At 42.5% G+C, this 144,179-nt stretch overlaps 2 protein-coding genes and 1 long non-coding RNA gene across 9 annotated transcripts; all 3 read right to left on the bottom strand.

The window, feature by feature from the left end:
* Positions 1-36,339: 36,339 nt before the first annotated feature.
* usp25 (ubiquitin specific peptidase 25) lies at positions 36,340-64,321 on the bottom strand. Of its 5 annotated transcripts, none has more exons than XM_044041975.1 (26): positions 64,115-64,321; positions 58,483-58,560; positions 58,207-58,351; positions 57,336-57,459; positions 56,745-56,907; positions 55,461-55,547; positions 53,603-53,740; positions 52,791-52,867; positions 52,164-52,237; positions 51,394-51,545; positions 50,412-50,539; positions 50,212-50,307; positions 49,887-50,051; positions 48,622-48,860; positions 48,393-48,463; positions 48,028-48,283; positions 47,436-47,714; positions 46,525-46,664; positions 45,288-45,461; positions 42,743-42,838; positions 41,639-41,817; positions 40,986-41,064; positions 40,784-40,863; positions 40,397-40,520; positions 38,144-38,336; positions 36,340-36,572 (listed from the first exon to the last, which is right to left on the bottom strand). In XM_044041975.1, the coding sequence occupies exons 1-26, from the start codon at positions 64,154-64,156 to the stop codon at positions 36,400-36,402; spliced, it is 3,552 nt and encodes a 1,183-aa protein (XP_043897910.1). In that variant the 5' UTR covers positions 64,157-64,321; the 3' UTR covers positions 36,340-36,399. The 5 variants fall into 5 exon arrangements, with proteins under 5 accessions (XP_043897910.1, XP_043897913.1, XP_043897911.1 ...); XM_044041978.1 differs by having other exon boundaries at positions 48,055-48,283; XM_044041976.1 differs by having other exon boundaries at positions 52,791-52,864.
* LOC122779529 lies at positions 36,861-38,137 on the bottom strand. Its single transcript, XR_006361577.1, has 2 exons — positions 37,909-38,137; positions 36,861-37,809 (listed from the first exon to the last, which is right to left on the bottom strand). It is a non-coding gene; the product is annotated as an uncharacterized LOC122779529 (long non-coding RNA).
* A 12,299-nt stretch (positions 64,322-76,620) lies between the features above and the next one.
* Positions 76,621-122,701, bottom strand: nrip1b (nuclear receptor interacting protein 1b). 3 transcript variants are annotated; one of them, XM_044042185.1, is made up of 3 exons: positions 122,385-122,701; positions 98,153-98,353; positions 76,621-82,936 (listed from the first exon to the last, which is right to left on the bottom strand). In XM_044042185.1, exon 3 carries the CDS (start codon positions 82,481-82,483, stop codon positions 78,887-78,889), a length of 3,597 nt encoding a protein of 1,198 aa, XP_043898120.1. In that variant the 5' UTR covers positions 82,484-82,936; positions 98,153-98,353; positions 122,385-122,701; the 3' UTR covers positions 76,621-78,886. The 3 variants fall into 3 exon arrangements, with proteins under 3 accessions (XP_043898120.1, XP_043898119.1, XP_043898121.1); XM_044042184.1 differs by lacking the exon at positions 98,153-98,353; XM_044042186.1 differs by lacking the exons at positions 98,153-98,353; positions 122,385-122,701 and adding an exon at positions 91,156-91,289.
* Positions 122,702-144,179: the final 21,478 nt, after the last annotated feature.

Raw genomic sequence — 144,179 nt, 5'->3', positions numbered from 1 at the left:
GGGTGGCTGCACAAAGCACAGAGGGCATGATAATCTCCTAAAACCCCCCTGGAGTCGACCCTGTTGAAAATACACAATGCTGAGCACATCTTCACTACATTATCTTAACTCATAGAGTTTATGTCTTAGGCTCTGGTGTGAAACAAAAACAACTCACTTTTATATTTTTTCGAAGAAAATCAAAGCTAAATCAAATTGGTGAATGCAAACAATTGTTTGACGAAGATTACCTCTATAGGTTACTCTTTTTTTTTTTTTTAATTTGTGAGATGAATTGCAGCACTGAACAAACACAGATCGTCGTCTATGGAAGGCAGCACCTGTGCGTTTGTCGCGGCCGTGTGTGAGGAGCGCACCGTCACTGTCACCAAAAGTCAAACTGGAAGCCATCGAAGGTGCTTCAGAAGGTGAAGGAACAAACGCCCCCCCCCATCGCCATAAAAGCACTGTTTAATTAGGTGTAGAGCAACAAATCCTCCCCATTCAGTGGCTGGACACTTGTGGTGTTAGGAGTGGAGAGCATCGTCGGTGAAAGACTCCCATCATAACACTAGAGGAGTGTCCCCTCCATCACAAAGACACACAGTGATTCACTAATGCCTGTGTGTGTTAACAAGCCTATAGTATGCTTCTCTAAGTCATTGTCTCTTGAATGGGTGCTAATGGACAGACACACACACACACACACACACACACACACACACACACACACACACACACACACACACACACACACACACACACACACACACACACACACACACACACACACACACACACACACAGAGGCCCTCCTGCAATCCACTGCTCTTTTTATAGACTCACACTGGCCACTTGTGTTTGTATGTTGAGGGACAACATACCAGACTTAAGCTTGTCATGCACTGCACTTGAGGTGAATTTCAAAATAACGGGAATTTAGCAAAAACACAAGCTCACAGATTTAAGAACAAAGAAAAGAGTAAAAAAAAAAAGATGAAAATCAAATCTAAAGCATTTGTCAAAATGGTAAATCTGCCAGAATTTTGTTTTGTAATATTATTCAACTTATTCCAGTGTTATTATAAATGTAAAACAAATTTAATTAATTATTATCCTCCAGCTTTGTGAAATAAAGAAAAATCAGTTTCTTTCTTTAAAAAAAACACCTTATTCTCTTAAGTCTTTGTTATTGAATTAAATAAAAATAGCCAATTTGCTTTTAATTAGCTCTAAATGCACAATGTACTTCCATATTCTTAATTTTAGTTAAGAATAATTTTAATTGAAATAAAAAAAAAACATTTACTGAGATAATTGTGAAATGCTTTGAAACAGATATGTAACTAAATTAATTAACGCTCGGCAGACATAGTTTTGGTTGGTGTCTTGGTGTATTAAAAGACACAGTAACTCAGGCGAGGGCTGAAATAGGTGGTGGGCTCTAATCCTCATGGACAAAACCAGTATATCCACCGAGACAAATCTTGTTTGATGGATCCCTGCTGCTAGATCCAACCACAGCAGTCCAGTCTGGGAAGCCCATTGTGCCAGAGGAGTTCAGGAAGGAAACACACTAAAAATTTATTAGAAACAGGACTCCGCAAATATAATATTAATTCACAGGCAGCTTAGCAAGAGCAAATTGTCTTAATCCAGCCAAGGCCTGCCTGTGCATTCTCTCCGTGGGAAATCCCAGGTTTTAAAATTGTTTCATCGTTTAAAAAATATTCTCTACTCTCAATATTTTACATTTAAATTGTATATTCTCATTTATACATAATTTAATGATAATTCAACTCACACACACACACACACACACACACTAAAAACAGACAATAATAAAATAAGATAAATCAAAAAAACACAGTCCATCATCGTGGTTCTGGTGAAAGTTTGAGATGGGAAATGAAGAAACCGAGGGTTAACAAAAATAAAGAGAGGGAAAAAAGAGGAGCATATTTCAGGCGTCTCACTAGGATTTAGCACGCCTGCGTGTGTGTGTGTGTGTGTGTGTGTGTGTGTGCAAGGCAGAGAAAGCGAAGGAGAGACAGTGCTGTGTTCCCAGGTGCTCAACTGTGTCTAATTTTGTGAGTGCAAAATAATTTTTTTGTTTTTCATACATGCTGAATGTATGTGTGTGTGTTGCAGCTGAAAATGGTCTCAGTTCTCAGCTCCGTGGTCTCAGACTGGGCAGTGCCTTTAAGTCAGCTCTGGGTCAGTGCAAACACTGGCAGCTATTCATGACCAGATCAAGTTGATGTGAGACTCTGTCCCTCCTCTGCCCCCCATTTCCATATGAATGTGGAATATGCTAAAGGGTAAAAAACAAGCAACATCCTTGTCCCATGGAGCCACGGCAAAGAGAATGCTACCTCCTCCCCCCCTTGGAAAATAACAGAAATATTGGCACATAAAATACATTTAGATAACAATAATAAAAATAATAATAAGAAGAACAATAAAAAAGGCAGACTGTCTTTCTCTTCATCTTTACCTCCACACACAGTCAAACCCAGCCAAGGTCAACGTTGCTATCAGCCCAGCAGCTTATGAATCAAAATACAACTGCATACACACAAGATGCTTTATCATGACTGGACACACACACACACACACACACGCTTAGACAACAGCGCCGTGCAGGCTACATCCCAGTCACTCCGTATTAAAAGGGTTTATCCAGACAAAGGGTTCGTCCTGACAGACAGAACAGCAGGAAGCAGCTAAACGACAATGAACATGATGCATAGATGTATACATCCAGCAGCCACCCTTTAGAAGCATGAACGAGACCACGTAGGAGAAAGGAACTCAAAATACATGAAGAGGAAACAGGAACAAACAACACAGATCTGCATACCCTGGATGTCCCTGTATCCTCCCCCTCTGCTACCTGGCCGGCCCAGGATCAGCACCGAACCATCACATGCATATACACGTGTTTCGGACAGACACGGGCCTCCTGATACACACAGACAATGTCACACGCTCCTGTTGTTCCACTGCATCATTTGGTCAGGGGGGACAAAAAGAAAAAAAAAAAGACTGTTTAAAGGTGGGCTCAAACCCACAGTGGTGAGGCCATCTATTACAGAGAGAGATGAGGGGAGGGGAGACAGAGGACCCTTAAATGGGGGGAAAAGATCAGGACCACAGCGTCCACAGCGTCCACAGACACAAGGTGAACATCAACAACACCTTTTTCACATTTGTTGCATTCTACTGAAAAGGTAGCACTTTTATGAGACAGGAGTCTCTTTTATCAGAACAGAACATTTTTTATTGTTATTATTTAAAGCATTTCCAATAGGATATTTTTGCAATTAACATAAACCCTTTGTGTTTTTATGGAAGTTTTCTTTTTTGCCCTCTAGCTATTAAATCCATTTTGTAGTCATTAGTGATAATCAGTCACCAGCCAAGTCTTGATTAAAAAAAAAAAAAAACACAACAAAAATAAAGAAAAAACACACTAAAGATGAAATGGTTTGTAACATTTCAGCTTTTTGTGGGCTGCAACCACACACACACACACACACACCAGTTATGTTAATACAACTGTTAGAAAACAAGAAAATAACCACTCTCATGTGAGGAGCAGTTTCCACTGAAGGAAATGTGCTTCGCGTCACATTTATTGTAAGTAATGTGCCTGTAAAATATTCTGTTTGCATTCGCTTTGTAAAACAAATAGGCCAAATCACTGTGACTAATGCCAGCGCTGCACTCATCATAAACAAGACACCACAAACAAACTCTAACCCTAACTCTACGACACAGAGGACGGCCAACAGTCCGATATTTCACAACAACATTACACAATAATTTAATTACACCCACCCTGTGTGCAAGTTAACTGCGTTAATGTAAATTCCCTGGCAGGACAAGTTTTTTTTCCCCCTGTTGAGGACAAACTCTGTGTTCCAAGCAGTACGCAAATGTGAGGGTCTCCCTGATGGGGTACAGTCTGATGTCTATGTGCAGGCGTTTATTTTAAAAAGGGGCCAATCAGAGAGCATAGATTTTGCCTCCCCTTGTCAGCCACTGAAAGACACAGGTGATATTTGCCAGGACCAGTCAAAGTGAGGCCTCCTTTGATTAACACTGGGCACAATCGCGGCGGTTTTTATCCACTGTGAAAAAACTTCTGTTGTATGTTTCAGTGCCCATGGCTCTTTGCGATATTACTGCAGTGATTTATTCTTCACACTGGCGTGATTACGATCGGGCCAGCATCGGCCACCTGTGCAGCGACCCTCCTGTATTTACACAGCAATAATCCCTAAGGTGGATCTTTTTTTTTTTATCTACAAAGACCACTCACTCACTGTCCAGATCCAAAAAAAGTTACAGGAAAGTCAAACCGATTAAAAAGATAAAATGCTGCTTCAAAAGATTTCAAACAGAATCAAGGACTAAAACCAGAAAGAGGACTGTGGAGTTTTGTGGGTTAAAAAAAAGGAGAGGAGAGGAGATTTTATCCTTGTTGTTGGACGTGATCCCACTGGACTGTTCTGGTCTTGACTGAGTCACAGAGTGCGACCCTGTCCAGCAGCATGCTGGCCTCTGCCAGCTACACAAACAGTGAGCGAGAACATGACATCACCCCTCTATCATCCACTCGATACACTCGAGGCTTGCAGTTCAACAGGTTCAAATGCTCCACGCAGATGGAGGCTAATGTTAACTCAGTGAAGCAAGAGATCCTTCAAACTGCAGCCACCTTCTTTTTTCTTTTCTAAAGTTTCCCCGAAGCACTGGCCTGCTTCGACGCTGCAAGTCATTACGACAGGATTCTTGTGGTTGAGTCTGAAGCGGATTTCTTTTCTGCCCTGTTCCTACACCGCTCCTTAAAAGACTGGTGACAAAGGGAGAGACACAGCATGGAGACAGATGACATTGTGACCGTGGTAAAGGGAACGCTGTCTCTCTGCAGGCATGTGGAGGACGTTCTCTCCTGACTGTGCTCACTGTAATAACTAGCAGGGGTAAACAGAACACAAATCTCCCTTCCCTCTGGGCGGCCCAGGCAGAAGACAGCAATCACCACGTCTACATTCGAACCCATTTCATTACACCCTCGCAACATCGCACTCTTTAAAATCTAACATGCAGAAATGATTAGGTCTCTTTTGTCCACAGGTGAGGGCAAATAAATACAGATATTTCTAGTATGATTATCATGACATAAAACCGTCATGACCTTGGGGTGTATTTTTTCAATTTACCTATAACAAGAATACAACAGTCTCTACAGAGAAAAAGAAATATACCACCACGTCTATCTGAAGAAGAGTGAAACCTGGTGGAAGGAGGAGATAAAGGAAACACAGTAGTGCACCATGTGGCCCACAATCTATTCATTGCTCCCGTTTAATTTCTTTTGGGTGCATAATCCTTTCAGTTTCAATAGCAAATTTAACAGTCCCTGAGGTCTAAGCACCAGACTGGTCAATACAAAACCAGACAACTAATTACTGGGCGCACCACACTCTCCTCCGCCCCCCTCCTCCCTTCGTCCTCCCCTTTTCTCTACCTCATTCCTCCATCTCTCCCACTCTCCCTCTCTCTTTCTCCAGCAGCTGTGGGGTTCATGTACACAAGAGCAGCAGTCAGGCAGTATTAGGTTTCCACTTCCCAGATCTCCCTTAAAAGCCTGTCCCATAATGGCCCTTCAGTCACACAAACACGCATAGGGTTTCATACAAAAAAAGCACACGCAGTCGGACAACCGCACGTGAATACATAGACCTTCACTTGAGCCATTTTGAAGATTCCAAAAACTGAGATTTGTTTCGGTTGCCTACCTAGATTTCCTCTTCATTGGTGTTTTGATGCAAGAAGGAGCTAATTGTTTTTGATTATACTGTTTCCCAATGACTAAACAACCCTAAAGTAAATTGCCTGTTTACTAAGAGGCAACAACATAAATGTTCATAATGTCTAGTGGTTAGGCAATAGCTTTAAGAGGGTGTAATTACCATGTAATTGGCAGCTTGTTTTCAAGCAATAAATTAGTGTACAACTTGACAAGCTGTTTGGCTAATACAATCATTAAAAGCTCACCTATACATCTGAGGTCAGCAGCAGTTTACGGCGCTAAAACAAGCAGTGGACTGATGGATTAGTTGAACAGAAAATTAAACTGAAAACCTTTCAATAGTTGTTTTACCTTCATGAAATTGGCATTTCATGTTCAAATGAGAGTTGAAAACAAATTTAAGAACAGTAAAGCTTTTTCCAAGGGAACCTAAACGTTAATAAGTTGTTTATTCATGTATAATGCAGAATGTTACCATGCAGACAAACACACACTGATTCTCCTTCCAAACTAAGCCCCGATTGTAATTGTGATGATTGTATTTAGGTAACTTTGAAAGCAGAAGTGGACGCATATGGCATCGGAACCCTCCGCTGACCCGCTAACATGTGGTGTTTTTAATGTAGATGAGAAAGAGCTTATCCACCGCTTCCCATGTGTAAATAGCCTGGCTGCGACAATGATAACATGGTCATGATCGCATGCTCCGCGCTAACCCAGCCCCATGTTGTGTCGTGTTGTGACTGCTGTCCTGTGCTTTACAGCCTTCCTCTCCAAATAGACGCACTCTCAAGGCTTTGATCATGACCCATTGCACACCAGCCAGTCAGCACAGCCCCTAATTTGCTGATGGGTTTAAAAAGTCCCCCATTTAAGAACACTTCCCCCAGATAATGGGAAGAGATGCCCCCCTGTGACCTGAGTGGAGTGTCCTTTGTCTCACTCTTAATGTTTGCCTTAGCCCATTGTGTCTGCATTATCCAGGGCCTCCACCCCTCCTCCTGCAAAGCTTTGATGCGACAACCTCGCTGCACACACTGGACTGGCCCTCAAAGAGGAAATACTAAATCTATGGAAGCCATTTCCCAGTGTGCCACTGAGCTCACTATGGAGTCCCCCCCGCCCCCCACATCTTTGTGACCACCGTGAGGCAGAGGTGCTTAGAGAAGCCGTGCTGTTTATAATGGTGCAGAGCGTCACGTGCGTCCGACACACACATATGCATATAACTGATTCCACAAAGACATCCTGCACCGTCATTGCTCGCAGACAAGGAGGACGGTCGTGGTGCTGTCAGCTCGAAGACGAGCAGACAAATTGCTTTTGATCTCTTGACCTGAGAAACTGGCGTCTGTCCAAAATTGACTTCTCGAAAACAAATGAAACACAAAATGAGACGACGGAAGATATGGTCACATACTGAAATTAATGGCGGATTTCCACCGGCTCCACTCGCCTCGGCACAATTAGGTTGCTTCTCCACTAGAAAAAAAGTACCTACTTAACGTGGGCGGAGTCATCACTGCACGGCTGAGAGAAACTGTGGTGACACACGTCTCGAGTGCAGCCTCCTACTACACAGACTACAGCGGCAGCGTTCTGTGATACTAAAAATAGTACCTGGTACCGGGTACTATGCTAGTGGAAATACTACTTAAACCGTGGCGTGGCAAGGCAAGGCGAGTAGAGCTGGTGGAAATGGACCATAAGCGTTTGAATTAACCCAAATTCTGACGGAGAAAAAAAAATGTTTGTGTGCTTTCATGTCTTTGTCTTTTTTGCTCTTTCCATTCGTCTTTCTCGCCATTTTATGTCACTGAGAGCAGCTGGATAAGAAATAGATCATTAGTAAAGGGGCACACAGTCTCCATCACAGACGTGACATCATCCACTTTATAACCGGCCCACTAGGGGCCATTTGTGGTAGAACTCAATGCTATTTGTGTGTGTGTGTGAGTGTTCGTGTGTGGGGACATGAGTGCAAGCTGTAAATTAGCCGTCTTTACAATCATTATCTTTAAATATGGCTTTGAATCGTTCAAAGACCCACATCTTCTCTTATTTATGTGCTACTACATACAGTTGAAATTTTGAAATGTGTATTCCTCACAGCGAACAATGCACCACTACATAGCAGAGCTGTTTTGGTTTAGTCATTAATAATTCACAAACTGAAGAGTTGGACTTGTGCTGTGTATCTGTCATCATCATCATAGTGTTGAATGACAACCTGCACCCATCTGGTCTTATGTAAAGAAAAATAAAGTCATGCTAATGACCCACACAGACATACTCTCCTCATCACCCGCAAATCTTACGTTCAAAATTACAAGAAAACCTTTAAGATCTAGGTTTAGGTTAAGATAATCTAATATAAAAATACTAATTTGAGAAAAAGACTTCGGCTTGGGTTATTTTACTTAAAGGGGACATATTTGCTTTGGTACTATTGGGTCACCCAGATAACAGCAGCTATTTATTGATTCTCAGATAACCCACAAATACCCTGGGAACAAAGAGAAAATGCTTCTACATTCCCATTACCATCTGTGATTTGCTAAAAAAAGAAAAAAAAGAAAAAAAAAAAAGGTACCCATAACCCATTTGTCATAAAATACTACAGAAATATGGCAAAAAAACAAATGCATTTAAATATAGACTTGGCCATCTCATGTTTTACATCTATTTGGGGGAAATTGACTTGCTTTAAATTCTGCACAGAGAAAGGCATTAACAAGGTCATAGCCTAATGTATGCAATAATGTTTAAAAGCTTATACACACATATATATATATATATATATATATATATACATATACATATATATATATGTATATATATATATATATATATATACATATACATATATATATACACACACACATATACACATACATACCTATATATACACACATATACACATACATAAATATACATATGTATATATATATACATATATATATATATATATATATATATATATATATATATATATATATATATATATATATATATATATATATATTAGCAAACTGTCAATAAGTTTCATGCTCAAGCGTGTTGTAATAGACATTTGTCGACATGAAATAATAGGGCAAACACAGTTTTAAGAGAGCAGCATGCTAATGTTCAATCGTAAGGGTAAGTCACACTAATATTCAAATATTCAGTATAATTCTCATTCATCATTATAGCATTGTTAAAACCACAAATATCAATATAAAGACAGTGCTGTAGTTTTAAGAATCTACAGTATACCTCACTTCTTCAAATCAGGAGCTACTTTTTAGCATCAACTAAACCAGTGTTTCCCCAACCCTGGTCTTCAGGGTATTAGATGTTGCCCTGCTCCAACACACCAGATTCAGATGAACATCTTCATTGCATCGCTTTTATATAATTATCCTGATTAAATGTGGCTTAGAAGAAGGAACTTCTAAAATTGAAAGATTCTGGGAAAAGGTTGTACAAAATAGATTTAATATTATTTGTGTTGAGCTGCCAGTCTGCCCGCAAGTGTTCCCTCATGGACTTCTGCCACATGAGTTTAGAATTCCTGGTTCAAGTAAAAATATATTAACTCTTGGTACACCTCAAGATTAATATGGTGTTGCAATCATTTGGAAGAACACATATGCACCTACAGTGAGACTTTGGGTGTAAAAACATACCTAGTTGTCTTACACTAACTTACACTATCAAGGGGGAAATTGACTGTTTGTTTTTTTTAAATTGGGGACAATTTCTAAAGTATCATGGAAATCCATTTACACTGTATGTATGCTACCCAGTATTATAACTACACGAGAGAACAATGCATTGCGTTTATGTATTTTCTTTTTTTCTGGAATATCTCTGTGTCTTTCTTTTTTTCTGGAATATCTCTGTGTCTTACTTTTTTGTTAAAATGTTTTTCCCCCTTTTTCTTGTCCCAAGTTTGAAAAAGGTAAATAAATACATTCTACAAACTAAATAGATGCAGAATATATAAACAAAGACAAGATTGTCCCAAGAAGTTCATTCGAAGCCAGACAATCTTGTATCTGAGACTGATCTTAATCCAACTGCTGGATGATGACAGAAATATTAAGTCTTTGTTTATTTTTAGGAATATCTGTTGACATCTGACAGCTCAGTGTTTGTAAGTGTGTAATTTCAAATAAGAGGCCATGGGCAATTCATTCAGAGGGTGCGTATTATGTGGCATCCGTGCAGAATCCTCTCATTCTACAAAGAAGATTCTGTGCTGGTGGAGTGAGCAACAGCACTGGGGCTGGAACGCTTCGGCCACAGAAGCCTGTCAATGTGTTAACGAGTCAACGGGAAAGAATCTGAATCGCTTTTCAGCATGGCACATAAAACAAAACAGGAGCACCGACTGTGTGTGTGTGTGTGTGTGTGTGTGTTGGACAAATGGAGAGTTCTGTGCTGGCGAAACGGGTGAACTAACAAACTAAAGAAGTCTGTACTTCTTTGATGGTTGAACACTAAAATAGGCATTAATGAAATATCTACAGTGTGTAAATCTATATAGTGCTGTCCCAAGTTATATAAAGTAAGGCTCGCTACAAACAGTTGCCACTTATCCTGATCGGCCAACAAAAACCAGATTCATTTGACGCCAGAGTGAATGCTGAATAAATACATTCCCACTGCTGAAAAACCCTTTGAACTGTGAGCCGAACCATCCAAGTTAGAGCTGGACCTCCTGCTTGTGAACTGCGCACTCAGCACAGTGCAGGATGCTGTCAGCATAATGAAGGAGCAACCATCCAATCTTGATCAACGCACTGAAGAGGTCTTTCTAAGGAAGTAATGAGTGTGCCACTCATGCAGAATCTGCCCGAGCACCGAAGGAGACAGAGGTGCTGAGACAAGATGCAGTCAAGCAGGCAGCTGTTTTATGGGCTTTTCAGGGACATGAACATCTGAACACAAAAAACAGCTGCATTTCTGCAGCAGTTACTCTGACAACACCACACGTAATTGTTGCCAGAGCAACATGGACTCAGTTATTCAGCAAAATGCAATATTCCTTTAACATGCCCTGAAATCCCTCACAGGAGCAGGACACCATCCAGCTAACAAAACAAGGAACTCCTACCTCAAAAAGCTGCATGGAAGTAGCTTGAAAAGTGATGACAAAGTGTGACAAACCAGAAAATCATGCAACCTTTCACCACTAACCACCACAACCAGTATGGAGAGGCTAACCGTGAGAGACAAAAGTACAGCAGAGCGCTCACTGATAGAAAAATGACACCATCCACGTCTGAATTGATCCCTTTTAAGGCTTGCTTGCTTGCACGGATATTGCCTTAGTCAACAGGGCGAGGTTTTGCAGGAAAACAAAATAATGAAAGATGTATGGCACATGTTATTTGTGCAGGGGGAAAAAAACATGACACTGGTTCTGAGAAAAAAAAGTACCCGTGTCCTTAAATAAGTCTTTTACAGTGGACACAAAACATTTCTGTTGCCCCTTTAAAATCCCTCAAGGACATTATCAGCTGCAGACACCATAGATGCACATTTGTTCAGATGATGACACATTTATTTCATATGGCCATTGGAGTAACATTGCATACTCACAGATGTGGAAACTACAGTATAAGCTTACGAATCACAAAGATGGAGGGAGATAATGGCTGCAATTAGACAAATCTTCAGTTTTCATGGTTGAAAGAAAAAAAAAGCACCAAATAATCATCACATGGATGTGAACACGGTATACGAGAGCTGTTCCACAAAATGGTCCTCGTTCAAAACGGAGGTTCCACTTACATGTGGCAAAGAGAGTGTTGTATACAGAAGAGGGGATGCAAACAGGGCTGTTACTCATGGTAATCTGATCATAACCTGAGTAAGGCAATACTCAGATTATCTGACCTGCAGTGTGGTCATCATTGAAGTAAACAGAACTCAATTTACAGAGACGGATGACCCATTGATCTTTTCAATGACCTGTGCAAGCACTGTATATAGAGACTGCTTCTTTTGCTTGGTGCATTTTTCACATGAGAGGCAACAGTGAAAACAGCAAAGCAGGTGTTTTTTGTTTTTTGAGATGGAGAACAGGTGTGGAAAACTAAACCACTTTATACCCATTTCCAGTGTTGAGTAGGGGGTGGTAAAAACGACATCTATTAAAATTGGCGTAAATAGGACATAAATTATGCTGTGGTACTATTCCTTAGTCTCCAAACAGGTGAATCATCCAACTTGTCTCATGGTAAAGTGACAGAAGGGAAAAGCTCCTTCTGTTTCCTGTTTTCATCCTAACTGGCACCTCCGTCAGTCACACTGCAGCATCAGGCTAACAACTAATAAACCACTTCTACTAAGTGAGCGTTCATTGCGTTCACTGCCTGGTAACAATAAGTGGGCTAAAATTGGCGGTGGAGGTCAGGCAGGTTATCTGACAACATGTCTCCACCTACCACAAAACACACCAAACACCTTCAATCATCTGTAGGCACACGACACATCAGCAGTAATAATAGAAATACAAAATACACAGATTTAAATAATCCAGACTCCTTAAGGAAAGGATAAAACATATCACATAACAGTGCAGCTCTTACCAACCTAGTCGTGGTGTGACATAGAAACATAGGCTAAACGATTAATACATTTTTCCAATCAAAATGAAAAATAATCACATTGGGAATTCAAAAAGGCTGGGATTTAATTGCCGTTTTCTTGATCTTTCCATGTTTCATGCCCGTTAAAAAAATCATTGGAAACATCTGGTGATCAAAATGACTGAAAACAAATTCTATTATGATTCAAACGTTTGAAAAGTTGCTGAATCTATAAGAGAAAAGCTGTGAAAGGGATGTTGAGTCACAGAGGATTCAGCCTCTTCGCTCCCACTGCTGAGCAGACAATTCATATTTCTATGGCAGCTGAAAAGGAAGTCACTTGTACCCACAGTACAACTTTTTGACAGTAACTTTTTACGAGTCCTCATTAAGGTGTGCGCAGTTCGGCTGCTTCATTAGAGCGTGACCCACATTCCCAAAATAGAGAACTAGATTCTACAGTAGACGCGGCTTGTGTACATTAATAAAAGAGCCGTAGTAGTGACTGAAATTGAGCCAAGCTTCTCCAAAGAATCAGTTCAACAACCATTATGCTGAACAGACACCAAAAACACACCTACGCAGGCGAGGAAAGAAGTCCAATAATGCCAGTCCAGACACTTCATTCCCATGTTACTGAGACGTGTAATGAACAGAGGGAGCGAGGGAGGCACAGGGTAACTAAGTCAGAGCGACGGGTTCTGGTTTTGTGTGAGGTCAGGACCCTAAACTGCCAATGAACCATCAAGGTGAGACCCATAAATCACACCTGTGAAGTTCAACAGTTTCCTTAAAGGACTTCACTTACTTAACTCAGCTCATTTCTCACACCTTCACAAGTTCAAAGTGGGTTTGTCCCTCTGAAAATATTAAATAATAGAAAAAACATGTTTAATAAATATTTAAATAATATTGTTCCTTGTCACAGTTTTTTTTTTTAACACAGTTGCCTGCTTACTAAAAGACTGTTTTCTTTATCTCCAGTTCAAATATGATCAGCTGTAATCTTCTTTGACAAAGTAGTCAAGGACAAATTTTGAATAAATTATCCAGTTGGGATGAAAATGAATAGATTCCGTACATTTATCATAGAACGAAGTTATCCAGTGACCTTGCAGTAACACAGTAGTTTGCACGAGCAGCAGCATCTACGGTGAACTGTCGAGCCAAAAGCTGCTAATAATCTGCAACAGGCATGATCCACAACATCTGATTCCATGATGTAAAGTAACCCGGGCTGATGAAATCTGGATCAAGGCTCAGTCAGCAAGATGCAATGTGACCCTACACGTGTGTCCATTTCAAAAACGTGTGTTTTTGGTGATATTTGGTCAATAATGAGCGTAGTGAAGCTGAGGGGTGATGGTTAAAATGGAAACTTCAAAATTCCAAGTTCATAAAAAAGTGATGAGCTTTATTAGCCGTATAAATGATGATTGTGTGTGTGTGTGGGCAAGTTCTGCACTGACGGTGTCGTACTGAAAAAGTTTTCCGAGCCATTGTACTGCCTGAGCCAAGTGCCATTCTCTTTGACCCCTCCAAATTCCCTTCCCCCAGTCGGCCTCCACTCCTCGAACTACCTTGACCCACAAAACGCACACAGTTCAACAGCACAAAGCCCTTCTTATCACTACAACCGGCAACGTAACTGTAACAATAAACAATGAACCCGAGAAGTAGCAGTAAAAGAAGAAGAAAATGCAAAAATCCAACAGTAAAAAAAATCTAAAGTGGTAAAAGTTTGGAGCACATAAATCAAAATCTAATAGAAATTAAACACACAGATGGGGAAAAAAAACAGGCATGTGGGGGAATCCTGGGGAACAGAGAACTTCCAAAAAGTGCTCAAAGAGAAAGAGAAAAGCACTTACCATACAGATCCAGAGAGCCGGACCCAAGAATGAAAGATTCCTCTCTTGTCTATCTCCGATCCACTTCCATTTTTCTAAGCTCCCATGTGGCACCCCCACCCCTCCGATCGGCAGAAGCAAAGAGTGCGACACACACAGAGAAAGAGAGAGAGAGAGAGAGGGAGAGAAGGAGGGAGGGCATTAGTCCTGGTGAAGAGATGGAGGGGACTGTTGCAGCTGTGCAACCCCGTCAGTTTCTCCTCAAATCCACTCCTCCCCTCAATGCGTGTCTACAGCACCGCGAAAAAAGGCAACGGAAACAAAGTGATCCTCTTACACACTGCCCAGAGAAAGAAAGGGAGACGAACAGGAGAGGGTGAGGGAGGGAGGGAGGGAGGGAGCTAGAGAGAGAGAGGGAGAGAGAGAGAGAGAGAGAGAAAAACATGCACAGGGACCAGAGGGCCTAGGCAGCTGGAGGTAAGCAGGTTCAAGTTTTCAGTGTTTCCTTTACTTTGTCGGAGCGGCTCTGCCGGCTGAATGGGAGGGAACAAGTGAGAGCCTCGAGTAAGGCAAGGAAATGGTGCATAATACCTTCCAGCTTCTTTCTGCCCCCACTTCCCCCTCCCTCTCTTTCTTTTCTCTCACTCTCTATCACTCTTTCGCTCCGTCTCACTCTCTGGTAATAAGCCTGGCTGCAAGAACCCCCTCTCCTTTGGACACTGGAATGCAAGGCAAGAGTTTCAAGAGGCCCAGTTAGACAACCTTCATAGTCACTGCACCTTGACCCCCAGGTCAGTGTGTGTGTGTGTAGGGGAGGCAGGGGAGCTTCAGTTGTGTCAGTGTTCATACTTAAATTCGTGGGGGCCAGCTTTCCCTCATGAGATCACAAACCCATAGCCGTACAGCCACTTGAAGCATTTAATACTGTGGAACATTTACACCACTGCAGAAAGTCACAATCAATCTAACACTGACGGCTGGGACATGCACACAATGGGTCCCTTCACCCCTATAGAGTCATTGTATTAAATGGGTCTGGTTGGGGAAAGCATTATAAATGACTTGGTCCTAATTCTTTACTTTCAAAAAATGTTGTGTTTTCTGTTTGTTGGCAATTTGCTAAATCAGCTGATTGCCCTAATTAATTTTAAAGAAGTAAATGTTCTACATTAGAAACACTGTCTGCATGGCAAAGACTAAAATAGGACTGAAGTAGACAAAAAAAGAGGAAACGTCACTAACGTATCACGTACGCCAAGTTCTTCAACGTTATTTTCCGATTCAGATAGATTCCTACTGGCAGAGAAACTGACATGGCTGGACTCGGATTTGTTTGGACACTCTTCCTGAAATAAGAGTTTAAAATCTGTCCAATGAAGCAGGTGTGCTTTATTTGAATAGAGGCTGGTAGTGTCTGCGCGTCAGGGCTCAGTATTGTGACTGCTCTGCATGTAAAAACCTATTCTTCAAATTCATTCAAGTATCTCGGGCGAATGCGGATCCCTCCTGCCCTTCTCTCTCCACTCTCTCCCTCTTTCTCTCCAGCAAACACAAAATAATACAGTATATTTCATCCAAGATTCAACAGATTTCACATGTTATTTTCGTACGCGACGAATAAAAATGTTTTGGTGGGAAAATCAAACCCATATTAACAGCATTTAGTACTTTAAGATGACAAAAATGATCAAGGCAACAGGAAAACATTTTTCAACAAATCACTGGTATGACAGGAAAAAGACGAGATCACTTACCAGTTGGAAATGCATTTTTCTGCCTCGGTCAGTCTCCAGCCAGCAGGGCAGCGGTGACAGGAAGCGCCTGTTAAAAGAATAATATACATTATGCATCCACCTCTAGAATCCAACTGGGCTTATATCATGAATTGGCATATAAAGAGGAGATAGATACCACATAAAAAGGTCATAGAGACACTAAGGTTCCATAAGTTTGAATTATTATTATTATTTGTATAATATTTTTTATTTAAGGTTTGTACAACACAAAGACTAAGATATAAGACCTTTTGTAAAACTATACAGAGCTAATACATATTTTTCATTATCTTCACTCCTCAACATCAAAATAATAATAGAAACCATTTTAATGGGATAAAGTATTGCAACAAGTTGAATAACCCCCCTCTCACCACCTCCACTCACATCGCCCTTTAAAGTGAAGAACCTGTGAAGACTTTTAGGTAACAGAACAGTTAATACTTTGTGGAAGAGGTCCACCTTGCTTTAAATCAATGTGATTTTATGCTTATGAAAACATTAATTGAACATTATATAAAATGTCCTCCCAAACATAATATGGTTGCTCCCATTACCACTGTAAAATTCACAAATACAGTAAGTCCTGCTACATTCTGATTTATGAAATTATTTTCACAGAAAGACACTTTTTGTTTGTATTTGAGACAAATAAGGGTTAACTGGTATCATTTGGATCACATGTCTGATTTGTTTTATTATTTTTCTCCTACTAGCTTTGTAAAATTCAAAAAGCCACAGTTGTTTTGGAGGGTGGCATTTCTCAGGGATCCATCTTGGGCCTCATTCCATCCTGACTTTTAAGCTGCTTCATCTTGGTTATTTTGTAAAAAAAGAAAAAAGTAAAGCCTGCCATTTCCCAGCATTGTTCTGCCGACAGTGACTTCTATTGACCTATAAACTAAAGTGACAGCCGTGAGTCAAGGACACCGCATGAATGGTGAAATTCTCATACCTATATTACACTCAAACAATGCTCTTCATCCTGTTCTGCTAAAAGGCTTTGAAATGCCCCATATTTCATGGAAACCTTGGTTGAATAAAATACAGTCGATTTGCTTGTTACATTGAATTAATACTGTAAACTGACCTATGTATTTATTGGATGGAAAGAACTGTGTTGTAGTTATTTAAAACTTAGACAGGGCATAAAACACAATAAAGCAAATAAAATGTTGTGATGTGCAATAAAATTGCACATCACAACATAAACAACAAAACGATGACAAGAAAGCAACAAGTAACTCAGCCTCAATGCTCAAACTTCTCAAGTTGTCGTAAACTCAATAAACTGTTAAAAGCAAATTCCACATTTGGGGGTAGACCAAGGTATTGCTGCACCAAAATGTGTTTCGCCAAGTAACCTTCTGAATTAAATTTAAGTCTTTAAGTAGACAAGTAGTCTCTCAGCGGTGAGACATAATCTGGTGATTTTCATAACCAAGTGTTTGTGGCTGGACCTAATAATAATAATAATAATAATAATAATAATAATAATGTTACCCTAATTTTGCAACTTTGAACAAAGCTCTTTCCAATTTGTAAACAACTTAGGTGTATAGAGAGGTTACTTTTCTGGATAGTCAATACATGTATCTAGAGCTGATTTTACTGATTACATTTACACCATGTACAGAAGGAATTTGTATCCAACCATCCTATAATCCTATAACCATAAAGTCATTTAATGCGGTCAAGCACATCTCAGTCTGATCATTTAAATGTAGAGCTGAAGCGATGAATCGATGATTAATCTATTTTGATAATCGATTAATCGGTTTGAAGCTTTGTTCATGATCACAACAAGATTTCTGATTGTTTCAGCTTCTTAAATGTGTCTTTGCTCTGGATAACAAAGAAATCATTAAAAGTCAATCATTTTGGTTTGTGGACAAAACAAGACATTTGAGAACCTCATCATTTCCAGGTTTGACAAACACGATCAACATTTAAGGTTTTCTGATATTTGATGGACCAAACGATGACTCGAGAAAATAATCGACAGATTAATCGATTATGAAAATAATCGTTAGTTGCAACTCTATTTAAATGTATGCATCTTGATGAAGGACTTTAAAGCCATATTTTCCACTGACAGGTGCTACAATTAAAATAAAATAGTTCCACCATTATTATGATATAAAAACATTCAGGCCCCAGTATACTACCCTGTGGAAGTATAGTTCAAGTTGAAGTCTGTTGGTGAACATAATAAGAGATAGTAGTACCATATCTCCTTTCTAATAAGCTACTCTGTTGAAGTAGATGTATGTTTGAGAGGGCACTTAGCATGGATGCTAGACTATAGTTGCTTCAATCACTGGTGGATTTGTTTTCTTAATTAAAGAATCCTGCCCGGTGGTAACTGATCTGACCTTGTGATTTAAATAGAATCGAATTCACCAAGTAATCTGCGATCTCAAGTTAGGCTTGTTTCTATTATGTGCATCAACCTGATGTGTTTTCTACCATTGCAAAAACCCGTCTAGCTCACTTTAAGACCAGGGGCCAACAACTCAACTCAAGCAGTGAATGCATCACTATAGGAAACAGCTCAGTACTAAGTTGACCTTCTCTCAGCTATAGGTCTTTAACCATTGTCCAATGTCCAAGCAGGAAAGCACATGCAAGTGTGACAACATTAATGACTGCTCAGTTCCATTTAGCTGTTCCTCAGTTATTTTTACTTTACGCTCCCCCATGAAACCTTATGTGAATTATGAGCGTGATTTATGGTTATTCCTTACTCTAACCCAGCATGGGAGAAAGCGAGTGGTACGCTACCGCTTTCTCACAGTTTCTCAGAGTTTTGTGGGGACACAGCCTGTCACACATTAAGTTGGTGATGTGATTATACTAGAGCTAGAATGACAAATGGACTAAAATAAGCTTACAGTAAATATATCCATATCAGTCTATATGTCGGCATATTATGAAGAAGAAACTGTCATTTAAATCTCGTCACTGTTGATTTCCTACAGTAAGTTGCAGGTTCATCCCACTTTTTCTCAAATAGCTTTGAATAGTGCTGATTATCTGTTTTTTTTTTTGTTTTTTTTTAACAATTCCAATGTTGGCTAAAAACCTGGTAATGTGTTATAGATACACACATCCAGCGTCTACTAGGCAATGTCCCAGCAAGCCATGGCAGTGGGAGAGTGAGCGAGTGTGCACAAAAACCAAGAGCATGAAATTAAAGCAGTTAAATGGAATTCTGCCATCACTGATTTGATCATTTAGAACCTGTGCTTTTCCAAGTGTGACGAGTCAAAATGTCTGCTGTGACAAAATATGCATATTTGTTGACCAGAACACAGGACTCGGGTATAATGGGAATATCAGTCATGTGATTAGACTATTTTTTTTATTTCATCTTTTTTCATTTATAGTCTTTATTATTACATTATATACGGCGCTGCACAAACGTCTTAAATACTTGACACTTTACCCTGTAGAAGAAAAATAATGTGTTATTTTAAAACCGCATACACAGTCATTAAAACGACACGTCTATTGGTACCCTAAGACCTTTGCACAGTAGTATATATTATTGTATTATTTATTAAATATACATATATAATCAGTCTTTTTATTTTGTTTTTACTCTTGTTACTGGGATAAAATATGGAATTTAAACATGCCTAATGTTAAAATGTTTAGGCTGGTTTAAATTGGCTGAGATTTCAACATTTCCAAACACTGATAGGATTAAAAAAAAGGCACATATGTCATTGTTACAGTAACTACTACATACAGAGGGGTGCAAGGTTAAACATTACAATGTACATATACTGTATGTAAATATGCTGTATACACCATCAATATCTGACGCAGAGTTGAAATGTCAGTGTTTTGCTTTAGAATATAGTTCATATTTTGATGGGATCTCAAGAGGGAATACTTTTAGTTTACCACAACTGAAATACAGACCTGAATCGTGACTTCCAGAGAACAAATCACTATTAAATCGAATTGTTCAGCCCAGTTGTACACAACACAGATCAGGTGATCAGTCCATGATACTTCAGTGTGCCTATGACCCACTTCCTTCATGTTCACACTTTCTCACAAAATGGTGCTCCAAAACATTCATTTACCTTTTCTGCGACTCTTCTTGATCATCTAGATCCAAATGTTACAGCTCAGTCTGTTCTGAGCGTAAAGCGTAAAGCGAAGCAGCTTCAACTCTGAAGATTCAGAGCTAAAAAGCAGCCAAACTGTGGGATGTGTAGTGAGGTTTTCAGCCACACAGCACAGACTGGTGTGTTGTTGTTCCCTCTCCTATTCTTACTCTCCTGTTAATGCTGCAGGCAGCCTTGATGCATCCTAAGCCTGATGCTGCCCTCCACAGGTGATAAACAGACATACCTATTCAGGTGCTTGTCAGTGGACATGGAAAATGGTGAATTGCAATTGAAAAAATACTTTTTATTTGCATAAATTAGACATAATTTCATCAATGATTGATCAGTCATACTATACGTGACATAATAGTGGCAAGAGATACAGTATAAGACACTGTATGTTGCGCTCATGTTTGATGTCTCATTAGAGGGTAAGTTATGTGCGACAGCAGGTTTTTTTTTATTGTTGTGTTCTTCTGTGAAATATGAGGTCTCACGGCATCTGTTTACTTGATTCTGGATGTGTGACACTAAACACTGTCAGAATTCACAGCAGATTACACATCTGAAAACCTCTGACAGCTCGGCTCCTCTTTATGGGAAAGCTACACATTTTCATATTACATGCACAGCAAGCATGACCGTTTAAGTCAGAGGTGCGAGTGTAGGCTGAGTACTGCGGAGTGAACCAGCAAAAACACATGAACTCTACACACACACACACACACACACACACACGTTGACAGGTCAATTTTAGCAATATTCAGAGGTTTATAGGTCCCAAATATTGCAGGTACAATATGTAAAATTTAGGTACCATTACTTTTCATTTCTCCAGAATTAGCCTTTTAGGTGTGTGTCATTTTATTTATAATTGATTAAAGCTGTATTGTGTGTTTGTTATTTAAAAAATGTCTATCTTTTTTTTGATATGACAGTAAGAAGACTCTTTGGTTTGTGGTCAGAAAAGTCTCCATTTTGAGGTTTGAAAAAACACAGATCACCTTCATCACCACCTTTTATGGACAAAACAACTAAACAATTGATCGAGAACATAAATAACTGATTGTTGCAGCCTTACCAATACAATTAATGGATTAACTATAATAACATCGCAAAGCTAGAATGGACTTACCAAAGCCGCTCCACTTCTCGTGTGAAACCTACAGAAACAGGACATAGAGAGAGAAGAAAACAACGTTGAATCATTCACCTGGAGATCATTTTATTACCAATGGTTACCAAAATAAGGGGCATTCATTAGTATATCATAAAAGTATGTCACTCAACACAATGTCAGATTTAATACAGTTTGTGTGAACATAATCAATTGACAAGAGGAAACAGACTTTCCCAGATAAGAGGGTTTTGTTCTCTCACTGTTCTTTGTCAAAAAAAAGTGAAACAGTGTATAGTTTAAATATTATCAAATGGATTCCTGTGGCTCCAGAAAGAAAGTCAATATGAGAGAGAGAACACCTGAGGTACTGCGCGCACACACACACACACACACACACACAATAATAATTTAGTGTGTTTATTGTTCTGTTAATGGTTAAAACCACAGGGGAGCTTGTTTTAGAAACAATCCACAGGGGCCAATACAAGTAAAGCAAGTACAACTCCATTATTAAAACAAGATTAGTCAGAAAAAAGAAAATCCACCAAAGGCTCAGTATGAGGTTTTGGATGCGAGACTGCAAGTCCTCTGATGACCCTCTGGGCTGCTGTGCCGCAAACAACTATTCTCCACAAATATGTAAATATCTGCAAACAAATGTTTGATAATATAAAACTTTAATCTGACTATTCTACTCTATTATTTATTTCCATTGAATGTCAGAATGTTTGAAAACCAAAAGTTCATTGTCCATGAACTATGGATATTTTCACTTCTTACATTATGTACTGTGTTGTTGACACTAACATTCAAATAAAATAAAAACAGTACAGTCCATATTATTAATATTATATAAAACAGTGACACGTGACACTAATGCCAGCAAATAATCACTAGCTAGACGAAGGTTACCTAAGCTAGCCTTAGTTAATTAGTGCTAAATGAGACAATTTCATTAAACTGTAGAGCAGAATTCACTGTAAATTAAACAAACCTACTCACTTAAACACATTAAACATGGGCTTGACAAGAAAGTGAAGGAGAAAACCGTTTTAAATCACATACCTTTTTGTCTTTAAGAGGAGAAGTCCTGCTAGGTGCAGCTGCCCATGTCCTCCAGTGGCTGCCCTATAAATTACGTCATCGCCTAATTTGCATAATTGGCCATGTGTATTTAATTGTAATGGACGCTGTAGGAGAGATTGTTAATGTGGTGGGACAGACAGAAAGTGAGTAAAAAAAAAACACGTCATAACTATGACCACAAATGAACTTTCTTCTGTCAACTCAGCAAAAGTTACCAAAAGACACACACTGGCAGGTTATTTGTGTTGTTTGTTTGTTTTCTCAAGTTTTTATATTAGTTTTGTTGAGTCTGGTTTGGTTTGAACATTTTTAACTGTAACTGGACTGGACCTCCTGGGCCCCACGGCAGCACACGCTGTTTCGCTGAGAAGTTTTAATAACGTCAAAGTCTCCAAAAGACTCCAAAAACACCAGAAGAACAGTCCCTAGAGGGGTCTGAATATATAATCTAATCAAAGTCGCTAAGCTGGCAACACTGGCTACAGGTAGATGCAATGAATCATGGGAGAGTTTAAAAGAGAAAATATCAATTGTACTGAAATGCCAAATATCCTGTAGGTCATGTGTGGACATATTTTCAACCAAATGATTTTTCATTTTCTAATGAAATATAGTTACAAATAGCTACACCGACAAAGTTGAAGCCATGTTTGTTTGTTACTAATTAACTAACCAACTACCGCTGTTTGTTACAGAATAGTTCTGTTCCCTGCAAGGACGGCATATGTAAATGAGCTTATAGCTCAGAAACAGTGCAGAGTCTCTTTCAAGTAAATTAAAGTAAATAAATAAAGCAGAGATTGAGGACAATGAGGGATGTTTAAGGCCGTTTTAACCTGTATAATTGCTGTGGTCTCTCAGCAGGCAGCATTCTTCAGCAGTAAAAGCACAGGTTACTAATAACACTGATGATGGCTCTGTTCAGTTCACGAGAGGATTTTCAAAAACTTTAAAAAATTTAAAAAAAACGTGGGAGACCACAGACACAACAAACTTCGTAACCCCCAATTCTCAACGTATTTTAATCGTGGGAAAGCACACACTTGGCATTTTATCAAACCATTTCAGGGAGGAGAATCTAAGGATTTGGGAGTTCACAGAAACTCCCGTGATTTAACGTGACTTCAGAATATAAGCAGACTGTTGGCGTTGTCAGATTGTGTGTGAACCATTTGAGAATTACACCTGTGCTTTTCCTAATGCAACCTGTCAAAGTATCTTCCATGAAAAAGGCATTTACAAAAAATAAATCACACTTTCACACTCATGAGGCGACCTGAACCACTAAAGATGGAACAAAAACAAACAGCAGGGACAATTAGGGAACACAGTCTGTGTCCCAGTGTAGTAAAGACTCTCCCGCACAGAATGCTTGCTGCTGATACACTTTAACCATATCAAGCGTATGTATTTTATTTGTGGCTGCGTGATGATTAAAAGTGCAGTCATTTAGGTGTCTCTCAAACATTGTCTTTCAGAGCAGGCAGTCTGTTAAAAAGCTACTGTAATTAATACATGTTGTCTTGGCAGCTGTCACGGCCAACATCAGTCATAGAGACAGCTTCTTCATAGCCGCTGCCAACATCAAGTTTACTGTCACATGCATTAGTCAAACTGTTGATTTAAGAAAAGGTTATTTGAGGACAACCTCATAAATACCTTTAACACCGCTTATTCCATCCCCCTGCCAAACAGCCGGAGGACTCTAAATAAAACTAGATATGCCAAGTGAGCTGGCAGCAAGAACAATGCTCACAGTGAGTTCCTCAGTGATCTGAGCCACAAGGAGGGAGGGTAAATTAAAGAAGAGAACTGTGCAGTGAAAGGGCTTTAGATAATGATTTATGGCCCCGGGTTTCAGCGAATGTTTCTTCGTATATTAAATGCATCAGCCCTTGTCTTCATTGACTGGAAGCCAAGACACTCTTTTTCGCTGATTGTGACTTTGCCTAACTGGGGGACTGAACGCTGAATGTCTGCAGAGCTTGTCACTGCTGCTCCCGCTACATTGTCGTCTCCCTCCGTGCTCATGGCTTCACCTCATTTTGACCGCTTCTTAAGGGAGAAGAGTTCAGCGGCACTTAAGGGCGACCTCATCAATACCGTGATCAAGAACTTATTACATAGGATTAACCAGCGGCAGTAATGTAGTTTATAGCAAACATAAAACCACATTGTAAAAGCACAGAAACACTGTCATTACAAAAATGTGCAAACGCTGCCACTATTTGAAGTCGTTTTATAGCTACTTCTCCACAAAATAACCAATAATAGGGAACATAAAATATGCATATCATTTCTTTTTTAAATATATATTTAAAATCATACCAACCGTCCAGCCTCTGGTTCTAGCAGTATAACAGGAGTCCCAAGCCCATCAAACACCTCATTTGCAGAGTTATTTTTAAAGAGACCCCTCGTGTTCAGTGCTTTGTCAGCATCAAACCCTTCTTTCTTTGATTTAGGTCTGTTGGTATTATACATTGGCTGGCGATGCATTAAACCTGCGCTTGCCAAGTGCGACTTTGGCCTAACATTAAAATTTTCTGTGATTGGATTGCAATCGTATAGCACGTAAATATACCTGTGGATGGATTTTTATCCAAACCACGTCAGGAGGTGGTCGGAAACACTGCGATGCGTCTAACGTGAAAGCATCAGATTTCAGCTTGTAGGAGGAGGAGGTGGAGGTGGTGACCGTGATCGGCTAGTGATCAGATCTTTATGTGGACACTGGAGACGCATGTTAATGCCACGTGTGAATGCATTATGGCAACATGAGTACACAAAAAGTGGATAAGATAAACACTTATTGCAAGTGGGAAGTGGATGGGTAGGGCTGCATGGTTTTGGTAATCAGTAAAAGGACCACGGTAGTGTATGAGCAGGTCCATAAACAACCACGTCAGTGCTTCATCCTGCTGCAGTCTTATCCACACAAACATAGTGGGTCCATTTCATGTGAGCCGTCATGGGTGTTGCAACATATACAGTGTGTTTTCACAATATGTTTTGACCTAACGCTCTCACATTCATCCATACCATGTTAAAATGTTGTGTATGTTTTGATGGAAAAATCACTGCACCCAAGCAAGCATATTATCAGCGTAATTAGAAAGCTGTTTTCTTATTTTCAGATAGTACTGCAAGCGGTATGTTTACATGCATGCTAAAAGTCAGACAATACTGTGTCATGTAAACACGTTAGAGCAAAATCAAACTAGTCTTAGTCGGACTAACATACCTAGATAGCTCGATTCAACCGAACCACAGCACAATCCCTCTCACTGTTTGCAGTTTGTTTATCTGGGACAGAAAAGGTCAACAGGAAACTGCTGCAATAGCACTAGCTTAGAGAGAGGCACAGCGCCACCTAGGGAGGCGGACTCAGACGCAATAAATCAAATTTTTCTGCAGGTAAAGTATATTTTGGACTCAGCGAGTTGTTCGATCGCTTCACTCAGTCAAGCTACTGCTGCAGTTTCGGCTAAGAGGTAATGTGGACAGCAGGTTACCCTGAAGAAACTTTATACAGTAGTAAATGAAAACAGTACAGTGTAGTGTGGATGTTGCCGAACAGGGCTCTGGTTCTATGACGAGAGAAGAGAGGTGCAGAGGACTGAGCTGACAAACACATGAAAGTGATCAAGGCAAGAAAATGTGTTGTTTTTTTTTTGATGGAAACCACTTTCAGTTTGGGTTTTGACATTAACTAAAAATAATAACAATTATCGGAGGAAAAATCAGTCCAGGCTGCCTGCTCCATGCAACGAGAGCTTTAATTTCCCCAGCAACACAGCCAACAGCAACAAGACAGCCAATCACACGGAGAAAAGTTGCTCAATACCTAAACATGTTGATGAGCACTGCCCTTACTGTCAGCCCAGAGAAGCTGATCTCAGCAGATTGGTGGCTGCTGCTGCTGCTGCTGCTGGGCGGCTGCTAATGAGCCAGTCAGTCAGCCACTTCATCTTTTGTCTGCCCAATGATGGAAGTCTTGTTTGACCCAGCTGCATCTCCATGGAAGTGGCACCTTGAGGCCCCCACCATCCTCCCCCTCCCCCTCCCCCTCCCCACCTCAGCATCCCCCTCCCACCACGTCTCTCATCAAGTCACGGTGTGTGGCAGCAGTTGCTGTGAAACACCAGCCGCTGGCACTGAGCCCAGATGGCATTCTTCTTCCCGCACAACTTTTATCTGACCATAAAACACAGCCCAACAAGGGAGGACTCCTTGAAATCGCCATTAAGGGTTAAGTGAACGAGCAGCTATTTGAAATCCCTTTCTTACCATCAGCTATTCTCAGACCTGATTAAAAAGAGGTGCTTGTTAATTGATATTCACTTCAGGGGGGGATTAACGACCAACCTGAACAAAGATGTTAAATATGTGTTCAGAATGACTGAGTGAAGAAAGCGCTCCACCGCTCTCTATTCATGTGGCTGGCACTAGGAACACTCTGTGCTGAGAAGATTTTTTTTTTTGCCTGAATTAGCCACTGCAGCTGCAAAGGTTGAGCTTTTATCACAAATGGGTTTTTTTTTCAGCCCATTTTTAAAGTGAAAATTCTCTGACAAATACAAAATGCTGACTTGTTTGAACACAGAATCTTTTAAATTTAGAGGGTAAGGAGAAACCGTTACTTGCTGTAAAGCATTGTTGACAAGGGATGGAACATTACGCTGGATAATTTGTGTATCATTCGTTTTTCAAAAGGAAACATGACAGATAATGAACTGTAATTTAATTTTCAAAAAAAAAAAAATGAAAAAACGGCTAACGAATGTTACCCATCTGGGCCAGTTTTGCCCAACGCAAAGATATTCACAGATTGGAACTTCCGCGATCAATAACATTTAAACAAAACATTTATGCAAGACATATTTTGAATCATAGAAATGTGGACAATCAGCTACAACATCGTTCTCATTAAAAAAAAGATCTGGAGAAACTGGATGCACTTTGTCTCACAGAAAAAAAACAAAACATCAGTAACACGGAAAACCACCTCGTCTCCATTTGGGCTGTGTAGCGTTTGAGCTAAACGTGATTTGATTGGCTATTGGACAACCGTGCAACACTTCGAGGCTTAGCTCCATTTAAAGAGAACGAGAAGCGTTTTAGTTGACACCTCCACTAGATCTTTATACTCGTGAAGTATCACCAGACTGAAACACAGATGGTTTATCAAACCACCTGCTAACTCCTTTTTGGCAGGTTATGGGGAAAAATGCATTCACAGAGACAGTCGCATGCATGGATGAAAACAAACAGTTTCATTCCACACGCACGCACACGCTTGTCTTAAACAATTACAACAAAATTGCCTTACAGAATCAACGGCAAAATCAGGACCATAATATAGGAAGCACAACAGGGCGATTTTCAAGTTTTTAATCCAACATAAACACCACAAAACAGACCTTAAATAAACCCTTTGAAGTTGTAAGGACAAGCCAAAATGTCCTCACAATGATGGCTTTGAGAAAAAAGAAATGTGCACTGACAACAATAGAACGAAGCCTAACCTCAGTTAACCCTGAAACCGAGTCTTAAACGTTCAGTGTGTAAGGATTTTGTTTTTGGCAGAAATTGAACATACCATCCATAAGTGTGCTTGTATACATGTATAAATAATTAAAGTCATTTAAAAATCCTTTCTGGCATGTAAGGGCCACCATAGTCCCCTGACATGCTTGCAAAAGGAAGGGGTGAGTTGTGAAGTCACTCATTCTTACATACTGTGACCTTAAACCCAATTTGATTTAAAAAAAACAATTTGAACTGTGTTAGTTTTTTTATGGTGGTGTGTATGGTATCAATTGACTGAATCCTGGCTGAAGCTATGATGATATATACCAGGATATGAATAACTAGGCTTCTTTAATAACCACACGTCTTTTATGACATCAGCAAGCTCTGTCTTCATTCACATGTGCGTCCGTCACCTCGGATATAAAGAGGCACAGCGTCAGATCCATTGTTGGGAATCCACTTAAACGCTTTGATCGGAGATTCCGTACGTCCACATAGTAACTTAACATTTATGTATTCGTATGTTCCATAATTTTACACATGTGGGATGTTTGTGTAATTGGTCCATACTTAAATGGATTTGCGGGATTTTCCCCCACCCCCCCGGGTTCCTGCTTGGTTCCAACTTAGTGGAAAATATCCCTCTTGCCAAACCTTGTTATAAAAATGTAATATGACCTCTAATGCTACATGAGACACACGGCTCAGCATGTTATAGCAAGAGTTGATCTTTTCCTGGAGCAGTTAGTCCTGATTTACACATCCTCTCTTTCGTTTCCGTGATTGTGCAGGCAGCGTCAATTACACCGTCCTGCTTGTCTTCTTTGTCCAGCCATTCTTTATTTCCTCTCACTTGTTTTTCTTAAATTATTATTTTCTTTCCACACCTCCAGAAGCTCTTTGAAGCTCATCCAATGCCTTATCCATCATATCTGCTTCTTTTCCCCCCCCCTTCCTCCTCAGCAGCAAAGACCTCGTCATTTTCCAAACTACCTTCATCTTTTCCAATCATTTTCTTTATCATTCCCCACAATTACTTTTTTCTCCCCAATGGCCTCAACACACCACGTCTCCATCTGAGCTTGAGCTGCTGCTCGTGTGTGTGTGTGTGTGTGTGTGTGTGTCCTAAATTCTCTCTTCTCTTCACTGGCTCCAAGTTCATTTAGGATTGATTGTTTTTTTTAGGTTTTCTTAATAACTTTTAAAAGGTCAGTGTGGTTTTGGCCCACTGCTAAATCACAGTCACTTATTGTTATTATTCAAGGCTGTAATGATCTACAAAATAACACTTGCTAGTTGTTCTCAGGTCAAGGCTGGAAAACAAAGGTGACCAGGTTTTTAACCTTCAGGACCCTGAAGGTTTTGCCTTCATTGACTGGTGATTCCTAATCAATTTACCATGACCCTAACCTTTTAAAGCGTCTATAAATACAGGCTTTCGTAATTATGTTAGTGATACGTTCGTTTAAATAATTAATAAGATGTTTTGACAGTGATTTGTTCCTTGCCAAATAGTGAGTCCACATCTGTGAAGCTACAGATCTCATAGGTTACCCATCAGCCTCCATTTTTACCTGATATTTACCAAGTTACAAACATTCAAACACCATCAGCATCGTATCACATCAACAAAATTATGCGAGAAGACTTTGGCATCGTTGTTGTTTACGTTGACATTTTCAACATGTGACCAAGAGTCTTTTATATTATTATCACATCGATAGGACTCGCAATAATGGTGCAAGTGTTACACTGTTGTCCTTTTTATAAACAGCAATCACTCATTTTTAATCCAAGTTTCTTTTTAACACTTGTGCTTATTATAAATAGTAGAGATGCTAGCATATTAATGGGAAGTTAACAGGATCCTGCCCAATAGTGAGACCATATGACCAACTATAATTAGTGACATAACTATGAAGCATTTTTTTTTAATAATTTATAAGGAATAGTCTTATTGTTAAGCGGTATTAATAGTTTGTTTTTATTTATTTTCATAATAAGGGCCCCCGTGCCCCGTTTGGGTTGCAGCAGTTCCCTGACCTCACCGATCAGTCAATGTATGGTGAAGTGATAGGGCACATCCTGATTTGTAGGGAAATGGCGGCTAAATTCAAAAGAGCCAACTTCCTGTTGGGTCAAGTGTGTGTCCGTAGACTTGTGTCACATATATGCACATCAATGTATGCCGAAGTTATAGTGAACTTCCTGTTTCGTGGCGAATGGTCGACAAAGCCTTTCGACAACTGTCAAAATTGTAGCATTTTTTTATGTTGGTATGACAAATGTGCAAATCTCCAAATGGATGCCAAAATTTAAAATGGCCGACTTCCTGTTGAGTTAAGGCCATGGTTCCAGTCGACTTTTTTGTTTGTCTTGCCACCAAGTTTCAGGAAATTTGGTGGAACTCAATTTTGCCTCAATTTTCACCTTAGGGGGCACTATAGAGTCCTTGAGCAACACACAGGTCTGAGCACTTGCCAATATCGCATTTTCACCAGACCTGACTTCTGTGCCAAGTTTCAAGGGATTTTATGTGCGTCAACTCCCTCAAAAATGACCGCAATGACACGGATATAATAATAAACCTCGCACAAATTCCACTTCGGCCCCTAGCATTTGTGCTCTGGCCCTAATTATTAATTCCAGCTCTTTCCATCAGGTAAAGCTTTATTGGCAAACTGTACACATACATGTGCAAATCTGTGGCGTCTACAGCTGAGCCCAAATCACAGCTTAGATAATCGGTGTGTCCAGTGGGATTTTTGCAAACTCAGTGGGGGGAGACACTGTAACATCCCACTGTCACTCAAACAGCAAGTCTCACAACTGTACGTGAAACGCTGGACTCAACAGGAAAAACACCGCAGCCGTGTATGTAGATCACACTTTACATCGAGCTTTAGTCATTTATTTTGACAAACGCTTGATTACCATGTCCAATAATTACTATGCTCATTGATTATATAATTAGAGAGACTTGGCAGGGAGTGTTAATATTGTTTTATCAGGCCTCAGCTGCAGGTCATGATTTTTGGGTCTGTGCTGTTTATTTTTGGATGCTGTTGTGAAAGAAAAAAAAATGGTCTAAGCGCTAATTAAGGCTGTCCGTCAGCATCACACACACACACACAGTATAAAACTGCCACTCTTTCAACCCTATAATCATCACAGAACTTGGCTCCCCGCCCCATTTCTAGTCAATGGAAATAATGAGCAAAATTAGGGGATAATGTTGCCAATAATTATAGTGGATGGCCCTTAAATATTTGCAGCCCAACAAGGCCTCACACGAGTTTATCGAAAGACCGACACACACAATAATACAGCCGAGGAGACCTGCCTTAGAGGTTAGAGTCAAAGAATTGGGTAAAATAAGGACACTTACCTGTATTCAAATACATATACTGTACTTTAATATGGCATTAACCCCTCTTTTATACACTTCTTGGAAGATGTTCCTCAAGATTTTGACGTCCATTCATTCTGTAGAGCATTTATGAGGTCAGGCGCTGGTGTTGGACGAGAAGACCTGGCTCACAATCTCTGTTCCAGTTCATCGTAAACTGGTGCTCGATGGGGTTGAGGTCAGATCAGTCAAGTTCTGACACAACAAACAAAGTCTTAATAGTCCTTGTCCAAAACGTCTTAGTATGCAGAAGCGTCGAGATCGCCCTTCACTGGAGATAAGGGGCTTAGAGCGAAGCCTGATTGAAACACCTGAATTCAATACTTGTTAAGCTGCCACTAGGCGTTAGCAGAACCCTGAATGAAGACACAAAAACTAAAATCCAAGTCCGAAAACAACAAAAAGGCTGGGGAAACAACAAAATCAAAGGAGACAGGCAGGGTGGGACAAAAAGTGCAGGTGATCCTGGAAAAAATTGAAAGTATGTAGAATAAAATGAGTTGCAATCCAAAGCTGAGCAGGCATGCATGAAGGCTGAGCTTTACCTATAGCAAGACTAAACAATCTGGAGAGTACTGGTGAGCTAGCCCAGGCTTTTAAACAGGAGCAATCAGAGTAATGTGCAGCAGGTGAGTTGAAGGGAAACCAGGTAAAGGGGTTTCTCCGGCCAGCCTGCAGGGGCAAAAGACAAGCAAACACACCCACAAACACACCCACTCATGCAGACATTTACAATTTACTGCCATGTTAAAATGGTGTATTAACATTTTAAAACGAAGAAAAACACTGTCGTTGTGTATGTTAAATTTGAAATTTGAACAGTATAACACATATTTAAAATAATTGTTTTGAGTCTTTGTCTCACTGTCCAAAAACAGGCCAAAAAATGGAAACTATGTACACACGTTAGTTTTGACGTGCAACTGAATCTAATGACTCAAAAGTTACGCACTACAGTTTTAAGTGGACGATGTGCATATTTCTTCCACTGCTGGTCTTGATGGAAACGTATGAGCTCATGAAACATGTCGATACGGACTAGGTCCGACAGTCTAAGTGTATTTAAGAGCTAAGAAATGTGGCTCGCTGACTGAAACACGAAGCCAAAGGAGGCAGACGCGACTTTTAGCACCAAAGCTGCCGTCTAACACTCCCGCGCTGGTGCACGAAAACGTGAAGGATTGCAGTGGAAAGTTAATTACGCAAAGAAAATTGTGAACAGAACTTCATGTGAAACAGACAACACTTGAAACTCTCAGGCCGCTCGTCAGGCTAAAGGTATTTTCGAGTGCGTGCTAGTGTTTGGGTTATTACTCCGCGATCCTCTCAACAACAGACGCTGCGTTTAAAACGGGGATTTACATCTGCCTTCAGTCAGTGCAAACAAAACATACATGCATCATGTGGTTCCAGTTCTTATTTACTGGGAGCAGACGGCAGTAATCTGCTCGCTGGAGGAGCCGCATGCGAGCGGGGCATTGTTTTCACCACAGACAGATGTTCACATAACTCGCTGGAAAGATTATTTAGGAGTGCATCTGCATCTGTTCCATCCATCCATCCATCTTCTGCCACTGCATCCTCCACATGAGAGTCGCCCAGGGTCGCCAGTCCATCACAGGGCCACATACACTCAATTTAGAGAGTCCAGTTTACCTCATCCCCATATTGCATGTTCTTGGACTGTGGGAGGAAACTGGAAAACCCGGAGAAAACTCACGCACACACGGGGAGAACATGCAAACTCCACGCAGGAAAGGCCCTAGTTCCAACCTGGTCAAGAACCTTGCTGCAAAGGCAAGAGTGCTAACCACTACACCACTACAGGGGTCTGCAACCTGTGGCTCCAGAGCCACGCATGGCCCTTCAGTGCCTCTGCAGTGGCTCACTGAAGCTTTGGAAGACAAAAAACACAAATTTCATTATCTCTTTCAAAGTGAACGCTTCTTTTTTTTTAGGGATCAAGGTAGTAAATAAAATGAAGTCATGTACACATTAAGAGTTTTATTTCTCTCTTCAACTTTCCATTTGTTTCATTTCAAAGTTTTCTTCTTGTACTTTTTTGTTTATTTGTTTGTTTTATTGACAGTTTATTTCTATGTAAAACTTTAAACATGATATTTTAATGTTATGGGTCAAATGGGTTTTTTGCAGCTGCAGATTAAATCTAATTGGGTGGACAATGTCTCTTTTAATACTAAAGGTTGCACCAACCCTCTACTGCAGCCCTCTCGAAATAATATGATCAGGGAAAAAAGAATTCTGCAAACAAGGGACAACGTAAAGTTTATATTGATTCATTCTGACATTCTATAAAATTATAGACATGACCTAAAGCTTATTGAACGATCGTGATCATGATCATGGTCAGATCATACACTTGTTAACAGCATTATTACATTTTAGTCCAGGGTTCAGATATAGTTTTGTTCAGTCTTACATCAGGAGACTGGACATTTTAACAGTTTTAACTATAAATATCTTATTGTGGCATATTTAGGGCGGCAGTCTGGACTGTAAAATCTGGAAAAATCTACACCTTTTGTTTTTAAAAGTATTCTTTAAAAGTGAGCCAATACAATAAAACCTTTATTAGGACAAATACGGGGGTGCACATTAGTGATTCACTGACAAAGATTGCTTTTGATCAAAGTAAAAGTCTAAAAACCTCATTTCGTGTTAGAGGAACATTTTTGAACACAAAGCAATATATTGTATGTTGCATATTCAATTTTTTTGAAGCACGGGCTGTAATTGCATGTTTTGAAAAAGGCTTCCGCAAGTGTTTCCTGTCTTCATTACCCGGGTTGTTTGCAGTAAATAACGTTCGCCGGAAATTAAAGCCACTCCAGGAAATTAGCCTGAAATGTATTATCATCATTATTATTATTATTATTATTATCAAAAGCTATTTCAAAAGCAGCCAAAACGGAGTCTGTTTCATTATTGTTTTTTTTTTATATATTTTCGCCACACGCTGGGCACAAACTGAGAGTTTGTATCGCTAATGAAAATCAGTTTCTAATTAGCGGCGCGAAGCGAGCCGAGTTATCACAGCGGGAGAACGTCGACTAGAGTTTGTAGACCCATCAGTGTCGCCGTCACCTTACAGCTGGTATAAGAAAGTTTTTCACTTAAAGGGATACTTCACCGATTAGCATTAACTTTGTATTACCAGAATAGGGGGAGTATTTTTGAAAAATTGTGCTTCCCAACCTCCGTTTTCCCTGAGAAATATCTTCACTGGAATTAGCGGTGCAGTTTCACGCCTCGGACCAAGTGTCACTGGTGGGCACGTAACAAAAAAAAAGAATGAAGAGATTTCTTGACTCAGGGGAAGGTTGGGAAGCTCAATTTTTCAAAAATACTACCCCTATTCTAGTAATACAAAACTAAATGCAAATCAGTGAAGTATTCCTTTAAGTATTAGTAGATTTAGAGCAGAAACAATGCTCTTATGAGACACATCCGTCCGAACCGAGATCTCCCCCCAGTTTCCCCTCGCAGCATTACACACTGTAGAAATGATTTTCTTTGCTTTAATGTTTGCATCCGTCACGATATGTCACAAACACAACACTTGCAGTGTCAACACACAACATTTCTACGACCGCATGAGACGCTGCTTAGAGTCGGACAATAAACGTAAATAAATGTGTGGATATCGGCAGATATTGATGCTTCAGAGGTCGCCTGAGGTCACCTGTCGTGCATGAAAGGAGCCAATCTCATAATGACAGCTGTGATTCCCGAAACATAAGCATTTTAAAGTCATGTCAAGACCCAATCTTGCCTACTAGGGTGGATATTGTTTTTTTTTTCCCTTGGTACCGGTGCACAACTCAAAATGTACACCTGTAAAGTACACAACAATGTGAAATAATGAATAAAGGCAAGCTGGATTACAATAATTTTACAGTAAACAGCGTTAAGTCTTGTATTTGGGTTGGAAAAATCTTGCCATTGGCTCCCAAACAAGTGTCTGAATATGAGAGAGAGACGAATGATGCATGAGGCATGGATACTTTTTTGAAAGAAGCAACTTCTACCGCTTCATCCTAAACACGAGGGTCGCTGGTGCAGCTCTACACCATAATTAACCTGTGAAGCAGAATAAAAAGTGTGGACAAACAGGCTCATTTATTCAATCAATACTTTTAAAACGCAGTGCTCTGGCACCGATGTGACGCCTTGTGTTGTTTCTGTACCCGACCCGACTTCCTACCGCAGCTTTAACACCTTTAACTGAACGATGTTCCACTTTTAAACTTTGCATTGTGGACGATTTACAACTGAATCTTTCAGTTTTTGTGCAGATGGGAGAGAAAAAAGAAAGAAAGAAAGAAGTAATCAACACACGTCAATGCATCTTTTATTTGGCCTAAAAGGGCCATAAATAAAATTTTATTCTCTCGATTTATTAACAAGCCACAGGGAGACCGTGGTCATCTACCACAGCACTTAAAACATCTCGTTCTGGTGCAGTCCACAACATGAGACCCATCTGAGATACCTCGGAGCCGCTGATAGATCTGAAGGCTCTCTTCCTTTACTTCCTTAGAAAAATAAAACAAAAACATGGTAATACTGTACCAAACGGGAGGTGAGCAGCGGGCGACCCTCTTCACACAGAGAGGGCTGATTTAGGAGAGTTTTGGGGGCTGTGTCAGCGTGGTTGGAGAAGCTTCAATCAAACGGCAACAACAACAGTAATAAACCATGAAAAAAGAAAAAGCCCTCAAACTCTTTTGTTTTAAACAAAGTTGAAGCAGAATGTGCTTGGATATCAACCGCTCATGTTTTCCTTTCCTTTCACCCACCCGTCAACATCTCCTCTAACATTTCTAGTAACAGTCCCGGACTCTTTCCCCTCCTTCCTCTGTTGTGTTTTGCTTGAAATAAAATTGAAAATAATATTTATCATGATAAAAACCTACAGCAGCAAAAAGAGAATCGGAGGAGGAGGGGAAAAAAAAACAGCTGGAGAAGCGAGTGACCCCTGGATTGATAAGGAAGGCATGGGTTTAGAGAGAGAGGGGGTCCATGGTTTGTGCCCCGGGGGTCGGGTCAGTGAAAATGGGGGAGAGTCGTCGTCTCGTCGTCTCCTCTGAGCTCATCTCTCCTCTGTGGGCGTCCTGGCCACCGCGGCCATGATGCGGCTGAATCGTTCGCACAGCTCCAGAGTGGAGTACGTGGGCAGCTTGGGGGGGTCGTGGAAGCTTTTGATCTCTGTCGAGCAGTCCAGTAACTTGGGGAGGAAGTCGGTGAGCTTTTCCTGGAGGTTGGCTGTCAGCGGGGATGGAAGCACAGACAGTCAACGGTTAAACTGCACTGACCGAGCACACTGTCGTTTAACGATCTGATAACTTAACACAGACGGTACAGAGAAAATGTTTTTACTGTGATATCACGAGTGATTTCAAAGCATGTTCCACAACAGAAACAGGACTAAGACTCTGGTGAATTACTGTCCGAGTGATAACATTGTGGTTTTTTCCTGAACAAAGGCCAGGGATTCAGAGAACACGTTCTCTCTGTGGACTGATAATGAAATGTGCAGATAAAAGCTGAATCCTCTTTAGCCCGACCAGGAGACTTTTTTTTTTTTTTGATCGACTACAGACTTGCTGGTTTATTAATCTCCTAATATTGCACATTTCCAAGTGTTTTCCATTTTAAAAACAAGCGTCGGCTTCATCTTAGGATGTACACATCTACCTAATTTAGTAAAAAACTGTAAATCCACCTCGCTTACAGTTCAGACTTTGCTCAAAAAACACACAAACCTCTGCCCATGTTCTGTTTCCACTACACACGGACGTGTTTGAAACCAACTCTGAAGATACGGAGGAAGAAAATGTAACAATAACAGATCAAATTGACTCTACTTCACCAGCTCTGACTAACAGTAGCCGACTCGGCTTGGAAATCACTGGCATCAAACTACAGCTGCAACTAACGATTATTTTCATAATCTGGTGCTCGTCAGCGGTTACGTGACAGCAGTAATAAAATATGAATATTTCAGGTTAACCTCACAGCAGTTTATCAACACTTATATTTAACGGGTAGAAAGGTAGTGAGATATCAGCGCAGGTGGGCGTCACTAACATAAACTAGTTCCAAGCACTACTACAGACAAACTGCTATCAAAGGTTTGCGATAGAGAGAGAGAATATGGAAAACTCACCCCACAGAGGATGAGGCTCTGGCTGTTCTGTGATGTATGAAACCCCGACTGACCCGAATTCATTACCTCTGTTAACTGTTTGTGAGCAGCATAACTCAAAATATTTTTTGTACTGTGGGAAACTATGTGGCCTTTACAAAGGTTTGTGATCTCTGGGTGTTTTCTTTTAAATTATAACGGTTTACTTAGCTCAAAAGTGGATAAAGGCATAGCTGTATTTGTCTTGTATCATTGCGTCTTCCGATACAATAAAAGAGCACTATATGTACATGGTAATACCTTCTTTAACTTCCTATGTCACAATAAAAGAGCACTATATGTACATGGTAATACCTTCTTTAACTTCCTATGTCACAATCTATATGTACATGGTAATACCTTCTTTAACTTCCTATGTCACAATAAAAGAGCACTATATGTACATGGTAATACCTTCTTTAACTTCTCAGAGGCCGAGGTAAAATAAAAATAAAACCTCATCTCTCCCAGAGCAAGTGAAAACGCTGCACACAACCAGGAGGAACAATTGAGCCGTGGCCTGATTATTGTGATCTCTGGCAATACTGAGGAATGTTCTAGAAACCCAAGACTTCACTCCCCACAAATACCGCGCAGGCAAACTCTGCTGTTGCTGCTGCTGCTGCTGCTGCTCCCTCAGGGAACTCACATTCCATCTCCTGGCCCAGGTACGAGCACCAGCGGTTCCTCATGTCCTCCACGGCCAGCAGGTCTCTCTCCACGTCGTGGAACAGCAGCAGAGGGATGCAGGGCACCACCAGCTCATTCATGATTCCCAGCCCTGTGGTCACCTCTGGTTCTTCTCCCGATTCAAACATTGCGGCCGCTTGTTCGTTTAATTTCTGCGGAAGGAAGCGTAAACAAACATTTACGGGATTTTGTATGTCCTTGATAAATTCTGTCTTAGGCTCAGTTGAGACCTGGTATCCATATTCATACTCGGTGATCCAAGTAGGATTGTTCATACACAACATTAAAGTGCTACTTGGCTGTGACTGTGACATATTTCTGGTTTTAAATGAGTATGACTGTAGATGTGTCTACAGTCCATGTGTCTGCATGAGTGACAGCGAGAGAAAGAAACAAAGACAAGCAAAGCCGAGTGAAACGAAGCTTTATATACACTCCTGTAACATGAAAAAGGACTTTAACCATTAGAAAACTTTATTTCTATGACAAATCAGGGTAAATACTGAGGTGGTGGCTTAAAAACCAGCAATGTATGGATGCTGATTATTGTAAAAATAACCTGTGGGTCAGCTGAGGAGCGGCCTCTAATGTGTTCATGCAGACCTGTGCTCAGCACAATCTGGACATGATCGGACTCTTAATTATATAACAGTCAAAGCTCTGGGGAATGTAAGTGGCCTTTAGCCAAACTTTGTTCACATGTGGACAAAGCAGCGACATCCCCAAAAATGTGCCTAATTAACTATTAGCATTTCAGAGCAGTGTGAGTTTTGATAACAGCTGCTGAAAATGAAATTCCGAGAGTTTCAGTGCACCTTAATTGCTGTGTCACAGCCACCGCTGCAGAGAGCGGGCAAAACAATAACAACTGACTTCCTGTTCCTGGCATTCACCTGTCCCTTTCACCTCACGCCGTCTCCGCAGCACTTCTGAGGAGACGTACCTCGCAGTTTGCGAAACCAAGGTCATGTTGCACTTTGCGGCTTCCCAACGGTAAAAAAAAAAAAGATTGTGACAGAGAGGAAATGAGGATGACGAACACACCTTCGTCCAAGAAAACACTTAGCTGATTTTGTGCGTCCGCATTATCTGACGTAATTGTTTATGCTCCAAAAAAATTTGCTTCATTGTTACGTTCTACCTTTCTTGTTTTTGCTCTTTCCAGTCAAGTTTTCCATTTGTTCTAATAGATAAATACAGTATTCAATGGCCTCAGTAAAAACAGTAATCCTACAGCCACTAGAGCTTAACTGGGGCCTGATGTTGCATGCATGTAGATACAAGCTTTTCTTCCTCTTCTTGGCGAGAAAACCTGTTGCTGTCACAGACAAACTCCCTGACCTCCTCTCTCTGAGGAAACGACCCGTTCTTTTTCCCTCTTTTTTTTTTTTTGCGAGCCAGTTTGGAATCAGTGACTGCGGCGCTGGATTCGCAAAACATCCAAGTACATTAACTGTGTCAATGTTAGCAGTGTTTTCAATTAAAACAAGAGCTGAAGGTAAACAGCTGAGCGGACGGAGCCAGAACTCCTGGCCAGAGATCTGAGATGACCGATCACGCTGTGCAGAGCTGAGGTTTGAGGTTAGCTGAGGACACGCTTGTGTCTCATGGTAATGTGTTTACACTCGCCGGCCCTCCTGCTTCCTATTCCCACTCCAGTGATTACTTTATAAGCACAATGCTGGTGTAAGGTTACTGAGTGCAGCAGCGAGGGGGCTGCTGAAGATCAGTACAAGGCTGATCGGACCAAAATACCCACAACCCTAACCAATGATACCAGACCACAGCCTGGAGCTTGGTGGGAGAGAAATGAAAAGGGGGCTCACATCACAACGCTGACAAGGTTTTCATCTGTCAGTATCAGATGAAAAATCTTCAGCGGAATCTCTTGTGGGCAGAAAGCAAAGCCAATGCAATATCTCAGCAAAAGCAATTTGATTATAGCAGCACAGCTCCGTATTGAGGGGGGAAATCTCTGGCTGTTTGAGTTTTGCTGAGTCACTTTAGCGGGAGGAAGTCTGACACGGAGGAAAGGGAGTGACAAAGGAGAGACGATGATCACAGGGAAGGACGGCGGGGACAAAAAGGCTTCTGTTCCCAACAGAGCCTCTCTGTGGTCGGTTTGTGGCATCAAAGCAAACTGAAATACGATATATAGGAATAAAAACATCCGCTGATTTGATAAACTGTCTTGTGTGTGAATGAAACTCACCAGCAAACACTCTCGACGGTAGTGACCGAGGAGCCTCTCGTTGTGACCTCTGTATAGCCCCTTGGACAGGAGCTCCTTGTTGTACTGATACGAGTAAATCAGATACATCAAAGCCTCCACGTAACTGCAGAGGAAACAATGTTGACACGCAGATGTTATGTCCCGATAAATGAGTATCAAAGTTGTACTGAGAACTTGTGAGTGTGAACCGTTTAGAGGAGACATAAACTTGATGACCCGACTGCACAAAGTTGTGGAGCCGCGCAGGCAGCGAACTGCTGCCCTCTACAGGGGACAATTCACCACTTACTGGCTGCTATGGACAATAAAAACAATAATGTGCAACTCCCAAGTTGAACAAGTTCAACTGCAAAGGTGTCACCGTACTTTGTCTTCTGAAAGAACTCCAAGCCGGTCAGCATGAAGATGGTCGTCTCTCGGAAATTCCTGTAGTCCTGATGCCACATCTGACGAAGACAAACACGACTTTAATGACACAAATACTGGAAAATTAAAATATTCACTACATCATAACAACAGAAATGAATGCAATTCAGATGAATAAAGACCAGAAGAGTCCACTACTGACCTCATATTCATCCATGTTGACCTCCTCGGGTTTAATTAGGTCCAGTTTGGCACGTGCCACATTCATAATGCTCTTACATCTATGGAGGAGTGGGGGATACGATGAGATGGTGAGTCACTGTGAGTTACTCCAGGAGATGAAACAGTCCACCCTGCCCCGAGGCCCTAACATGGCCTAATGAATCACTCTTTAGAGCTGAGAGGAGAAGTGAAACACTCCTCCGGAGGCTCCTATTGAGGCCACATGAACACATAAATCTAATTATGCCGCTCAAAATAGAGGAGAAGGGAGAAATCAATTTTTCCTCTCATGAATATGGATTGAGGCCAACAAGTGTAGTTGAAAAGTTTTAAGAGATTGTACGGAGCACAACACAGTCCAAGGACATCGCAACGGTACTGGGGAGAGAAGCTTGATATTTACAGGGAGCAATAAAAAAAAATAAAAATAGTTATAGTTATAAATAAAAATCATTTGTCTCTGAGGGTTTGTGTTTGAACAAAAGACAAAGGGAAGACGCATCAAAAAAGAGCTGTAGTTAAAAAGCATTGTCCAGATGAGACACAGACCATGAAGACACAACATCAAAAAAAAAGTCTCTGCTACCCTCTGCTGGTCAAACTGAGTAACAGTTTTAGAAATGTCTGAGCTACCTGTCATCGAAGGCCAGGTTCCTGTCGGCAAACTGTGTGAGCAGAGTCCTCTCCAGAATCTTCTTGGGTGCCTGGTTTTGGATGAAGTAGACAATGATGTGCTGGAGTCGGTAGTCGTTCTCGAGTGTTGTGTCCTCTTGGGCAAACCTCAGTAGACGAGCGTACTCCAGCTTTATGGCCTGAGCACAGACAAAATGGGAGAAAACTGAGGTTGGGGTGGAATGGACATGGGTCGTATTTATTTATTTATTTATATTTTTAACTGCACAAATCCTAAAAGGTAACTCAACGCAATTGCATTAAATCATCAGTGCTGCAAGAGCTCAGATTCACTGAATGGGATCTGGTCCAGTGAACTCCCAACGCCACAAGATAAATACACGGCAGGACGAAATAAAACTGCCTGAGCGAGTCCGTAAGTGCTGAACTGAATCATTGCTGACAATAACATGCTGGAAACAAACAAAGATTCCACTATTTCTAGTGAAATATGGATTCAATTAGTAATATTCACAGCTGGATGCCGACATTAATCCCGGCAGTGGGTGTACTTATCTCCATACGAGTGGTACTTGAGTATTATATAACGTCAAATATTGAAGTAAAACACCCGTTTACTTACTCTTGTCTTCTTTCTCATTATTGGAAAAGTGATACACATGCAATTTAATTATTAAAAAAGGAAGTGACGTCTTTTCCCCCCACCCGTTATAAATTCTTAAAAGTGTTCATGTAGAACTGTGTAGTTTCTTTTCAGTATTTACTTCCAGTAGCACTTTCTTTGAGACTATAGCAATGGGATCATTTTTACACCAAGTTAGAGGCAGATATTGAGTGGATGTGGCTGATTCCAATTATCTAATGTGTCCCTGCCAAGGTAAGCAGTTTAGAGTCTGCATTGCACAACAACAACTATGACATTCCATTTTTGTAGAATTTGACTCAGGATTTTGTAACAGCGACTTAATGCTGCTGTAAAAACAGTGCTTTGTTGTTGTTTTTTGTATACGACAAGAAAGTACACATGGAAACTCTGATGAAAAGGGAAAGACAACATGGGAGTGGAGATGGAATGAGGAACGGTAAATGAGAGATGTGGAGTACCTTAAAAAAAGCCGCCTCAGGCCCATTCTTTTCATATACGCTGCTGGATTTGCCAATGGCCATTATAACACCCTGCATGTTGGGGGTCATCATCGCCTGCCCAGGAAGCAGGAACCATGTTAAACAAAACAACAAGGTCCACCGGGACAAACTAAACAAGGCCAACCTCCATGTTATGTCAGAGGCGCTACGGTAAAAGCATACCACAGACGGGGCATGCCAGGCACCACTCAGCAATCCATGCACTGGTTAGAGTGACGACTGAGAGACAGAGAGACAAAGCCAGTTGGGGTTCAATGGCATGATGCACAGCCCGCACAAGGAAAGTGTATATATATGTGTGTGTGTGTGTGTGTGCGGGGGGGGTTGGGGGGGACCAAGGCAGCCATATGACAGGTCAGTGGAAATGCAGGGACATGAGGCAACAGGCTGGAATTTTCACTAATGATTATTATTCCACAAGAACACACAGTGGGTCCCGTTCAGACCTGGATTAACATATGTTTTGAGTGAGTCGATCACTAGTGGACAGCTCTGACTATGAGACAGAATATCTGGTGGTTCAGTCTGTCTCCAGTGACCACTCTCAATGATCATACCCGACTTGCCCATGCGATATGCAAAGGAGAACATGTGTACATATTCCCCCAGGAAAATGCAGCTGGGAAGGCTGAGTACTTCCAACTATTGTTTTCAGTTTCTTTATTACCCTTTTTGGTCGCCAACTCCAGGAGCTGTAACGCCACATGGAATTGTTTTCCTGTTTCTGACATTGTTTGGTTGCCAACTCCTCCCACAGCTCAGATTAAAGGCTTCCATTCATTTTCAATGGGAGAAAATGGCAGAAAATGTTGAATGTTAGTATAGAAGTATTAATAGCAGAACATTGTTTTAAATGGTCCTGAGTAAGTCCAAAATTTTTGATTCAAACTGAATGTTAGGAATAGGGAATTTCTAAAATCTGTATTCCCAACTAATTAAAGTGCACTACCAAACAGTAATTTTAACTCGTCTGACTATTTCACGCTATATGGTAAGTATTTTTGGTGTTCATTATGAAACTGTAGCAGGTCAGTGGGCACGTTACGCAGCTAAAAGAATCATATACAGCCTTGTGGTGGTGACATTATGTTGTGTGTCCATCATGGTGAGGTTTCAGTTTGGAATGGAGCAGTACCTTTAATTGTTAGGCGGGGTGTGGGCCGTGCCTGGTGGCCATTTAGCGTGACGTTGTACCGGTGTGACGACAACATTAATCGTGTCAACATCACGGACAACAATGGAGGACATGCAGCAGTTTTTTAGTTTTTTTTTTTACTGCTCAGTTTGTAGCTGATTCTCTCAAAAAGACGTCAAGCTAGAATAGAGTAACTGCGGGAGTGGTGTTCGCAATCACCTGACTGACGTGGGTGGAGCTAGGAAAGGGTGCCAAAAATAGAAAGGTTGGGGCTAGTTATTTTGGTACTATACCTAATGGAAACACAAAAAAATACCTACTGTACTGTACTGTAACAAACCAATGTCAGACTTCTTCCCAATGTGTAAAAACGAGTGGGAGAAAGAAGTGTAGCTGAACCAGCTCTGTGTTTGTGCACCGCATGTCATCAAAATGGTGAAAATATGGCTTCTCTACACGTTTGTTGAACAAGAGGTTTAATACTAAAGCCAATGTTTATATTCAGTACTAACATTTATCAACAGCAACATTCAACTGCTTTGGTACCCATTTAAGCATGTATGTGTCTGTGTCTATATGCTCCTATCTGTTTAGGATACAAAAACCTGGTCCTAATAAGACAGAACCTCATTTCGGAGGAACTAGTTAAGTTCAGGGCTAAGATTTGAATTGTGGTGAGAGCACACTTAGACATTACCTGGAGCATTTGAGAGCAGATAATGTTGAATTTTACTTTGAAACCATATTTTCCTGGGCAGTAAGTCATAAGAGATATATTTTTTTTGCTTTACACACACTTAAAAAAACCAATTACCTGATTTATTGTCATAACTGATCAATGTCCTCAATGTGAACCATAAAAAATTAAAAACTGTACTTAGATCTGTCCACTTTTGAAGGTGTCACACAAAACTGATATTAACACCAGCTCAGTACAGGGCCATACTGATATTCAGCTACTGAAAGATATGATTTCATTTTAATTTAATTTCTTATCAAATATTTGACATGAAATATTCAACAGTTTATTCATATGCCAACACCGTGGTCTTGGCTTTCTTTCAGTTAACTGTGACTCAGGTGAAGACAGAAGCTCCTAGTTAACTTGCCTCTGTGCCAAGATGCAGACTGGCCAAGAAAAAAAGGAAACTTTTTACACCAGGGTCAAACAGAACCACCAAGAAAGACGACGGTCGCATAATTTGAAGCCACAAGCCAACCCAGAGGAGTCAGTCCACATAAAGTGTCAATCTAGTGTCGAACCATGCGAATGTGCAATGAAGCTCCCACTCCCTGTATGAAATATGCACAGGCGTCTCAGCACATTGCACAAAGAAGGGAGAGAGGATTTATCAGGGCGAGCGCTACCTCATCATCATACCCCCCCTCTTCTGACTCAATGACAAACGTCCCCACATGAGGAATGGCCACCTCTACGGTGCGCTGTCCAGGGGAACCATCCTCCATGACCAGGTCATGAGGAGGAGAGGAGGGGCTGCTCACCTGGATCTCAGGCTGAGGGAAAGTGGTAGAGGGGACAGACTGTAGAGACAGATGGACAGATGACACAGGAGGGAGAGAGAACCGATGGAAAGACATGGAACGTTAGATAAGAGTGGAAAGAAAATATCGCAATCATCAAATAAATTCATTTAATATCTGAACTGTTTGATGTGGTTTCCCTCAAACTGACTCTGCTGACACTGACTTTGAAAAACTTAACTTGACAGATCTTATCACTAACTTCTTTAGTAATACTAGGAACAGCTCAGGAAATGGTGGAAACTTTAATTTGCCCATAATAGGGAATAAAGGATACTTTCACACTTGTTTAAGCTCCTCTTATCATACTCATACATCATATGTTACGAATCATACATGTATGATGTGTAATGAAAGGTTTTTTTTTGTAATTATTCCTTCTCTACAGAGGAAAAAAGCTCCCTTTCTAATGCAGTTCCAATGTTGGACAAACTCCGGAGCTCAAATCTATCCTCTAAACCTGGTTCAGAGGGAGACGCGGCAGCAAAAGACTACATTGCTTAAGTTCAGGGCTAAATTAATCGCCAACTATTTTCGCCAATTGAATCACTGATTCAAGTGTTTTTTTCATAAGAAATAACTTAATTTAATTTCTTACTCGTGAACTTATGTTTTGGTAAACACTCCACATGTTGATGGCAGCTTTTATTGAAACGCTGTGGTGATGTTGTACTAGCAGTGACTGGAAACCATAACAGGGAATTAGTTGATAAGAAAAACACTATACTAGGGTGACAGACTAAGCTCCACAGCACTGTAGCGTTTAGTAAACCTTCTCAGTGTTTACCTTTCATATTTTAATTGCAATACTATGGCATCCTTTAAGTTCTCTTGAACTAAAACTTAGAAAATAACACCTCATACAATAAACATCATTTGATCCTGAGCTCTAAGTGTTGTCTCTTGAGATTTACTCTGGATGACCAAATTAAATAAAATAATACCACAGGTACATCACAGTTTTTTGCTGCTGCCTAAAAAGATAGACACGATGCAGTGACAATGACTCGGTGTGTGTGTGTGAGTGAGGCAAACTGTGCGTCTTTGAGTGTGTTTTACATACAGCGTTCAACAAAGCCTCAGGGCTTCTCTCCTCCTGTTCGGCAGCAGCTCTGGAGATGGCTCGCTCCGTGTCCTCCTGCAGGTGCTTGGAGTCATTGGTGGGAGACGGCTGCTCCATGTACTCTGGCTCCTGCTGGAGAACTACAAAGGAGGCAACGACAACATCAAGACACACACAGAGCAAAGACAGTTCCTCTGTTCCATCTGTGTTGAATTATCCACATGACTGCAGAAATCAATCATAGCATTTTATGATAACACATGCTTTTATTTTGGATAACTGCCCCTGAGAATAAAATGAGTTTCATTAAAGGTTTGGTTAAATTACAGTGCAACAACATGCCGATTACTTTGCTGCTTAACTTTACCAATCATCACACCATGTTGTCTATCATAATACAGAATATGAAGCACCTGAGAGCTGTTGTGAACCCCACACTGAATCTTAACTATGAGATATTAAAAACACTAATGTTTCTAAGGGAGTGGCTAAAACTGCACATCTACTTTCAAGGTTATTTTGCAATCTTTTTATAATATAAAAAGCCTTGTTCACGCTACACAATTTTCAGTGCAGGTGATCAGCAATCTCCGGTTACCTTTCAAAAACATGATTATATACTGTTGGCATGTCGCACACTTCAATTTCATGCAAGAAATTTGATCACAAAATCAAGCCTGCTTTCACACACCTTTTCCTGTGTAAAATTGATTTAGAAAATAATTTAGAGACTAGACATGTAAACTCAAATAAAGGCTCAAGCCTCGTTTTCCAATTGATGTTTTAATTTAATATCAAAATTGTATGTTAAATGTAATTTCCCTGCAACAGTTTCAAGTCTGCCTCTTGCACATAAAACAAACCACTACAAAAGCATTGATTGTTAATGTAATATTCTTCTCTACTCTGACCTGTGTTGTCTGGAGTGGTGGATTCAGTACTCATGGGCTGAGGGGAGGAGGAAGTGGTGGAGGTGCTGGATGCTGCCGAAGCAGCAGCAGCAGCAGCGGCGGCGGCTGCAGCTGCGGCTAACGCCAGCTTTTCCTGCTGGGCCTTGCGGGCCTGCAAGGTGTCCCACTCTACGACCTCCTTGTCAAAGAGCTCATTGTCCTCCTTCACATACTGCTTCAGGTCTGGGGGCAGTTTGTCCATGCCGCTGAGAACCTGTCCTGTTTCCTTATCAAACTCCTCTGCAAAGACAACAGGGAGGGAGAATTTACACATGACATCACCGCCTGATTGAGCTGATAAGACAGAAATTACTATGAGAGCTTCGTAGAGGAAAGAACACATAAAACTGACCAGACTTGCAAAGTTCCATTTTAACAAACAGTCAACATTAATAATCATACGTTAAACTGTTTTATGGTGCAATTTAAGAAATACTCAGCCCTAATGCTGAGTTTGCCTTTATGTGCAGGATATTTAGCTTTTATATATACACGTTAATGTTTGGCAATAAACAATGACTGAATCAATATTTACACCTCTCAGAAGACTTACTTAGTGATACATTCAGTCCACATGTACCTTCTATAAGAAAGGGCTTCTTGTCGTTGATATACATGAGACAGTAGGCACTGGCGTTGCGATAGCCTCCAAATGAGTCTCTGACCAGCTCCTCCCAGGACGACTTGGTAACAGAGATATCATTGTACTTCATCCAGCAGCGCTGATGTGGATCGTAGATATAAGCCCAGTAGTGGCCTGCATTGGCCTGGCCTTCATGGACCAGCACTGCATGAAGCCGGTACGGCACCTGGGACAACAAACACAAACATTCAAAATTGAGTACATGTTATTGGCTTACTGAAAATATGCACTATAAGTACTGAAAATAAGAGCGATGACAGAAAATTGCAGCTCACCTGCATCATAGATTTGTCGGAGTACATTAGCTCTATGGTTCTGTGGATTCTGGTTATGCTGCCCTGAAGATCTGATGGGAAGAAAATCATTACACTTCATTTGTCCGTGTCAATCTAATGTTCACACCAGCGGTATTATTCACAAAGAGATTGACAGGTAAATCATGCTGAAGGAATTATAACAGAGACGAGCGTTTTTGAGACGCAATCGTGAGACAGATACACCTACCGCGGGTGTCATTTTCCACTTCACTCCTCCAACGATGCAAGCAGCCCTCGAGCACCCTCAGCTCTTCTTCGGTAATGTGCCTCGGAGCAGGGTGCATGGGCAGGTCGGGAGGAAGCCGGGACTGGGTAAAGGGTTTATGAATGGGTACTCTCTGTTGCTGGGCTGTAGTGGGAGCTGTGGTGGGGGCTGAAGCAGACCCTGAGCTCTCTAGGGGGGGCAGAGGGTCCTGCTCGGCTGTGCTGCAGCATGAAAAAAAACACAGTAAAGAAATTTTAACTATGTGCAGTGGGAATGCAGCATGGGCTCCGATCAAGGCTGCTACAAACAAACCAGTAATCTACCTTTCTTCATAGATAAAGAAATATCAAATAATCAGGCAATTCAATCTGTATTTGAAGGGTTAAATATGGTTTTCACTTGTCTGAACAATATCTTATTGTTGAATGACGCTAGAAAGATCCTCCCACTCAACATTCAATACTTTAATTGCCATGTTGACAGTCGATTGGCATTATTTTCAATGGGCTAAATGATAAATGTTGCAATAAAAATCTGCGTACCCTCTGCCTCTCTCTCGTCAAACACCAACTACTGCATTCAAATTACGCCATTGGCTACTTTAGTTCATGCTTCCGTCACTGGTACTCTTTCATCACTCTCTTGTCTAATTGTCTAGTTGTTGTTCTAGACCCCTCCCTGTTTTTTAAACACTGGAGCGAGTGTGCAGTACCTTACAAGACAGCTACAACCCAGTGACAGATATAACTACCAGACAACTCCACTTTCTGCTCTGCACTCTCCCTCATTCAGCTCTCAGCCCACTTCTTGGCATATTTTTTTATTTTTATTTTTTCAAAAGCAGGCATTGGGCAGATTTAGCTCCAGAAGAGGAGGTTTAGTTACACTTTAATAACACTGCCACCTATAGTGCTTCTTTTTTTGGTTTTGGTCTTCTGAATTCTAATTTCCCAGATTTAAGATGTGGGAACGTTTAAAAAACTCAAGGAGCTGCTCATCATGTTGAAACATGCAATGGTGACATGGCGCAGTGAAGAGTGTGTGCCGAGTTCAGCTTTCAATTTACCTTTGGGATTAATAAAGTACTCCATTTACCAAAACATTGATACGTGCAAATAAAAACAACCTTATTACATTACTACACATTATTATTACTTATTACACGGCCTGTTTTTAATTGTTTCTCCGTCATTGCTCCTGAAACCAACAGAAAATCATGAAGACAGAAAAGCCACAAGCCAACTTGCCTTGGCGGGGGCAGCGGTTGTCCTGTTGTGCCGCCGGGAGGTGCAGATGAGTCAATGTCGTCTACTGGGGAAGTGCACACAGGCTTACTGGAAGCAAACTCCATGGCATACTGGAGGACATCTGCCAGAGGAAACCTCTTGGGGCCGGAACCATAACTCAGATACCTGAGAAGGAACAAGGGGAAAGGGCGGGAGTCAGATAGATGGAAGGGAGCCGAGGGAGAGAGAAATATAAGGAGGGCATAATGAGGGAGCACATTTTAAGTGACAAATTACTCTGACTGAGCATGACTGTGGTTGACTTGCAGTGTTGAACAAGCAGTACCTCTCCAGTCGCTGTTGGAGCAGCGTCAGATGCTCTTTCAGCCTCCTTATCTCCTCCCTCTTGATCCTAGTGATTTCCCTGTTCCTGTCCATGTACCTACCCACACAAAGACCACAGCAGAGGTTTCAAAGTGACTTTGGATGGATTATCATTTACAGCAGGAGTTAAGAGATTCTATAGTTGTTGACCATTGTAATCACCTGTCCATGTAGAGCATAGAGGGGAACTCAAGCTTGTTGTGGATCTTCTCAGGTCGCCCTAGTGCTTGGTTGAATTCAAATCTCGAGAGTTCAAAGGTCAACACAGGAGGGAGTTCTGTGAACCAGTGCTGAAAGACAAAAGTTAAAGATTATCTCTTATATGTTAAAATACAGATATGTTCCTCCTTTATTTTCAGTTTTCTAAGAAGATTTTTTGTGTGATTTCTGTCTTTGACTTTATATTTTATATGTATATATATATATATATATATAACTATATAATATAATATATAACTAACCAGCATCTATCTCCACTCCGTAAGAGGAGAAGAAGAAGAAAACTGAACTACAGTGAAGGAGACAGGTCCACTGGTACGAGTAGTCATTCCATGACTCGAAACCCTGTCTGCCTGTATGATGTGAACGGAGCATCACTCCTCTGTGTCTAATACTCCCCCCCTCGTGCTCATGCCTGGTGCTTTACCGGAGGGTTAGGCGCCATACCCATCTGTGAACTTGCCTGTTAATTAGCTACTCCCAGCTGCTGTGAGACAGTGTGGGCAAGGCCATGGCTAAGCAGAGGTCAATCTCAGAATAGCAAAGGACAAGACGGTGAACCCTTTAGAGAGGCACTACCACACAATCCCTTATTGTTTAACCTTATAGCCGTCTCTTTGGTGCAAATGATAGGTAGTGAAATTACTTTATTAACATGCATCTATGTACACGTATATAATCCATGTTGCTTGATTTATTCTTCCTTCGACATGTCTTGCATGTCGAAGGTTAAGTTGTACCAGAATGTAACAATAACACTGAAATAATTTGATTAATCTGTTATTATGCACTTTCACATACTATTAATAGAAATGCAAAGACTCAATCCTCTACCCCAAATCCTTGGTCACATGACCATTACATGTTCATTGGAGGATGAAATAAACCAAACATACTGGATCACAACAATTTCTTTGACACTGACCTCTTGTCCAGACCTGGCGGAGTTCTCTGCCGAGTGCAGGGACTCGATCTCACCCTCGATCATTGCAGCCTCGAGACACTCGTGGAGATCCTTGAAGCCATTCACCTGTAGCGGGTACTGCCCAAACATCTCTGTGTTTTCAAACTTTTTACCTGTTGAATTACACGCACACACGGAGGAGAACAAATAAGCAGTGATAAAATGGACAGTGCTAAATAAAAGACCATTTGCACATGAGTGGAAAATGTAAGACAAGAAAAACAAAAGCAATAATACGTAATAAATAAATAAATAAGTACTTCATTTTCATTTGCATCCAAGGTGATTTGCAGTTGTTCAGCACCATTCAATCACAACTATTTAAATGGCTGCCCAGAGCTCCACGATAAGAGGATCCCCACAACCACCCACCCCAAAAAAATGGAGCAGAGAGGAGTAGCTAGCGGACATGCAGATGAGGCATTAAGGTCATTTTATGAGCAGCAGAGTCCACTGGCTCAGCTTTTGGTGGCTCTGGGCCAGTGTTGTCATGCATAATAAGTGCAATGTCAATCAACCGTCAAGGTCTTCCACGATCAATGCAAACCGCTCGCCTCTTTTACATGGACCACATCTCATTAGGACAAGGTCACCTTTCATTACTAGGGGCAAGAACTCGCTTGTGTTCTGGCTGCTGTAATCAGACCAACCTAATACTTAATCTCGCCCTAATTCTTTCGGCACCCTGCACTTTTTCTCATTACCGGTTTTAATTTAACACCTCTTCTCACCTTCCAGGACACCCACAGCAAGGAAGCGACCATAGAAAAGCTCCACCATGGGGTTCTTTGGCTTCTCCTCTTCCCTGAAATCAAACAGAGGTGGTGTCATGATGCACTGGTTAAAGTCAAATATACAAAAAAAACTTACATTTGAGTCACTGCTTGAGAATTTGTCGCTTATACCAACAGAAACTTGTCTTGTATGACCCCTTTTAGAACTGGTACTAAAAACCCGTCCTTCGTGATCTAGTCACATGATGACAGTATTAAGAATAGGTCTGAAAGCACCTAAAGCATCCTAAGATCTGATAACAAAAACTGCCTACATTACTGAGAATATATGAACCCAATCTGTCTTCAGGGTGCATAAATAACAACTTCCTACAGAGCTACAGTCCTCTGATCTATTATAGATTTAATGAAATTAAAGACTTTACACTTATCAGCGCATAGACACTAATTTATAATGTTAACCCTGGAGTATTGCTTTGATTCACTCAGGTGACTCTTTTGCATGCTAAGTGTGAACAGTCACACTTAACCCCTCTGTATGTGATTGGATCTATTGAATATCAGGTCTGAATGGGGCCTAACTGTATGTTTATTCACTCCTCGGTCACCAATAGCTGTGGTTACCTGTCTTCCTCCGCCTTCATCTGGAAAGCATCCTCCAACCAGTCCAGCAACTTGTGGGTGAATTCGCTCACATCCTGCTGCAAAGGAAAGTACATATAAAGATATACATACAACATGACCAATTACAGTACTGTGCTTGGAACATGATGGGGTCACAGTGTCAAACTATGGGACTTAACTGCACCTGCAAGCGAAAAAGTCTCATCAGGCAAATCAATGCTATGTCTGTCAAATGCTGATAGTCATTGAGCTTTGGATAAGAGAGGACGACTTTTAAACGAGGCATTCACAGATTGTTGAACTTCAAAGGGAACCTGAATGCCCAAAGGCCACTCGCACGTGGACATCAACGTCACCCGATAATTCAGGTCAATGCCTCTCTAACCCAACTATTACTCAGAGGGACGACATGACTGATGAGTACAGAAGCTAGAGGCGTGGCCTCAGTTAACCTCTGCAGAGACACTGGGTTAATGCAAATGCTTACATGAGGAGAAGAATAGAGAGGTTCTATACATTTGACACATGAGGTTCAACAGGAATCACTCACATTTCTTACAGCAGTGTGTAACAAATGGACAACAATCTAATTAATACTCCAAACACATAGGGGGCAGCATATTACCAGATAATAAGGGTTTCCACCCCTTACATCATTGATTCATTGTGCCCCTGAGCCGTACTAGTCAAGATAAAAACGACAAATGCAATGACCCATAGTTGTAAGCAATAACAATAATAAGCGATTTATATGCAACATTTTAAAGCAACAAAATCCCACAGAAAACATCTATTGTGGCAGAACCTGTTACCTGTTGTGATTCACTGGACTTGAACGCATCTTTGAGGATTTCCACAGCCCGTGACGGATCCACATATTTCCTCTTGGACCCCACCATGAGTGAGAAGAGGTGCCTTAGCTCCTGCATGAAGGGCAGGTTCCTGTGCTCCTGGTCAATGTAACACAATAAGCAATTTAGTGAATTAAACTGCAATCAAATCTGCGTCAATCATCTCAGAGGGAGAGGAAGAGAATGCACCAATTATGAACTGAACATACGAGTCTAGTTTTCCAATGCTGTGGTTTTAAAAGTAATGTCTTCAATTAAAAAAAAAAACAGATCAAGCCTTTTAAATGCACAGATTTGAAATTAGAGAAAGTAAATCGACATTGTTTATATGTTAACTGTTGTAGCAAACACACCTAAGTAGTACTGCTACAGATGTTGTCATCTACAACTGGTTGTAAATATGGAAACAATATAATTCTCTTTAACAGCAATAAAACAAAAGTTCTATAAAAGTTCTAAAAAAATGACTGCTTTTCTAACTGTAACACAAAATATACGTACCAGTGATGGCTTAGTTTAATTGTATTATTATTTGCAGGGGGTGCTATTGCCACCAGTGAAAACATTGGCTTTAAAGTAATTGCCAGTAGCTATCAAACTTGGTAAAAGGACAAACACTGAGCTGACCCTTTTTACCAGTTTAAAGCAGAATTGGACCTATGTATTTTCAGTAGTAAGTGCTACAGCACTTTGTTGTTGGCAAATTTGGTAATGTGAATGGAAAAGGGGAATGACCTTGAAGACGATTAGCAATGACTTTTTAATGGTAGCGCCGCAGACATGGTGATGTAAAGATTAGACTCTAAGCTCTAGCAAAAGCAAAAGGTCAAGTGATTAGGATGGATGGAACTCAGATGATTGCCCCAAACCACACTTCCACCACTGAGGCTTAAACCAGATTAGAGACAGCCTGCTAACTCTATAGTGAGCGCATGCTGAAGAGAAAATACGGACAGGGAAGAACATACGGACAACTGTTCTGCCAATGTAGCGGTGATTACAACAAGACACATTTCAGCATCTCAAACTGCAGGCTGCATCAAAACACCGCCTGTCTGTATTTTCATTTTTGTCCGGGTGGAGAAACATGAAGGATTTATAAAAACATTTCACAGCAGCTGGCTCTTCTTGAAGCTTATAGGCAGTGAGTGAAGTCAACTATCGGGGACCAACACTAAGCTCCAGTGACCTTAGGGCCAGATCACACAGCTGCTGAATGTTAACACAGCTCGAGGAGGGTCAGACCCTTACAGCTGAAGTACTGCTGGTTGTGATAAGCTATAAAAGGACAGCTATGATACAGACTGTATAAGGTCACTAATGCTGTGTTTCCATTATGGTACAGTATGGTACGGTATGGAAAAGTAGCCCTTGGGTCAGGCTTGCATTTCAACTCGGCAACATACGTAGTGTGACTTTGTGCCGGTGCGATGACAACAAACGCGACTCAACAGAAAACGCCACAACAGGCAACAACAGAAGGACATCCAGCAGTTCTTTTTTCCTGAATTTTGTCTCTACAAGACGTCAAGCTTTGTATGAGAACAGAGGGAGCGACGTCTTTGACCATGACTTTACCACACCATTTTACTCTTGTACCCCAAGGGAAGGGTGCCAAAAAAACTGAACAGTTGGGGCTGGTTATTTTGGTACTATTCCTAATGGAAATGCAAAAAAATGCATATGTGCCGAACAATTCCACTCGGTGGAAACAGGGCTTGACGAAGGTATCTGGGGGTTTTAAGCATTAAAAGATACCACACTCTGACTGAGGTTGTGCTTGTTCATTTCCTTTATGAGAACAAGTGAGGGTTCTCACCTTCTGGTTGCGAGGCAGGTCATGGACTCTGGCTGGCGGAGAATAGTTGAGCACCAGCCTCTGGAACTCCAGCAAGTTGAACAGAGACTTCAAGTTGAACAGGAATAAATAAGACACGTTAGTAACAGCAGAAGGGCTACGGACATTGTTTTAAAATGATTTGTTATACTGCAGAGTGGGCACGCTCATGAATAGGTTGTTCTACTCACAACAGCAATAATGTTGAAAAAACTTGCAATCATATTTCTCAAAATACTGATTAATTAGATTAGTCTGTCACTTTCCCAATGAGTTGTTTTGTTCATACAAACGCAGAAAATGCTGTAAACATAAAAATTACAATATCTTCATCTTCCACATAGCTTTCATATGCTAACACTAATTAACCAATTATTGCTTGTAATCCATTTAGTAATAGATAAATAATTAATTGTTAGTTGCATTGGCTTTTAACTCTTCCTTATGAGGATAAAGGTTTTTTATGATGTGCTTGTGTTCTCTGTAATTAGATAAAAACTCCCCTTCTGGCAATAACAACCTGTTCACATGCTTCAGACAACTCTAGTTCATGCCACCAAAATTGAAGATTATAATTATTATAATATTATAATATGATGTTTTCTAATTATGTGGAATAAGTATCATATGATGAAAGGAGTGAAAACACCCTGAGGAGATGTGGGTAGGTAAGGGAACAAAATGTTTTTTTTCATCTTATTTAACAAGCAAAAAAAAAAACAGTGTTGTGACTTTGTTACATTAATTATTCAACAACATTTTTACATTTTAACACTTATCACTACGTTCACTGCTTTAAGCTCAGTGTGCTTTTTTGTTTTGTGTGAGAGGACGAAGACAAGAATCGACAAAAATGTGTTATCATGAAAAGAGAAAGTTGTTTACTCTTGTTCTTGTATGTGAAGTGGAGTCACATTTCAAGCAGTGCCTTCTTCCTCAAGGTTAGGGGTTAAATTACACTGAAGCCAGCCAGCCATGTGATGATGTATCCAGTGTTCATTTGGCATATTTCAGCTCCAGTCACATTTTACCACTGACTCCACCAGTGCAAAAGAAACCAAGTCAGAATGTCTGCACCAAATTAAACTGTTGATCACTCCATCTAGGAATGCTAGGATTGCAAAAGTCTAACTTTCTCATAACTGAGGAAAGTAGGTGGGGGAGCCTTTTAGAAAACAATAAATGATGAGCTCTGAAGAAAAGGGTTTCATTTGACGTTCACTTGGTCTTGGACCACCAGCAGTATCTGTGTTTGTTTGTGCCCACCTGTATGACAGCACTGAACCAGCAGGTATTGCCAACATTTTTCAGCCCCACTGGGCAGTTATCTATCCTCTTCCTGTCATGTGGGTTGGGTGAATCACTCCATACTTCTGTGTGGGTACGCTTCAGACTCGCCTTGTTCTCTGCAATGCTGGCCTCCAACACTCTAAAAAAAGAGAGGGTGGCAAATAACGCATGGGAAATAAATCATTTATGTCCTCCACAAAAAAAATGGTCTCACATTTACAGAATGACCTGCTTTGTGTACAATTCAACAGCTTGCATACCTTTATTTTAAACTCCTTTTCACTGATTCTGTTTGATTTATTTGCACACCATTTTTTAAACTTATAAAGCTTCATTCATTTGATTTGACAGTGTAGCTACGGTAAACTATTTCTTTTTCCATTACGGTTCAACAAGTCAGCATTTTACAACTCAAGTGTTAATAGGATATTTTTTTCAAAGCAGGCAGTGAGTGTGGACATTCGTTAGGTCCATCAGGGAGGTCACTGTTTTTCAGTGTTTGATAAGACGTTGAGTTCAGATTTTCGTGCCATGTTTGTTTATAGTCAGAAATGCATTAAGGCCAACCTGCTAATGGCCTGCTCCTCATCAGTGATGCCTGTCTCTCTAAATGCCCGACTCGACTCCTCCAGACTGAGGGCGATGGCCCTCTGCAGGTCATCTTTGTCATCCCCAGTCAGGTCAATGACATCTGCATCAAAAAAGAGCATACAAACACTTGAGGGACATATACAAAAACCTTTTCACATTTTGTTTGCTTTTAAAAGTCCAGTCCAGTTTGTAGAATGTATTAAGATTATTTTTGTTTGCCAGAAATTGAAGATCAGATAATTATAGTTTTTAAAGTCACTTATATGAATTATTGTTTTTCACTTTCCCTGACTGAGCCTTTTATAATTAAATAGAGCTGCAACGATTAATCGATTATTAAATGAATAATCAACTATGTGTTAGTAGTTAAAACACGTTTTCTGATTTTTCTGGTTTATTTGCTCCATATAAAAAATAAATCAACAGTCAATATTTTCTGAACCAAACAAGTACTCCATTAATCGAGGAAATAACTGACAGATTAACCGATTATGGAAATAATCATTATTTCCAGCCCATTAATTACATCAGGAGCCAGTTCAGCTCTACGGTGGACACCGTTTGGGACCACCATGTTTTTACAATAGCCCACAATTGGAAAAAGTAAAAGGCAAATAAAGGCTCCATAGGTTCTCCAACAGATTTGGAGGGGAAATAAACAAATGGTGCTCTATTTTACACACTCTACTTTTACATGTATGTAAAAGGTGCTTTAAACATTTATAATTATTTTATAATCTTACTTCACATGCATTCAAATTTAAATACAATTTACAGACTGTTATAAAAACAAGCTCATATGGTTTATCTGACACTACTGTGCCAAAGGTTTAAGTGAACTACTCACTTGTGTCTGCTTGGCTGCCGACACTGATATATCTATCACTGGCCACCTGGGATGTCTGGTAGTAGGTCGTCTCATCTTGCTGAGGAACCTTAGCGTTCTTCTCCGTCAGAAAGGCTACAGCCTCAGCCAGGTCTCCACTGCTCACCTGCATTTGAAAATAAGAAATTAAACTCCAACGCTCCACTACAACTTCAATCCCATTTCAGTGTCAATTTGTGTGCACAGAGTGTGAACGCATCACCTTTGATATTAGTTTTTAATGTGTACACAGTGTACCTGCAAAGCTTGCTGAAGCAGCTGGATGTCTGTGGTTCCTGTTATCTCCCTCAACTGGTTTAGTAGAGTCTGCTGATGCTGATTGTTGACAGCAAGAGAGGAGAGAAGGACACAAAAGGTTGAGAGTGAGTAAATTGTTCAGAAAAAGAGGAAAAGCTAAGCAATACACAGGAGGAACAAAGCAGTGTGAAAAGTCAACATTTCAACTCAATACTGAACAAAAACAACATTATGTTCTTAATCATCCGATGACATCCTACTGAATTACAAAACGCATTATAACCGCTCAAGGGCTACAGGAGAGGTAGAGAAAGAATAAAACATTCTAAATACTCCACATCAAGCAGGAGGAAATGAAAATACGTACCTTTCATAATTTTTGATTTTATAATTACAATGGTTAATTTTTGATTGACCAATAATAAAAATAATTGCAATTACAGCCTTACTGGAAATTAACTGCACTAAATTTGCATGTTGATCATATATACTGTTGTTTTTTGTTTGTTTTTTTGTTTGTCAAACTGTAGTCTTGACAAAGTCAGCATTTATAGAACAAGCATTTGAATGCATCTGGCTAAACACCACAGGTAAAAAGAGAAAACACTCTACCCAGCAAACAAACTCTGACCAGTATCAACAGCAACAGAATCCTTATCAACAGCATTAAAGCTAATATCTAATGGATGGAAATTGCCACTCATGTCAAACCTGGGTTTAAGGAACTAATACAGTATCAGATCGAAAGCTCTGTCTCACTCAAATCCTGTTTTCTATTATCTTAAGTGCAATGTCAAACCCAGCTGGACTGCGTGGTCGTAACAATATGAACAACCTGCAATGCCCAGCTTGAATAAATGCACTATAAATAAAGGCAGAGTGCACTTAGTGTCAGTGTACAAGGAAGAACTCTTAAGTCTTGAGTGAAAGGAACACAGACTACTATACAGTAAGTTTCACAGGTGCAGCGGGCATTGGAAAAGAGTGCCTCATCATCACATGGGTCTTTGTTGGTTTACAACTAATTGGTGTTCCTGTAGATTCTTTCCATCAACCAAAGACTGACTGCATGGCACATCCATGGCAATGCTGTACACTGTCAACATCACAGTTCATTTTCAAGACTTTAATGACGAGCCAGAGCTTCTACACAAAGATAATGAAAACCACCAGCCATGCCCGAGAGCATGTCATACAATAAGGCAGCAGTAGCAAACAAACGATCCAGGCTTTCACCCAGCACAGGTTTGTTACTTTGCTCTTGTGCAGTGTAATCACTTGCACAATGAATGTGGAAGAATGGGTGAACAAATCTGAAGTGCACTAGGAAGTACTCATCTAGCTGAGAAAATAGACCCCGTTTAGACTTGGCATTAACCTCCATCCTGAGCGGTATTATCACAAGTGGACAGCATTGAGTTCAGGTCTGAAAGCACCAACTCTGTCCTCAACGCGTCCTCAGATCCCATCAAAAAACAGCATTCGGAGATGGTTTGGGAACGCATACCGTATGGCCACATTCTGTGTGAATGCAATCTGTCCTCAGCATGCATTAAAGACCACCTCCTCAACCGATACCCTCAGGCCTACTGTAAATTTCACAATATTCTTAAATCGATAAGTTGATTTATTTGTAGCCACCATTACCATATCAACACTGATGAACACATGATTGCTTTTTTGCATTAATGGTTAAGATCTTATTGCATGTGACAGCAGAGGGAGTAGTGCTTTTGATTTGGCGATTTGGACATGCAAACACATTGACAGTGGACACATCTGTACAGTCAGACCTGTTAAAAACATTACTTTTGTTCTCTCAAACATGACGTCTTGTGTGTAAGTGCATTTAGTTCCAGGAAGTGAGATCCAATCTTGGGCCAACTAATTGACCAAAGTGAGAAATTATTATTAGGCAACTTCCGACAATTAGGCAAGTTACCCCTCATTCAGTTCAGCAGTGTCACCGCGAGGAGACATCAAGTAGCGACACCCGGCGAGATGTGAAACTGGCAGGGACTATGTATGTATATTTACTAAATATGTATATTTGCCATGGCATTGATTATTGTATTGCATGAGGAAGGATGATGATATATCACCAAATCGATATTTTGACCCACCCCTAATGCTGACACATCATTGCCGCATACGTTTTGTTTACAATGAGATAAAATGAATCCCTGTCATTACCTCTAAACATAATATCTGTGTTAGAGTGATAATAAGTGATTTGGAAATTACAGACTTTATTTAAAAAACAGCTGGATGACCAATGTATGTGAACGAATAGTCATAGATGCTGCATGCAAGTTATGATACAACTGAAGTGTAGTAAGCATAGTTTTTCAAGTTCACAACCCAGAGCATAGTTAGAGCATCCAAGCTGGCAAACTAAAATTCGGGCAAGACATAATTTTAAGACAGAAATGTGTTAGTGGTTTGTGTCAGTCATTTGCCTGACACACCCAGAACAAGACACCCTGCTCTACTGTCAAGACATAAATAAACACAGATTATACAGGTCACAGACTTTAACAAAGAACATTGTGCCCGTCAGCATGTTCATCTTTTTATGTGCCTTGGAAATAAAGTGGGAGAATATACTGTTAATTAAAATTGAATGCACACTGTCACTGTTCCAAACATTTGAATTACAAATTCCATTTTCACTAACTGGGCAACTAATTTCAAAGTATTGAAAGAAGACGCTCAAGCAAATAACTTAATAACTAAAATAACATCTCATGAATGTTACAAAACATTCCAGTAATGTTACGCTTAGGGCGACTAACGATTATTTTCATAAAAGATGAATCTGTCCATTATTTCCTTGATAAATCGAGTACTTGTTTGGTCCATAAAATGTCAGAACATGTGGAAAAATGTGGATCAGTGTTTTGCACAAACCTTGTCATGATGATGTTTTCAATGTCTTGTTTTGTCCACCACCCAAAATTAATCAGTTTCAATGATTTCTTTGTTATATAGAGAAAAGAAAACATTCACATTTAACAAGCTGAATGATCAGAAAACTTGTTTTAATTATTAAAAAAATAAATAAATAAACAATTTGATTATCGGAACAGTTGACAATTTAGTAATTGACTAATCAAATGATCAATGCTGCCCTAATTAACTTCACCAAATCCTTGCAACTAACTTTAAAACTTTAACAGTTGCCTGACCTTGAGTGACAAGATCAGTCAAACAACCAAAACCTTGTTTTACGACCTGAGCCGAATCACAACGACTTCTGCAGTAGTGCTATGACGACCCCTCCCAAACTGTGTAGAGTCGAGCCCAGTGGTGCTAATGTATAGTGGAAAAGCGCCATTAGAGGAAGTTCTCCCAGACATGTCAGATATAGTGCTGAATGACAAATGCTACTGTGGAAGCCTAAACATCAGAGCTAATTTAAATGTAACACAGCTTCAACCAAAGAGACCTCTTTAGCAAAGGCTTTTACAACGGGTATAGTGACAATGACTTTTTGCCAAGTTTCAGCCAACGAGGGAACTAACCATAAAAATGACAGGTGGTCAGTGACGCAGCCTAATGAAGGCTTGCTGGCTGGGTCACTTAAGTGTGAGGAAAATTAAACCTGTGACAGACTTGTGCCAAGTCAACCAAAAGAACGGACATGCAAAAACACTCATTTTCATGTGACATGTCTCGCACGGCTGTTTGTCACACTGGTCATGAGCAAATTACAGGACAGCCTCTGAATAACACCTATTAATGTTGTACAGCACCTCACAAACAAGATGCATTCCCAGTGAATGTGCAAGTGAAATGGTTACAACCAAAAACAAACTGCACAAGTAGGATTAGGATTCCCTCAACAGAATTTCATCTCACTGTCCACAGGTCATTACATGAAAACCTGCACCACTCCCTGCACTCATGAAGCACAACTTGCAATGACTATTACTAAATCCCACAAACCTTAATGAAAATAGAACAACTTTAAATAAATTAATCATTTATTGCATTGAGGTTTTTACTCTTGAGGGAGTTGCAAAAGTTCATATAAAAAGGTGAATGTGCAAAAGTGCAATGGAAACAGAGCCAGTGAATAAAATAATGGTGTTATAAAAATAATGACTCTTAAATTTAACTTCTGCATTTCACCACACTGGAAAAAGGGCAATTTATGGCACAAGAAGCAAATGCAACAACAATAACAAATGGGTAGCAGCAATAAAACTCCAAATATTTGCTAAACAACTGTGGATAGAACACTCAAAAATGCCAGTTTTTATTTACCTAATGTTGAAAAAGTCCAGACCGAAACAGCTTTGCATTCTGTCATAAATACTGTATCATCAAATACATTATTTGTACAAATACATATTATGTACTATGTCAAAACTGTGCAAAAATGTAGTGGTCAATATTTACCGCATCTTAATTACCATGGGTGTTAATCATAACTTTATTTTGGCTTGTGAAAAGGTCACACTGCATAATAAGGTTAGTGTTACACTGAGTCATTAATGAGAGGCTACGCATTTATTATTGCCTTCAGACTTGAAACTGCCATGATGTGCCACCAGATATTCACGTAAATCAGACAGCTCTTTATTAGGATTCATATTAAATGAAATGTGTTCAGCTTGGTTTAACACAGTGAACATGTGCTACACAACAGCGACAATGGCACCGAATGGCATGGGTGATTATGTAACACTTGCAAAGACGGTAAATTCTTTTCATTAGGACGAGCAAAGCAAACATCTTAACCACGTTTTACAAACTTCAATCAAGTGGTTACACAAGTAAACAAAGCTGTACAGTGCTGGGCATGGTGTTGGAAATCCCACAAATAAGAGCCAAAGAAACTGAAGCAACACTCGTAGTGCACTCTTGTTAAGTATCGTTGCTATCAAGAGTAACCTAAAAATCTGCTTTAGCCGTTATGAATCATAACATACTTGGCTTGCTAGGAGGCCACTAAATCCCCGCCAAGCGCCCAGGCTCAGCTTAGCTGGTACCCACACCGCTGGCCATACTTAGTAAACAAAGATATCAGATATGTGATGAGTACCACAGGAAACATTTGAACACACCAACACGGATACACACTTCAAACTAAATATTATAGATGGTGGTAGCACGTAGAGTGAAATGTATTTGGTACAGCGCCTCAGGAAATAGACTTCTCATATTAAATACTGCGAATTTAACATTAAAATGTAACCTGTCAGTGCCATTTGGCCTGCTTTATTACAATTGACGACACAACTGACAGACTACACTAACGCAACCGGGCGAGGCGTCGTTATTGTTTGTTGTGTTTGGCGTGTACTGACAGCTGTCATTGACGCCGTAGGACAACGCTTTCGTAAAACCCAACTTTACGTGATACCGTTAGCTACCACTGGCTAACAGCTAGCAAAACATTGGATAACGCTTTGCGCAAGAGAAATGATGGGGCCTAGCATACACACGTTAACTCGCTGCTGCATTTCTCCCGTTACCTACGTCAGACCCGTAACCCACATGCAACAATTTAAAGACAACACAGCTAATAATAGTCCTAGATATCACACTCTGCAACTGCCTAGTCTTAAAACTATGCAACTATGCAGTGAAGCTAAAGTTAGCAAGTTAGCTCATGTAAGCTTACCTTCTGTGAATGCTGCTGGAGGACATTCTGCTCCACGGTCATGGCCGGTTCACAAATAAAAATGTAATTAAATTAATCCAGGGTAGAAAAACGCACAGAGTAGTTCACAGCGACGCGAATTTTAACACAATGCTATGATGTCCCCTCCTTCACCAGCGACATCATGGGCGCCATAGCAGAGTGACTATCCCAGAGCGTCAGCAGGCATGAAAACATTGCTCCTCCCTGCCTGAGATATGGGATCGATTACTCATGTCTGCCTGTAACTGCATTTACGTCATGGATGGGCCTTTTGGAAATCTTTTTATTTAAGAAAAAATTCTACAAATCTCACCCTCGATTCTCACCTCCCTCAACGAAATTATTATTAGAAGACAGCACTGCATGTATTCAACATGTAATCATCTACAATAATCCGTTCCCTGAATGAATGCTCTCGATTGTTTTCTTTACCCCTGCTTTGCGTTTATGTTTATTTTCTCTCCTTTCATTATCACTTATTTTGCATCATATGGACTGATATTGTTATCCCTGTTGTGTTGAATATTGCTGTTGTTTTTAAGTAAGCAAACAGGAATAACAGCTGCTGGCTGACATGTGGGATTTTATTACTGCCCACTCAGCATCATTAATGTATGCTGTTAACAGGTTTTAATATCCACACATGGACATATTTACAGACAACATGGTCGCAATGGTCACAAGTTCGACTCCACCCCTGGTTGATTGTACTCAATTCCATTGTAAGTCGCTTTGGATAAAAGTGTCTACTAAATGACGTGTAATGTAATGTAATGATCAAAGTGGGAATCAAAATGTAAGATATCATAGAGAATAATTCCAAAAGTAAGCAGTGTGTGACACATCAATATTTGTCTGCAGTTTTGTATATCAGTAGGATACATTATCTATCTATCCCTAGCTATTCTCCTATTACCAAAATGTACTCATATTGAATTTCCATCCATGTGCCCTTTTCCGCGAGAGGGGAGTGAAGCAAATCCTTGAACTTTGGTGGATCAAGTGTTTTGAAGTCAAAGGAGATTATATTGAAAAGGAAAGCAAGAACAATATTTCCCCTGTGATGTTTTCTAGCCAATAACATTTTTTATAGTAGCCTCATACAATACATGAACATATGAGGTAAAACTTATATGACAAACATGTATAAAACATACATTAACATGTATTTCTCATAGTATATGTAGTCATTTTACCATGGGTATGCCATATAAGTGCAAATATGTCACAGTATTGGTGATATATGTACTGTGTGGCAAAACATTCAGGTACAGTGAGTGTAATTGATTTATTTTATTTTATGTGCTGTATTTCATGCTTAATATCAGGGAACATGATATGCAGTTTACAAATTCATATTATGAACAATGAGTTGACATGAGTTGAAATGCAAATACAAAGGGTCTGTCCCAAATTTGTGCTTTTATCCCTAGTTATCTTGATTATTACCTGGTTATCAACCATTTTCTCTTTACAAATGTTCTTGTTAAGAAAGGTATCTACGATAATATAACCCTTTGTGCATTATTATAAGTGCTGTACACCATAATAAACTGTTGCCTCTGTTTTCAGCTCCAATTGTTTTTCAAATTTGGGAACTCCATTTCGGCCTCTGGGAGGCGCTATAACTACATCATTATCTGCCTTTGGTCTAGTGCTATTTCACAACATTAGGTTTCATATTATACAGAGATTCAAATAAACATTACAGCCACTGAAGCACAGCTGTTCTTGTTGGTGACAAGAGTAACTAAGTACATTTACTCAGTTACTGTACTTGAGACTCATTTTGAGATGATACTTACACTAAAGTAGTCAATTCTGTCTATTATGGTTATTATCCTCAACATGTTACTTTCCTTAAATGAAACAAAACAATCCATCATTGTGGAAAGATAATTTAAGACATTTTTTATTTAAAGTGAATGTAAAATGTAATAATTATATTAAATTAAATAATATTTTTGCCACCTCCGTCATCATTGACTTAAAGTACCTGTGTTCTCACACTAATTTCTGTATCACTCCAGTAATCTCCTTACATCCCCGTCACGTAAAGTACATTTTGGGACACAAAGACAAAGTCACGTGTCCACGTCCACTGTCCTATAGCAGTTATAATAACACCCAACATTCAGATCTGTCAGCTGTGATTAATTCAGTGTAAGATGGGAGAGCGAACAGCCCTCTCACGTGGAAGTGGGTCATCCTTTGAGCTGTTCAGGAATAGTCTTGTCGTAACAGTTTTTTTTTTATCTGCAGCAGTCAGCATTGCTTTGTTCACGTGAACTGTGTCATCTAAGTAGTACAAATAAATATTAATAGGAATCGTTAAAACTTTGTGTCGAGAAAACTTGGCAAAAACAACAGTTTATAAATATTCTAAAATATACGCATGCATTGCGATTTCATCACCAAAAAAAACAACAAGTTATGGAGTTTGTATTTAGATACTTGGATGTTACATCTATATCTTTTGTTCATTCACTCCAAATATTAGTCTCAAAGTGGTACTGCCACTCCACTTTTCTCCAGCAGAGGGCGACATCCTCCTGTGGAGCTCCAGCTTGCATAATGACAGAGCCCCACAGTCACAGCAGCAGCAGCAGCAGCAGCAGCCTTGTGCAAAAGGAAATGAATCATGAGAATGATTCCACTTCATAAATCAGGTCACAAACTGCAAATTGCAGCTCCATGTTTTCATCCCTATCTCACACTTGTATACGAGTCAAAAATAAGTGTTGTCAAAAAAAATAATTTTTGTCTGAGCAGCTCGGTTTGACCTCAAGGCGCGAGGTAGAGCAATGAGTCAGAAACGCTCAGAAGCTGCCAGGAAACTAATCAGAAAATAAGTTGATGAATCAATTGGCAAAGTCAAACAGCAGCCGCAGCAGTCTGAATAGATCCTTGGCTGACAAGCTGATAGCCAATATAAAGAGCTCAGACTTGTTTGTTGAAGATCAAAACATATCCTGAAAGTGAGCCAGAGGGCTGATCATAGTAGCGTCACTCAACTCCAAGAGACATTCAGTATATAACATGTGCCATATATTACAGTTGTACTTTTGATAGTAAAATATCTGTTTTGATCAGTATTTAAAAGTATGGAAACAACTGTCCGGCTTCATTACCTGAATGCTTCTCAAATATTTCTTCTTATCTTTCAGGAAATACACTGCATATTGTAATTCCATCTTATTTCAAGTACATCGGCTGTTCGTGTGTAGCGTCCGAGTGCTTTAATGATACAATATATTCCTACCATGTCTTAAACCTTTGCACTTGATACTGAATGAAACTGTCACACTGTTACCGATACTTTCAGCGTGTCACGCGGAGCAGAAGTTTTGTCTTTCATAAGTGCTTTAATGTTCGCTGTGAGTACGGTAAAATATCACCACCCTACGTTTCTGCAAATCATGGGAAATGTTTCATTTATACATTCTAGAAAGAAAAAAAAGGAGGTCTGAATGACATAATTTTTTGGCAAGAAGTTCATAGGTGCCGTAAGATTTTGTAAGTGACATAAATCACAATTACTTGAGACATTCTCATTTGTAGATGGAGGGGCCAGTGGTCGGCTCGAGCGAGAGCGAGACTCCTGCCAAGCAGCAATCCACACTAATGTGTATTTAGAACAGAACATGGTGCGTTTTATGAATTTTACATAAAATCGGGGCATGCGCGAGCCTTTGTAGGGTCCTACGCAGAATTGCATTCCACCACCTTGGAGTAGCGTGTGCTTGACTGTTACTGATACAAATGTAACACGATTGTGTTATTTACTCCAAACCAGTGTCACTTTTTTGCACTTTCGTATTCAAAGTAGGTGGTTTTACTGAGCTTGAATTAAATAAGTGAACCAGTTTAATGGCTTTAGCTTTTAAAACAAATATCTAAAGGGGCCCCCTGGGGAGCAGCCACTTATGGCGCTTTTCCATTATACTGTACAGTTCTAGCACGACTCGGCTCATCTTACTCAGTCTGGTATCAGGCACGTTTTCCTATGGTACCTCCTCAACATGAAACTGCTGCGATATTGTTTTATACGTGACACAAACACACAGACTAGTAACAGACAAAGCAGTTGTTTTCAGTGCAGTGAATCATTAGAATCAGTGAATTACAAAGATTTGTTCACCTGATCGTTCAGTACTTCCTGCATCTGAACTGAAATACGGCTGAAATAACAGTGGTGATTACGCTCACAATTGCTGGTTTTTGGCAGTGCTGTCACTAAATACACCAGACTCCTGTTGTTAGACATTCCCTTGCTAAATATTGAAGATCAGCTTATGTCTTTCGTGATTTTAAAGTCTTTTTAACTGATCTACAGTTGAGTTACTATCCCTAGTATCACGGAAAAGTGCCATTAGCACAATATCTGACAGGTGCTTTTTGTGCCTCAACCTAAATACAAGTCCCACCTAAAATTAACAATGTTCATAACCAGGTTACCTGGTTACTACCATCACTCTCATTTCCTCCTTTCAGCCACAAGTGGTTAAAACTGTATCGCATTGAAATGCACATTTATAGACCTGTAAATGAATAAATGTAAAATTTGGCTTAGAAATGTGAGCTCACACAAATCTGTGGTTTGCAAATAATCAAATCAAATAAGAAACACACAATGGCAAATGTCTGTGTCGAAAGTGTCTTTGTCGTCGTGTCCCTGAAAGGTAATGGAGCATGTGTCGGAAAAAGGAACGGACGAAAATATGTTTATTATTCATTCATTTTAACAAACATCGCCCGCCACTGCTTCCTGTCCCACGCTCAGACAAACCGTTTTGAGCTGGCTTAGTGCGGACACTGTATACATGACAATGTTTTGCAAACAAAATGTTGAATTTCATCTCCTGCCAACATCTCTGTGCTGCCCCCCAGAGCCAGTTTGTGCATTATTTAAGAGTTATTAAGGGTAAACTGTTCTAATATTATTATTATCATTATTAATCATAACTAAGGGCTTGGTGCAGCTACATGTAAGTGGTTGTGGGTGACAAAGCATTCTCCAGTATTGCCACACACTCAAACCGGGGGGGGGGCATTGTGCTGGTCACCACACGGAATGAAATTGAGTTGTGAACATTTTTTACGAGTGTACTCTATCACATTATGGCTTTAAGTTAAATGAGTTGGCACGGTCGCGATCAACGTGTGAGGATCTCTTCTGGAAGCAGACAGCTCCTCCACGTACTCCAGCACAGTCTCCTTCACTGTTTATTCAAAGGCAAACTGTGCACAACGTCTTTATGGGGAAATCTTGATACTGGTCATTCAATTACACATCATCTGACACACGATTCGAGATAAGGTTAGTGTGCACATCGGAAAAGAAACAGGGTCGCACATTGGAGACGTGGCAATCCACTTTTCTTTATTTTTTAGTTTCAGTTCCTGGATTTGGATTTCTGCTGATACTGATACTAATACCAGCTCTCCTTGCTTCAACATCATTGTTGTCATTGCTGGCATTAAGAGTAAGGTTACATGAGAGTGAAACCAGGGGGCATATGCGGAAAGCATAGGTATAAGAGGAGCTGCTTGACCGGGAGTAGATATCTGGCACCCTCACGGTGTTCATATTGCCAAATTCATTCTCCAGTTTGTCCTCAAAGGTGATATATATATATAAGGCATTTATTACATTAGGACAGAAAAATGACAATGATATATCAGAGATTAAGGAAAAGTGAAATACTGACTTCACGGATAACAATGACGCAGCTGGTCTGTGGTGTAGTCTACGTGATATGCAGGTATACCTACTACAAAAAGGCCAGGATTTCCATATGACCACTTAAAAACTCTTGTAATTTTCTTGTCATTTTAATTAAAAACACTAATTAAACATAACTGAAATTAAATAAAATAATTTTTTATAGGTTATTGCGCCTCTCGTCTGGTAACCCGTGCTGCTTTGTGTGAGTGTATTTTTTTTATGCGACCGGGAAAAAGTGGTCTGTTTCCAACAGACTGGTCCCAAATCTACAGATTCAGGCACTGACAGTATTCCCACTACAGTAGACCACACTACACCTCTGCAGCTAGTATATACACAGAATACATTTTAATTACTATACTGTATACTGTGTTTATGTTTCATTGCGGTCGGTTGAGCCACCTTCTTCCTCCAGTAATGGAGCTTGTAGCACACGGGATGCTAGCAGAGCAAATAGAGAGCAGCTAGTGTCCGTAATACTGAATGATATTGGGCCTAAAAAGCCTCTGCACGCCTCTCAAAAACAAAACAAATTAGGTTGTGGTTGTAGCCACTGTAGCAGGACTACACACAGCACGCTACCTCCGCACTTGTTAGTGTCAGCCCCTTGTTTAGTTAACACTAAAGTGTGTTGCTGGTCACCCTAACATCGTTCTTTCCCTCATTTTAAAGATGTCTCTTATGGCAAAAAAAAGTGTCATAGCGCTTGATGTGCGTTGAAGGAAGGAAAGTGTGTTGGCGTCTTGCGTGGCGTATACTACATGGGCAAAACTATGTGTCACGTGATAAAACACACTTTCAACATAAATTTGCACTGCATTTTTTCTATAATCCATAAACGCATCAGACTAAATGAACTTGGTCAGGATCTGGATTGGTTCTGTCAATTGCCTGGAATAAATCAAGTCTATATCGGCACCCAACACCAAATGGATGGATTATATAGAGATAGTGGCCGGTCAATAAACACTATACATCATCTCAGTTCTGTGTCTCGAGGAGGATTATTTTCATCACCGCTTATATTTCATTTCGCAACAATCATAAAACAAATATGACGTGTCATCTTGAGCATGAGCCCCGCACATATGAAGCCTTCATATGACAAAAGATAAGCCACCGTGTGCTCCTGCAGTCGGGGGAAATGACAGAGATTTTAGTTGCTGATGCTCGTTTTTTTAATATCAAACCCTGATGGAAGCGCCTGTCATCGATGTTAATGTGCGACACAGAAACAGCAGAGCCACATTTCCTGAGCTGCATCGCTGCACAAAAAGAATGTGCTCCACATATTGGTGTGTGTTTTGCTGCAAATAGTAATGGCAGCAATAGTATGTAGTTCACTTAATTATAAGCTACACTGATTGTGTCCTTTTCCTTTGCTGTTTTCTTTTGTCAGAGTGCAATATGAGCATTGATTTTATGACAGGGTAAAGAATGGAGTAGTTAAACCCTGTCACGGCTGGATGTAGGGCAACGTGACAAGATCTTTCTTTTTCTCGAGAATCCAGCTCTTTTCTAGCCTTTTCATTTTTTAGAAATGGTGGACGTTCGCCACTTCCACGAGCCTGCGGTTCATATTTATTCTACATTTGAAATGCTTATGCACTGTTGTGGCCAGAAGCTTGAAGCTTTTTTTTTTGTGGTTCATCTGTATCTTGTTCCTGAACATGACATCGCTCAGTATCACCTTGAGGGAGTTTCTCAAAAATTCAGAACAAACATGTAATGGAACGGCTTCGATTTTGGGGGTTGAAGTCCCATACTTTAAAAAACAATAAAATGATGAAGTGATGACATTTTATATCAAATTGTCAATAATGTGAGAGTTCACTTGACTTCTTTTTATGAACAAAAATAGAAGCAAAACGGTCTATTTTGTGACTTGCACAATTATTGCTACTTCATATCCCTACTTAAAAATGCGATATATAATTAATCATAACTTTGACACAGCAACACATAAGAAGACGAAAATTTTTTTTTTTTTAAATCCTGAATATGTGACCTACAAACACACACCCCCATGATGTCCATATAAGGAGTTGTGCATTATTCCCACGGCATCCAGGGTTAATAAGGATTATAGTGTTAATATAAAATGGATTCAGTTTAAGAACACACCATGATGAAGAGTTTTCATTACAATTTAAACAGTAACACATTACATTACTGTAGAGTAACAGTGTAAACATAAGTCAATATCATGTCATTTCAAACTTAATATCCAGGTAATAGCTTGATAATCACATTTACCGAAGCTACCATTAGCGTAATGCCTTCATATTTACATATTTTGGAATAAGAAGTGGTAATAATGATATTATAATATTGAACTCCATCCTCTCTCATGTCCCACACACTATTACAACTATGACTAATAAACTATTACCACGTTGTTTTTGTACTTTGAGGTAAAATGTTACATAAGACATTGATGAAAAAGGCAGATAGTTATTTTCCTTCTTCCCTACAGTTGCACGGTCCCTTTAGAATTGTGCTAAACTTTGAAGTGCTCTTAACGCTCTCTTTTTTTTTTTTGTTAAAAAAGCAACTTTTTTTGGTTGTTTTTTTTCCCCCTGCATGACTTCACACTGAGCGGATCATCAGAGCACAAACTCGGGAGTTAAATTTGGCATGCTTCATCTTAAATGGCCCTTAACCCGCGCGGCTCATAGTTCACATACAATGCTCGTCTCAGCCAGACTGCATGACACTGTGCTGACCTTTCTCATTGGACTGGGGATTTTGACAAATATTTACTTGAAAAGTTCACGACCCCTGCAGTTTAACCGCGACGTTATTGTTTCTGATGAAACGCACAGGAAATGAGTGGTCTATACGTTTCCTAGGGATGAGACTTTCCACATGAAAGAGCTTGAAATGACTGTTGCTGTTTTTTTTCCTCTTCGTTTAAACTGAGAATAGGTTAAGGTTGAGTGAATTTAGTCACATTTGTATAATAATAATGATGATAATGATATAAAAAAAAGCTCCAGATCCAGCTTGTATGTGCAGCAGTGACCTGTGTGAGAGGAGCTGCGGCCTGGCAGACAGGAGACTGACATTGCTGCCTCTCCCCGGCCAATTTGTAAAACATTTACTCTTGTGGCGTTGGACATGGGCAAGTATCATCCATGTTCTTTCAATGTCAGCCAACATCCCCAAGCTGACAGGCTGCTCTGCGGACTGCTGGGACTCTCACTTGTCATGAATATTACATCGGGACTGTTTACATGCTCGCGCTGAGCCATCGGCGAGCAAGTTTTTACAATTACACACTTCAGTATAGTATAAATAAAAGAAGAGTCCGTTTTTTTTTGCACTTCTTGTACTTTGCATGGCGCAGGTTCAAACCAGAAGTCGTCTCCTCACTCTGACTTATTATTTCCGCCATTTCTGCATTGCACATCAAGCCTATTGCTTATTTATGAGTAATTACCGCTTTATGTATGCAGAGCAAGAGGCCACAGGAAGCGGCGAGGGGTTAAGAAGCTGTCAGGCTTGAGAGAAAAGAGCGCCAGGACTCGAGCCGCACTGCCACTTGTCATATTTATGAAACGTTAGAAGACGAACGGCCGGAGTGTAATGCCGGGGGAAGGAGAGGGAGGAGGAAGGTAGCGGTGGTGTGTTGTGTGTGTGTGTGTGTGTGTGTGTGTGTGTGTGTGTGTGTGTGTGTGGTGAGGGGGTGGGAGGGTGACACAGCTGCAGGCCAACAGTTGATCCTGTCCCGGGAAACAGGATCAGCCAGGTCAGGGTGAGGAGGGGGGGTGGGGCGGGGAGCAAAAGGCCGCGACCCCTGAGGTTAAGGAACAAACTTCACAAAGAGGTACATCTTCAAACGAGAAAGCCCACTGGGGAACTGGTATAAGGTTGAGAAAATAAACCGGTTTGACCTCCTTTTCTCGGAGGCAGGAGTTTCCCCCCAGGTGTTTGCTTTAACCTCTTTTTTTTTTCTTTCTGTTGTGTGAAAGAGACACTGCTCTCATGTATTTCACACTCACACAGCCACAGCGGCAGCAGCAGCAGCAGCAGCAGAGAACAGACACATTGTTACTGGAGTCTGTTTACAACAACAACAAAAAAAGTCTGGCGTTGTTTTTTTGTTTTTTTAGCATTTTATTCATGCATTCTTTATTACACTCCAGCTGGGGTCACATGACCCATAAAATGCTAATCATATTGTGTGTGTGTGTGTGTGCACATCACATATGAGGTCAAAGTTCACACACTTGTATGAGGCGAGGGGGCGATCGAACATCTGTGAGCGTATTTACCACACCAATCACCGTGACAACAAGTGACAACTGTTCTCAGTATGGTCTCCATGTGAGTAAACAAGAACATAAGTCATTACCACTAAAAACAAAAAAAACCAAGCCAGAGAGAAGTCGGCGCTTTAAACAGTTTGTGCGTTCCCATGCAGGCGAACCCATGAGTGCACACGTTAAGTGCCGTCATTAAGTTGTTTGTCAGAGAATCAGCATCTGTATCTCCAGGAAATTGTTTTTGGAGGCCTCATAACTATGAAATGCCTGTTGGGGGACTTCCGGGTCCTTGAGTCATTGGTGGCCTGGTGTGCAGCGCTCACATCCTTTTAGCCTCATGCTGAGGTCAGGAAATTAAAGCGAGAAGCCACAGACAAACAGCCGATTGTCAGTTTTACACCTTGACCTCTGCTTAAACTTGCAGCTCCCCTCCTTTATGTTTGCCGCTGCCTCAGCAGTCGGAGGAAATCAAGAGGTTACGCGCGGTTCAGCCTTGATAACAATCTCGAAATGGAGAAGTTCACCGAGGGGAAAGGTTACGGGGAGTTTAAAGAGAGTGCAGTCAGTCATGGGGAGGATTAAATAAAAAGGGAAGCCAGGGCTGAGGAACTGCGCTGCGATTTCAAAAGCACAGTGCAGACAAAAAGCTGTCTGTTCGCTCGCTGGACTTCATATTCACTCCCAGCACCAGAGAAGTTTAGCTTGAACTCATCTTCACCTTCAGGAAGTCCCACGCTACGGGCCTGTTTTTCTCAAGTCTGGAAAGTTATCACGATTCGGACAGCTTTCGAGACTCAACACAGGGTTTCAGGTTTTGTATCGACTGTACTATGAGACCTATTTCAGGCTCGACAAAGAAGATATGTGTTCCATTTTGTAAGGCACATCCTCGGACATTCAGCGTACATCTGGTGACCTTTACGCGTCCTCCCTCCTTTCAGTGTCTTTCCTGCCTTTGTTAAGACTCAGCAACTCAGAAGCAGTAGAGGTTTTTGGGCCAAATACAGGACATCCTGTCACTCTAATAGAACACAGTCTTTGATTAAACCAAAGGTGATCCTGTCTTTGATGTCCTTCAGCAATAATACAATTCCTCATCGTGAGGCCCATATCTGATGATGGGATGAATATGATAACTTCCCTATTACCTGACGTCATTTATGCTATAGGCTCTCTTTACAGCCTCGAAAAAAATCTGTCCTTTAAACGGGAGACTTTGACCTAAAGCAGTGGTCTCAAAGAGGCAGAGTAATCACTTCATTACACACTGCAGCTTTAAGTATTGGTCAGTTTTATGCAGACGTGACATTTAACAGTTCAACATGTTAAACTTCGTTAGGTAATCACATTCATCTAAACCTGACCTCTCACATGAACAAACATGTGCTTGACAAATGCGTTTCAAAAGATTAGAAGAGTTAAAGAGTCTCGCTCAGATCTCATCTTGTAACTCAAGAAGGGAATTTTCTGAAGAAATTGCTGTGGGATTGCTGCCTCCTGCCCGAGCTGAGCCAAATCTGGCACGCTGCATCGAATTGGTATGAATGAGACGTTGAAATGATGAGTTCAAGTTTCTAGTCGAATGTCTGAATGTTAAAGGAATACTTCACCGAATTGCATTTAGCTTTGTGCTTCCCAACCTCAGTGGAGAAATATCTTCATTCCTTTTTTTGTTACGTGCCCACCAGTGAGGGACGGGACCTCATTCCCAGAATGTAAACAGTGTCCGCCATCGTTGCTAACAGTTACGCTAACAGGAACAGGAGAGGTCACTTCATTATTCACTCTCACTCAAGAGTCACAGTTCAAATTCACATTGAAATGAAATTAGACAAATGTAGAATATAATAATAATATAGAAAATCACGCATGAAGAGTGAAATTTATGAACTAGAGAGCAAGTTGAAGAGCATTTTTGTGAAAAAGTTGAACCTCTCCCTTCCACACCAATGTAAAATTCTGTAATAAACTGAAAATGTCATGGATTCTTAACTGTGGAAAAATATGTGAGGGTCATGAAATAGCTGAATGGATGGATGAAAGTTCCACTTTTTTGTGAACATTTTTGACATTTGAATGACGTTACTATGTTGTATGTAGTCTGCGGAAAAAGTAGGCAGTAGAAATTGTATATATAGAGTTTGTTTCCAGTCATTTGAATGAGAAATTTAAATTAGTCAGAAAGTATGAAATATTTAAAAAAAAGTATCTACGTTAAAGTGTGTGGAAGCTATTTTCAATTCATTTTAATAGGGAAAATGTGCAAAAAACATTTAATATTTCTTAAAATCTTGAAATATTCTAATTAAACAAAATTAAAGTGACAATGTCCGAATTGAGCTGAACATTCTGAAGTTTGTACGGTGAAGTATGTGGAAGTAGGAATAAAGAGTAGAACAAAATGGCAGCCGCAGAACAACATGTGTAGTGGAATTGTTTGCAGCGATCCCGGTGAACTAGAAAAAGAGGAAGACATCCATACTAGGTCATGCATTTTAGTACTTTATTTTTGAGATATCAGTGCAAATGAACACCAAAAATGAAAACATAAAAAAAAAATGAAATGCTTCAGGTCTTCATGAAACATCTTTTTTTTTTTAATATATTCGCTGCTACAAATGTATTTCTTAGATGCACAATGCAGATCTATGATTGTACGTCAATCCCCACCCCATCCCTCCGCCCCCGCCCGCCCCCCAACTCGAGCTCCTTCACGGAGCTTTGTTAACCAGTAACAGAAAAAAAAAAAAAAATCACAAAATATTCAATGCACATTTATTTTTCACACATTTCTATCAACTTGCTCGACAGCCTGTGGTTATTTAGAGACTGATCATATTCTAAATGAACCGCTCTCTGTGATAAAAAAAAAAAAAAGAAAGAAAGAAAGACCTATTTTAAGACTTGACATTTCCCCCCATCACCAGTAGGGATACACAGGTAGTTCCCATGCGTCTGCATGCAACAGGCAGCAGTGAGGAGTCAGACATTATTACACAACACAGCGCAGGATAGATTATCATTTACCACATAGAGACACATGCAAAGAACAAACCAACCGAAAAAAAGATGGGCATAACATCCTCTGCCTTTGTATGTACACTTGTACGCATATAATTCATATTTACATGTCAGGGCATTAAAAACTAGGGTCATATCTTTTCTTAAACATTACAAAATAGTCATCTTTCATACTGAAAGTACTATTTACACAAATATATTTAACCGTTGTGAAAATGTATTATAATAATCGAAGAGACACACTTCATAGGTATATGTATTAAAAAGATCACAAGACTAAAATGGATAAAGCAGTGTGTGTGTGTGGAAAACAAAAAAAAAAACAAAATACAGTACAATCAGAAAATAAGGAGCTAGATACCAGATGTCCCTCAAGACACCAACATGTCTCGGTGATTGTTTCAGGGCGGGTACACATATCCAGCCGCTATGTAAAAACAGAAGATGTACCTGTGGTCTTCTCTTCATTATCATGCAATTCTTTTGACATTTTATGAGTTTAAGAGACAGAGAGAGAGAGAGGGCCACAGAAATAAAAGATGTCCATAAACCACAACAGTTAAGAAATGATGAAAAAAAAAAAAACAAGAGAAGAAAAAACTAAAATCACCAACTGTCAAATTCTCAACAGATAACAACACTGACATTTCTTAATTACATGCCATAAAATTATTCTGAAAAAACGGACAGAACTCGGCTTCAAAAGTGCAAACTCTGGGTGAAATAGAAAGAAAAAGCCAATGTGCTTCACACTCAAAAGTTTTTGTGTGCATGAAAAAAACAAAAACAAAAAAACAGTGGTGTGGGTTTAGGATGGTGAGATAAGTTTCTCAGACACTGCAACCTTTTAACTGTTGCTCCAGAAACCTGTTTACACGCAGTTGCTCAACTGTAAGCTCCACACATGCTCTGTTGACCCATCTGCTCAGAACTGCACAAACATCATTACCCTGAATTTGCACTGTTGAATATCGGCCTTAGAAGTTCAATTCATTGCAATTAAAAGCAAAAAAAACAAACAAAATAAAACACGGTGAGCTGTGACCATTCAAACCTCCGCTGATGTATTATCACTTCATTGGTTATCTCACCACACCATGAATCTTTAGAGAGAGCAAGACAAAGCATTTGTCATGGTCGGATCTTCACTGAAGCTTTACCAGTGCGGATATTTTCAACTTCCTCCCCTGAATTAATGTGTTGTGTACATTCTTGTAATAGACTGCTCTAGAGTGACACTGTTTGAAATCTTATCTAAAATTAATGAGACTTTGTCTTTCTAAAAAAATGTTCTGATGGAGAAAATAAATACTAAATGTCCACTGAAGTGAGCGCAAACATTTTTGGAGTCGTTCATTATAAACGAAATGTTCTCTCTGAATGTTTAAGGGCAGGCTACAAAGAAGACGTAGATAGTGATATGTGTGCATTTCAGTATAAAACCAGGGCAAACTGCAACGGAGGACTTTGTATGGGACAAAATGTAGTGCATGATAATAACCGACGGTAAAGGTTAAAACTTGAGACAGATGTGTAGTTTATGTCGTATCAATTAAACATTTCGCTAAGACAGACCTGTTTTTGAGTTTTGCATTCTTTGTTATATGTCTCATAAAACCAATTTGGCAAGTTTATTTAAAAACCAAAAAAAAGAAGAAGAAGAAGAAAAGAAAAAAAGAGTCAATTTGTTTTCCACTTGTTATTTTTCTGTAGTTGATACAAGTTCTCAAATGATTAGCTCAGCTCTTGGCTCTCGTGGCTGTGCTTGTCATTGTGGGTGGGTAATTGTGGGGTGGAGCTGAGACTGTGTTCATAGGCATGCATGTCACTGATTGGCTCCTCTTTTACCTTGACCACAGACTGTGTCCCTTCTGTCTGCTCTCGCATCTCTTTCCTCAGCTGAATACTGCCCTTCTGCAACATGTAATACAGGATGGGGTTGGAACGTGACAGCCGAGGGGAGTCCAAGTTCGAGTCACAACCCTCCTCCTCCTCTTCCTCCTTACTACCCCATCGCACAGGGCTCTCGGGCTCCTGCTTGACGAGAGTCGGAGGGTCTCGTTTTTGAGCGACAGGCCATGGCGCTGGGTGGCGGCTCCATGGTGTGCAGATAGGGCTGTCACCTGCAGGGGGCGTGGGCAGTGGTCTTAGATTGCTCTGAAGCCCTGAGTTGAGGGAGCCATGGGGGTTCCATCCAGGTACGTGGACAAAGCTGTGATTATGGGCAGGCTGACTGAGAATTCTGCCATTGGCCTTGCCATTGGCCTGTAGGCTGGAAGGGCTGGGGCCCCCCCGGGGGTGCTGGGACAGCTCCTTCAGGCAGTTGTCAGAGAGAAGCAGCTGTTTTAGCACATTGAAGCCCCGGCTCTCTCTGGCAAGGGTTTCACTTGGAGGGCTCCTGGCTGGAGCCTCCTCTTCCTTCAGACTCCTCTGCTGGTCAGGGTCAGCAGAGGAAGCAAAAATGTTTGTATCAACACTGTCTACTGCTCCTGGACAGCTGGTATTAGTCAAACTATCAGTCCGATCAGAGCAGAGGCGTCTCTTCTTAGGACTGGGGCTTGGATACTCCTTCTGTTCCTCTTTAACCTGTCTGGGCTGAGACTCAGTCTGCATAGCAACATTGGTATAGTAGGTAGCAGTCTTTTGTTTAAGCAGCTGGCTCAGGAGGCCATATTTTGCAATGACCTCTGCTGGCCGGGGTTCTGTTTTAAAGTCCTGCTGAAAATCAGAGAGGGGACTATTCTTCTCATAGCCACTAGGTCTCTTTCTGCCACTCAAGTCCTCAGACATGGCAGAGGATGGTCCCACCCCCTCTGTGATCTCTGTTTTGACCTTTACATCCAAAGGGGGTCCGTTGGAGGTGTCACAGATGAAGGAGGCACCAGCGCCCTTCTCATAGCATCCCCCTGTCACCTCCACACTCCTCCTTCCACTGGGCCTATCTTTGCGGTTGCTCGTTGCACTAGCTGAGCCTGTTCCAAGAAGGAGTTGCAGCACAGTGCGCCTCTCCAGAAGATTCTCAATCTGAGAAGGAGGAGAGGCTTCCTTTTGACTGAAAGGCGTGCCACTGCCTGAGGGTCTGTCAGAGAGTGGAGTGGTGGAGGTCCTGTGGATTGGAGTATTGAGCCTTTCCAATAGAGCAAGGGGCCTGCTGGCATCAGGTTCCTGGCCCAGTACTTTGCTGGAGGGAATGGGTGGGGAAGAAGAAGCTGTGCCACACTGAGCCAAATTCTGCAACAGTTTACTGGCACTGAAGGCAGGCTCAGAGGCCTTCTCAGCAGGGAAGGTTTTAGATTTACACAGGTCCAATGGACTGGACTGGACATGAGGGGAGGGATAGGAGTATGGGGATAGTGCACCACCAGGGTCGCGGTTAACTGAGTAGAGAGGCTGGGCTGGGGCTGCAGGTCTATCTGTCGGGCTTCTTGTCCTGGTCTCCTCCCAAGACACTTGTCCCTTTGATTGGCTTCGAGACATGGTGGCCATAGTTATATCGACTGGTGAATCCTGGTTACTCACACCTTTGTTAGTCATCTCATTATTTCTGCGCTCAAGAAGCAGCTGCATAAGTGTGACCTTAGGGTGGGATTTTGGGTCTGGGCTCATTTCAGACTCCTTGTTTCTGGTCAAAGTTGATCCTGATGCCTCTGGCTTCCACTTGTTTAGTAACGTTTCTGTTAGTTTGTCTAGGGAGGAGGTAGAGATAGAGGAAGATGAGAAGGTAGCATTGGAAACAGAAGAGATAACGGTAGGAGATGGTGAGAAAGTTGAGGTGGAGGCATGAGTTGAAGCTTGAGGAGAGAACGAAACTGGGGTGGAGGAAAACACTGTCGTGGAAGAAGAGAGGGTAGAGGTGGAAGAGGAGGAGGAGAAGGAGGGAATATTACATTTGGGCCCTGTGTCTTGTGTGTTGGCCCGGTTTCTCATGGACAGGTCGATCGGGGAGCAACTTGAGTAGGAACTCTCTGCATCACTACTGTCCTTGGTCAGGCTCCTCTCCTGCGTAGAGCACTCACTGTCTGATGTGACTGAAGAGGATCTGCTTGGTGGCAAAAGGCCACAGCTATCTTCCAGGTGCCCATTTTTTGTCAGCTGCTTCTGGTTGTTATGGTTGTTTAGTAACAGGAGGAGCAAGCTGCTGCATGTTTGGGGGGGACGGGTTGGACGTGAGTCAAACCCTCGCTTCTCCCTAGGTGGTTGGCTGTGTGTGATGTTTGGAGCATTTGGGGGAGTGGCCGGGGAGCTTTGGCTATGGCCACGTAGCAAAGAGGGGCTCTGTGGACTTGACAAGGGTGTTCGAGAGAGTGTTGTTGTTATTGTGTTTGTTGCCGTCATTCCGTTTTGAGTAGTTAAGGAGCTGATGGCGTCTACAGCTCCAGGCAGAGTCCCTCCCACACTTGATGGTCTTTTGTCCTGGCCATGCTGCTGGTTTGCCATGGCAGCTAATCTTTCACTGGCAGACCTTCCTGAGAGTTGAGCTTTGAGCGCATGCTCTCTGGAGTACTGCTGAAGATGTGCTTCACTAGAAAGCAGCAAAGCCAGTTGACTGCAGGCTACACTGGGCTTGGGTGATGGTGCGGGACTGGAACGGATTTTCACCATGTTAGCCACCGCCTTCAGACGCTCCGCACAAGACACTGAATCAGTAGCCGTCGATGCAGGAGGCGTGGCACTGTGTGCTGACCGAGGTGATTCTGGGGGTCTCTCCTGATTGTGTCCCCGTCGACTGTAAGGTGTGTTGCTGTGATTCTGAAGTTTGCCCTTTCTCACTAGGCCCTTCAAGCGACTTGAGGCTGTCCCATACACAGGGGGTGGGTCTTTGTCTGCAGGTGGTGCCTTTGGTGGAGAGGAACACTCGCTGGGGGGCTTATTAGGGTGCTGAGACATTGCCACACTCTGAAGACGTGAGCTGAACGACTGAAGCAGTGAAGCCAACAGGGTGCTTTCACCTGCATGAGGAGACCCCTCTAGTGCTCCATTTTGCAGGCCACCCCCTTGGCCATTCAGTTCCATTGGGGATGAACTCGTTCGCTGGTTTCCTGTATCATTCCAAGCTCCAGAGCGCAGTAGACGGGCCTTTTTCAGGTGCTGTGTAGAGCCTAGTGTGGGACCATTGGTTCCAGTCTTGGGAGCTGTCGGGCCATGGTTGGGCAGCTGGTAGGGCCTGCCCACTTTGTCACCTTGATCCTGATTACTGTGGGAAGCCTCTGACCTCCCACTTGCCGTGGCCCCAGGCCCGGCCACCACTGGATGCATTAGTAAACCTTCCAGATAAGTTAGAACAGCTGAATCCTTGTGTGTCTCAGGGCCAGGCTCCTCCCCATGAGTCATGTTCAATACTAAGATCCTCTGATGTGGTTCAGCACAGCTACTGGGAAACAAATGTCCACTAGGTCATCTGGTAGACAGTGGTATGTACTTGTTAAATGACAAAAAGAAGGCAAGGAATTGAACAGTATGCACACTGCTGAAAGAATCACTGGCCAGAAGGTGATCCCTCTCCGTAGTGACCACAGTTAGCACTGTGCAAAAACAGTAGTCATATTTGGAGGCAAAATGGGGCAGGGGGGCCTCCCAGGCATTGTTGTATGCCTTTTAAACACTGTAGAATCCCAGAAGACCCAGCTCCAGGCTTATGTGAGTAGCAAGTGAGGAGTCAGCGGGATTTCACCACAAAGATGTTGACACATTCCGTGGCTGTGGATGTTTGGGATATCTCTCCTTAGGCCTGGATGTGGTACTGTCAATGGCGCCTTTCAGCTTTGCGGCTCTCACATGGGGGACCTATGGGAGAGAGTGAGAGAACAGAAGAGAGGGAAGAGATGGGCAGAGAAAAAAGAGAGAAAGAGGAAGAAACTGTGTGAGAAGCAGGGATTTGTAAAGCACTATATCACATTCATTTCACCACCTTGTCTGCCATCTCTGTTACTTAGCAACATTTCAGACTGACTGCACACAGCTCCTTCTCCTCTCTGCACTCTCTTTTCACAGCCACTGAACAGACGATAAATGTAGATTAGGCCTGATTGGCTCCAAATTGAAAATTCAAGACCACTACCTTAAAAACATTCAGGTCCTGAGCTGTAAGCCCCTCACAGAAATGTCTTTAAAAAGTGAAGGGCCTTGTGAGAGCTGTGGATGATCATTTCTTATGCAGCTTGTCATTTCAGTGGATTATCCCCCCCCCATCACCACCTTCTGCTCCTTATGCACTTAAGCAGCATCTCATACAAATCAAACCCTCAGTCTACATGGAGCAGAAGCCACTCGCCCACATACACACAAAACATTTAAGCATTTAAAATTAAACACAAGCATGTGCATGTGCAGTGTTCATGAATGATATAACATAAGTGAAAGCCATTCATGCAGCCACATTAGTCCAGCAACTGCATTACATTTATTAACACTTTGCCACGTGTGAATTCTTTTCTACGATTAGCTCTTTGGAGGCTGAATAGTTTTTTTTTTTTGTTTTTTTTTAAATCAGAAGATGAGAGCACAACATGAACTGCATCTACACGTATTGAACAAGGGCAGTGGAGAAAATCAAAGCAGAAATGTAGCCATCAGACAAGCTGCATATGACTGTCAAGCAAGTGTTCATCTTTAAATGTGAGTGTATTGAGGAGTAACGGTGGCTTAAGGATCAGGTGCACCTGTCACACCACACCACTGTCAGGAGGCCAGAGCCAGTGACACTGGGGTGAGCATTGTGCCAATTGCCATGACAGTGTCAGCACGGCTGCCCTGGGAGACCTCTGCTCTGAACCCTGTCAGCATGGTTTCCGTGGATACAGGACACCTCCGACAGTCCCGGCCACATCTCATAAAGGTTAATTAATACAGAGTTTCAACCTCGCCTCAGCTGCTGTCCATGTCCTTTCCCAATGCCATCCTCACCTTTGGTGTCCGCTGAGTGGACGGACATCGCAGGTCACATAACAGGATGGCAGCCCTTGATTATGACGAAAGGCCATTGCAACCCACGCAGCCGCCAGACTAAATACCTCACAGAGAACAGTAGCAAGGGCCAAAAACAACAAGGCAGCAGGCTTCCAGTCAGGCTGAAATCCATCCCTATGGCCAAGGTCCACAGGTTGTCATGACAGAAAGGGCAACAAAGCTCCGATTCTAATGCCACCTTGAAAATGAACTGGGATTTTGACGCTGGATTTAGGTTGTTTTGTGCATCTGGGTAGCTGTTAGGAACATCGAGGCTATTAGTTTAAAGGTTATTTAGTTTACCTAGAAATGTATTGGTTGGGATAACTTAAGAGCTTGTACGGCATCAGTTACAGTTCAAGGCCATCTTTAGGCTGCTGACCTAAATCTGACAGCAATAAAAGCCAGCCTGGTCACACTGGACCATCTGACGTCTGCCGTCATGCTAATCTTAGATGCTCAGGATTAGGGCTATTTTCCCACCAGGGAGCTTAATTATAACAGAATTCCCTGTAACGCCACGTCTAATAAACACAGTAAACATGTAGTTCGGCACAGTCACAAATATGCAGTGATACGGTGTTAGCGAGAGGGAAAATAATATAAAAGGAATAAACACACTGACACGTTTTCAACATGGGAAATTCTCTTAATCTCCCTGCTGCTGGCAGTAAACCTTTGGAATTACAGTTGACCTTGTCTCTGTTTTGCCCAGAGAAACTTCAGCACAGAGCAGACATGGCTGCACGGGGACATTATGACACTGCATTATATTAGTTTACAACAGAGTGACTCCGCTCGCTATGTCACGCAAAGCATGAATTACTCTTTAAACAAAGAGCTCCGGGCTCTTGAGGGACACGCAATGACAGGAGTAGTGTTAAAAAGTCCTGCAGTGGCGAGAGCAAGAAAGAAAAAAATTAAGTGTTCTTCTCAATGACAGAGCTCTGTTAACAAATAAATGACCTTAATATAGGGAAAGCTGTCCTCTACAGCGAGCACCTAAAGCTCACGGCTCTCCGTCTTTCCCCTCCCAGAGTGTGTGATGTGTGCATTACTATTACATTATCTCCCCAAGAGTATACATTGGAAATGACCTTACACATCTGTTAACATGTCATCTCGTTGGTGGTGGCACCCAAAAAGTCTGACCTCCAACTCCCCCCCCCCCACCCAACCAACCACCACCCCACTGTGGGACATTACGGCACCAATGAGCTGCTCGACTGTTTCTGTGGTGATTATCCATTATCCTTGACAATGTCAGCCAATGACGGAACAGGCACCATTCTAAAGTGATTTTTAGCCCTACAGTCAGCCATGTACATGAGAGTGAGAGTGGAGGGCAGGCGACGGGGAGGGGGGGGGGTGAAAGCTTCATCTTCCTCAGGCCGGTCAAGTCATCCATTTCACGCTTCCCTTTTACGGAGAAGACACCGAGAACAGGAAAGGTCACTGCCAGTCACTCTTTTGAAGACACACAGAATTACCAAACGGCCGGCATAAAAATACGGAAGTGCCGGTGATCATATCCAAAAAATATGACCCTCATTTCCTACAGTGACCTCCAGATTAAACCGCCTCCCATCACCTGGTCATGAACGCGCTTGCTGGTACTTTCTTTTTCAATCTTAAAAAAAGAAAAGAAAAAAAAAGTGAGTCCCTAAATGACCTTCATTGTCAGGAATGGTAATCCATTTAGGTGATTTAAAATGTATGAGACCAAACAAAAGAATTAAAAAAAAAGAAGGGAAGAGCCAAAGGAGCGGCAGTTAAAGTCAAGGTCATTTATACCGCTAAGGCTTTTCCACTTGATGCAACAGCTGGTGTCCATGCAAAGCTCTGGGCGTTAATAAAAAGTGACAATGCTGCCCAAGCGGTGTGTATTACTAATGTCTGACACCAGCCTGGCAGATGTGTTCTCCCTGCATTTAAGGGGAGTCAAGGTTAAAGGAATTTAAAAGGAGAGGCGATGCCTAAACACTATTATATCATGTAATCTGCAGCCCAGCCCTGCTGCACATACTCAACGGGGTAGCTCACTTACACATGCGGCGTGACCGCTATTTGTAAACTCAATATGCTCTGACGTGATTAAATAAGACAAAACATAAGCTACCTGACCAAATGCAGTTGTTCCAGGCCGTCCACAAGTGAATGAGTGCGCCAGAGGAAAGTTAAATTAAAAGCTCCTAGTTCACCTTGAGAGAGATAAACAAGAGAATAACACGCCACTAAACAGCAGGGAAGCTGCAGCAAGATTTTTTTTCTTTCTTTTTGCAGATAAGTCAATCAGGACAAAATAACACTGAAAGGCAATACACAGGCACAAGCATGCCCACACAATGAGAACTAGGGCACTCTGACCCACTTCTTAGGATGCGCTGACCAAACAAGCCATGCAAAGCACACACGCCCCCATGTGTGCACAAACACCCATGGATGTTCCCCCACATAAAGGAAATGTGATACATGAATGCTGGACCTCTTGTGTTAAAGTAGCACAGGCCCTCCGCGAGAGTTTGAACACGTGTGTGATGACTTGACTTGACTTGAATGTGAACATTTCAGTCTCAGAAAACAAAAATTGTGCTTAAGTTCGTGGCCTGCATGTGGCCTTGGACGGGGGGGGGGCGTGTCTGAACCTCATCTGTACTCATCAGTACAGTCGCAAAAAAGGAGAGCGAGGAAGAATCTGTGCACACTGATGACTCATCTAGGTGGTCCAGAGCCCAGCTGACTGGTGGAGGACACGGCACAAACTAGCCAGTGCAGCAATGATATCACTGCACTGTATCACACTCTTTCCCCTTTGCTGATGCGCAGGCTTGCATGTGCTCGCTAAAAGTGTTTGTGTCCATAGTAAATATTTGTGTGCCATTTGGAAGACCCGCCCAAGGGCCATTTCCTGAGTGGTTGAGAATTAGTGCATCAATTAAACACACACACACACACACACACACACACACACACACACACACACACACACACTCTTTCTTAATGAGCCGTGGCTGTCATCAATCTATACCTGATTCATTTCTACTGGGCTCCGAGGTAATCTTCTGCTTACATCGTCTGTCCAAAAACGGCGCTCATTTCCCTCCTGCAAACAACAACGCGTTTTCCATTTAAAAGTAAACACTGGGGCTGCATATAGGTACTATTTGAGCTGATTGCCCTATGGTCAGCATGCCAAAAGGCAGAAACAAGACTGCAGTGGTGATGTCGGAGGGAAATGGGCCACTTTGCAATTGAGATCAAATGTCCCACTGTCAGGCTGCCCTGAAAGCTGAATAAAACCAGCCAGAAACCTTGGCCTTTAATGAATCATTCCCATAATATCCTTGGCATCGGCCTTAAGAAGCCCATTGCCGTGAGTCAGCAAGATGTCTGTCTTTATTGGGTTAAAAGAGTACCTTGTCTTTTCGTTCCTTTTTACTGTGAGTAATTTGGGATGGTTTGCAGTAATAATGTGTGCGACAGAGATTTAAGTGTGTGTGTGGGGGGGGGGACACACATACTTGTGCTACCATTTTGCCGTCTGTAATGGTCCCGATGACCTACTTTATGGTTTTTAAATCATTCTAATGCATGCCCTCAGTGAGGCAGGAGAATGATATTACGAGGTACAATTGGTTGTGAAGGGACGTGCCATTAGGAGCATCAAAAAACACAAGTGAGACTTATTCAGTCACACAATTGAAGAAATCCATTGGACACACATTTAACTCAGTCGCGCATAAAATAATGACGTGCAAACTTTTAGGGGTGAAAACTCTCCCAGCTGTGCCAATCCAGTTAGCAGGTTGGTGCCAAGTACATGCAGATTAACTGGGGATTTCAGTAAGATTAGTGCTACACAAAAACAGCATCGCACCGTCTACAACACTTCTGGCAGTCCCCAAATCGAAATTAGCGTCCAGGTTAATGATCACCACCAACTTTTGAATAACAACTCCATTTTGCAAGATGGGGCAATAATCTATCGGCTGTCTGGTGATCCAGCGACACTTAAATAAATGAAGGGGTGCAACAAGCTGCAGGAGCAAAGCGACAAATGAATCCGTGTGAAGTGCAACTCTTGGGAGGATTAGGTACACAGCCTATTAAAAGCAACATTGCTAGAAAAGAACAAAATGAGTAACCGCTGCTGACAATACTTGCACACAATGTAAGGGTTTTAGATGACACTGATGAAACAAGAAACAATATGCTCGTCGCCCCCATCACCCCAAAGGACCTTGAACCACCTTGCAGTGTGTTGTTACACAACCTGGACACGACCAAAGAATACGGCGGACAAAAGGCAGGCGCTTTGAGTTAATGTTACACAGCGATGATGGTGCTGTTAATACCCCTGGTTCACTGCGAGAAACAAATGGTGTAAATGATGGTGCTTTCAAATGGGATCGCGGGAAAGTTTCAGACGACTTCTCCGTCCGTCGCCATGTTTCTCGCAAGTTTCCCGTTCGAAAAGCCGAGGATGCGGCGTTTAAAAAAAAAAGAAAAAACTCGCCAGGTCATAAACACAAAAATCCCCCTGTCTGAACGCAGCTTTAGCTGCTGATAACTATCCTATTTTGTCCACTGGGGCAATAAAGACAATGTAAGGTATATGAAATATGAGATTGTCATTGGGTACAGTTTAAGTGCTTGTGCTGATATGGACAAAGAGCCCCCCCCCCGCATGATCCGTATCTGAGACACTTATGACACACTTACCATCATGACAACACTTCCTTATCAATGCCTTTGTTTTTGAGTGCGGTCACGAGGATAGAAATGGCAACAAAGGTGAAGGAGAGCGACAATTAAGCCAGCATACGGCTTTGGACTTTTACTGTATGTTAGGGTATAATTCAATTAGTGCTGGGGTTACAATGCATTGTTGGTTGTGTCATCACACATATTGTTCACACTGTGGACTGAACAACATTGTGTTTCATGGAGTGAGTCATCTCACTTGACTCACTGTTAAAGAGTGACAAATGTGAAGATAGATCAAATGCTGCATTTTTATTTATCACGCGTGTATCCAACATGATTAGTTATTATTTATATAAATAGTATATTAGTGATAGTTCTGTGCTTTCGGCTAACATTACCCGCACTGCATTGACACACGGCGATTACACAACACGTCTACAAGTTACCACTAATCCATCTACTAAATTATTACTACATCTGTGCAATAAATGTCCTGTGATAAGATTACAGCACGTCTGCAAAAATGGATATTCTGCAAGACGATCATATAAACTTCACAATATCTAATGCAAGGTAAGTGCAGAATGTGTCATGTTACCAGTCATGTTAGGGGTGAACGAGTTTAGGAAAAATATCTAATTTGCCATTTCTTTTCTGGCAGATACTGCAACTATGATTTTTAAAAGTCAAACTTGAGTTTAATAGTGTAAGTTGAAAACACAATGGAGCATAGACACATCATAGACGTCATCAGGAACATGCCCAGTCTTGCGACCCCTACGGGCTCCTCGTCTCTTAAGGTCACAGAATCAAGTGCAGCGATCTCCACCTCCTCCTTTGAAGCCAGTGGATTAGATAACACTGTGCCTAATTAACTTACAGTGGTCATATTCTGCCAGTGAATGAAGGGTTCATGATTTGGGCCAGGCCTGGCGACAAGCGCTGAATTTTTATTTTGAATTTTGTTCTGGCCCTGGGAAGGTGAAGCCGTTTGCTTCGTCGTCGGCGACAAAAGCGGAAGCTCCGATGAACTGAGGCTTTGTATTCAAGTCAATAATTGCCCTGACCTGACCAGACGTCATCATGTCCACGACTGACGCTCCAAACACATTATGACATCTGATAGGGTTGTACGTGTTGTCCACACTATTTTAAGTATTTTAAGTGGTTTGAAGCCTTTTTCATGATTAAAACAAGATTTCCGATTGTTTACATTTCTTAAATGTGAGAATTTTCTTAATTTCTTTGCTCTGGATGACACAGAAATCATTAAAAGTGAATCATTTCGGTTTGTGGACAAAACAAGACATTTCCAGGTTTGACGAACACCGATCAACATTCTTTAAAGTTTTCTGATATTTTATGGACAGAACGATTAATCGAGAAATTATGGACAGATTAATCGACTATGGAAATAATCCTTAGTTGCAGCTCAATTTAAATACTTGATTAATGCTGCTTGGTCACTAAATCTTCATATGTTCATCGGAAACATGGAATCGCCATGTAATTACATCTTTTCAGCTGGAGTAGCACGGATGCAGATTAGCTCTGATAAGAAATGCTTAACAGTATATGTACATGAAAAAAACAGCAGGGACCTGGAGCCTGAAGACAAAGAACGGTCAATTTTCTGGTTTTCAATAAGCCAGCCTGGCATTTCTCTAGTATGCTCTACAGTCGGCGTCTGCAGAAGTTACAGAGAGTATTTAGTGACTAATTATAGTATTTAGCGGAGGCTGTGCACAGAGGGGACGCAGCCGCGCTCTGCTATTGTCCCCTCGCCACACTGAAATTTACAAAATTTTAGGCCATGTTGAATCCTTTAGGGCTAAAAAAAAAAAAACAGTCAGGTATCCCCTTAGTGATACTTGACTGGATGTTTAGGAGTTGGCTTGCATTTCCGTGCATAGAGTCTATTAAAATATTGACAATGATTTGGAGAATAAATAAATGAATAATAATCTGACAGCAATTTGCAGCTTTACAATTGATCAGGTTGCTGTCTGAGAAACACGCTAATTGTATTTCTAGATGAGCACAGGGCCAGAGTGTGCAGGAAACGAGCCTGTGTTCCCTCAGTCAGCCACTGACTATTAAATCAGACGGAGAGAGATAGACAAGGCCAGCACCCAACTGCAACTGGCCTATTACTTCACTGTCAATGAAGGAGATCGAGAGGACAGAGGGAGGAAAAAAAAAAGAGCCAGTGGTAGAAGCAGTGAAAAAGAGCTCAACAGAGTAAGGGAGAAAAAAAAAGAAAAAAGTGAAACCAGCACTAAGCCAAACACTAACACGTCTCTTCTGCTGTGGTTGGGAGGTGAACGCAGACACACATCATGCCTCCGTACCTTGTCATCCTTCGCTGTGGAGGCTGATACAGGTAAAGTGCAGTAATCAATTTGCTCTACTGACAGGAGTGCTCCTTTAGAATACTAATCAGGCTTCCGCCCTCCCCTCTTTCCCTCGTCCTCGCCATACCTCCTCCTCCTCCTCTCCCTCTCCTTCTTCTTCCTTTTCTCCTTCGTCGTTCACCTTTCTCATGACTTGACACCCCCCCCCTCCGCCCCCACCACCTCCCAGTGCCCCAGACCTGACCAAATGCTAAAGGAGGGCGGCCTGTCTTCTGCACAGATAACTGCTGCCACTAATCAAGCCTACGTGCACCGGGGCGTGGGATTAAAAGAGCTTGCACAGCTTGACTCAGGCACTGAATGGTCTTAGCGCACGCACACACACATACTATGTCGCTCGCACGCACGCACGGGGAAAGCAGCACACATGAGGTCAAAAAACCCTATAGGGGAGCCAGCAGCGTCTCGTCCTAGAAATGCACACATATATATACACGAGCCTCCGAACGAGCAAACAACACAACAAGGTCAACTTAAAAGCCGATATGTTAGGTGAACATTCTCGGGCTATAAAAGAACACACACACACACACACACAAGAAGATTAGATCTAAATTTACTCTGCCAGTCAAAACAGGACTCGGTGGAGAGCCACCCATCTCTATCCCTCAGAACACATGTCACGCAGGGAACCGCAGTGTTTTGTGCATCTAAAAACGAGGGACAAACTCGACTGTGAATTGACAGGCTCTTAATTCCTGTTCGTTTTTCATTTGGTGAGACGGTTTACCAGTGTGTGTGTGTGTGTGTGTCTCTCTCTCTCTCTGCCCACATCATATCAAACACATTCTGGAGTTGCCTGGAGGCTGTAACAAAGTGTCCTCAATGTTACACCATACACATGCAGTCAGTGTGTGTGTGTGTGTGTGTGTGTGCATATGACACATAGGAGGAGAGAAAGAGACAACACCACCCTATGCATCAGTAGGATGTTTCATTATGTACATAACGAGTGCCATTAATCGCTCTTAACAAGAGGACACAACCTCACCTTGGCAGTCTCACACGCACAGCGGGAAGGTGGAGTGGGGTGGTGGTGGGAGGCGTGGAAATATCTATAGTGCGACGGAAATTAAAATTCACCACAGTCAAGGAATGTGCCGCCTCCGTTTGACCGACCACGTCGTGGCCGTGTGTGTGTGTGTGTGTGTGTGTGTGTGTGTGTGTGGAGGGAAGCCAGCAGTCATATAGAAGAGCGGCTCATCTGACAGACACATAAAAAAAACACACAGCTAAAAAAGGTATAAAAAAGAAAGGAGAAGAAGAAGAGGAGGAGGAGGAAGTGAGGGAAGTAAATATATAAATAAATGTGTGTGTGTGTGTGTGTGTGTGGCGGGGGGAAATGCGCAGTGGCGGTTGCCAGTGGGGGCTTGTGCCCTTGACATACTGACACGGGTGAAGGAGGGGAGGGGAGCACTGTCATGTGACACTCTTGTCATTTGCCTGATCACTTGCCCGCGTCCACCTGCCTGTCTGCACTGCCACCTGGCTAACCCCCCCACCCCCACCCCCCCCAGTGTAATACCCCGTCCACCTTCGTGCGACCTCATCCTCTGCTGACCCGAGTGAGGAAGCCCCCCTCCCCCCCCAGCCCCAAAATCACAGATGCCCACTGCCGCCGCCCACGCCCTCTCTGCAGTCCTAGCACCCTGTCCGCCCCACCCCTAGCACTCTGTCTCCCTCTCTCTCTCTTCCCTCTCCCTCCCTCCCCCCCGCGGCTGTGCAGCAAGGTCAGGCGGGTCACCGTGTCCTCATCTGTAATCCGCTGCCATTCGTCAGCAGCCCCGGCCCAGGCTGGAGGAGAGAGGAGAGGAGAGGAGAGGAGAGGAGAGGAGAGGAGAGGCAGCGCTCCGACGAGGGGAGAATGCCCAATTAGGCAGCTGTCACACACACACACACACACACACACACACACACACATATATATATACACAGAGCTCGGCAGAGCAGGAGAGAGCAAGAGGAGAAGGGAGGGAGGCTGCAGAATCAGTCTACTGTCCACAGACAGAGGGGTGGGGGGGGGATCAGGGGTTTACATGAATCCTTTCAGCTGAGTGTCTGTATTGTTTTGCTGTGTGTGCGTACTTGTATTTGTTGCCTCTTGAGGACCGTCTCTGGATTAAACACCGACCTTGTCGGGACCAGTCGTCCTCATGGGGACTTAAAACCTGGTCCCAATGAGGCAGAACCTCATTATCTGAGGAAGTGGTTAAGTTTAGGATTTTTGAAACACCATTAGATAATTTTTGAATTATGGCATATTAGGCATTAACTGGTTGTGGTTAAGGTTGGTGAGAATGCTTCAGGCTGCCCAAATGAATGGAAGTCAATGCAGAGTCCTGAGAAGAATAGCTGCACAAACTTGTGTGTGTGTGTGGTTTGGGGTCAACTACAGTTTAGACATGTATGACTACCATCTGAAGCATGTCAGCAGGAGGGGGGGCCGCAGCAGCAGCAGCAGCAGGGTGTACAGACTTTTGAGGACACGGTAGTTAAATGAAATTTTATGACAGGGCAACTGTTCTTATCTCACAATGAAAGGAGTGCTGAGTATTCAGTTGTGTACCCCCTCTAATCTGGAAGCACAAGACTGATGAGATGATCAGGGAGAAAAGAGCGGGGGCACTACTGGAGACAGAAAAAAAGCCCACGTGCCGCCCAAAGAATTCAAACGCTAGGTCAGAATGTACCCAGGCTGAGTGGACCGAGGACTGGAGGGTTAGCACCAACGCTGGAATTCTCTACTGTCCCAGACGAGCAGCAGATATCAAATGGGTGACAAATATCCCATAATTGGATCATTCATCACCAGCGAACACATCTGTTTGGAGTAATGGGAAAACTAATCAGCAAAAATGATACAGGGACGACTCCAGCACAGGCACCCAGAAGATTTATGCCAGAGCGATCCACGGCTCAAGCCTGTACCTATTGATTGTTTAGTCTAAATGCTTTTTCGTTTAATCAAAAGCAAGAGTCAAAATGGTGCCATGCCAGCCGGGTGATGGAACAGGTGTGATCGAACATCCTGGTGGGGGGCTGAGGTACAGTGTGTGTTTTTAAATACTGAGTGGAGACTCTCTCTCTCTCTCTCTCTCTCACTCTATCTCTCACTCGGTTCCACCTTAAATGTCAAAGTTCACCGAGGTTCACCGGAGCTTCAAATCCAGCTTTGGTCACAAGGAGGACTGCGGCGCGTCCCAGGAGTGAGGGACACTTATCCTTCTAAATCCCGTCTGAGGAGAAAGTACAGTTTCCTATGGACTAATGCTATGTGTCATACAGGCCGTTCACTCAGCCACAGGTGTGTGACGTAAACTCTGTCTACGTGTGCATTTACACACACACACACACACACACACACACACACACACACACACACACACAGGCATGACTCCAGGGTCCCTGACGCATTAAGATCTAAAAAGAGCATCAAACCCACTGTCCATGTGTTCCACACATGCACCTCAGTTTCTCACGACAACAACAACACGGACCAAGATGAGACTCCAGCACACACACATATTCATACAAAGTACGACTCAAAAACACGTGCTCACGCTAACTCGTGGTTTGTTCTACCGCTGTAGATTTTCTTTTTTGATTGGGGTGTGTGTGTGTGTGTGGGTGAAACTGAAAACTGAAAACGTTTGGTTCCATTCATTCATCTTCCTGCGTGTGCAGCTCCCTCCCCCCTCTCTCACACACACACGCCCATGTGACAATCAGCGCACTTGCACTTCTTTGAGGAACCAAACAAATGAACAAATGTTCATTCTTTATCGTCTAATTCCTGATTCACCTTAACCTGAAACGTTTAAAAGCAGGATAAATCATGGATTATCGTCATTAAAATGTAGCAGAAGTCACCAAATTTGGATTTCACGGGCAAAATAATTCACTCCTTGAAAAGGGGAACATTAAATATTCTTCACTGAAAGTAGTAGTATTGACTTTCAGGAGGAAAGAGTGCAAGTGTTAACAATTGAAAAACCTCAATTAAAATGTAATAATTACATCACAGTCGCCAATTCCTGCGGTCGGCCTTCATTTCTGCCCAGAGAGTCACAGAACTTTTCATATTAGACTTTTTTCTATTTCTATGATAAACTGTTTATCCATACATCATAATATGAGCTCCCCCCCATTGAAAATTGCTTACCCTAAACTGAAAAGGAACTGCGGCATCGACAGTACGGTGTCACCTTGACAAACAGATAATTAGAGACGGTTCTTATCAGCAGAAATGCTGGAAAAACAGTCGATTGTTACGGTTAACGGGTAATTATGAAATTATGGATCAATAATGCCAAAAGTAGTCAGTCCATTGCGCCTCAGAGTCTTTGATGTGACACAATTGATTAGTGCGACCTAATTTTTCTTTAACGTTTTATTTAATTTCTATTGTAAAATAAGTCAGTTCAACCATCATCTTATTTGCCTTGTGCGACATCCTGTTGTTTTCAACGTGCTACATACCACAATATGACCTGACAACTGTTGTGACGATACATGACGTGAATTTATTTAATTAATTAATTAATTAATTATAAAGCCTTTTTTTTTTTATTCAAATGTGTTTTTAGCTACAAATCCGACCAGAAACAAGAACTCGAGCATTTAAATCAACGCTCCTCTGCAAAAAAATGAAAGACTGACGTCCATTCCTTGCAACAATGCAACAAAACGGGAAGTTGTGATTCACGCTTAGACGAGGGAAACTCACATTAAGTTCATTAAAGTCACAGCGAAATTCCCACAGACGTGCGCACTCCTCGTCCCCGTGGGAATATTCCTGAAATATCTGTCAGGCTGGATCAGCGTGCGACTCCACCCTGCATGGAGATTGTTATTATTATGACTCAGTGTTTTGTCAGCCAGGTCTTTTCTCTCTGTTCTTCCAGGACTGTCTGTGAAAGTACCTAAAGTGCTCCCAAAGTCTAAAGATTGTAATCTGTGATGTCATAGTGATGCATAGCCCGATCGCGGCTCCATTAGCAGCTTGGACGGCAAGACTGCCTTTACATTTACATCTACAAGGAAATTAAGATGATAGTCAGGCTCCGAGTTCCGTTCCAGAAAAAAAAAAAATCACTTTGCAATTATTCTCAAAGATGAGTGGGTTATTTCGAAGCTTTGGTTATAAACTATTATGATACATGACAAACTTTTTTACAACTCCCAGTCCCAGGGCGGTCGGGGTCAGCGAGAGCGAGCGATCCAGGTCAGGTCACCTCAAGCGACACCCTGGCACCCTGTGTGTATCTGTGTAGGACAAGACAATGTTCTCAGTGTGCAGCCAGCCACGGTGTAACGAGCGCTGAAAGCCGATACCTGATTGACCAGCGAACACATGACGACAATGTAAACAAAAAAGTGGACGAGCAAGTGCGCCACACTCTGTTATCTACACTCCCGACAGCTGAATGACATCAGGCGAACGGGTCAGGTTTGTGATAATGACATTTCATAAACACAGCAGGTGATTTAGTGCATCTCTCCACAGACTACACATGCAGCTTTTGGGTTTATATTGCCGCTCTACCGCCGTTCAACCAGAACCCAGAACAGAACCAAAATCTAATTAAAGCTCTGGGACAAGTCCGTACAAATACCATTGGTGCAAAATTGCTAAAAATAAAATAAATGCATGATGACGGCCTTCCTGTTGGGTTTCATGGTCATGATTTTTTCTTCACCCCAACCTACACGTGTACCGACATGTTCGTGCATGTACGATAAACCTGCTGCTCAGATCAAATTTGGACAGTGGGCGGCACACTTTCTCTAGCCCCTCCCAAAAAAAAAAAAAGGCACTTTTTGCACTCAGACCCTAATTATTTTCGTACAAATATGTTCCTGGGAATTGTCATCTGAAAATCTACCTGTTAACTGGTGAATATCAGGAACACAACAGACGAGCACAAACTCCGCTACACTAGGTGGCGACAGGCACTTTCCCGTTGACCTATTACAACACAAACCAAACAGACAACTTTAGCCGCGTCTCATCCATTAACTTCAAAATAAGTCATTATTTAAGCAGAGGGAGCATGAATACACTCTCTTCACCAGTCAGACAAAAGCACTGGCCTGGATTTGCCATGTTTCTTCTCACATTGCTTTCTTCTTCTTCTTCTTCTTCTTCTGTGTACTGGCGTCTTCTTCTTCTTCTTGTGTTTCTGGGTCAAAGCCCGTGAGCGTGAAGTGTGGCTGTACACGGATGAACGTGTACATGCAGTAGGGATTTCAACCCGCCAATTGAATATATCGGCGTGTGTGTGTGTGTTACTGGGAAATTTGATTTATTGCAATTTAAGCCAGACAACTAAGACTTCTTAAGACTCTCTTCTCTGCTTGTCAGACACAGAAACACCATTAGAGTAGACAAAGCCAGTGTGTGTGTGTGTGTGTGCGTGCGTGTGTGTGTGTGTGAAATAACACAGGTGTTAAAATGTTGACGCCAGGAATCTGTGGGTGTGTAGAGGAAAACAGATTTAAGGGCTTGACATTATTATAACTCTTGGTAAATGCGTTAATATCAGTTGCCGCGGGGACCCGCTGGAGGTTCACCTGCACAGCATCAGGTGCTCTTTGCATGAAAAGTCCAAACTCACGAGTCATTTGCGCTTGGTTCGCTGTTCCTTTAAATAACTCTAAAACCCCGTTTCCCCCCTCTCTAGCTCCCTCCCCGGAGGTTTATCACTGTGACTCTTCTCTCTTCTATCTTCCTCTCCCCTCACACACACACATATACAAACGCTGCCTGTATGTGTGGCTGACAACTACAGAGCAGTTAGCCAAGCATCTCTTGGCTCGGTGCAGAGAGAATAAGACACTCTCATTACTGCCCTTAAAAAGCTCTTGCCCTCACAAAACAGACTGTAGACCCAGACGCCAGTGCAGAAAGTCTCGGGAAAGAGTTGAAGGCTACCTTTTTTCCTTTCTCCTTACAACTCCATTCTGTGTTTGTGTGCATGTCTGTGGTTGATGGCTTTTCTGCTCCCCCTCCTGCACAGTTCCCCTTTTCCTGTTCCTCTTTAATGTCACAGTGCTGGCTCATATGACCTTGAGCAGCAGTGTTGGCACGGCAAGAGCGAGAGCTGCCTCGCCTGCAGGCGCCCTTGAACTGGATCTGCAAGACAGAAAGGAAAAAAAAAAAAGAAGAGAAACCTTCACGAGGCCTGATAGACATCTCAGTCATCCTCTTACCCCCCCCCCACAAATATCCACCCCCTTTTCTCCTCAGCTCTTATTCAATCTACGCCCCTCCTTATCTGTTCCCCCTGGTGGGAAGAGATTTATCAGGATGCTGTATCTTTAACCTCTCTATCAGACTGAGATAGAAACAGAATTTCAAAATGTCTGACCGGCCTTTGTGGATTTATTTTTACACCACCACCTCCTCCTCCTCCTCCTCCTCCTCCTTCATGCAATGGTATCGTGCCATTTCAGGAAAAGGGGGTCGAGGTGGCGGTGGGGGCAGTTGCGTTATGGAATACACCTGTGTGATGGGATGCCATGCACAGCAGAGGTGTTGTTTACGTGCAGGGAAATTTCTCCCTCCCCGGGCCCTGCGCTGAGCCACTGGCACACAGTGACCTGTAGCTTCAAAACAAATACCCCTGCCTACTTTCAAAAGGATGAGGGTCAGCTTACCGGGGCCAATCGCGGGCTCTCTGACTTAAAGAGAGGGGTGGTGCCTCGGGGGCCCCGGTGTTTTGACAGGCTGATGCTGACCTACTCAGTCCCAACGAAGACCTCTTCATTTTCCAAAGTAAACACTGCGCGCGGTCCATGGTCCAAAGTCTGACTGCGCGCCGTCAAACTTTGCTCTTTTTGTGAGCGCTGACAACGGCCTACTGTAAAAGCACAAAGCAGGGCTGTATCTGTAAATAGTGCTCCACCCTTTCTGCAAGTGTAAACACAGGCCACCGAGGTTTAAGTACTACAGTAAGTATCTATATCAATAAGAGGCAGCGTGTGCACTGTTTGCTCTTTCTGTAATATGTAACATTTCCACGTTAAAATGTCTAATAACGATACGAGACACAGAAATGTGCATTTGTATTCTACAAGTTAATAGACTGTTTTATTTTCATCGCCATTCAATGACAACATCCTTTTCCAGGGGAAAAAAAACCTCCTACATAACATCAGATCAGAGTAAGGAACAAAATATTCTGGACTAGAGCTGCAACTAACAATGATTTTCATAATCGATTAATCTGTCGATTATTTTCAATCAGAAATCTGGTTTTAATCATGGAAAAAAGCTTCAAACCAATGAATCAATTATCAAAAGAGTTGTCGATTGATTCAGCAAACGCTTAATAATCGATTAATCATTTCGAGACAACATTGATGATGATCCCACACGCTGCTTCCTAACGTCACCATACTAGCTCTTTTGTTAGCATTCTGATTGCGAGACCCCTATCAGCAGCAGAAACGACACACTGCGCGTTGAACACACAACATACAGGGCGCGTGTGTATTATTGGATAGTCAGAGGCTGTGCCTTGCCCTCCTGCTGCTTCCCTTCATGCCTGACCTTTGAAAACTGTAATGTTATCACATGTCATATGCAGGCCTGCAGGAAACCATCTGCTAAAGGCACTGTGGTGGCTCCCTGTCACCAAAAAAACACCCCAAAACACTGGCTGGTGTGGCCGAGTACTGGTTATGACCGGTTTGCCGCTCAGCATGCTTCACCTTCACACACACACACACGCAGACGGCGACACGTATGCGTATACGGCCCCTCAGAGGTTGTTATTGAGCTCCATGAGCTATGACCAGTCTCCTCAATTAGCGTTAAGGGGCTTTTGCACAGAGACATGAGGTTCTGAGGCTAAGAATAACATTAGACAGGTCTGCAGCCTGGCAGTGGCATACGTTTGGGATGGGAGCTGTGGCAATAAAGGAGAGCCGGGTACACACACACACTAACCAGAGTCTTGCTGCTAATCCGATCTCCTCCCATGTTTAGCCCCACCTCGGGATATTATTAGGTGCCTGCAGCCGCAAGGCATTCTAGTCAGAACTCCCTAGAGTTCTCACTAGATTGCATTGCGTTGCAAGCATCTATTGTAATCCTACGCGTTTATTAGGTGCCTGCAGCCACAAGGCATACTAGTCAGAACCCTAGGGTTCTCACTAGAATGCATTGTGCTGCGAGCACATCTTGTAATCCTACGCGTTTATTAGGTGCCTGCTGCTGCAAGGCATACTAGTCAGAACTCCCTAGAGTTCTCACTAGATTGCATTGCAGAGCAAGCATCTATTGATATTCCACTGGCGTTTATTCTGCTTGATATTACGTTTCCTCCCGTTTTTTGCCGCGCTTCTCCTCCCGCAGCTTTGAGAAAACCCCAACACAAGTTATATCAAAACGTGCGCCTTGACCGGGAATCGTGAGCTATGTCTTTTCTAAGACTTTCGCGTAACCATGGCGACAGAAATCGCGAAAATGTAAAATAATTTTCACTCATTTCCACTCACACAATAATGGGAAACCGAAAACAACCAAGCCCACTTCGGAGCATCACAGTGTCGTCATACTTTAACGTAGAAACGTGGTTGGAACTTTAAACGGGTCACAAGACTTGGGACTTTTCTGACCTAAGTCAAAGTTTTGATCCATGTTACGGTTTTTAAACAATCGCAGTTTACGTTTTGTACTTTTTTTTTACGTTTTCAGATTTTATAATGAGTGTGTATTGCGTTGTGTGGGCGGCAGCTAGAGTGGCCCACTCTAGCGAGATCCAGCAAAATAATCACCAAAAATCTCTAAACAAACTCCTCTCCTGCCTACAATTTCCAACCTACACGGACAATTTTTACATCAAAACGTTGCCATGGGCGTCGTCTAACCCTGTGTGTGTTTTCATGTTCATATGACTTGTAGTTTTTCTTAAAATCACCTCAAAGCGCAGAGAGTCATGGTCACACTCTCCATTGACTCCCATGTTAAAATGTCTGCTTTTGAGTTCTGGGAAAATCAAGACGAGGGTGATTTTAAAACTGTGATTTCTCTGTCAATTAACGCCCGTTTGTCACCAATTTAAATGTGGGAGTTGCCGAAAGCCTCCTGACGCTCACAAACCAAAAATTTCATCTCTATCATCAACCGTTCTTGAAATATGACAATTTTAAAACATGCTGTTTTCTCAGCTTTCTCTGCTGGTTTTGGAGAGATAGAGACAAGCGTGTGTGCGTGTGTTTGCGTGTGTGTGTGTAAGGAGCAGAGGGGACTTTGGGAGGGGCTTGTCATCAGTCTCTCTGTATTCTTCCACCCAAAACTTTGACGTCTAACTCCTCCCACAGTTTTGAGAAAACCCCCACACATGTTATATCAAAACGTGCGGCTCGACCGGGACTTGTGTGCGATGACTATTTCTAAGCGTTTCAAGTAACCATGGCGACAAAAATCGCAAAAAACTGCCATATAACTTCCACATACACATGAATGGGAAACAGAGGGGCTTGTGAATCTCTCTCCCCCTCTCTCCTTTAAAACTTGGTCTTTTAAAGGGTGACTCCACCAAAAAGTACTTCCAAGGTGGATTGGATCCAAATCATATAACTTCCACATGCCGCAAGAACTGCAGGCACCCTCGAAATTTCGGCACGGAATTGCCGATCTAGTGTTAACTTGTAATCCCCCTTCAGGAAAGTTTGCCGCGCTTCTCCTCCCACAGTTTTGAGAAAACCCCCACACATGTTATATCAAAACGTGCGGCTTGGCCGGGAATGGTGTGCTATGTCTTTTCTAAGCGTTTCGAGTTACCATGGCGATAAAAATGGCAAAAAACTAAGAACTATCTTCCACTCACACAACAATGGGAAATGTGTGTGTGTTGCACCAGTGACAGACTCTGTTGAGATTCAGAAATAATCAGAGAAATCCTCTAAACAAACTCCTCTCCTGCCCACAATTTCCAACCTACACGGACAATTTTTACATCAAAACGTTGCCATGGGTGTCGTGTAACCCTCTGTGTGTTTTCATGTTCATATGACTTGTAGTTTTTCTTAAAATCACCTCAAAGCGCAGATAACTCCAGTCACACTCTACATTCACTCCCATGTTAAAATGTCTGCTTTTGAGTTCTGGGAAAATCAAGACGAGGGTGATTTTAAAACTGTGATTTCTCTGTCAATTCACGTCCGTTTGTCACAAATTTAAATGTGGGAGTTGCCGAAAGCCTCCTGACGCTCACAAACCAAAAATTTTATCTCTATCATCAACCGTTCTTGAAATATGACAATTTTAAAACATGCTGTTTTCTCAGCTTTCTCTGCTGGTTTTGGAGAGATAGAGACAGAGTGTGTGCGTGTGTTTGCGTGTGTGTGTGTAAGGAGCAAAGGGGACTTTGGGGGGGACTTTGGGAGGGGCTTGTCAGTCTCTCTGTATTCTTCCACCCAAAACTTTGACGTCTAACTCCTCCCACAGTTTTGAGAAAACCCCCACACATGTTATATCAAAACGTGCGGCTCGACCGGGACTTGTGTGCGATGACTATTTCTAAGCGTTTCAAGTAACCATGGCCACAAAAATCGCAAAAAACGGCCATATAACTTCTCTCTCTCTCCCGCTCTCCTTTAAAACTTGGTATTTTAAAGGGTGACTCCACCAAAATGTCCACGTACTTCCAAGGTGGATTGGATCCAAATCTCCGGCCATATAACTTCCACATACACATGAATGGGAAACAGAGGGGCTTGTGAATCTCTCTCCCCCTCTCTCCTTTAAAACTTGGTCTTTTAAAGGGTGACTCCACCAAAATGTCCACGTACTTCCAAGGTGGATTGGATCCAAATCATATAACTTCCACATGCCGCAAGAACTGCAGGCACCCTCGAAATTTCGGCACGGAATTGCCGATCTAGTGTTAACTTGTAATCCCCCTTCACGAAAGTTTGCCGCGCTTCTCCTCCCACAGTTTTGAGAAAACCCCCACACATGTTATATCAAAACGTGCGGCTTGGCCGGGAATGGTGTGCTATGTCTTTTCTAAGCGTTTCGAGTTACCATGGCGATAAAAATGGCAAAAAACTAAGAACTATCTTCCACTCACACAACAATGGGAAATGTGTGCGTGTTGCACCAGTGACAGACTCTGTTGAGATTCAGAAATAATCAGAGAAATCCTCTAAACAAACTCCTCTCCTGCCCACAATTTCCAACCTACACGGACAATTTTTACATCAAAACGTTGCCATGGGCGTCGTCTAACCCTGTGTGTGTTTTCATGTTCATATGACTTGTAGTTTTTCTTAAAATCACCTCAAAGCGCAGACAACTCCGGTCACACTCTACATCCACTCCCATGTTAAAATGTCTGCTTTTGAGTTCTGGAAAAATCAAGACGAGGGTGATTTTAAAACTGTGATTTCTATGTCAATTCACGTCCGTTTGTCACAAATTTAAATGTGGGAGTTGCCGAAAGCCTCCTGGCGCTCACAAACCAAAAATTTTATCTCTATCATCAACCGTTCTTGAAATATGACAACTTTAAAACATGCTGTTTTCTCTGCTTTCTCTGCTGGTTTTGGAGAGATAGAGACAAGCGTGTGTTTGCGTGTGTGCGTGTGTTTGCGTGTGTGTGTGTGCGTGTGTGTAAGGAGCAAAGGGGACTTTGGGGGGGACTTTGGGAGGGGCTTGTCAGTCTCTCTGTATTCTTCCACCCAAAAGTTTGACGTCTAACTCCTCCCACAGTTTTGAGAAAACCCCCACACATGTTATATCAAAACGTGCGGCTCGACCGGGACTTGTGTGCGATGACTATTTCTAAGCGTTTCAAGTAACCATGGCCACAAAAATCGCAAAAAACTGCCATATAACTTCCACATACACATGAATGGGAAACAGAGGAGCTTGTGAATCTCTCTCCCCCTCTCTCCTTTAAAACTTGGTCTTTTAAAGGGTGACTCCACCAAAAAGTACTTCCAAGGTGGATTGGATCCAAATCTCCGGCCATATAACTTCCACATACACATGAATGGGAAACAGAGGGGCTTGTGAATCTCTCTCCCCCTCTCTCCTTTAAAACTGGGTGACTCCACCAAAAAGTACTTCCAAGGTGGATTGGATCCAAATCATATAACTTCCACATGCCGCAAGAACTGCAGGCACCCTCGAAATTTCGGCACGGAATTGCCGATCTAGTTCCGCTTATTATTCCTCATCCTCCCGTTTTTTGCCGCGCTTCTCCTCCCGCAGCTTTGAGAAAACCCCAACACAAGTTATATCAAAACGTGCGCCTTGACCGGGAATCGTGTGCTATGACTTTTCTAAGACTTTCGCGTAACCATGGCGACAGAAATCGCGAAAATGTAAAATAATTTTCACTCATTTCCACTCACACAATAATGGGAAACCGAAAACAACCAAGCCCACTTCGGAGCATCACAGTGTCGTCATACTTTAACGTAGAAACGTGGTTGGAACTTTAAACGGGTCACAAGACTTGGGACTTTTCTGACCTAAGTCAAAGTTTTGATCCATGTTACGGTTTTTAAACAATCGCAGTTTACGTTTTGTACTTTTTTTTTACGTTTTCAGATTTTATAATGAGTGTGTATTGCGTTGTGTAGGCGGCAGCTAGAGTGTGCCACTCTAGCGAGATCCAGCAAAATAATCACCAAAAATCTCTAAACAAACTCTTCTCCTGCCCACAATTTCCAACCTACACTGATAATTTTTACATCAAAACGTTGCCATGGGCGTCGTCTAACCCTGTGTGTGTTTTCATGTTCATATGACTTGTAGTTTTTCTTAAAATCACCTCAAAGCGCAGACAACTCCGGTCACACTCTCCATTGACTCCCATGTTAAAATGTCTGCTTTTGAGTTCTGGAAAAATCAAGACGAGGGTGATTTTAAAACTGTGATTTCTCTGTCAATTCACATCCGTTTGTCACCAATTTAAATATGGGAGTTGCCGAAAGCCTCCTGACGCTCACAAACCAAAAATTTTATCTCTATCATCAACCGTTCTTGAAATATGACAATTTTAAAACATGCTGTTTTCTCAGCTTTCTCTGCTGGTTTTGGAGAGATAGAGACAAGCGTGTGTGCGTGTGTTTGCGTGTGTGTGTAAGGAGCAGAGGGGACTTTGGGAGGGGCTTGTCATCAGTCTCTCTGTATTCTTCCACCCAAAACTTTGACGTCTAACTCCTCCCACAGTTTTGAGAAAACCCCCACACATGTTATATCAAAACGTGCGGCTCGACCGGGACTTGTGTGCGATGACTATTTCTAAGCGTTTCAAGTAACCATGGCGACAAAAATCGCAAAAAACTGCCATATAACTTCCACATACACATGAATGGGAAACAGAGGGGCTTGTGAATCTCTCTCCCCCTCTCTCCTTTAAAACTGGGTGACTCCACCAAAAAGTACTTCCAAGGTGGATTGGATCCAAATCATATAACTTCCACATGCCGCAAGAACTGCAGGCACCCTCGAAATTTCGGCACGGAATTGCCGATCTAGTTCCGCTTATTATTCCTCATCCTCCCGTTTTTTGCCGCGCTTCTCCTCCCGCAGCTTTGAGAAAACCCCAACACAAGTTATATCAAAACGTGCGGCTTGATCGGGAATCGTGAGCTATGATTTTTCTAAGACTTTCGCGTAACCATGGCGACAAAAATCGCGAAAAAGTGCCGAAATTTTCCCTATTAAAATGCATTGAAACGGCCAAAATTTGGAGAAAAACCAAGCCCGCTTTGGAGCATCACAGTGTCGTCATACTTTAACGTAGAAACGTGGTTGGAACTTTAAACGGGTCACAAGACTTGGGACTTTTCTGACCTAAGTCAAAGTTTTGATACATGTTACGGTTTTTAAACAATCGCAGTTTACGTTTTGTACTTTTTTTTTATGTTTTCAGATTTTATAATGATTGTGTGAGTGGTGTGTGGGCGGGAGCTAGAGTGGCCCACTCTAGCGAGATCCAGCAAAATAATCACCAAAAATCTCTAAACAAACTCCTCTCCTGCCCACAATTTTCAACCTACACGGACAATTTTTACATCAAAACGTTGCCATGGGCGTCGTCTAACCCTGTGTGTGTTTTCATGTTCATATGACTTGTAGTTTTTCTTAAAATCACCTCAAAGCGCAGACAACTCCGGTCACACTCTCCATTGACTCCCATGTTAAAATGTCTGCTTTTGAGTTCTGGAAAAATCAAGACGAGGGTGATTTTAAAACTGTGATTTCTCTGTCAATTCACATCCGTTTGTCACCAATTTAAATATGGGAGTTGCCGAAAGCCTCCTGACGCTCACAAACCAAAAATTTTATCTCTATCATCAACCGTTCTTGAAATATGACAATTTTAAAACATGCTGTTTTCTCAGCTTTCTCTGCTGGTTTTGGAGAGATAGAGACAAGCGTGTGTGCGTGTGTTTGCGTGTGTGTGTAAGGAGCAGAGGGGACTTTGGGAGGGGCTTGTCATCAGTCTCTCTGTATTCTTCCACCCAAAACTTTGACGTCTAACTCCTCCCACAGTTTTGAGAAAACCCCCACACATGTTATATCAAAACGTGCGGCTCGACCGGGACTTGTGTGCGATGACTATTTCTAAGCGTTTCAAGTAACCATGGCGACAAAAATCGCAAAAAACTGCCATATAACTTCCACATACACATGAATGGGAAACAGAGGGGCTTGTGAATCTCTCTCCCCCTCTCTCCTTTAAAACTTGGTCTTTTAAAGGGTGACTCCACCAAAATGTCCACGTACTTCCAAGGTGGATTGGATCCAAATCATATAACTTCCACATGCCGCAAGAACTGCAGGCACCCTCGAAATTTCGGCACGGAATTGCCGATCTAGTTCCGTTTCTTATTCCTCATCCTCCCGTTTTTTGCCGCGCTACTCCTCCCGCAGCTTTGAGAAAACCCCAACACAAGTTATATCAAAACGTGCGCCTTGACCGGGAATCGTGAGCTATGATTTTTCTAAGACTTTCGCGTAACCATGGCGACAAAAATCGCGAAAAACTGCGATTAATTTCCACTCACACAATAATGGGAAACGGCCAAAATTTTGAGAAAAACCAAGCCCGCTTTGGAGCATCACAGTGTCGTCATACTTTAACGTAGAAACGTGGTTGGAACTTTAAACGAGTCACAAGACTTGGGACTTTTCTGACCTAAGTCAAAGTTTTGATACATGTTACGGTTTTTAAACAATCGCAGTTTACGTTTTGTACTTTTTTTTTACGTTTTCAGATTTTATAATGGGTGTTTGAGTGGTGTGTGGGCGGCAGCTAGAGTGGCCCACTCTAGCGAGATCCAGCAAAATAATCACCAAAAATCTCTAAACAAACTCCTCTCCTGCCCACAATTTTCAACCTACACGGACAATTTTTACATCAAAACGTTGCCATGGGCGTCGTCTAACCCTGTGTGTGTTTTCATGTTCATATGACTTGTAGTTTTTCTTAAAATCACCTCAAAGCGCAGACAACTCCAGTCACACTCTACATTCACTCCCATGTTAAAATGTCTGCTTTTGAGTTCTGGGAAAATCAAGACGAGGGTGATTTTAAAACTGTGATTTCTCTGTCAATTCACGTCCGTTTGTCACCAATTTAAATGTGGGAGTTGCCGAAAGCCTCCTGACGCTCACAAACCAAAAATTTTATCTCTATCATCAACCGTTCTTGAAATATGACAATTTTAAAACATGCTGTTTTCTCAGCTTTCTCTGCTGGTTTTGGAGAGATAGAGACAAGCGTGTGTGCGTGTGTTTGCGTGTGTGTGTAAGGAGCAGAGGGGACTTTGGGAGGGGCTTGTCATCAGTCTCTCTGTATTCTTCCACCCAAAACTTTGACGTCTAACTCCTCCCACAGTTTTGAGAAAACCCCCACACATGTTATATCAAAACGTGCGGCTCGACCGGGACTTGTGTGCGATGACTATTTCTAAGCGTTTCAAGTAACCATGGCGACAAAAATCGCAAAAAACTGCCATATAACTTCCACATACACATGAATGGGAAACAGAGGGGCTTGTGAATCTCTCTCCCCCTCTCTCCTTTAAAACTTGGTCTTTTAAAGGGTGACTCCACCAAAATGTCCACGTACTTCCAAGGTGGATTGGATCCAAATCATATAACTTCCACATGCCGCAAGAACTGCAGGCACCCTCGAAATTTCGGCACGGAATTGCCGATCTAGTGTTGTGTTTGTTAGTGTGACACCTTGGCTAATAAGACTGTTTTTACACAGAGCGAAACCAACGTGATTAGCATTAGCCCCGACTGATATAGGGCAAGGGGAGAAAAAAAAAGACACAAACTCTAATGAACCTTGTGTTTATTTGATGTGAAATCCCATTCCCTGTAGAAGAAAACAAAAAAAATGTAGTTTTTATATTAGGAGTGGGCGATGGCAGCGTTGAAATATTTAGACCCACTATAGTTGCCACCTCCCGCAAAAGAGCCAAAAAAAGCAGACTTGGTTGTAGAGGCACTGCAGTGTCCTGGGAGAATCATTATGGACAGATTTGTTCCACATAGTGAAATATGAGTGAGAAGTTGCATGGCTCCATAAGCAGCAATACGCTCTTACAGTAATTCTCTCAGATCAGCTACCTGAGTTTATCCTCTTCTGTCCTACACACGGTAAAAAAGACACAAAGGTGTGACACAATTAGTAATGACAAGGGGCCAATGTGAAATCATATTAAAAAAAAAAATATATATACATACTGTATATATATATATATATATATATATATATATACACACATATATATATATATATATATATATGTGTGTACGGTGGGTGTGGATTACATCCTCTCCTCGGCTTGATGGACATTAGCCAAACATCAACAGAATTACATCAGCACTAAGTGTGGCTCTGAGAAGGTGTTTATCATGGATCTAGTTCACATCCAGTGACAAGTTCACCAGAATGAGCAGGGGTATTCCAGGAGATTGTGGGGGCCCTCATAGAACGGGGACCTTGGGGAAGAAAATAACATAGGGCCTAGTTAGGGGCGGTTTACAGTCTCCTGTTCATACAGATAATATATTTAATAGTGCTGTCAAACAGTTAAAATATTTAATCATGATTCATCGCATTAATGTCGTAGTTAACTCGCAATTAATCGCACGTTTCTACGACTTTTCACAGGAGGCGGATTTATTCCAAAAAAGGATCATTTGCTCTCTCATCATCCTCCTCCTCCTCTTCCTCACATCTGGCATAGCGTAATTAGATTAAGATGGCGCGAGAGATAAGGGCGACTCTCATAATTATTATTTAACCCTTAAATAATACCGTCCTGTCGTCGCCGACGGGATTTGGCGTGCATAGGTCCTCGTTAGCATAACTCCTAGACCGTTTGTGGGACGTCCAAAATTCAAAAACTACCGGAAAGCAGAGAAATAGAGCAAATTTTTGTTATGGTAGCCCCCAGAACTTCCACGTGACGTCAGCTTCTCAGTAGCATAATTCCTAAACGGTGGAGTAACTGCCAGATATCGAAAGTGAAAGCTATCTTGGAAAAAGGGTCAGAAACAATCACCCATTGAACATTTTCTGTTAAATAAATCCAGGCCTGATAAGTGGATTAATACATCATTATTATTATTATTATTATTATTATTATTATTTTGTTATTTGTTTAATTTCAGCTCCAGTATTTCTGATTCTCCTCCAGGTACCACCAGAGGAAGCTCGTGTGACACTGGTGGTACATGTACCACAGTTTGAGAACCATGGCGACTAAGCTAACTAAGCTATATAATTATTAGGGTTTGAGGGGCATTAAAAGTGCTAATAAAACTGTCTGAATACTTTTTTTTCTTTTGCCAGAAATGATAATAATCTCTTAAAATCTGACACGAGCAAATTATCTGATCACATTTAACGGAGCAGTTCACATGCACAGGTCACTGCATCCTCCTCATCATGACAACAGCAGCATCGGTACTATTGCTCATTTCTAAACCACAGATGAACCTCATACAGTAAATAACCTGACCTGAATAAAGTTAAGCAAATCTGGCAGAAAGCGAGCTATATTTAGAAAACAGCGCCCGCGTGTTAAAGAGGAAAAAGAATTGTGAAAAGGAGCCTTTAAAGCAAGTGTGGCGAGGGGCTTTGAGCTTGTCAGGTCTGACTGCAGTAATCAAACACTATTACCAGAGACTGAGAGGGGAGGAGAGGAACTCATAGAAGGTGGCAGTGCATCAGAGACTCCTGCACTACAGTACGGCTTATATGTGCGTGTGTTTTTTGAAGTGTGAGGGGCTGGGGAGTGCGGAGAGACCTCAGTACTCAGCTTGGGGCGTATAATCTATGGTTCATTTGCAGCTTTTCTCCCCAGTATGACAAGCCGTTTACAAGACGTAGCCTCTGCTGCTGACCCAGTTCTGAGTGGCTGCGTCGCGCGACAAGGCCCTGCCTCCCCATCAGGCCCTGCGCCTCGTCTAACTGACGATAACACTGCCACCCTCTGCCTCTCTGAACTGTGGAGAAAAAGAAAGAAAGAAAAAAAAAATAGGTCGCCCTGACCCACTTTTTTTTTCTCCCCTCCCTAAGATCGTGCAAGGAGTTCTGCAGAGCATGATCAAGGGAGACAGTAAAAGGGAGCGAGATAGAGAGGGGAAAACAAAGGAAGACGGGAAATTTAAAAAAAAAAAACAGACAGAGAGATTTTCTCTGTGATGAAAACCTGAATTCTGGCAACACTTTCCTGTGGCCTTTGGAATACAGGCGACCTTTATCAGCTGGCCTGTTGTATGTTTGGCAGAACAAAAAAAAAAAGCCTCCCACGCCTTGATACAACAAATGTTCCTGAGGTTAAACACCACGCACCACCCCCCCGCCCAAACCTCTACATCTCCTCTTCTAGTTGGCCGGCCATTATATCATGTCTTACTTAGAATGCTAAATGGGATACTCTGCCTTATTTAAACACAGACGTACACACTTCTTTTTGCAGTAATCCAACACCCACGGAGCTATGACATGTCACGCAGCCAGAAAAATTACGAGCATTTCTTGGCTCGTGGAGATATTACGGGGGCTAACTGAGCCCGGGAGCTGCTCTAATGCCTGGGTAGCATGACACCGACCCCTTCGAGTGCCTCTGCGTGGGACAGGACAACCTCATGATATCTCTCAGATCACGCCACGGCATTCTCATGCAAAGCCCGTCCCTTCATTAAGCCGCGGCTCGCTCGTGCATCGCGTTTGTAATCCCTCTCCCTCAGCCAGGCACGCCGCTCCTCAGAGTTTCATTCATTCGTTCATTCATTTACAGAACTGATCGTTCATTCCGCAGTGCCCTTTGTATCAGTGTCGGCTTCCCGTTTGTACACACTGTGAAGAGACTAATCAATGCACACCTTTGACTGCTCATTTGAATATTAGTGTGCCCACCAAAAATTATCACTCATCACTCATCCTGGTGGTGCCTCGGTGTTGCTTAGCAACCTTTGTATAGCTCCAGTGGCTGTATGTTGGAATGAAAGCGACACTTAATCATTACCTTTTAAAAAACACTTTGTCTTTCCATGGAGACTCGAGCCTGATTTATATTATGTCGCTTTGTGCACGTTGAAAGACAAAAATGACAAAGTACAGACAGTCGTATATTGCGCCGCCATCATATTTTGTCACGCGATACGTTTGGACATATTCTCCAGCTGCTCTTTCTCTTACGTTGTGCACAGCATGTCATTTCTGAAGGTACGGATCTCGCAATCAAACTCTAATCAGGATCATGGGAACTGTCGTCATTTTGTCTTTACCTGTGTGACTTTACTGGGAGGGCTCGGACGGCAGGACGCGCAGCACGCAGCAATCCACGAGTGACAAATACACAGAGACTAGTATCAGCCAATATTTCATAGGGCAGTTTGCCTTTGAAGTTAGAGCAGAGACGGGCAAAGCTGATGACGTCACAGATGACGCATTTCTATGAATTTGAAAAAAAAGACTGTACAAAATGGATAAAATATATGAAATGACACTTTTTTTGATGGAAAAATCTAAGGTAAGAGTGACTTTAAATCTCTTCCTCTTCGCCTCACACAATTAAATAGAAGTATATATCGTGAGCGGTTACGGTGGACATGACTGAAACCTTTCGCCGAAGCATTCATTTCAAAAATGTTGCCTGACTCTAAGTTTCTTTAAGCCGAGCAATACGAATATAAATCAGTCTTTATGGAACTTAAGTATTCTACTTCATCTATAATGCGCTAGCACTTTTTTTATGGCAGCAGAAGTAATCCACTCTCTGTGCATTGTAATGATTTTACACTTCCCGGGCTTTTCTAATGCCACAGCACACACACGACTTGCGAGAGTACAGTGTTTAAATTTACTTAAATAAAGCCTGTCACAAAAGCTCTTTGGGCATTAGCGTGACTTATGCTAGCACCCCGGTGTCACACAATACAAGAACATCAGCCTCTCTGGCAGATGCTGGCGACTGACTGCGCGTGTGTTTTTCCACATGTGTACTCATTTGCATCGGCCACAGTTTGACACTCGGGACAAAAAAGGGAGGAGGGTTTATCTGGCGTTAAACTCTCACCAGCATGACGCTAACTAAGCCCCTGTGTGCCAGCGCTGACCTAGTGCACACTTGCACACAGACATGGCGGTGCCTCGGAGACCAGTCATACAGTAAAGCTCCACTTTCCAACATGCAGAAAAGAGTGGAAATACAAACAACAACAACAGAGAAGAGAGTATAATATCTCCCTTGCTGGTAGAGGTTCCAGTTCCAGTTAAACAGGGTTGGATGTAGGTCAAGCCCTGCCTCCTCGTAAGCACCAAGGTCAACGCTGAATGGAAGGAAAGGTGGCTTAGAGAGAAAGACGGCCCCGGATAAACCACATGCGTCTGGCTCTGGTGCCAGGGCCAGCCACGGACATGTAAACACAGTTACACAAGCACACTGTGTGCTACTCTCAGGTGTGAAATCATACATGTTATACAAGCTTCACTGCGGCTCCTGTTACCCTTTTATTATCCAAACAAGGCTTAACTTGCACATAAGTTAGCAGCACTTGTGCCGGGGTGCGTTCTATTGACGTAACACAAAAGGTGCACCTCAGACAACCGGGGGCGAAATACATATAAAAACATGAAGCGGCAGGTTTGCCCTACTGTACGCCGCTCCACTGTGTGAGCTACAGGTGTCTCCAGGTGGGGAGTCTGTATCCAAGAATGATTGATTAACACAGGAGCAGACGTACATTCATTTAGAGTCGCAACAAACTATTATTTTCAGTTGCTTTGTCACACATATATATACACATATACGTATATACGCATATATATATATGCATATATATATATACTGTACATGGAGCAGATACAGGGAAACATATGCTCGTCTTTGCTCTTTTCTTCCTAACGCCTCAGTCGTTTGATCCAGACACATTATGGCCTGTAGCAACCAACGCAACAGTGTCATGTGACCTCACGCCCTCCACCACATGATGAGTTCCTTTTTATCAAAGCTGCCGAACATGGTACGTCCTGGCCTGCGTTCTAACAAGTGAGGAAGCACCTCACTTTTGTGACACTTTGTGACACTTGGCTCCAGATGGAGAAGAGAAAGAGAAAGAGCAGATTTCTGTGGAAAGAAGACGGGGGAAATTAGTCTCCTCTTCTTCATATAGTCGCCTGATATTGTGCTTCGTCTCACACGCAGCCACGGGCACAGTAGCATATTCGTAAGAGTTTGTAAAAGAGCTTCACAAGTCATCGGATTAAGTTGTTCGTGCTTCCCGTTTAAAAAAAATATAGCCACGTTTTGCCAAAATGTTGGTTTCTTTTGTTCATTTTAAAATCTGCTGTCGCATTCAAAAATGTTTACAAGATAGACATTAGCCTGTCGCCGCTACTATTCCTCACACATACGCTGAGAACTACTTGACTCATATCTACAAGAAGAAGTTTAGCCTGAGGCGATGACGGCAACGAAAATAACAAAGTTGAAAGAAAAAGAAGTTGACCGGAAAAAAACACAGGATGAATCATAGCTGGTCATTAGTTCAGAAATAAAAGTAACATTGAAGACAACGCAGCTGAATGATCGCTGAGCTCCTCCAAGACATTTGAGGACGTTCTTGTCTTTCACTAGCCCTAGACGGAGAACTCATAATGTGCTGAATGGAAACAATCACACAAGGCTGTGTCCAAATATCCTAAAAGCAGACCTAAATATCCTGAAAACCTTAAATCTCATTAAGTTGCGTGTACAAATGCAGTCTAAACAAATCCTGCCATATGGTAAACACATCCAGGGGGCCCAAATGTTGACGTTACTATATATATATAATATAATACTCAGGAGCTTACGCTAAAAGCCAGTGTGGTTTTTAACAGCGGGGCAGCTGCAGGGAGTGAGTGAAGGCAACTGCAATAACACGAGTCCATGCGGCGAGCTCACCCTGGACATGAATCACTGTGGACATGAAGCAACCGCTCCCTGACATATGCTGGTACCGGTGATTGAGAACTGAACAGATGACTAAACCTGCTCCGCTCGTCACAGTGGGGGCGGGCGATTCCCAAATTCAGACGAGGGCCGGGGATCACCGGAGCTGCCCCGCTTGCTCTGACACGACCTCGACCCCTCTCTGACCTTGGGAGTGAATGACCAATTGAGTGACAGTCCCCGCGGCTGCATGTGGCGAGTGTCTCCACCCCCTCATCCGAATAGACATACAAGGTCGGGAGAGGAGGACTGAGGGGGGTGGGGGGTGAGGATGGGTGAAGGGGTGTCACATGATTGGATCTCCTTCTGGAGAGTTACTTAAAAAGCCTCCTGCGCAATCAGGTCAAGGTCGTGCCCTAGCCTTAATGCCAAAGGAAAAGAGAGAAGTCGTCTGCGTGTTTAAAGAGCGCACAAGGACAGATGAGTGGGAGCAGGAGTGTCTGCATGTTCCTGCCCATGTTCTGCTTCCTCGATAACTCCAAAAACACGAGCTATGATTCCATTAGTCGTATTAATCTCCCTGCTTAGTGGACACTTTTATTCAAAGTCACTTACACAATTATCACTCGCGTGCATCTCTTCCCACTTCCACAGCCGAATATTTACTGGAAAAATCCAGGTTAATTGCCTTTGCTCAAGGGCAGAGGGTGAGCGGAGTATGAGCCAGCAATCTTCTGGTCACCGGTCCATTTTCCCTAAGTAATAGGTCATACGGCTGCCTCAAGTCATCAGCCCAGCGCGCTCCATCTTCTCTCAAATGGCCTTTTCTGCTCTCTGGGAGCCTTCTAACACAGTTATGAGACAGCTGCACTTCTGAACCACAGTCTTTCGGTCTGTTTAGTCTGCTCTAGTGAGGATGTACTGAATAACGCCACCCCGCTAATGGATTTACAAGTGGGCCGGAGGTTCGCGAAAGGACGGCATGTTTCAGAAATTCAAGAGACCACTTTCAGGGAGAGAAGGGGTTTGGAATTTTGCCAGATGTCCTCGTTCCCTCCTCGGTTGTGAGGGAGTACATTCATTTTCTCTGATTCGGAGATGTGTGCTACTTATTTAGCCACATTCGCAGTCAGGAGATATTATTTCTTATACATTCATTCATTGACAAATATATATACTGTACATGTAAAAAAAATAAAATAAAACGAGATCTGAAATGTCAGAGTCATTACACGACAGCTCTTTGTGAATCCTAGCAGACACTAATTGATTTTACACAAGCGACAACCTTTGACTAATCTGAATAAAATAAGGTGTTTCCATGGGGATTCACTGAAATTCCTCCTATTGAATGCCCACGTAATGTGCCACAGATCTATGTGAGCCCGCGCAGCTCCAACTCTCCACAGCCACCCGCACAGGTCCCTTGTTGCCCAGCAACAATTCAGCTCATCACTAGAAGCCAAAAAGTTACACAATTACAGTTCCAGCCAAAAAAGGATTTGTGTGGGGAGTGCGGCACATAACACCATTCAACGCGTTACATCCAACTCCTATAAGACGCGAGTGTGAATGAATGAGGAAGCGGGGAAACCCCCGACTCTTGCATTTTCCACATATCCTGCAGAGCCAAGTGATGTGAAAGAATGTGAGTGTTCGCTGCATTTGCACGGGGAAAAAAAATAAAATGAAATTTCCCAAACATCGACAGTGAAATGGTGTCGTCTGCACTCTGAAGTGTTGCTGTGCTGGTGGCACACAGAAGCAGCTCATAGGTACAAAGTTTAATGACGCCTGAATTTCCCCCAAACTTCACCCTTTCTGTGTGTGTGTGTGTGTGTGTGTGTGTGCTATGGAAATAAATCTCAGGGACTCAGCCTCGAAACATATACTGCATATGCATCTCCCGCTGCCACCCTCTCCTCCCTCCCTCCCTGTCGTCCTGTGCAATATATCCATCATTCATTCATAAATTCTGAAAACTCCTCTTTAGTTAATTGCCTGGGAAAATTTAATTTCAAAAGAAAGCTTTTAAAAGAGAAAGATATAATTAAGTTGCAGGGATTTCTCTGCCCCCTCCTTATCAGGGGCAGTGGGAGGGGGCTGAGGGGGGCATGTGCTCTGAGCTGTGCAGCTCTGCACCGCTCCATGTCAGAGAAGTCATACACCCATGTTTAAAGCAGAGCGTTACGTAAAGCCTCCCCCTCTGCACAGGCTTACTGCACCAGACGCTGTGTCCTTGCCTAGGCTGCTCAAGGTTCCCAAAAGGACAGGCTGCTAAGAAGTTGGGAAGGACGGGGCCTTGTGATAGCCTGCAAGGGGAGGGAGGCAGGGAGGGAGAGAGAGAGGAAAGGTAGGAAGGGGTGAGAGAGAGAGAGAGAGCTGCTGCCTGTGACAGCCTTGGACTTTGAATTCAGCGCCAGACAGGCTCATGCATCAATCCCTCAACTTACAAAGACAAGCCACTAACCTTGACGAGGCCAGGGACTCTTCAGGAATGAGTGGCATTTTCACTTAGCCCCAGCGTCTGCCCTGCACTCCTGCCACATAACCTGGTTAAAATAAGACACGGCTGAATAACAGCCGACCTCCGTCTCCAGCTGCGGTGACCCGCTTGTTCTAGCCTTCAACCCTTAGGCTTCTTAGGGACGCGTGCAAAGACGCATTTAGAGGCAGCACAGGTAGCGTTTGGTACACAGTCCGGCCCCAGCGCCCAATGGGCGCCGCCGGTGTGTGTTTGACCGAGGCGTGGAGCGATCCGTGTTTACTGTGATCTTTGGGATCAACAACTGCATTATCAGACTTAATTACCAGCGTCTTCTGGCTGCTGCGACTCAACAATTCAAACACAACAGCGCCGAAATATGCAGAGAGGTGCTTGCCATCTCTATTCTCTCGCCGTAAATAAAACAAGGCCAATGTTCTTGGTAACATGTGCACGCGCAGGCCGAGCATGCCTCCGATCTACGACTGTCCTCATTCCCCCCACCCACTCGTGTGACATTGGCCTGCTTGTGGCAACAAGCAGAGACCTTCCTCTCTCTTCTGACTGCAGCATCCTGGCAGCGTGCTCACCACAATGGTGGAGAAAGTGTCCTACTGCACCTCCACAGCCTGGGGCAGCAGCTCTGCTACAGGAGCAAGAGAAGGAGAGAGAGAGAGAGAGAGAGAGAGAGGGAGGGGGGAAAGGAAGGAAGTCGGTTCCACTCGGCTCCTCTGCTGTGACCACCAGTCTGGCCAGGAGAAGAGTCAGCCCCTCTCACATCACCCAGGAGGTGTCCTGCTCCATGCTACATCTCCTCAGTCTTAACTTATCGAATCAGAGAGAGAGAGCGACAGAAGCGAGTCGGCGTTGAGCTGGCGGCTCCATTACCACAGCGTAAAGTAGCTTGATGCTGTTACCCGGCTCTGCTTCACTGATCGTCACAATTAGGCTTTTCACAGCTGTTGTTTTCCGAGCAGGCCGATGCTTCACGTGGGCAACGCGCGCTATCTTTCCTCTTTCGGGCGCTTCCCACCACCAACCCCCGTTTCATGAGCAGCTTTCAGTGAAGTTTAAATAATTCACAGTAATTGCAATCAGCGGCGATCAATCGGTGGAGATAATTGAGGGGCCTGTCATTGCGCCGAGGCCAAGGTGAAGCGCGGAGGCAGAGGAGCGGAGAGCTGGAGGTGAGGGTGACGGCGGTGGGAGGGGGAGTCATTCAACAGATGAGCTCGGGCTCAGTGTAGCTCTCAGGGGCTGCGGTGTGCAGGCGTCCATCTTTCTTCCTCGTGCATACGCGAGCGATGGCTGTATAGGCGCATTTAGCCGTTCCTGCCTCGTCATCAGAATGAGTCCCATTGACTTTGGCTGCCTTCTGTTTATGACAGAAGCACCAACAGGAGCTGGAGTGATTGCCTCTGAATGAGATAGTGCTGCTATAACTGCGAGAGCCTCCACACTAAGAGCCCGGAGTTCACAGGGGGAGAATCTCAAACTGCGCACACAACGGATCTTTGTTGCGGAGCCCCAAAATTTGTTGTGCTGGGTTTTCAAAAGTGGTTTCATTTAGTGGGTAACGTATATACTGACACACTATTCTGTAGAAGTCGACTGATGTGTTGTTGTTACTGTTTTTTACGACCAACGCCGACACAATCTTTAGGAATCGGTTCTGATCAGAATTAAATGACACCAATGGTCTGTCTGCACTGTGCTGCACTTAAATACATAGAAATAACACATAAACTGAATATTAAATACATGTAACAGGTCATCGGACGTTGTCAAATTAACTTTCAGGTGGAATAATTATGTCTGGGTGCACTTAAATGCTGCACCTTTAATATTCTCAATAGAGCGGCCACAATCAACTCATTATCAACTAATACCTTGATCACCAGCTGTTGTGAGAGTCAATGAATCAGTTTTATTTTTTCAATATAATAAACAAAAATAAGATTTCTTATTTCAGCTTGTTAAATGGTCTTTGCTAAATAATCCCAGGATTAATCCACAAAAATAAATCAGGAGTTGCAGGCCTACTTTTAAAAAATAACACATTGATAACAAAGTGATTAATTTATGATCAGACTTCAGACTTGTCGCGAAAGCCTCGACATTCTCTTCATCTTAGCTTATTGTTGTGATATAGAGACGTAACATGGCGTGAGCGTGAAATCCTTCGACAGATAAGAACTGCGGAGGAGGCGCAGGGTCACGGGGGCGACATTCTCTTTAATAGTAAGACGCTAAATTCAACATCTTGTACTTTTGTCTCGTCGTTGTAACTGATATACGTCTTAGGCCCCCGGCGAGGAGATTTACGGCACGGCGTAAATCTTCGCCACTGTGGCACTGAGTATTGTCATTAGCAGAAAGTGTCTCCCGGATAAACAAACAGTAAAAAGAACAATAAAATGATTTGGCTTAATGCATGCTCTGCACAGATATTACAGAGCCCCGGGACAATTAGAGGAATGAGCTTGTGGCCAATGGGTCTCAGGTTTGATTCCTCGGTGGACTGACAAAGTGCAGGCCAGTAAGTGGATGAGAAATGCACCTCTCTTCTTCAACATCTACTGTCAAAGTGCCCTTGAACAATGTTCAGTGGCCAACAACACAAGTGCTGGGCAGCTCCCAGGTCTATAATAAATCAAAACCTCTGCAGTAAATGCATGACACTTGTTCTGCTAGATTGCACATTAGTTTGTTTATTCGCAGAGTATCTCGGCAATCAAAAAGCACGATGCCACCCTCAATTTTTCCCTCTTCCCGTGTGCGTGCGTGCGTCTGTTTGTGAGTGTCTTTGCTATTGTGACTGACAGATTTACAAACAGTGGGCCCAGAGTTGGCACGGTAGCGGCAGTTAGAGAGGCTGTTAGCAGAGATAAGTGCCCGGGCATGTGCTCCTGTATCTGTAGCATCGTCCTGTATAAAAATATACTATTACATCAAATTATTTAGAGGAGAAAGCAAAGTCGCTGACTCCTGCAACGAGTGGAAAAACATCACACACACATGTGCAAGAGCGCCGTCGCGGGAAACACGCGCATCAAAACATGCCACTTCGTACGGCAGCTGTGGCATGATAAGATTTGCAGCAGATGAAAGGCAGCAGCCGGGGGGACAAAGAGTGAAGAGTGCAGAGTCCACTCTTGCGACTGCTCAGCGGCTTCATTTGCATTTGGCCATTTGAATGTCCTCTGGTTGTGTTGCACGCTTACTGCACATCACTCAACAGCAGCACCCTGGACAATAGCAGAGACGACACAGGCAAATCAAGAAGCATCCAATAATACTTTGAGTCTCATGCCACGCCGACACATGCTGACTTCTGAGGTGCACCTTTTAAAAGTTAAGGCTATAAATGTGGAGGTTTTACTTATCTATGGCAACAGAGGACACGCTGAGCTACCTTGAACATCTTGTGAAAGTTCAGGTCAAATAATTAAGCAGCTTAAATGCTTAACAAAGAAAAGGCTAAAAAGGCAGACCCCCAGACACACACAGTGTTTAGAAGGCTTTAAAAAAGTTTTCTATGCTAAATACTTTTGGTGTTAAGTCTACTTACAGCAGCCCTCTTTGTAAACTGCCCTTTTATAACATAAACTGAAGATGGACTTTGCCCTCTTTCCTGTAACTTGCAGCAAACTTCAGTCCCTGACCTTTTGCCTCCGTGCTGCTCCAAAGTCCAACAGAGCAATGAGACATTTCCGGAAAAAGGAACACCTACACACACACGCGCGCACACACACACACACACACACACACACAGGCCCATTCAGAAAGGCCCATGTGGCTGAAAAACAACCCTTTCAAAACGTATCACACATGACGACATGGTGATGTGACAGGCTGCAAGCGACCAAATTCAACCGGCTGCATTTGAATCCGCTCACTGGAGTGAAGCTGGGAAGGACCAGATTTTTTTTTTCCCCCTATTTGGGTAACGAGGCAAAACAAAATGACCATTAATGGGGATCATTAACTAAGCCATTGAATCCATACCATGGCTTTTTGGAGTGCATTTAAGGGCCAAATGTTACCTTGATACTGGCGATGTTATAGGCCTGTTGTAGCAACATTGCTCTGTAACATTTTAACCATTCTCCCCTTAAACTGTATTTACAGGACGTACTCTGGGAGCTTAGTGCCACTCTCGCTGCCCCCGCTTGAGTGGTTATGCAATGTGAAATCAGGAAAATGACACTACGGGGGAATATACTAATGCATGCCAGACAAATTTTGAGACCGTCTCAGGTAATAATCCCAGTTTCAATCAATTCAACCTCCGAAAAGAGGTTTAAAAAAAAAAGCAGGAAAAATAAGAATGAAAACCTTGCAGGGAAGTATTTCTTGGCAGCTGTGGAGATTTCTCATTAAGTAGACTAATGCATCCAGGACAAAGCTATAATTTAACACCTCTGCAAGCCTTCTGATGACTCAGGCTCAACGTACAGTACAGTAGGAGCTGCTCAATCTTCTCAAGGCCTTGGGTTCCACTCAAAAACCCACCTCAAGGTCTTTAAAGGGTGCAGGACTCAATCAGCAGTGACTCACACAATAGTGCAACTGTGAAGGGTCTCCCATTGGTGGTGCTAACAGTCTGACGACTCAATGAGATCAAGTGTTCTGACATTACATTACAACTTCTGTGGCAGAACTGCCTGTGTGTGTGTATGTGTAGGTCTGTCTGTGTGTGTGTGTGTTGACATGAAATGGTGGCAGCATTCATTCACACAGCTGTGACACATGAAACGCAGCAGCAAGGAAATAGTAGCAGAATGGTCTCAGTTCGGCTCTTGTTATTTCTCTCCTGGTGATGAATTAACCATTGACAAATTGGAGAAATACGTCTATTGTGGGCCTAATGTGCTGGTCATGATGTCAACACACACACACACACACACACACACAGGCTGTTATTGCTGAAGTGAATCAGAAGACTGTAACTGCACGCGCGCGCGCACGCACGCACTCGTTTTATTACCCCTCGATCTTCTTTATCCAGCGTTTTCGGCGCTATATCCATATGCGCCTCATCACACACACACACACACACACATACACATACAGTCTTCCCCACACGCGACAAAAACACGCAAATACAGTCATCGACACCGCGCCCTGTATGTAAACCACCCGATTCCAGTTCACCACCACTAGCTCATCATAATACAATATTATAGTGATAAAATGGCTGTGTATGTGTGTGTGTGTGTGTGTGTGTGTGTGGAGCGCCTACCTGCGTTGTCCACCCCACAGTCAGCCGGAGAGACGCATCGTTATTATTCGACAGGCAAATCCATTGAAAACGGTCGCATCTAGTCTTGACACCTCAGGCAGCAAAACAGAAGCGGCGACGCAGCCTTTGACAACGATACTTGGAGGAAAAAAAAACATACATACGAATCGATGTGTTAGTCCGAAAACAACAACAACAAAAATAATAGACGCCTCGTCTTTTAGGAGCTCGGGTTTAGGTGAGCAGCAGCAGCAGCGGCGGCGGCAGCGTGTAGTCGGTCTGTGTGAATTGTTTATTCTCGGAGTCTGCTGTGCTGTGCTGTGGAGAAGTGAGCGGAGACAGCCACACTGCTCCTCCTCTGCTGCCGCTGACACCACCCTTAAAGGAACAAGACCCACTCGCTCACTCATTCACTCATTCACTCACTCGCTCACTCACTCACTCCCACTGCACACTAATAATACATTCATTATTGTATTAAAACGCGCTTTAATGTGCATTTGTTACCCTCACCCAACTGTCTGTGCGCGCTTTATTTATAACTCAACTGTACAGGGGCGAGCAAAAAAGAGTTTGAGGCACCAGAGCAACGGGGACTAGGGGGCCCAACACTAAATCCTATTAGCCAAAGATCTTAAACTCACATTCTGCTGCCAATGATGTCATTCAAATGTGATATTTATAGATTCACTTTCTGTCATAATAACTATGTTTGTTTGTTTTTTTCTGAATTATATAACCTTACACATCAAAACAAACACCTTTATTTCGAAATGATGAAAAATAGCGTCACAAATGTTATTGCTATATCAAAACTTTAAGCTAATATCGCTCACCCCAACACAGTTAGACTTTTTTTTTTACTTGACTGGCCCCCTTCTAACTCATATGGCCCCTAAGTCATATGAGTTTGAAACCCCTGATATATTATTTTACTTTGTGTCCCCCCCTTTCCATTTGAAATGGTACCAAAATAATTGCTCCACCCACAATAGTCAGCTGATTGGGTGACAGAAAAGCGCAACTCCCTTGCGATCTGTCTAAATATCCCATAGAAGTCTATTCCCATGCAAAGCTTGACGTCTCGTTGAGACAAACAGCAGGAAAATACGCTGAATGCCGCCGCTCGTCGTTGTCGTCGCGCTAGCCCACACCCCGCATAAAGGTACTGTTCTCAGTCGAAACGCAAGCTTGACCCAGATCTTTATCATTCCAAACCGAACTGTACCATGATGGAAACATGGCATTATGTAGAAGCAAAGCAAGGCCAGGTTCATGGAAAGCCTTTTCATTTAGGCACACATATTAACTAATAACATCATCCACACATTGAGCCTGAAGGCTTTTTTTGGAAACAGACCTACAGCCAATATTTTTTTAAGTAAGCGGCACTCATCTCACAGCAACACAGACCTTTAAAATGATCTTTTCAAACCATTTCTGCATCTATATCAGTCGCATATGTCACAAACACAATGCGTCCTGTTCCTCTTTCACAGTAATAGCACTCAAGCGTTTCAGTTCCCTGAATGCATTGTTGTTTGAGGAGTATTCAGAGCAGGGGAGTCTAACTCTAATACTCTGGTGGAGGGGGGGGGGCACATGAGCTTCAAAAATATATGTTTAGAGTATGAGGGGAGTAAGTGTGAGACCCCTGAACATCTCAAGGGTTTACGGAGTTAAAACTGGGCGAGACGGAGAAAATATCCCATAAGAAGGAGTTCTCTGGGAGAAAATGCCTTGTTGCTGCGAAAGGTCAGAGGAGAGTGACCAGACTGGTTTGATTAGAATATAAAAACAACATAAACTCCAATAATCACTCATTAAAACCAATCTATACAGAAGACGGTCTCTGAGCGCACAGCTCATCGGCCCTTGAAGCAGATGGGCCACAGCAGCAGATGATCACACCAGGTGCATTCACTGTAATTTATACTATTAACTAAAAATCAAGCAATTCCCAGGAACTCCCTCTCAGCTCAGGGCCACAACTAATTGCCTCCTTTATCGTCACCGTTGCAAAAACCCCAGAACAGAACCACAAGCCGGGATAGTCTTTTATTGTTAAAACAGGAAGTAATAACAAGATTGTTGTGTAATGTTTTGTGTGTTTCTGGGAGAATTGTTCTAACCCCGATACTATGATCAAAGTTTACTTGGCTTGCAATCGTAGATTTATTTTTAACATCAGGCCTGGACCACAGAAGCAAAAAGACAATGGCTCTGACCAGCTAACAAAACAAGAAATGTCCACATACCAGTTCAGGCTACTCAAACACACACAGCCACACATATTTTGGGATGTTCAACAATTGCTGGCCATTTATATTACATAAGCAATACTCAAACCTGATAAAACCCAGTTGTACGCCTGCGACTTTATCATACGTGAACAAAATAGAAGCCACACTTATCCTGAACATTAAAGAAAGAAGTCCATGAGTCCGAAACACGGTGCCGTCTGATGACGCCGCTACTGCTGTATACAGACGTCTTAAAGCCATTCCACAATTTCAACTTTGAAATTTGTTAGGGATGTGTCGACATCTACTGCCATCCGATGGTGAAGTGTGAGTATACCAGGGTCCGCTATATGCGACGCGCACTTCGGCATGACGGTTTAGCGGTTACCTGATGGTGTTGTTATGCTAAACAATACAGGTTGTTGACCCGCCTCACCTAGTTTCAAGTCGTTTTCACCCGGGAGATTTCAACACTCACACAAACGCAAATAATGACCCTTCACACCTTGGCCGCCTGGTGTCCACATCTAGATCCAATTGCCAATCCGATCACCCGTCACCATCCCCCTCTTCTTCTACAAAGATTTCAGATCAGTAAACTGGCTGCATTCTCTAGACAGGTAACCACCACACAGAGGTTAAATACCTGGAAGTTCCCACCACAAAGTCAAAACTGAAGAAGCCTCTTAGATGAGAGGGGACACGTTTGTAACTAATCTAAACCAAACAGATAGTTATAGAAAGCAGAAGTACCCACGTCTAGTTAGTGTGTGAAATGTGCTTATATATAGTGAAAAGTATAGTGATGTGAAAAGGAGGACATTTTCTTCTCAATGCCCAGCCCTCCTTCAGACTGGAGCATGAAATGTTACCTCGGGAGTCATAAAAGGTCCAGACTGGTGTGGACACTTCTGATTTTCTGTTTTTCCATCCCCTATGTCTAGCACCTAGTTATTGTTAAATTTGCATTTCCATTCATCATCTCCTTCTTTTTTTCCCAGCTAAGCAAATGTAAAAGTACTTAGGTAATAGAGGTGTAGTAGTAAATCAGTGGAGTGCCCCTTTATCCAAACATTCAGATTTTGGGAATAAAGACTTTCCCATTGATTTGCCAGCATAAAGTTGAACAAATAGAATACACTTTGTTTACCACGTCACCAGACAGTGGCAGAACCGAGAGGAGAAATTTTAATGCATAATAATAATTCCTCAACCTCTCTTACGGATATCAAAGAAGTATATCTAAAATGCAAAATTAACTAAGATGTGCCCCAGCAAAGCTTTTAAGTCAAAGTGTGAACAAATCATTAGGCTTCTCCTTGGACGGGGTCCAGAATATAAGCGTTAAAAGAATATATCTGCCTCGGTGGCAGAGATTTACTGTGGGCCTTAGCCGCACAGAGTCCAAGTGGAGAAAATGAACAACATAAATGTCTTGGAGGTGCCCTTGAACAAGGCACCGAGGCAGCTCCCAGGTGAGAATGTGTCACCAAAGTGTGAAGCGGGGTGTCATTCACAAACAGCAGATGCACTCACGGAGACTTCTTAATTTACTTAGAGTGTTGCGCCACGTCTGTTCCTCGTTGGGTTTGATAGGGCGAAATAGTTTCTAGAGCCGTGTAACTCCGAACACAGTGTGCTCCAAATTCTTCTACAAAGAAAAGAAAAGGAAAAACTCCTCCCCCCTTCTCTTTCTTTTCTGACATCTTGCACTGATCTATGCTATCAGGTCTGCTGGCCTGCAGTCTGTCATCTCAACGCGGCCTTGAACAAAATGTCTCCGAGGACCTGGGGAACATCAGTGTTCTCGTGAACGGGAACACAACAACATAACCCATTTCCAGCCATCTCTCCCCATTCTGCTTTGTGCTTCCCTTTTCAAATGCACAATAGAGCATGTAGTGTGTGTGTGTGTGTGTGTGTGTGGTGCTCCTCCTTCTTCCGAGCCGTTATCACATCACGCGGTGTTATTGGCCACTCGTATCGGGTCCAGTTGCATGTCATGCCTCCTAACCTGCCGTAACCCCAGCGTGGCGTTTAAACAGTAATTCAGTTCATTGCCAGTAGTATAAACAGAGGTGGCACTCAATGTGTCATTCAGGTAAATTGGATAGTTTTCTTTTACAAGGCTGTTGTTCACAGTAGGTGTTACCTGTAATTTGCATTTTGAGTACAACAGCAGTTAAAAGTCTGATCAAAGTCCTCACCAAAGTGCTATTCATAAAAAGTTGATGCCGCTGTGTTTATTGTTGTCGTCTAATCACACCACAAGCACTGCTCGGGACTTTATTTATGTGTTCAGCCATTAACATCAGCCTTAAGTCAGATGAGCAAAGCGGCCTGGTAATTTCGATGGTATCTCAACTTGTGACCTTTGAACCGCCGTGACCTCTAATCTTTGAACTCTGACCCCCCGGACGCCACATAAATGGAGATACAATGTCCTCCCTTTCATTCTTTCCCCCTCCAACCAGAACATGCTGAACTTTACCCTTGAAGCCTTTCACATGAATGTGGTTCAGCAAACTCTGTCCTTTGACCTGAAGTATAGGGACAGATTGTGGCTAAGAAACAAAGTCTGGGGCCTTTTTTTTCTTCTTTTTTTTTTTAGAGCCTTTTGTCACGACTTTATTTTTGTACATGATTGGACAGATTTCGCCGGGAGCTAAGGGAAGATGCTTGAATACAGATGTTAACGTGCTGGTCGTGGCGTTGGGCTCGGTGCAGCTGTAGCCAGGGACAAAAGGAGTAAAGTCAATGGAAAAAGTGTGGCACATTATAAGAGGGAAAGGTCAACAAGCGTTAAAAAAAAACATCATCAGTACACAGACTGATGTTTTACAAGACGGCTTTTTACAATCCCGTTAACACTGTGTCGCACCAAGTGTGTAAAAATGGGACTGGATTAGGATCTCTTTTTTCCCCAAGAGGTTTTTTTGCAAAATAATCAAATCGAGAGAAAGTGCAGATACATTTTTAAGTGAGAGAGGACAAGTGAAAGACATTATCCAAGACACACATGTCATACCTTAAGGTATAAAACTGTCTTTCCAAGGGCCAGGACCCACAGATGGAGGGTTGCCAAAGAAATTAGCTGAAGCTTTTCTAGCCGTTTACTTAAGATTTGCATATATCAAGTCGTGATTCATTTAAATAATCCATACAGTGCTTCTTGGAAACGGCAGGTTTACCTAGGTGTGTGGTAAACAAAACCCCATATACTGTATATATATATAGTCATATACATTACATATTATACACAAATCTGCAACTGTCAAGATGTATACTGCACATTGTGTGAAACACTGATGTAAAATACTGCCTCTTTTCTTTAACTGTGGCTGAAATCGACAACTTTTTGGCTCAGATTTGTCATGATCACAAATGGTAAAAATCAAGGCACAAAGGAATGGTAATAGGAAAATAACACCATGTTCATATTGGGTTGCCTCTAAACATTGCTTTGTTATCTTCGCAGAAAAGGGAAGTATCCAAAAGGACGTAGCTGCATATCGGGTGATTTCCATTGTGTTTCTAAATAACAGAACAACAGTCAAATTAGCGTTTAGAATTAGTCATTTGTGCACACACACACACCATTATTAGTATTACTTCATCATTGTCAGAGATCCACTTTCTGCCCATCTAGACTCAAACACAGCCTTTCAAAACAGAGTCGGCACCATTGTGTCAACAGGAACAGAGTCGATGCACAAAATAAAGTCGTGCGGGTGTAGAAAACACCAGATTTTAGGGACGATCCGCGTTTAGATCCACTTCATGCTACGCTGCTGCATCTTTTCGACAGTGACCAGACAACGCTGGGAATGTGAAAGTTCTAGAATATTGGCATATACATATTTTCATATTATCATATTATAATACAGGCAATCAATTTTCAATTCACCTCACGCTTTAGTACGAGTGCTTACAGATTATCATTCATGTCTAAAGATGGGTATGGATATGCAGATTTGATCCATCTGCCTCCACATCCGGGAATAAAGTTAACTGACCCCCGGCCCTCTTTTAAAATCATTCCTCTGTACAGTCACTCGGTTCTCCGCTGAATATTTCTAGTTGAAGAGAAATAGAAAACATATGATTGCGTGGGCAAAGGTCAGCTGTGCAGCAGGGTTTTCTCCTGGCTGAGCCGTGCAAACAGAAGAGAGTTCACATTCAGATGCCTCTGATTGTCTCTGAGGGAGGGAGACGCAGTGTCAGGAGACATTAACCCCCCCGATACCTTCGACCTCTGCTCCCCAAATTTCAGCCACGGTCTCTCCCAAGGTTTCGGAGTGAAGGAGTGCCCTCTTGGGGAGGAGGCAGGTGCGAGCTGCAGTGGGAGGGCCCGCTGGAAGTCACACCACACTGTGACCTTTGAACTGGAATGAGTATGGGGTGGTTGTGACATTCCCCACGTATACAGCTGCAAGGAAGGTTTGATGGAAAAAAAAAAAGCGTGCCCGCGGAGGAACCAGATGAGGCGTTGAATAAAACCTTGCAGAGGACACATGCTGTTGTTGAATCAATAGTTCAATCGTCTGTCACATTCACCACAATGTCTTGTACGTTGTAAAAATCTACTTCTAGTTAAAATGATTGACTCTAACTGCTGGTGTAGGCACAGAGTCCATTTATAAAAATGTGATCAGTGATCTCGCTTCTATTTACAACCTTGGAGAAATCGCACAATCAGCTGAGGAGGATAATTATGACATAACACCACAAGATGGGTGGAAAGACCCTGTATCCTTACAGGAGTCTTCTACTGCTGCTTCTTTACAACAGTGACCACATAGGAACGACTAGGGATAGGAAAATTGTCTGTTGCTCCTTTAATGACCTCACCAATCAATCTGCCTACTGTAGCTTTAATGTAGACTCAGTAAATAGTTGTTACCATCTTGTTATCCATAGTCTTGTTTACTTTCACATGTAAGCGTTAAGTATCTACCTGAAAAGTCCAATTAAATTACTCTGTAGCGTAAACCACGGGCGAAATTATAATCTGCATTTAACCATTGAAGCAATTTCAACAAGGTCAGTTTCCCGAACAGCCTCAGCACTGACCTTATGATGGGCGGATTACTCATTAACACGGGGAACTGTCTTTATTGGTGCAACAAACTACGGACGGCGAAGAAAAACCTTGTGACCTCTGTTCAAAATAAACAAGACAAGAGTGATTATGAGTGGATTATGGCAGACATGCTAAGCAGCCGTTTCTGTCATCTCGGTAAATATTCCACTTTTGTCCTTGAAGTGTGTCAGGGAGATGAAACTGTGTCTGATCGACAAGAGAGATAACTCCGGGTACAGCGCAGCGCTGCGCTCAGAGAGGAGGTACACGAAAGTCACAGCTGCCACCGTCACAAGGTGCTGAAAGTACTACACACAATGACCCCCATCTCCTCATCGTCACATTATTTCTTTCTTTTTTTTTTGCCACCAACCTCACAATAAAGTTCATTCTGGGACTTATTTTAATTTGCACAGCCGGGAAAAGTGCTCCAGGTGGCAACACTATATCCGGCTGAGGTCACCATGCATGGGAGACTGACAAATGTCTTCTGGGGTATTGATGCCCAGACAGTTGATACTACGGTCACTGTTCAGGTATGTCTGTGTTATTTAGTGCAACAGCTCCGTGTTGAGTTTCTCCGCAGAGCCAGTGAGCTGCCTGAAAGGATCCACGCTCAGTGCAGCACACTGTGAAGGGATATCATGATGTTAGCCTCACAATGGGGATGGTGTCTGCTTTCCCATTCAACAGTTTCAACAGTCTGCTACTGGTACAGAGAGAAATAGGCTTCATAAACAACCCTATGGTTCCAAGACAAAAAAAAAACACGAACAAACTCCAAGGCATCATGCCTGGTGCTGCTTTGTTTTGGTGTGAAACTGCAGAGACGGCATTCGATAGCTTACATGACCTGAACTCACACGACACGTAAAAGTTTAGAATAGTGCTGTCAGTTAAACGCGCCATTAACGGCGTTAACGCAAACCCAGTTTTTATTGTGAGATTAATGTTCTTTTTGACCTAGCAAACATTGTAGTTTTTTACACTTTTTTCATCCAGCTAGACTGGAAACAAAACAACAGGCATGTGTCACACACTTGCGAGCCGGCCAAAGAGTAGTAGGCTAACGTTACGTTTTGAGTGGGTGGCTAGCGTTGAGTGCTTCTCCGTCTCCAAACGGGCTCTCCGTATCCAACGCAGCCTGGATCATTTCTTGACGCACTCCCCACATCCAAGTTATGATATATGCAGTGTTACCAAACAAGCCGGCAGACCCCCGAACCATAGTGAGGAGACCTCTGAAGACCAGTAGCTCCTTTAGCTCGGATTAGCTTGTTACAGCACCTTAAACCACGGGACTCGGTCTGCGTTGAAGAACGGCAATGTAGTATTCACAGTACTGCAGGCTGATACACAGCCTTCTTATTATTGTGCGGCTCTCACAATAAGAGGAATAACTCAAACTATGCAGGGTGACGGAGATATTGTCTCAATAAAAAAAAGCAAGCCGATCCACTTTTCTATGTTGATAAGAGCATTAAAATGAGAAAAAATAACGGGACAAAAAGAAATCGAGAGACATTTAGAATAGATAAAAACATGCGATTAATTGTGAGTTAACTATGACATTAATGTGATTAATTGCGATGAAATATTTTAATCGTTTGACAGCACTAGTTTAGAAGTGAAAAAGGACACCACATTCTCTTGTTATAAGCACTGTTCATTTCATCAGAAAAGCAAACGTCGGGCCAGAGAATCAATTGTGCGTCGGCGGCTGACAGCGGTGGGAATGTTTACGTCTCCCTTCACCTGTCCTCGCTTCTAATGCTGAACCCATACGCGCTCGCTCTGAAATAGCAAAAAAAAAAAAATCAAGTGGAATTTCGAAGTTGTTTTTGGATAACTGTCAAAGTGTGGGAAAACAGGTCACTGCGTAAGCGCCGCCACCCATGTGTGAGAGCAGAGAGTGAGTGAGGGAGAAGGAGGGAGAGAGACAGAGAGAGAGAGACAGAGAGAGAGACAGAGTTCACGTGAGGAACTGGATCACAGGCAAGACTAGGCCGGCTCCTGTGTGGATGAGTTGCTTTACGTCCCCTTGTAACATGCTCTGGCCCTGCATCTTGTTGACCTAGTTGGTGCTCTTTGACTAATCCCTGATGATTCTGCGGGTGGTCTGGGTGGAGCTCTCCTCCAGTTTCCTCTGCATTTGAATATCAGATGGCAAAGGCGGGGCCTTGAAGAAGAGAAAAAAAAAAGGCAGCTCTGAACTGCTGAGGGATTTGACTGGAACGCCTGCCAACACAACACGCAATGTTTTTATAGCACTGCCTGCACCACCCCCCACCACCCCCTCCTGTCTCTCTTTCATGGGTCTTCCTCTTTCATCCACTTGTCACACATTAAAGGCATCCATATTTTTTTGGCCCATATTGACCCGGTATAGTTCAAAGCGACACCGATACTTTCATTGTGTTTGTACATGTAAGCGTGTGTGATCATATAGCCATCCACAGCTATCAGTGCTGGGCCTCTCGGTTTACACATGTAACCAGAGTTTTCTCACTGACACTCGGCTGACACGCTGTCTTCTTGTATGAGGTTTTATAACTTATGTTTGGCCGATCCAATTACTCTTTCACCTTGTGGTTTATGGCTCTGCTAACACACTCATTCAGTCCGCGTGGTCCATTTGCAAACACAATGAGTCACAGACGTGCTGCTGCTGTTGCACGTAGCGGTAGGTTTAAAAACATTCTTAAATTTTTATACAATTATGATATGTATACGAACTAGTGCTGTCAAACGATTAAAATATTTAATTGTGATTAATCACGTTAATGTCATAGTTAACTTGCCGTTCTAGTGGCGAAGTCCCATGGTTTAATGTGTTGTTGCCGTAATGAGCTAATCCGAGCTCGCGGTCTTCGGTGGTCTCCTTACTACAGTTCGGGGGTCTGCCAGCTTGGTTGGTAACACTGCATACATCATTACTTGGATGTGGGGAGTGCGTCGAGAAATAATCCAGGCTGCGCTGGATATGGAGTGTGTGACACATGCCTGTTGTTTTGTTCCCCGGTCTAGTTGATCCGATGTGGTGTTGTAGTTTCTCTAACGTTACTAGTTGTAGCAACAGCATGTGAAAAGAATTACAAAGTTTGCTAGACCAAAAAGAACGTTAATCTAGCGATAAAAAAATTGACGCGTTAACACCGTTAATAGCACTAGTATGAAATGGTTTTGTCCATTCCCGGTTTTAAACAGGATGAGACGCTTTGCTGGGCTGAGGTTTCACTGGGAGGACACAGCTGGGGCTGAGTGAACGTGTCAGATATCAGGGACAGAAGCACCTTACTGCCCCCCCCCGCTACACACACACAGACGTGATGATGAGTGAGGACAGTGAAAACACAGCTCAGTGTCCCTGGGCTCATTGCCTTCTTCCTCCACCCCATCCACCAACAGCCATTCCCACGGGCCGTACATTCTATTGACACTGCTCCCTCATTATCAGATCAGCATAGAACACGCTGCTGGGGCACTTTAACCCACACTGTGTGTACACAATCACCACACACACACACACACACACACACACTGGCTGCAGATTACTCCACTCTCACGGCTTGACTGATATCACACTTTTACTAAGAAAGTGCTTCACACAATGACAATGGAATTAAACAATGGTTGTAATTAGTGATTATATAATGTGAAATAAAACGGTGAGAAACATTTTAAAGCTGTGACCCAGTAAAGGCACGCTTGTAAATGACACATGACGCTGAGCAGAACCCAGAGTAGGCCACAGAGTTAGTCCAAACCATCACTCTTCGGTGTTATTGTGTTTCAGTCGAGTGCCGGAGCTACTATACACCTATTGGTGCATCTCCTCCACAGATGCTGGTGGGTCCCGCGGGATGGCCACCGCTTCCCAGCATCCCCCCGCTGATCGTCACTAAATGTGTTGACATAAATGTAGTGTGGCTCCTAATGAGCTGCCAACCGACAACCACCGTCACAGCCCCCTTAAGTCCTGTCAATAGCAGAGAGAGAGAGTGTCTGATTTTAGCTCATTATATCTAACAATAGATCAAAGCGTTGATGTGCGCACACTTGAAAAACACCTCAGAACACGTGTAGTCTGTGATGACCCTCTTCCAACGATTCAAATTCACGGCAGGTAACGAGGCGGCGTGATACTCATGTATGACACAAAGCCTGCACATCTAACGTTTATTGATGGCAAAGCCTACACAGGCTGTTATTATTTCAGGGCAGTATGGGAAGGCTTAGTTTCAATGTCTGCGTGTGTGTGCCGTGTCTGTGTGTGCGTGCATGTGTACACGGCCTCAGCGTTTGTTTGTGTGACACAAAAAACAGATTAGCGAAAACACCGAGGTAAAATAAGCAGCCTGACCTTGCTCTGAAACTGAAAGGCAATCCTCTGAATGATCCGCGGGTCAGTAGCTTTGTCCTTCAGACAGTTAAAGTCTATCCTTCTCATCTCCTCCCTCCCCCTGCCAGTCTCACTCTTCCCTCCTCCATCCATCCCTCTCTTTCTTTCCCCTTTCTTCTACAGCACTTGAATTCACACTAAATCCCCCATTTCACCGCACCTTAGGTAAAACTTTATTCTCCCCCTTTTATTCTCCACCGCCGCGAAAACACAGCCAGAACTCCTGATATGCGTGTCATCGTCTCATGTCTGATCTTTGAGCAGCAGGCAGTTTGTGTTATTTCTCAAGACATGATTGTTCCCGCTTGACGAGCAGCGATAGCACTGATGGTGTGTGATCCGCCGCTGTAATGCCTCAAAGGCAGACGAGCGAGACGCGAAGGCGGCAGCGGAGACTACTTTTCGAGCCGTATCAAAGATTTCCCACCAGTGAAATGTTTCACGTTGTGTGAGTACAGCGAGTATAGGTTTGCCAGGAGAGCGCCACGGCTCCACCTGACCTCATCCCTTCATGGACAATATACTATATCTCCAGAGTTGCTGCATTCAAGCTCAAATTATCTGCTATGCAGTGTTGTTTAACCCATAAAAAGTGTCTTTTTCTTCGTTCAAATAACAAATGCTCGTTATTTATTTAGTCTTTTCTGGTTCTGAGAGCCGCTCACACACACACAGAGCACTTTACAGCTTTGCCATTCACGCTCATTCACATGCACATGCAGCACATCTATATGCAGCACTATTTTCTATCACTCATTATTCACACCCATTTACACACTGCTGGCACATCCATCGCAAGCACTTTGGGCTTCAGGGTCTTGCTCAAGGACACTTGTGCACAGAGAGGATAGGAAACAGCGATCAGACCACCAACCCTCTGGTTAAAAAATCACCCGCTCCGACTCCTGACGCACAACCACGCCGACATATGTACATGTAATGGATTTTTTTTGCATCTAAAATGAAGGATTTCATACATATTGTGAAGACCATCTCCTCAGTGCTGTTGGTTTCCTTTTACTGTAAATTGTTTCCACCGTGCTTGAATATTTCTTCACCGTCCGACCTTCACGAGTCGTTTGGCCTCATGCAAGAGCCCGTCGTATGAACACATTTATCCTCAAGTGCCACACGCGAAACATTATGAAGAATCGGTGGCATTCACCAGGTTTCTTGCACCTACGGACAAAATTCAGCTGGTATATCGAAAACGATTCTTTGTCTTTCTACCGTCCTTCCATCCATCCTTCTACCTCTTTATCCTCCTCATGAGGGTCGCGGGGGGCGCTGTGCCAATCTCAGCTGACACCCTGGACAGTTCACTAGGCCATCACAGGCCCACATAGAGACAAACAACCTCACACTCACACCTACGGTCAATTTAGAGTGTCCAATTTACCTAATCCCCAAATCTGCCTGTCCCTGGGACTAACCCTCTGACTGCGAGAGGAAACTGGAAAACACTGGGAAAGGGCACGAGGACTGAGAGCTAACCACTACACTACCCCTTTCTACCATCCACTAACTAAAAATATTGAATTCTTAGAGTTGACAGAGCGTGTGCAGAGCGCCCAGGCCAGCTTGAGTTTGACCGTATGTATACACCACATGTAGTAGTAATTCCACGCGCAATCACATTATCTGGGTGTGCTAATCCCACTTTCAGAAATTCAATTTAGTGCAATTTCAGATCAGATCGGATTAACATGTTTACACGCATCTTTAAAAGCGCTGGTTTTAGTCGCACTGCCACAATAATTCTGTTTTTTTTTGTTTTGTAAACAAAATGTAAACGTACTGATTGTCCGTAGTCGAAATGATTGAAATGAAACATTTTGGCTGCATCACCACCGGTGTCTATCACCTCCACTTCAGCTGTGTTTGCCTCTCGGATCACATGCTGCAAAAGAACAGATACGAGGGTCAGCTCGTGACAGACTAACGATCCATGTGGTCCGTGTAATCACTGGTCATGTATAATGCGGGGGATAGAGACACCAGGTTTATTTATTTCTTTTTCTATCTTCATTCTTTTCTTTGATACATGCCCACCAGTGACACTTGGTCCGAGGCTTGAATCTGCAATGCTAATACCGCACTTTTTTAGGGACCTCATTCCCAGAATGTAAACAGTGTCCGCCATCTTTGCAGACAGTTACGCTAACAGGACCAAGTGTCGCTGGTGGGCACGTAACAAAGAAAACAACGAAGATATTTCTCAACTCAGGGGAAACTGAGGTTGGAAAGCACAATTTTTCTAAAATACTAGCCCTATGCTAATCAGTGAAGTATTCCTTTAATTGAAAAATTACAGTGGTATGGATGTAAACACATTGCTGACCTTTGCTTTAAAAGAAGCATAGAATAACCTACATTATGAAGCTTATACTAAGTAACCTGCTGCATTCATGTCACGGAGTTCACCATCCTGAAATCTCATTCACCTGCTGTCTTTTTTTTTTTAATCTACTAGTGTAGATGCTGTGAGAATGAAACAACAACTGTGAACCGATCAGCAACTGCGCAAGTGTTTTTCTCCCCCCCCCTCCCCCCCACTGAGATGATGAAATCTAGACTGGGAACAAACCTGCGGGGTTACATAGTCATAGTACAGTACAGTACAGTTCAGTTCAGAACAGGAAGATTTACCACAGGTTAACCAGGGTGAAATAAAAAAAATCATTGAGTGGGTTAATCTCCAGACAATGGAGGAACATTAGCATACCTTACTGCTGCTTATCTCTTATGGTATAAACTGCCAGAGACGCACCAGGTGGATGGAAATCACTGTCGTGCAACACAGTAGATAATCCGTGGAGCTCTAAGTGGTATGGTCAGCGTGTACTTGACCTGTTTACTGGTCAGGTGACATGAACTGAATGTCACTCAGTAGGTTTACCTACCCGCAAAAAACTAATTATTGTGTTTGTTTGACTAAATTGAGACTATTGTATTGTATTGTATGAAACACACCCAGATAATGCACTTAGGAGTCAAATTACTACTGTGCTGTATACTCTCAATTGGACTCACGCTGGCTTAGGTGCACGACGCATGCTTCACACTTCTTTTGGACTCATGAGGAGACTTAAGAATTAAATGTTTTTGAAGTTAATAGGTAGTGGAAAGACATGGAATGAGTCACCGCCAGCTAAAGACGTCGTTGTCTGTCGTGTAGCAGAGGATGACACACCTTGCCCCGTGTACCTTTCTTGTTTACTTTCTTTGTTTAAACGGCTTAGTCTTGCTGATCTGTACATAGAAACATACTTGGTGTGATGAAAATGTCGCAGATTTGTCTAAAATGTTCTACAGCAGGGGTCAGAGATGGAGCACGGACCCCCTACTATATCTATCTTTTCAAAACAATTGTTTTTTATATCAAACTGGGTATAAACGCACCTTGTTATTGTGCGTTCAATACTCAATACTGTGCAAGGTACAGCCAAAATCCAACACTGTCTGTCAGTTGCATGATAATCGTGCATACAGGCTGATACTGTTACTACAGTATATGTTTAGATTTGTGGGGAAAATACAATAATAAACAATAGAACTACAATAAAAATGATTCAAAAAAAGTCTAAATCAACCAAAAGTTAAAGAGTTCTGATCATCTAGTGGAATACTTTGTAAACCTTTGTTCCTGCAAACACATTTCCACCCATTTGGTGGTGACACCAATGACTTTATCACAGATTAGATTAGTCACAGCCTCCCTCTTGGTCCCCGGCTGGCACTGACGCAGGGACAGGCGTTTCTTTTTCTGACCGTGACCTTTAGCTATGTCGGGTCTGCCTCCTGCCCACAAGAATAACCCTGTGTGTGGACTATTACAAAACAGAGGGCATCCATCACTCAGGGGAAAATTCACAACACGGCTACGGCTATATACCGCCTCGCCTTTTTATGCCTCTGCCAACCAGTCAAGTTACAGTTTACACCCGGACTCATAGAATACACACACAGTGGACAGCCGATTGTGATACGACACACAATGCTTCAAACACGGACGCCGTTAGACACTAGAGAGTCCAAAACATGGACACTTTTCATACATCTTCGACCTCGCAGAACAAAGGATCTATAGAGTTACCAGTGTTTCGAGATGGCCGTGCAACATTAGTGTCACCAGTTCAGTATGAAACATTGTCACAATTTCACCTTCTGCCTCTGAGTCATGGCACTGAGTAACGGCTGGAAAAGTGATATGGTGTCAGAGTGAAGCTGCCCTTTGCCTTTTTGGATATGAAATGTCATCACTTCATCATATCAGACATTTTTTTTTTACCCCAGAAGAGAGTGAGAGTGTTTTTTTTTAACATGAGGCCAAACATTAAACAATTATAATTATTCCTACGTTTTACGAGGTCAAATTGACCTTGATCTCTGACCACCAAAATCAAATCACTTCACCCCTGATTCCAAAGTGGACGTTTAGTGCCAGGTTTAATTAAATTCTCCAAACGTGTCCCAGAGATATGCAAATACTATGGACGTGAGGTCACGGTGACATTGGGCCACCGAAAATCAAACAGTTTCATCCCCAAGTCCAAAAATCCACACAAAAAGTGAACGTCCGTGCCAAACGTGAAGTGAGAACCACGCGAGACATTCCTGAGACGTTGTGTCTGTGACAACGAGCCGGGCGGACAACCTTTCAACTTAGCTGTAAAGTCTATGTTGGAAATAACATTCAATAAAGAAACAAAAGTGTAAACAAAAGTAACTATAAGTAACTATCGCATTATTAATGGGATTACACTCGATTAGTCATATATTTTTTTTGTTTGTTTTTATTGTGACGTATATCAAAACAAGCGCTCTTACTTTGAAATTCTGTGAAATAGCACCATGAATATCTTAACGGGCGATATGACGATGATGATGATGATGATTTTCTCCTGTAGTCCGGCCCCCTCTTGACCAGACTAGATGCTCATTGGCCCACAGGTCATTTGAGTTTGACACCCCTGGACTAGAGGGTTTTCATCGTGGTTACAAATGGCACTGCGTGTGCTGCCATGTTTAAAAAAAAAAAAAAAGTGTATGGTGTTATTAGAGAACACTGACGCCCCCCTCCTCCACTCCTCCACTCCTCCCCAACCCCTGTTGCCAGCCCCCACCATCCCCACCGCTGCCACAGAATGACGGATCGATTGAGGAGTGACAGTACTGAGGAAATAGAGAGAGATTCAGGATTTACATCGTCCTCTGACATGCTCATATAAACGCCGCAACCCCCACCAACCCCCCAATGATAAAGAGGCTACACACTGACAAGGACACTGGTCCTTGTTTAGCTGCTTACAAGTTAAAGATTTGCTATCTCTCCTCCCTGCTCGACGCCCTATCTCTCTTTTCTTTCAGCAGATTTCATTGCAAAGCATACAACCTTTGTGAATTATTTAGTTTATTGACCTCTGCGGGGATTTAATATGAAGGTCGTTTCCTGCTGGCAGAGCGAGTGCCGGCGGGGTCCTCAGGTGACACGGCCAAGGTCGCCCGTCTCCCTCCAGTTAATAATATATTTGTCACACGCAGAGTGTCAGCCCCCCCCAACACAGAGCTACTGCCTTCCACTTGATTAGTGCGACCAATAAGGACTGCCAAAGATAATAAAGTAGACATTGGCTTAAGGAGATGTGTCAAATGTCCACAGCATCTCTCTCTATCTCCCCCCCACACAGATACTCGGAGCACGCACACACACACACACACACATTCACACCCTGTCTCTCTCCCCTCCTCCCTCTCCTCCTCCCTTCTCTCTGTTCTTGTTTTATTGTTTCCTAGATGAAGGTTAAAGTGAGATGCTGAACAGACAGAACAGCCTCAGGGCCATAGAGGGCCTGGCTGCCTGACTGGCTGCGGCAGGCAGTGTTGTGGGTACCAGCAGCAGCAGCTAACCTCTGCACTGCCCTCTGTCCCCGTCCCTCCACAAGTTCACACTGCACACTGGTGTGTCAGAGGGGCAAGAGGGTGATTCAGTTGGAGCTGTAGGGCAAGTGGGTTACAGGATCTGATGTACATGAGGGGCAGTAGAGAGCTACTGGTCCCTGACCGCACCTGTCACTGATAATAATCACAGAGAGCTATGGAGCCTTATTAGCACTGCTGTTTCCCTGAGACAAAATGGCGCCCAGTAGGTGAAGCGGAGGTGAATTATGTCGAGGAGGAGGAGGAGCAGCGTTACAGCAGCGGTGGCAAATATATTTTTGGCTGTGTGGATATAGAGCGGGGGGTGTTTAAATCTTCAGGGAGTGAGTCTTAGGTACAACGTTATTGATTTCACCGTGTGATGCTAGTGATTGGAGAATAACAGGAGGCCCCTCATAATGAGACACACCGCCGGTCAGTATAGCCGCTGTCTGCCGTCTGTCTCGTGTTTGACCTTTTCCTGGAGCGGCGCGCGTCAGGAGTTCAGTGCAAGGTGAGTCCGACACCTGTGAGATACTGGAGATATCATCTCCGGTTACAGACCGCAGATACTGCACAGCATGTATGGTACACATACAAGTGCGCTGACATAAAGAGGTTGAACACAACAATAAAACCATTGCAACACAATCTGTATGTCTCACTACATTGGCATTTACTTTCGGGCAACAGGGGTTTGTTTTAAAATGTCCTTTAATATAAATAATCTTGACCTTGACAGTCTTTTTCTGGTTTAGCTGGATCACGGTGAGAGTGCGAGCCGGCATTAGTCAGCAGTCACCGACATAATAAAATAAAGCCTCTCATTGTCAGCCACGAACAGCAGCTTTAGCTCCCTGAATATCTGTGGGATTACATCAAATATGATATTTTAAAACCTGATTTATGGCCCCGCATTGTTCCTACACGGAGCCCTCGCGCATGGGCAATATGGAACTCTCCAGAAGCGCCACGACGTGTTGCAATGACACTGACCACAGCGGCAGTGATTGATGACATCGTATAGCCTCCAGCGCACATCCTGCTGCCTGCCTGAATTGAGATAAACAAAGGATGGGTCAAATCGAGGAGACGATGACCACAGAAATGTGGCGGTATTAAAATGAGCGCACCTCGTCGTCTTCCCCGTTTCACAGATTCACTCGCAGTGGTTTAGCACCGCTGCTAAAATGGAACATCATCGCGAATATCAATCTGGCAAAATACTTTATCCTTCATGCTCAGAAGCTGCAGATCAAGAGGCAAAAGTTACAAAAAGGAAGAATCTACATTGATTATTAGGCTGACGTGAACAAATACGGTTGCATCCTCAAAAATGGAGGGGAAGCATCCAGAGGCTCAAAATGACAGAAACACTACAGTGTATGTTGCGGATGTGGCAGGGTAATTGCAGAACGACACATTAGGACCAGCAAACAACCATGATTACGCACGGTGGCGATGGGGTGCACATATGCGGTGACCATAAATCATAAACTTAAGTGCTTAGACGGACATTTGACGGATCAAATCAAATTACAGCGGCAACACTGTCAGGGGAAATTTGCATTCATTGATGAACAGTAATGTCAGGGGTGTTATTATAAATCAGTTCCACTACTTGACTGACTGAACTTCATTTGAAACCATTGTAAAATACTCTATAAAGCAACACCACATTACATCCGTTTGAGTGTGTCATTAATTCATTCGCTAAGATCTCCGAGGCCGTGGTTGACAGTGATTTTTACATCAGCTGCACAGGTTACCCCTTTAGCTGTGCTAAAATCACCATAAACCACAGCCTCGAGGGACTTATTGCTCTAATGAATCATTAGTGACAAAAGTCTGGCGACGCTCCTCACGTGACGCCGGCCTGAACATCAACAAAAGGACAAAATGCCAAATCAGAAATGGACACATGTAAGAGTCAGTGGGATCATCCCAAATGAAACAGTGAAGAGCGGAGGTGAAATCTGCCAGAGCGTCAGCATGATCTATGATTCCACCGGTGGAAGGACACAGTACATTTTGTCTGAATGAATGGATTTGTTGAGTCTATTAATGACCTTTCTATTCTAGACCTTTTCCCCCCCTAACTGCCCCGCTCTCTATTCATAACTCCGCTGAATCCTATCTTATAAATCATTGCTCCAGTCCCCCCCCCATCTTTTGCTCCATCGTGACAATTAGGCTCAATGCTCGGGTTCATGTTTGCCAAATCCAGATTAAGTCGTCCCACCTCTGTATCTATGGAACATACGAGGAGGATTAATGGCTGCAATGTGCTCCATTATATTCGAGACGGCCTCGCATCAGAAGGAATTAACATGAGAGACCTTAATCGCTGCGGTTAGAAGGTGACATTGTTTTTCCACCCTGACATTATAAAAACAGAAAAAAATAAATAAATCTCCCATCGCTCGTATCACTCCAGCTGTGCGCCGCGATGCCGAACACTGCACTAATAAACAAATATACTGGAGAAAATTGTCAATTTGAGGAGGCTGCATGCAGATTCGACCGTGTGTACGTAAAGATAATGACTTCCACCGCTGGGGATTTCTCCTGCAGGGTTCCCGCAGGCATGCGAGCGGCGAGGTCACCAGAGCAGCCACTTATTGGCCTATTCATTAAAGAGGACTGGGGGCAGAAGTCTCGGCTCAGGTCTCCACTTCCAAAGTAACTCTGCAGCTCAGACCTCATTTGCAACCAGACAAGCCTATTGTAACAGCAAATAAAACAATATTGATTTTGCAAGTGGCAATGGGGCCGTGCATCTTATTGATCAGGATCAAGCACTTATCACTCTCCAGACCCCAAGTGTGCCAATGTTAAGCGCAGGTCTCGGGTCTTAATTACGACGGTGGCCTTTTACACGGTTTCCCCCCCGTCTAATGATGCTCCAGTAACACCGCTGCGTTTGACCTTCGCCTGCCGGCCGGACGGACAACAGTCGCCGCCGCTTCTCCAGTACAGTATTTTCACATTTCTCTCGCGGGCAATTTTACACACAAGAAGTGGGACCGCTGTTTGTTTGGCTCTGGTAGCTCATTGACACCACTGAGCCTGATCAATCTGTCAGGGGAGATCCATAGATATCTGTGAGCAGGCGAGGTGACCCTGTTCACACAGTGACCGCTCTGTTAATGGAAGTTCACAGTTCTTATCACATGTCTGACCCCTGATGCTGCACCACCACCACTGCCTGTCACCGTGCAGGGCACTCAAGACACAGTGGTGGGGTTGGGGGAGTAACTACATTACATTTCCATTTACTCAAGTAGCACATTATAAAATAACAGTAGATTGCGCTACAGTTTACAGTTCCTTAAAATCCCCATTTTAGGGGATCTTGAAGTCATAAATGCATATTCTTGATGACAAAAGTTAATTATTTTGCACATGACAACATGATAAGAGTTCTTGCATTATTATTTTCTGTGTCGTGTTAGATTGTAGAAGCATACCTTCCCTGTTAAAACGTCCAGATTGTTTTATTATGCCCTTATTCAACTTTTACTACTATTAATCTACAAAAGCTTTTAATTTCTAACATCTTATAACCTAATTTCACTCATTACTCATTCGGGGGAGGGAGGGGCAGGGAGAAGTCAAGTGAAGAGAATGGATTCAGGATGAAAGCATAACATCGAATGCATGGTTCTTAATGCACCAATGACAGTGGGATCAAAATATGCAGTTTAAATTAGTTTTTGTTTGTTTTTTTTTTGTGCAAGAACATGACCAAAATTACCCAAAAAAATAAGCTATAACACAATGCACATTCAGGCTATAGCTGCCATGTTAAAATGCCATGCATGCACATGACATATCATAATAATACATTTTACTTGACTTAAAGTCAGGTTTTTGAGCCTCCATGCCGGCGACAGCTGTGGTCGGAGGATTCGCGTTTTTGGGTCGCCTTTCCGCTCGTCTCTTTCCGAACAGAGCGTCTCTGGGAAACGCCTTGAGGGACTCGACTTGCATCTGGCTCAAACATCCATTTGGACTAGAGGATGAACCGCTTCGATTTTCTTTTTGGGTGGTCAAAAGTAAAAGGTCACCGTGTCCTCACATCTGTCCCGTCCATGCAAATGTGATATATATTTGAAAAAGACAAAAAAAAAAGAAAAATGCCTTGA

Source organism: Solea senegalensis, linkage group LG13, assembly GCF_019176455.1.
Source record: "Solea senegalensis isolate Sse05_10M linkage group LG13, IFAPA_SoseM_1, whole genome shotgun sequence".
NCBI classification, from domain to species: Eukaryota; Metazoa; Chordata; class Actinopteri; order Pleuronectiformes; family Soleidae; genus Solea; species Solea senegalensis.
The sequence above is the reverse complement of the archived record's forward strand: the minus strand, read 5'-3'. Positions and strand labels throughout refer to the sequence as shown.

Excerpts from the sequence above, each read along its gene's own strand:
- usp25 (XM_044041975.1), bottom strand. The coding sequence starts at position 64,156 with ATGACCGTGGAGCAGAATGTCCTCCAGCAGCATTCACAGAAG. Across the intron at positions 52,868-53,602 it reads AGTCCAGTGAATCACAACAG|CAGGATGTGAGCGAATTCAC; the intron begins GTAACAGGTTCT and ends TTTCCTTTGCAG. Across the intron at positions 46,665-47,435 it reads CACCACTCCAGACAACACAG|TTCTCCAGCAGGAGCCAGAG; the intron begins GTCAGAGTAGAG and ends CCTCCTTTGTAG.
- nrip1b (XM_044042185.1), bottom strand. The coding sequence starts at position 82,483 with ATGACTCATGGGGAGGAGCCTGGCCCTGAGACACACAAGGATTCAGCT.